At 37.5% G+C, this 144,179-nt stretch overlaps 2 protein-coding genes and 1 pseudogene across 2 annotated transcripts; all 3 read right to left on the bottom strand.

The window, feature by feature from the left end:
* Positions 1-24,598: 24,598 nt before the first annotated feature.
* Positions 24,599-27,369, bottom strand: LOC127669344 (zinc finger protein 431-like; annotated as a pseudogene).
* A 33,008-nt stretch (positions 27,370-60,377) lies between these two features.
* Positions 60,378-72,035, bottom strand: LOC127669931 (vomeronasal type-2 receptor 116-like). Its single transcript, XM_052164186.1, has 6 exons — positions 71,830-72,035; positions 66,207-66,486; positions 64,979-65,782; positions 63,942-64,166; positions 62,587-62,710; positions 60,378-61,282 (listed from the first exon to the last, which is right to left on the bottom strand). Exons 1-6 carry the CDS (start codon positions 72,033-72,035, stop codon positions 60,378-60,380), a joined length of 2,544 nt encoding a protein of 847 aa, XP_052020146.1.
* A 4,377-nt stretch (positions 72,036-76,412) lies between these two features.
* LOC127669932 (zinc finger protein 431-like) lies at positions 76,413-135,114 on the bottom strand. The gene is made up of 5 exons (XM_052164187.1): positions 135,000-135,114; positions 134,502-134,562; positions 132,489-133,417; positions 77,159-77,620; positions 76,413-77,074 (listed from the first exon to the last, which is right to left on the bottom strand). The coding sequence occupies exons 1-5, from the start codon at positions 135,031-135,033 to the stop codon at positions 76,413-76,415; spliced, it is 2,148 nt and encodes a 715-aa protein (XP_052020147.1). The 5' UTR covers positions 135,034-135,114.
* Positions 135,115-144,179: the final 9,065 nt, after the last annotated feature.

Here is a 144,179-nt window from a genome sequence, read left to right as displayed (position 1 = left end):
AACAAGTGGTGTTTTAATGTCAGATTGATTTCCGACTACTTAGAGTGAAGCTTCAGGAGTCTGTTAGGGATAAAACATCACATGTGTATTTTGCTTGCTCGATTAAGCATGGCCACATTCTCTGTGACAATTACTTTTCCCTTTAAAGGTGCTTTTGTTAGTTTAATCATAAACACAAATTGACAATCACAAAAGAGATTCTTGTGAACCACACCCAAAAGCAAGTCTGTATAATCATTGATAATTTAGACATGAACTTTGATGTTTCATATTTTTCATTCATCTGGCGGCCATTACATTTCTAGGAAATGATTTATACATACAGGACGCCATCCTGGAGAACTTCATGAAGGGACTGATGCCAAGGTATGGTGTAATCCTTAATGTCATAGAGTCTTTTATTTAATTCATCACAGGAATGGAGTGCTACAATGAACATTGATGATCTTATCTTTTGTCTCTCATTTTTCTATTATTGAACATAGATGTTTTCATACAATAAATTCTGTTACCAGATTTTCCTGCCCCATTCAATTCATTCCATACCCTGTCTTTCTTTTTCTTATTATAGACAAAATATCTAAATTATTATTGTTATCATCATCATCAGCAGCAGCAGCAGCAGCAGCAGCAACAGCATCAGTGATAGTAGTAATACTAGTAGTGGTAGTAGTAGTAATTATAAAAACAAAAAACCTGTAATAGGACAAAATTAAAAAGAAAAGATGAAAAGAATATGAAGAAAATGTCTAAAAAACTTAACCATTCACAAACTCAAATTCAGAACAAGAAATTATATGAAAACACAAAAGTGTAAGTCACAATATACTTAAAAAGAACTTTGAGGTAACAACAACAGCAACAATAAATAACAATACATACGAAAACCAAAGAACACAAAAACTAAACAAATTTAATAGTCCGGGAAAGCATTATGAGACAAAGAACTCTCAACAATGCCTTTGAGTTTCTTTTGTGTTTCCCATCTGATGCTGGGCAAAAGATTTGCCCTTAAGAATAGTTTGAATACCCTGTGAATGTCCTATTATTGAGCACATCTCTTGAAAAAAGAGATTCTTGTAAATCATACCTGAAACCAAGTCTGTTAAGTCATCTTTAATATAGACATGAACTTTAATGTCTCCTTTTTCTTTCATTTGGTGGTCATTACGTTTGTAGAAAATGATTTCTACACATAGGATGCTATCCTCAACTTCATGGGATAGATGCTACAGTTTTGTGCCATCCTTCATCTCATAAAGCATTTTATACTATAAAAACAATTAATATTGATTTTTGAAATGGATATCAACTGGATTGGAATGGGGATGCAGTTCCATTCCCCTCTCAATATTGAGACCCCATTTTGAACAGAAGCATGCAGGCCCTGTGCATGCTGCCACAGTCTCTGTAATGTCACACGTACATCTATCATTCTTGTTTTAGAAATCCTGTTTTCCATGGTGGGTGTTCTCAATCCCATCTGGCATGGATAATACTTCTACCTACACGTCCACAGTATTTCCTGGTTCCTGAGGCAAGGAATTTAATGGAGGCATCCCAGTTATCAATGTGTGTTCCAACTTCTTTCACATTCTAAAAATGGACTCCCTAAGGGTATTTGTATTTGTTCCTATCTATTACAGAAGAAAATTTCTCTAGAGGTGGCTCATCACGGCCCTGTTTTTTAGGTATAGTAGAATGTCATTAGAGAGATTTTATTGCTATGTGACCTATCAGAACATAAATATATGCAATTTTACACAGTCTCAATATTTTATATTTCAATATACACATGTATTTATATATGCAAATATATACACATTCAATAAGAATTAATGAATAAGTGGCCATGTGCATTTGGGGATTGCAGGGAGTGGTACAAAGGGTATTTTGAAGATAGGAAATATAAAAAAGCAACTAAATGACAATGTCAGATATAAACTACCAAATCATATTTAAGAAATGAAGCAGCAAATAGTACTTTGATGGACAAATGACACTGACCTTCATCACCTAATATAAACAAATAATAATGTGCATGTAATATTAAACAGAAATAATCTTTAGTACTCATATTTTGATAAAATTTATGATGAGAACCTTCATCTAGAGTGATTTATATATGTTCATCACATTCACTGACCTTATTCAGGTAAAGGTCTTGTGTGGAACATTTCCATTAGTGATTTTTCTCAAATAATGAAACACATTCATTTCATAATGAATTTGGTTTTTTTCCACATAAATTTACAGAGCCTTATATTGCTGTCACAATCTTAATCCCATGGTCCTTTTCTTAAAATATTCTCTTCATTGTATGTCATCTGATATTCTTAATATATTCCTATTTCATTGTAGCGCTATTCTGATATCTAGCACTTCTGTTCTGTCATAGGCTATACTGTCAGTGTGCTTCAGACACTGCTAACATTCACTCTTGTTTCTCTTTTCAAATATGCACTTTTTATTGAATAAGGAATGTGCGATATTCCAAATCCCATCAAAGGCAATTCACCATTTAGGCAATGTCTTAGATTTTGTTGCTGTAAAACACCATGATCAAAAGAAACATGAGGAAAGTCTTTATTTACTTATGTACCTTGGTCACAATGTATTCAATATAGCCAAGACAAGAAATTGGATGTAAGTACTCCATAAAAGCACGTGCAATAATCGTGATTACTGGCTTCATGCCCCTATTAACTGCAGTCTTCTTTCTTATAACTTCAACAAAAACTCACCTAGAGGGCGTACTGTCCACAGTACCGCCACCTTATATTAAATTTTTATAAAGTACATGGCTTACACACAAAACCATAGCTCAAAATGGTGGTTGCCATTCCTCAATTGAGATTCCCAGTTTTCTATATAGTCATGAATGTATACTTATGAATGAAACCAAACTTTATTAATTGGTATCACAATGGACAGTGCTGTCCTATTTATAAGCTCAAATTTGTTTATTACTTAAATTTTTTCTATGATTAAATTCTACTTTGATTAAGACAAAGAAAAATATGTTGAGTACCATCTAATATTTTCATACTATGATAGTTTCAGTGAAGCACTTTATCTTTGTACTTCTGTACAAAATTTGAATCTGATCTAACTAAAATAACATAACACTTGGGACAAAGATACACCCTAGGAACCCTGCACTAGAAGCCGAGATGGAGAAGACCTCCACAACCACCATGATTTTACCCCTTGAGCTATGATAGACAGGGAGGAAGGTGATCCAAATGCTGCAGAACACCAGCATGCTGAAAGTTAGGAAGTTGACTTCATTGAATCTGTCAGAAAGGTTCCTAGCCAGGAAAGCCACAGTGAAGCTCCCCAGAGCCAAGGAACTCAAATATCCCAGGACAACATGGAAGGCAATGACAGAGCCTTTGTTGCAAATAATGACAATCTTTCCATGTTCAGATTGTATGTCTCTGTCCACAAAGGGAGGGGACGTTACCAACCAGATGCCAAAGAGAACAAGTTGGATCAGGGTACAAATGGGAATGACCAAGTTAGGTGCCCCTGATGCCAGCATCCCTCTCATCCTTCTGCCTGGAGTAGTAAGCTTGAAAGCCATGACCACAGTTATTGTTTTGGCCAACACTGTAGAAACAGCGACTGTGAAAAACACTCCCAATACGGTCTACTGCCAGATACAGTTGGCCTGGTTGGGATGTCCAATAAAGAGCAATGAACAGAGAAAAAAGAAAACTAGAGAGATAAGCAGGATGTAACTGAGACTGTGGTTACTGGCCTTCACAAAAGGAGCATCCTTGTACTTTTCAAAAGTGAAGAATACTAGAATTGTGATGGCCGAGAAGGACAGAGCAGTGGAGCCTAGAGCTATCCCCAATGGATCTTCATAAGCCAGATATGTCATAGCTCTTGGGAGGCAGTGGGTTTGCTCTAAGTTGGTATACTTATCATCTGGACACCTCACATATTGTTCTATATCTGCTGGTTAAAAACAATAAAGCATTATAAGATAACAAAGTTATGTAGTTATTAATTGCTCTCTATTAAACTATGCTTTGTTGTGGAACAAAACACCATCATAGGGAATGGAACAGCTAAAAGTATTTATTAAACTGAAACATAAAGAAAAATATGATGAAAAATGATATTCACAATCTCAGATTATATAATTCCTCAAACCTTAATCTCACTATTCACAGAGAAGGGTAATGTGCAGTCTTGTTGTATTCTTGAAATTTTCACTTTTGTCCTAATTCTTTGATAGTAAACACTTAATCCTTTCAACCATCTAAGCTCTTAAAATATATTTCATTAGACATCCTTTACCCTGAGCATCTTACCTTTACCAAGGACTAAGCTGGTGATGGAGGGAAAGATTGTGGTCTGGTCATGTAGTCAACTTTCTTTGTACAAAGTATCAAAGAAGACTTAGAATATGCATAGATTATGCCTAAATTTTTTGTTTAAAATTGCTACACATATTTGTCTCCCTGAACATTTTCTACATAATATAAAATCAGCAACAATCACATCGTGAGAGATACATTGTTTGTAGAAGATATTGCAGGTTATTTGCTGGGTCCAAAAGAAGTTGATACTATATAATTGGTAAAGTTCTGAAACACAGAGATTTTAGCTCTTCAGTATCATTTAAGCCACATCATATTTCTAGTTTGGAAAGAGAGTGTCTTCAAATTCTTCAAGTTTTCTTCTGCATTCAAGCATGTACATGTTTCATTGGAAACCTCATTTTCTGGGCACTGAACACAATCAAAGAAGCAGTCTGCTGTTTCTTCCTGATGAATTTTCCTGAATCCAGCAGTACAGGGCACACTACACATAGAGGAGGGAACCTGAGACAATAAATATTATAAGGTATGAGTGTGTATGTGTGTGTGTCTACTTCATGTATACATCATATGTGGGATAACCCACAAATTGATATATGGGACATTAATAAATATGGTTATAAATACTCCTATGATGAAAAGCATTAGTTAAAAATTTTAGGCACCTTATTATTCAGAATTACACGGCAATGCATCGAATGTCACCCAACATTTACTATATCATGTAATATTATATATGTAACATTCATGTTATAGAAATTCAAAACTTTTCCTTCCTAAACAAATTAATCCAAAAGCAATGTTTGTGTGACATCAGTTTCTCTTTCATCATTTATAAATAAACAATTAGAACATTGAGTTGTATAGAGAGGGAAGGCAGGGTAAATAAAGAAAGAGTTGTTTGATGAATATGGAAAAGTACGTTCTATAAGACACTTATAAAATTAATTAATTTTTCCTAAGTTTAAAAGAAAATCTTAGTCCCAAAATGCCTCCCCCCTTAGCCCAGCTTTTGTGAAGAATTTCTCGCACACACCCTTACAACACTGCCATACCACCTTAGCTTTCTTCTATGCTGTGGTATAAATCCTCCACAGGACCAAGGCCATTCCCTCCCATTAATACCAGATAAGGCAGAGGAGGGGAACTGGGAAGAGGGATAACATTTGAAATGTAATCAATTACAATAACCAATAAAAATATATAACTTGCCTGATCCTGTTCAACACCTCCAAGAGCTGATCCTGTGCTACAGTTTTCCTTACCCAAATAGTGCCAGGAGAGATCTGGGTTCCCAGGAGTGCTGACAAGACTGTGAGCACAGGGAAGACCAACATGCCTGTTGCTAGCAAACCACCCAGGGCCTAGAGTTAATGGGAATTGAGGAGAAGCCTGGGAAAAGATCCTTTTGTGTTTCTCTTTGCACCCAGAGCTGACCCTGAGCCACAGTTCACCATACCCAAAATTCCTCCAAGAAAAATCAGTTCTCGAACGAGTGCTGACACAAATTCTTGAAGGATGAGCAAGCTACAGTCAATATAGCAAGACAAGCTCACATCAGAGATTACCAGATTGCAAGAGGCAAAGGCCAGAATATAAGCCTCAGAAACCAAGGCTGCCTGGCATCATCAGAACCCAATTCTCCCACCACAGTGAGGCCTGGATAATCCAACACACCAGAAAAACTAAACTGATTCAAAATCACATCTCATGATGATGACAGAAGCCTTTAAGAAAGTCATAAAATAATTCCATTAAAGAAAATCAGGACAACACAGATAAACAGGTAGAAAGAGGAAACAAAATATCCATTAAAGAATTACACAAAAACACAAAGAAAACGATGAAAGAATTGAACAAAGCCATCCAGGATGGAAAAATGGAAAAAGGAAACAATGAAGAAATCACAAAGGGAGACAATCCTAGAGATAGAAAACCTGGGAACTAGATAAGAAATCATAAATGAAAGCATCACCAACAGAATACAAGAGATAGTAGAAAGAATCTCAGATGCAGAAGATACTTTAGAAAACACTGACATAACAGTCAAAGAAAATTCAAAATTCAAAATCCTCCTAACCCAAAATATCCAGGACACAATGAGAATACCAAACCTAAGGATAATAAGTACAGAAGTGAAGATTCCCAATTTAAAAGGCCATTAATATCTTCAACAAAATTATAGAAGTAAACTTCCCTAACCTAAAGAAAGAGCTGACCATAAGCATACAAGAAGCCGACAGAATTCCAAATAGACTGGACCAGAAAGGTAATTCCTCCTGTCAATAATAATCAAGACACCAAATGCAATGAACTAAGAAAGAATAGTAAAGGAGTAAGAAAAATGTCAACTAATATATAATATCAGACCTATCAGAATAACACCAGTCTTTACACCAGAGACTATGAAAGCTAGAAGATCCTTGGCAGATGCCATGCAGACGCTAGGAGAACACAAATGCCAACTAAGGGTACTATACCCAGCAAAACTCTTAATTATAATAGGAGGAGAAGCCAAGATAGTCCATGACAAAAACAGATTTACACAATATTTTCCACCAATCCATCCTTACAAAGAATAAAAAATAGGAAAGTCCAAAAATAGGTGAAACTTCTCCATAGAAAAAACAAGAAAGCAATCTTTTAACAAACCCAAAATCCATGCAAACATAATTCCACCTCTAACAACAACAACCACAGCCACAACCACAAAACAATAACAATAACAACAAAAGCAGGAAGCAAGAATAAATTTTCCTTATTATGTCTTCACGAAAATAAATTCATTTTCCCAACAAAAAAGTCACAGACTAACAGACTGGATATATAAACAGAAAACATTTTGCTTCTTATATGAAACACACCTCAGTGAAAAAGACAGCCAATTCCTCAGAGTAAAGGGCTGGAAAACAATTATGTTTGCTAGTAGACACAACCCCCTGCCTCTGGGAAAAAAAAAAACTGAAATAGCCATATTAATATAAATTAAAATCAACTTTCATCCAAAAGTTATTAAAAGGAAACATAATGAAGATTTCATCTTCATCAAAGGAAAATGCTTCCAAGAAAACTCTTAATTCTGAACATCTATGATCCACATGCAAGGGCAGCCACATTCATAAAAGAATCTTTACTAATGCTCAAAGCACACATTGCTCCCACAAAATTATCCCTTCTCCACCTCACTCTCATCAATGGACAGATTAGGAAAACAGAAAATCTACAGGGACACAGTGAAACTAACAGAAGTTATGGACTAAATGCATTTAACTGATATCTATAGAACATTTCATACTAAAACAAAAGAATATGCCGTCTTCTCAGCACTTACAATATAATCAGTCACAAATCAGGCCTCAACAGATATAAGAAGATTGACATAGTCCCACTGAACCTAACAAATCACCACAAACTAAGGCTGGACTTCAATAACAAAAATGGAAGCAACAACAACAACAACAACAACAACAACAGCAAAAGTGTACATAAAGACCACATACACATGGAACCTGAAATATACCTTAAAAATGATAACTTATTCAAGGAGGAAATAAAGACATAAAAGACTCATCAGAATTTAATGAAAATGAAGGCACAACATACCCAAACTAATGGGTCACAATGAAAGCAGTGCTAAGAGGAAAATTCACAGATTTGAATGCCTCCAAAAAGAAACTGGAGAGAGCATACACAAGTAGATTAACAGCACATCTGAAAGATACAGAACAAAAAGAAGCAAATACAAGAGGTGTAGACAACAGGAAATCAACAAACTCAGGTCTGAAATCAAGCAAGTAGAAAAAAAGAATAGATCTGTACAAAGTATCAACAAACCCAGAGGCTGGTCCTTTCACCAAATCAACAAGATAGATAAAGCAAAAATTAGTTTAACCAGAGGGCACAGAGACAGGATCCAAATAAACAACATCACAAATGAAAAGGGAGACTTAATAATGGAAACTGGAAATTCAAAAAATTATCAGATCCTACTGCAAAGGCTTATACTCAACAAAACAGAAAAACCTGGATGAAATGGACAATTTTCTAGACAGATGGCAAAACCAAATTTAAATCAGGATCAAATTAATGGTCTAAACAGTCCCATAACCCCAAAATAAATAGAAGCCATCATTCATAATCTCCCAACCAAGAAAAGTTCAGGACCAGACAATTTTTGTACAGAATTCTATCAGATCTCCGAAAAACATCAATAACTGTACACTCTCAACTAGTCCACAAAATAGAAAAAGGAGGAATAATACCAAATTTGATCTATGAATCCAAAGGTACGTCAATACCAAAATCACAAAAAGACCCAACAAGAAAAAGAATTTCAGCTGAATTTCCCATATGAACCTCAAGGCAAATGTACTTAATTAAGCCTCAAAAACCGAATTCAAGAATATATCAAAATGTTCATAATGATCAAACAGGCCTCATCCCAGGGAGACAGGGATGGTTCAATGTAAAGAAATTCATCATCATAATCCATTATATAAACAAATTCAAAGAAAATGGACACATGATCATTTCCTAAGACCATGAGAAAGGATTTGACAAAATCCAACATCCCCTCATGATAAAAGACTTGGAAAGATCAAGAATTTAAGGCACATAATGAAACATAGTAAAAGCAATATACCAAAAACCAGTAGCCAACATCAAACTAAATGGAGAGAAAATTTAAGCAATCCCACTAAAATCAGGGACTAGAAAAGGCTGCCCACTCCCTCCACCATTATTCAGTAAAGGTCTCAAAGTTCTACCCAGAACAATTAGACAGCAAAGAGAGGTCAAACAGATGCAAGTTATAATGAAAAAGTCAAAATATCAATATTTGCAGATGATATGATTGCATTCTTAAGTGACCTCAAAAATTCCACCAGAGAATTCTTAGAGCTGATAACAATTTCATCAAACTGACCAGATATAAAATCAACTAAAACAAATCAGCAACCTTCCTATACTCAAGGAATAAATAGTCTGAGAAAGAAATTAATGAAATGACATCCTTCACAATAATCATAAACAATACAAAGTATCTTGCTGTGACTCTAACCAAACAAGTGAAAGATCTGTATGACAATAGTTAAAGTCTCTGAAATAATAATTTAAAGACAAATTCAGGAGATGGAAAGATCTTCCATCCTCCTGGAATGATAGGAATGTTTTGATAAAAATGGCCATCATGCTGAAAGCAATCTATACATTAAATTAAATCTCTATCAAAATTCCCACTCAATTCCTGATATATTCAGAAAGAGCAATTCTCAAATCCATTTGTATTAAGAACATAACCAAGGATATCAAAAACAATTCTCAACAATAAAATAAGTTCTTGGAGAATCAGCATCCCTAACCTCAAGTTGCACTACACAGCAAAATTTGCATGGAATTGGTACCTGGTAGAACACTGGAGTAAAACTGAGGACAAAGAATTTAACCAATACAACTATGATCACTTAATATTTGAAAAAAAAAAAAAAGGAGCTAAAGCCTTCTAGAGGGAAAAGACAGTATTTTAAACAAACTTTTCTGTTTCATCCAGTGTTCAGCATGTAGAAGTGTGCAATTTGATCCATTTGTTTCTCCTTGTACAAAGATAAAGTCCAAATGGATCAAGGACCTCCATATAAAACCAGACACACTGAAACTAATAGAAAAGGAAGTGGGCAAGAGCCTGAAGCACATGCGCAAGGGGAAATTTCCTTAACAAAACACCAATAGCTTATGCTCTAAGAACAATAATTGACAAATGGGACCTCATAAAATTGCAAAGCTTTTCAAAGGCAAAGGACACTCTTGATAGGACAACACGGCAAATAATAGTTTGGCAAATGATCTTTACCAAACCTATAACTGGTAGAGGGCTAATATCCAATACATATAAAGAACCTATATGTTAGACTCCAAAGAACAAAACAACCCTAATAAATAGTGCAGTGCAGACCTAAACAGATAATTCTCAATAACAAATAACTGAGAAGCACCCAAAGAAATATTCAACATCCTTAGTGATCAGAGAAATGCAAATCAAAACAACCCTGAGATTTCACCTAACACCAGTCAGAATAGCTAAGATCAAAAAACTCAGGTGACTATCCAGGGTTTCTTGTTATTCCAGATGAATTTGAGAATTGCTCTTTCTAACTCTATTAAGAATTGAGTTGGGATTTTGATGGGTATTGTGTTGAATCTGTATATTGCTTTTGGCAAAATGGCCATTTTAAATATATTAATCTCGCTGATCCATGAGCATGGGAGGTTTTTGCATTGTTTGAGGTCTTCTTCTATTTCATTCTTCAGAGTCTTGAAGTTCTTGTCATACAGATCTTTCACGTTTGGTAAGAGTCACCCCAAGGTACTTTGTACAGTTTGTGGCTATTCTGAATGGTGTCATTTCCCTAATTTCTTTCTCAGCCCGCTTATCTTTTGAGTATAAAAGGCTACTGATTTGCTTGAGTTGATTTTATAACCTGCCACTTTGCTGAAGTTGTTTATCAGATGTAGGATTTCTCTGGTGGAGTTTTTTGGGTCACTTAGGTAGACTATCATATCATCATATCATATCATATCATATCATATCATATCATATCATATCATATCATATCATATCATAGTTTGACTTCTTCCTTTCCAATTTGTATCCTTTTGACCTCCTTATGTTGTCTAATTGCCTGAGGTAGTACCTCAAGCAAATATTGAAAAGATAAGGAGAAAGGGGGCAGCCTTGTCTAGTCCCTTATTTTAGTGGGATTGCTTCAAGTTTCTCTCCATTTAGTTTGATGTTGGCTACCGGTTTGCTGTATATTGCTTTAATGATGTTTAAGTATGGGCCTTGAATTCCTGTTCTTTCCAAGACTTTTAGCATGAAAGGATGTTGAATTTTGTCAAATGCTTTTTCAGCATCCAATGAAATGACCATGTGGTTTTTTTTCTTTGAGTTTGTTTATGTAGTGGATTGCATTGATGGATTTCCGTATATTGAACCAACCCTGCATCCCTGAAATAAAGCCTACTTGATCATGGTGGATGACCGTTTTTATGTGTTCTTGGATTCGGTTGGCAAGAATTTTATTGAATATTTTTTCATCGATGTTCAAAAGGGAAATTGGTCTTAATTTCTCTTTCTTTGTTGAATCTTTGTGTGGTTTTGGTATCAGCATTTTCTGAAATAGTTTGAAGAGTATTGGTGATAGGTCTTCTTTGAAGGTCTGATAGAATTCTGCACTGAAGCCATCTGGTCCTGTGCTTTTTTTATTGGAAGGCTTTCTATGACCCCTTATATTTCTTTAGGGGTTATGGGACTGTTTAGATGATCTATTTGGTCCGGATTTAATTTTGGTACTTGGTATCTGTCTAGGAAATTGTCCATTTCCTCCAGATTCTCCAGTTGTGTTGAGTACTTCTTATAAAATTGAAGAAATATACAGAAAATTTATTTAAAATTAAGATTTGGCATTGAAAATAAATACACATAAAAATTGACAAAGAATACTAAATGTGTAGGCAAACTAAATTTTAGGAAAAAATTGAAAAATAAAGTGGTAAATTTGAAGAAACTATTGGAAAATAATAGTGGTAAAAGATAAATCGACTTTACTAAATCAAGCACCTACAAACATTTTCTTATAAAATTGATGATTTTCATGGAAAATATTCCTGAAAAAATTGAAGAAATATATAGAAAAGTAGAGTTAAATTGAAGATTTTCATGAGAAATTAGTCAGATAATATTGTGTACATAGAAACAGCTCTAAATAATTGAAAAATTAAATAGACATATTTCTGATAAAATTAAAGTTTCTCTTAACTAATATTCATAGTAATATTGAAGAAATATATACAGATATGTGTTAAAATTGAAGAATTAGTTGGAAAATAATGATAGTAAAATAGTAAACATAGAAAATATACCTAGAACATTGTCTAAGAACCAAGAAAAAATGTGATAAAATTGAAGATTTTGATGGAAAATATTTCTAATGCAATTGAAGTAATATACAGGAAATTTATTATAATTTAACATATCAAAAAAGATAATACATATAAAATATTAGACATACAAAATATGTCTAAAACTATTGGAAAGAGGTAGTAGATACATTTACTGAAAATATTTGTGAAAAAATGAAATAGAACTTGAAATAGTGAATGTTTTAATTGAAAAAAAATTACAGATCAATGGTAGACATAAAAAATTTCTAAAATGACTGAAAATAAAGTAGAAACATTTTCTGATAAAATCAAGAGTTTGCATGTAAAACATTTCTGAGAAAATTGAAAATATAGAAAAAATATGATAAAAGTGAAGAATTTGATGGAAAATAATGTTATAAAAAACTTAGGCAATTTTCTGTTTATTAAATGACCAAGGACACAGAAAAAATTTGGGATGAAAGGGACGATTTTCATGGAATATATTCCTGATAAAATTGAAGAAATACATAGAAAAAAGTGTGAAAGTTGAAGATTGGCAAGGAAAGAGATAGTTATAAAAGGACAGACATAAAAATAGTTCTAAATTAATTGAATAGGGAATTAGAAATTTTTGATAAAATTGGAGATTTACATGGAAAATAATCCTAATAAAATTGAGGTGCTGTGAGGGAACCTCATGTAAGCTCCATTTTTGAGACATGTTGAGCAAAGTGTCGCTGCCCATAGTAAGGAGGAGCAGATGTGTGAGCAGTGGGAGCAGTGGTGGTTGGTCCTCCCTAGAGCTGCTTGAGAAACATCAGCCAGTTCTAGCCAGATGTTTGCACCTGTGAGGTCCCTTGTGGTGCTTCTCCCTTGCTAGATCAGGCTGTGACCTCTGAATAATTTCACTATCAGGGCTAAATTTGCTCAAAATACTTGGACCAGGGGCTTGCTTGTAGAAATATCATGGGCACGATGCCAAACTTGGACAGCCCTAGTTTTTCTGGAATCTTCTACAAGTTCTGCCCTCAGCATTCACCACTTAGAAGTAAGATCCATGCATAATTAATTTTGTAGAGCTGTTAAAAGGCCTTGCATATATTGGGGAGCACTGCCATATTAAACTGAGATGTAAAAGAGTAGAATTTGTGATATAAAGGACTCACCAAACTTAGGAATAGTGACAGTAAGTAGCATTTAGCTGATGGAGGATGGCCTTAAATACGCCCCACGGATGAATAGTGTGCCAAGCAGGCCAGTTAGAGACTAGGATGCTGGGATTCACGTGTTTGTTCACCAGGTTTGTTTAGAAATCTATCTCTAAACCATCATGGGGACAACTGTGATGTACAATCAGCCAGTGTGAACATGCGGATAGCAAAAAACAGGTCTATCTAGATACACAGATACTTAGATACATAAATACTTACATACATACATACATGAATACATACATACATGAATACATACATACATGAATGCATGAATGCATGAATATATAAATACATGAATACATAAATACATAAATATGTAAATACATAGATGCATAAATACATAAATAGATAAATGCATAAGTAAATGAATGCATAAATGTATAAATACATACATATATAAATACATTAATGCATAAATACATCAGTGCATGCATGCATAAATGCATAAATAAAGTTATGCATAAATGCATAGATGCATAAGTGTGTAAATGAGTAAATGCATAAATATGTAAATACATAAATACATCAATACATGCTTTTTTTTAAAAAATATGCCTCACAAATTTGTCTTGGAATCTTAACACATGATATTCTCAAGCACGTGTATACCACAGAACTTCGCACATGACACGCTTAAGCACATGTCTTCCTCCCTCCTTACACACACATACAATTCATTTTAGACTTGACATGTAGCTCTAACTGTCCTAGTATTCAGTTTGTAGATCAGGCTGGCAAAGAACTCACTGTCTCTGCCTCCTGAGTGCTGGGATTAATGGCATATGTTACCAGACCAAGCAAAATATTTTAAAGGAATAAAGACTTACACATTAATTTTTTTGTTGTTTTTGACAAAACTTCCACTGTGTAGGCCTGGATACCCAAAAGAACATAGGAATCTGCCTTCCTTTGGCTGCTGGGCACTGAGATTAAGGGAATGCACCACCATAGCAGGCCTTCCTGTGTCACACTCTAAAACTCCAACGATAAAGACTGCAACTTAGTCACCTACACTCCCAGGCCTCAACACGCATTCTATTATTCTGGAACCGGTCCAGAAGGACTTTGTGGTTAAATCTTCACAACATTCTGAGGTAGACATTGTCATCTTCACTTCATAGATGGATACATGCCTGAGCTCATATAAAGGAGAGGCAGAGACAGGTGAGAAATCTGGGATTTTATATGTATAGGCCAGAGAGACATTTTCACAGTGCCTTCCGCCCATCTCTTTCCAGTCAGTTTTGCTGCTGTCAGCACATGCGGAGTCTGCTCGGCCTATGGCCAGCGCTGCCATTCAGACCTCAAGCTGTGGCTACTGCACTGCTTCAGCTAAACCCTCTCAGTCCTTCCAAGTCCCTCCCTGGAGCGGCTCTTAAGCAGCTTACCTGTGCCATCCATTACACACTGCTTTATGACTTGGCTCGTCAAGGCCACACCTTCCTTTCCTTTCCTGGGTTACAGATTGTGTTACCCAAAGTGACACCGTAGAGTGTACTCGGGACCCAAGCTAAGGCAAGTGAGCAGAGATGTGGTTAAAATTCTCTGCAATTTGCTCTCCACAGACAAACTCGAACTGGCTAATTGCTTCAATTTAGGACACTCGACTAAAGGAAATCTCAATGTATACAAGGAGAACAATTTCTTGAGACTGGGGAGGACAGCACAGCATCAGCCTGGGCTGTCACCAGTTCCACACAGATGCTCTGCAGAGTATTGTGTGAAATGACAGAAATGTGGACTTGCCTCTTGGCATTTTGTGTTACCTCCTTCAGTCCATTCCACTGAAACACAGGTTTTCTCCAAGTTCACTGTGCTTACGTTGGCATAGTGAATTAAGCGTATGTATGAAAAGGTCAGAAGTTATCCATCCTAAGAAGTTAAGGTTTTAATACAATTTTTGTTTTGTTTTGTTTTTGTTGTTGTTGTTTGACAACTTAATTTTTATACTCCACTTTGCCTTCAGGATCCTATAGACTTCCAATGTAGAATTTATCTGGGAAGGGAAAAATTACTTCTCCTCTTTTAAAAAACACAAACAGCCAGACAGTGGTGGTGCTCGCATTTAATCACAAAATTCAGGAGGCAGAGGTTTAAGGATCTCTGTGAATGAGGCCAGCCTAGTCTGCAATGTGAGTTCCAGAACAGCCAGGGCTACACAGAAAGAAACCCTGTTGTGAAGGTGTAACTCTAATTCCAGAGGATCTGACAAAACACCAAGGAACATAAAATAATAATAATAATGATGATAATAATAATAATAATAATAATAATAATAATAAATTTTAAAAGCAACAAACCACCAAACCAGAAAACCACCTAAGAACTAGGCATGTGGTGGTGCATGCCTTTAATTCTAGCACTTTCAAAGTACAGCAGGGGATCTCTATGAGTTAGAGGTCAAGCTGATCTACAAGGCAAGTCCAAGTCCTGCTGAGAGTCTCCCAGCCTGAAGGTAGTGGCAGGGTCATAGAGTAGGGTTTTGGTGAAAGCTTGAAGTCTAGGGGTCTCAGGGCTTTCTAGCTCTCTAACTGTACTGAAATGCTGATACAACTTCTAAATCATCCTAAAAACTTTCTTTTTCTTTCTGAGGATGAAAGATTGCAGATTTAGGTGATTAACACCTGTAGCCTACCAGGGGAGGATTAAGCAATGTGTCTTTTGTACTATCTCAGCAAAAACTATCTCAGCCTGCTAGTTGGAAGTCACAGGAGGAAGAAGTGACCCTTAGCAAAGTTATTAAAGCATGGATTACTAAGTTGTAAAAAGTTTCTTATACATGCTATCTCTAAGGGGAAAAGTGAAAAGATCCTAAGTGGGGAAAGGAAAAATGTCTAGTCTAAGTGGGGATAGGTTACAAAAAAAAAGATTCTAGTCTAAGTGTGAAAGGGGCTAAATTCTATTCTGTCTCTCATCTCTTTGTCCTCAGTACTTATATACATTTTTCAGAATACATGATCACATTACAAAGTTCATCAGCAGTTCACAAAAAAAAAATTAAATTATAAATTGAAGTAGAAATTTACAACAGAAAATGTTTACGTGCATATCCTTTAGGAGAAATTATCTAGCTAAACATCGATCACCTGTCTTGGTTCCATAGATTCACTGAAGATTTAAAGCATAGCTAAGTTATTAGTGCAGTTTTGTAGAGATAAATCCAGTCAATATTTTATCTCTGTCTTAGTACCTATAATAAATCCTAGTTCCCTTTTTATAACCTTTGGTTAATTGTTTTACAACCTCTTGGAATGTACTCTGAGTAGGAGAAAGTCTGGTTATCATCTAAAAGCTATTAACTGTTGACACTTATGGGACTGGCAGAATTCTCATTTCAGTTTTGACAATCAGAAAAGGTCCTAATATAGTCCTGCTATAAAAGAGCTAAATAATCACAGATATAATTTTAGTAATTCTTATAGGATCATCCTTAAGACTTAGGAAGTCACCTATGTGTCTATATAGGATCATTACAAGAGAGTACGTCTTTGTGAATTGGCAGACATCTTCTCCAAAGGCGTGTGCTACTACTTAGTGATTTTATGTTTATAATAACATATTATATATTATGTTTATAATATTATGTTTAATAATAACAGGAAATCATATTAATAGCAGGAATCTTTCGTAAAATGAGTCCCTTACAGCCTTGCTTAATAAGGGTGCACCTGTCACAGATTGTATAAGAATCCGAAGCAGGCCATTTCAGGATGGTCACCTCCTAGTATTTAATTTGTCCCTTTATGGTCCCTGACAAGGTCCAGGGCAGCCAGGTCTCTGTTACACAGAGAAACTGTCTCAAAAAATAATGAGCATTAAAGACTAGAAATCCTTATGGGGTTCATCCTTAGATCATCCCACAGTAGAAGTGAATAGGGAACAGGCCTTAAACCCCAGCTACCTAGGATAAAATGTCCTCGCTACTACAATTGAATAAACGTTATTTGAACAAGTAAGCTACTACATTCCTTGAAAGAGCTGTTTCTGAACACATCTGTGCAGAGCTAGACAGCTCGGTTTTCCCTAATTCTTGTTTGGCAGTGGTTGTCTGGCTATTCCATGAAAGATCCTTTATAAGATTTGTAGAAGTTGCTTAATAGAATCAGAAGGTTGCTTTACCACCTCCTCAAGAACAGGAATCTTGCCCAGCAGTGGTGGCGCACGCCTTTTATCCCAGCACTTGGGAGGCAGAGGCAGGCAGATTTCTAAGCTCAACCTCAGCCTGGTCTACAGAGTGAGTTCCAGGACAGTCAGGGCTACAAAGAGAAAGCCTGTCTTGAAAAAACCCTATCTCAAAAAATCCAAACCAAATAAAAAAGGAGAAAAACAAAAACAAACAAACAAAGAAACAGGGATCCTGTGTGTTTACTTAGAATCCCAGCCCCTGACATGTTGCAACAGCACTGTATCCAGTACAGTCTAGGAGCCCAGAATCCAAGGGTTTAACAAGGCAGATCAGATTCAGAAGAACATTTCAGAAGGAAGTGCATCCATTCCCCATAACCTACCTAAGCACACCAATGACCTCAGAGGTTTCTGCCCACACTCAGAAAGTTGGCAAGGGACTCATAACCAAGGTAGCATTTTCCTCCTGTGTAGGGGACACTGACTGCAAGTGTAGTGACATAGAACCCCTCAGTGTGGGATAAGGGAAAGTATCCCAAAGCTTGCCAAATGGGGATTCGAATAACCATTTTGTCTTTCTCACCCCTCTTCTGTCCTCTTGGCCTCTGGACCCTGCCTGCTTGAAGCAAATCCACGGACTTGGGAACAGCATGGGTAATACCAATGCAAGAAGCATGAAAACCATGACCCTAATGATACTGCATTGCTGCCGCCTAAACCACTGCCGTTTATATCCTGTCCCCCTCTCCGTGCACACCTTGCCAGCATCCCTGTGACAACACCAGTGAGAAGTTCTACAGAGCATTGTGGGAAATGTAGTCTCGGTACCCAGGGATGTCTCAGAGTTTCTTGCAGCTTCTGCTGCCTCCCTACCTTGACAGGGATGCAACGCTCACCACATAAATTCTTTAACACAAAACAGTTTACAGCTCTGAAGACAAAGACTTTGTTTTAAAATGACCAGCCTCTAAGAAGGCTGCTCTTGCTTCTTAGTCCCCTCTACACACAATTAAAATATCTTGACATTCACCAAAGGCCTGTGCTGCTGAGGCTGCTGCTTCCTATTCTCAAGCTTCCTCCCTACACACAAACACACATGAACACACACACGCATGCACACACACACACACACACACACACACACATGACAGTAAATTCAGGAGGCCAGAGCTCCATCCAAAATCTCACTGATCACTGTCAGGAAATATTTAATAAATCAGGCACGACTCACCAAAATTAATGCCTGGCCTCCCTGTCCTACACATGAGGGTGAGGATTCATTTAATTTCCTAACAAAAACATTATGAGCACTGCATACAGGTAACCTAGCAACATGTCACGATTTATACCTGAGCCCAAAGAGCCAGGGATGAAGGATTCAGATTGTGCGCAAAACTTGCCTAAAAATGCCAAGACAGCTGCAGAGGCAGAGGAAAGTGTGTGATATTCAGACACACTGGGTGCTTGGCTGGACAGACTCTCTCATTGAGCTTATTATTTACTTTTAATAGAAAATAATATAAAATATAGCTGATGTTTCTTAATCATTGGGCTGATTTTCTTTCTTTTTCTATCAAATATTATAGCAGGACCAAATATCTGTGTTATAGGCCACTTTGTTAAGGTAAGATGCAGGGCAGCCACAGATATGCAGAGAAAGCCTGACTCAACTCAGGAAAAAAAAATCTCACAAGGCAAAATTCCAATATTAATACAAAAGAAGATACTAGGGTGTGTAATTGTGAAACCACATACTCCTTCATGGATAGAAATAATGTAAAATAACTAAATAATTTGTGTTCAAATTCAGCAGTTGAGTTCTTTAAGTTTGTAATAACACAAATGTTTTGGAAATTTCAGAAAGAATAAATAAGTAATTTGTTTTTTCAAAGAACATATTATGTTATGTAAGTTTTGGGGGAACAACAAGGACTGCAGCTCATCAATAGCAGTATTATTTTAACTTGTTGATAATCAGTTGATGCTGCTGTAGATCTGAATATATTATTTTGTTTGATTTTTTTTAAGATTGAGTAGACATGTTCTTCCTTTCCTTCTTTCCTTTGCTTTGTAGGTGCTATTTATTGCAAGAAATGTTCTTTTTGTATTCCTATAAACACACATTTACCACCTAACATATTTAAAGCTAAATGTATATGGGAAAAGTAAACGTAACAATTTTCTGGTTATTCGCACAGTGAGTAGCACACAGGCATGCACATTGTATTTGACTTGTTTAGCGTCTATGTTAGTCTCTGCTCTATCCTTTGTGTCTCTGCATTTCCTTTTGAGTGGATCAATTCTGGTTTTAAATTTTTAGATGGGTGTGTGGCATCAGGCCTCAACAGGGCCCATGCCTATCCATTGCATATGGTATCTACAGGTTCTCTTTTCTCATTGCACATTTTGGCTAATGTAATCCCCATTGTTTGTGAGAACCTCTTGTTTACCAGGAATCTGGGATTTTCTGTTGGCTATCCCAAGTTTTCCCATCCCTCATTGCTACACAGAATAATTTAAACAGAAGTCTGTTCAAAATTCTGACCTTCTGACTCCTCCCCATCTCATCCTCCATCTGAGTCTGCCTCCCTTTTACCTTCTCCTCTTCTCTCCTTCCTTGATCTCTCCCTTCTTCTACCTCCCATGATCATTTTATTCCCTCATCCGAATAGGACTGAAGCATACACACTTATTGTGTTTCATGTGGTCTGTGAATTGTATCTTGGGTATTCAAATCATTATTGGTTAATATCCATTTCTCAGTTAATGTATACCATGTGTGTTCTTTTCTGATTGAGTTACCTCACTCAGGATGATATTTTACAGATTCATCCATTTGCCTGTGAATTTCATGAAGTCAATGTTTTTAATAGCTGTGTAGTATTCCGTTGTGTATATATACCACATTTTCTGTATTCATTACTCTGTTGAGGGACATCTAGGTTCTTTCTAGCGTCTGCCTTTTATAAGTAATGTTGCTGTGAACATACTGGTTCATGTGTTCTTATTATATGTTGGAACACCCAGTAAAACACAACAACCAAAAATGAAACAAACAAAACAACATCAAGAAGTATCCTCACAGTAATGAGTGATACAAAAGAACACAGTCACATTTCTTATCACCAGCTTTTCCCAGAAATTACCTTTCATTAACTGCAGTTTTAGATAGCAACTATGGCTTCTACACAGCACATTTATACATATTCTCATGATAATTCCTTTTGTACTGGGGCAGTGTTGGTATCAAATACCAAGATCGCATGGGCAGAACCAGACCTAGTAGGAATGTCAGCCCAAAAGTTGAACTGGCAGCTCTGAAAAAGTCATTATAGCTGAAAAAGACACAGATGGCTGGTATGCCATCGCTAACTTTCATATCCATGGGGCATTCATAAGGAGAGGAGCCTTCTATTGGGAAAGGACTAAACTCCATCCCAGAGAGCAACAAGACAGCCCAGTGGGTGGCCCCTAGAGATTGGGCTCCTCATGTCCTTGATTGCAGCAAACCCAGGAGATCCCACCCTCTCTGATTGGACAAAAGATGTGATCTGGCCAAAAATATGTTGATGTTTCAGTGTTGTAAGAGATGAGGGCCGACAGCAAAATGACTACTGACTAATTGTGTGAGAGAAAATGGTTCAACAAAGAAATAAAGGAATAAATTAGAGACTTTATAGAGTTCAATGGAAATGATTATGCAACGTGCACAATTTCATGTACACACAAAAAAAATAAAAGTGGAGCTAAGAAGGAAGTTCACAGAACAAAATGAGTACATGAAAAATGGAGAGCTTTTATGCTGGTAATTCATAGCACACTACAACTGGAAGAAGTGAGGAAACAATGAAAATGAGTAAGATAAATCAAGAAATTATCATTTGGGAGCTGAAACCAATAAAATAGAAAGAAGAAGAATTAATGAAACATGGAGTTGGTCTTTTGAGCCTTTTATTAGGCAAGATTCATGAACCCTTAATAAAAGATAAAGAATATCCAAATTAATGAAATCTACAATGCAATGGGGACAAAATTACAGGCAATGAAGTAATCCAGAGTGGTATAGACATAGTTTTAAAAAGGGTGCACTCCACCAAATTGGAAATTCTGATAGAAATGGATAACTTCCTCAATAGATTCCACATACCAAAATTAAATGAAACTAAGAAAACCAACTAAAACAGACATAAACATGAAGGAAAACTAAATTCATTACAAATATGCCACCAATAAGAGCTCAAAGCAGTAAGTTTTAGCATAGAATCCTACCAGACTTTCAAAGAAGATTTAACCAGAAAACTCCTCAGCATTTCAACAACAGAGAAGCAAAAGAATTATTAGCCAATTTATTTTCTGAACCCATGATTACTCATATATCCTGTCAGTAAAGACTGAATAATAAAAGAGAATTACAGACCAGATATCATTAAATCCAAATATGCGAAAATATTTAATGAACAAAACAAATAAAGTAAAACCCAGAACACATCAAAAGATCATCCACTATGATCACTGAAGATACCTTCATTCAAGAAACACAGTCATGTTTCAATATAATGGAATTAAAGTGTAAGAAAAACAAAGAATTGCTGGGTGGTGGTGGGGCATGCCTGTAATTCCAGTACTCTGGGAGGCAGAGGCAGGTGGATTTCTGAGTTCTTGATGCCAGCCTGGTCTACAGAATGATTTCCAGGACAGCCAAAGATACACAGAGAAACCCTGTCTCGAAAAAACAAAATCCAAAAAAACAATTAAAAAAAAGAAAAACCAAGAATTAATCATCTCATGAAATGATGCAAAATCCCCTAGCAATATTCATCACCACTTTATGATAAAATTCTTGGAGTGTTTGAGGATACAAGGGACATGCCTAAAGAAAAAAAGGTCACTTTACAGCAAGTCTACAAAAAACATTAAAATAAATGGGAGGTAAAAATAAAATTTATTCCAATAATTTTAAAACTAGACAACGCATGAAGGTAGATATGATGCTGGAGAAGAAGGTGAAATTTCTGCGCCTTTATCCAAAGCAGGCAGGAAGAAACTGTCTTCCAAGGACCTAATAGGAGGGTCTCTTCAGCACTTGTGTAATTTCAAAGCCCACCCCCACAGTGATGCACTATCTCCAACAAGGCCACACCACTGCATAATGTCACTCAGTTAGCTTGGCACATTTTAATTATCACATCCCACTGCCTGGACCATATATTATTGTTGAAACAAATGAGTCTGTAGGCATCAAAGTCTCAAAAATGTTAAGAATCCAAAAGTCCTCTGAAAGTAATCCTATTATGTAACTTTAATCGTGTTCAAAGACATAAAAGCACATCATATACCTCCAAATTCACAGTATATACTTCACCATTCCTAAAGTCAGAATGGGCAAATAGTGGACCTAAATAAGAAAAGCCAGGTGAGCAATCTCGAAATTCTGCATCTCTATATCTGCTGTAAACATACCTGTTGTCAAAGTGTTCTTCATATCTTCAACTCATTTCTGCTATGTTCAATGCAGCAGAATTCTTTCCCTTTGAGTTTCTTGAGCAGATAACACACAGTTCTATCATCTCAACATCTTGTGGTCTCCAAAATAACTTCAATATCACAGCTTCTTCTTTCAATGTCCAGGATCCACACATGTACATCTCTGCTCTGCTAAAGAGACTGGATCACTTTTCCGTCTCTGTCCTCTGTATCACTTTAATCTCCGGTTGAATCCATTCTACTGCTCCTGCTGTTCTTGCTCTCATTCCACAATTCTTGCATCTTCAGTATTTTAGGTTCTTCTGCTACAACAAATCTTAAATGATAACCTCTGTTATGTTTACACAATGATACCAACCTTCAGCTGCAGTTCATGACAAGTATATGCATTCAAAACCAATCCCACCTAGGTGATTCTTACACGTAACCTATGTCCAATATTAGCAATTTATGGAACATAGGTTCTTTGTCACTCAGAAAACACTCCCCAGAAGATTTCAAATCAGTGATTCTGATTTCTTCATCACCTGTAATTGCTTAGGTATAACCAGCCAGCATCAATTGTCTCAGTAGTTACCTATATTCTTATATTTTAAGACAGAGCCACATGTGTAAAACAGCAGAGCTCTGCTGCTTACTGGGGCTGGAACATGGGCCCGTCTATTACATTACCATTAGCTCTTTTTTTTTTTTTCAAAAACTTCACTGCCTACGTTTGGCTTTCCTGGTACTTGCTCAGAGATCTACCTTGATCTCAGAGATCTGCATGGCTCTGTCTCATGAATGCTGGCATAAAAAGCATGCATCACCATACCAATATCTAAGCTTTTCCTTTTAGATCTTAAATTGAAAACCCAGAAGAACAACCAAGATCCTTTCATTGGCACTTTGATATGTACTTATATCTCTGTATATCAACATGAAAACAAAAACCAGGTTATAATTCTTAACCTGATGCAGTTCTATTTCATATAACTTCACACCCATAAGTTTACCTGGATGTAATCTTGCTAAGACAAAGACATTCCTCTAATAACATTGATCCCAGGATTTAACTTCATTCAACTTCCTGGTGATGCTTTGCTCTTTGAAACTTAAATTTTGTAGTTTTCCTTTTGAAGCTTCCTATGCTTGATCAAAAGTATTAAGACAAATTCTATATGCAGATTATTTAGACTTCCTTTGTCAATGCAATTAATGTGCACCTCTTTACATTTATGTCAAGGAGGCTCTTAAGACAAGGGTAATACGCAGCAACATTCTTTGCTAACACATCATAAGAACTATCTCCAGAGCAGGAATAAACCTAAGCACCCTTGCCTATCATATTCCTATTCCAATGGCCTCTTAACTCCTACTTAATTCATAATTATATACATTAGTTTCCTCTCAAGTATGTGTTCTTTTATGTCTCAGGAGACTTCTCCATTGTGTATAGGCTTTACCACATTAACTGCATTCATAAGGTTTCTCTCCAGTATGTGTCATTTTATGATATTGGAAAGTACAGTGCTGTGCAAAGGCTTTACCACACTGATTACATTCATAAGGTTTCTCTCCAGTCTGGGTTCTTTTATGATATTGAAAAGTATGGTGCTGTGCAAAGGCTTTACCACATTGAGTGCATTGATAACGTTTCTTTCCAGTATGTGTCATTTTATGTCTTTGGAGATTACTGAGTCTTGCAAAGGCTTTACCACATTGAGTGCAGTGATAAGATTTCTCTCCAGTATGTGTCATTTTATGTCTTTGGAGATGACTGAGTCTTGCAAAGGCTTTACCACATTGATTACATTCATAAGGTTTCTCTCCAGTATGTGTTCTTTTATGATATTGGAAAGTACTGTGCTGTGCAAAGGCTTTACCACACTGATTACATTCATAAGGTTTCTCTCCTGTATGTGTCATTTTATGTCTTTGGAGATTACTGGGTATTGGAAAGGCTTTGCCACATTGATTACATTCATATTGTTTCTCTCCAGTATGTGTCATTTTATTATATTGGAAAGCACTTCTCTGTGCAAAAGCTTTACTACATTGATTGCATGCATAAGGTTTCTCTCCCATATGTGTCATTTTATGTCTTTGGAGTTGACTTGGTTTTGCAAAGGCTTTACCACATTGATCACATTCATAAGGTTTCTCTCCAGTATGTGCCATTATATGATATTGCAAACTACTGCACTGCACAAATGCTTTGCCACATTGATTGCATTCATAGGGTTTCTCTCCAGTATGTGTTCTTTTATGATATTGGAAAGTACTGCAGTGTGCAAAGGCTTTACCACATTGATTACATGCATAAGGTTTCTCTCCAGTATGTGTCATTTTATGTCTTTGGAGATTACTGGATCTTGCAAAGGTTTTACCACATTGATTACATTCAAAAGGTTTCTCTCCAGTATGTGTCATTTTATGATATTGCAAAGCACTGCACTGTGCAAAGGCTTTACCACATTGATTGCACTCATAAGGTTTCTCTCGAGTATGCATCATTTTATGTCTTTGGAGATGACTGGGATTTGGAAAGGCTTTACCACATAGATTGCATTCATAAGGTTTCACTTCAGTATGTGTTCTTTTATGATGTTGGAGATTGCTGGGTGTTGCAAAGGTTTTATCACATTGATTATATTCATAAGATTTCTCTCCAGTATGAATTATTTCATGTGTTTGTAGATAACTATGTCTTGCAAAGGCTTTAGCACATTCATTCCATTTGTAGGGTTTCTCTCCATTATGACTTCTTACATGCCTGCAACAATAATTGGCACATATGACATCTTTCACACATTCATTACACTCTTCAATTATTTTATCAGTATGAATTAAGTTTACAATTTTGTCCAATGGTACTGCATCAGATATTAAGGTTTATCACATCATATGTTCATGGTGTTTTCCTGCATTACTGCTGATACCTCTGATGGTTATTACATGGCTCATATTTATAACAGCTATTTTTATATGGGATTGCTCTACAATGTACTTCCTAATTGAAAAAATAAGTAAAAACTCAGAGTTTTATAACACAGTTTACATTCATAATTTTTCCTGTAGTATAAATAAATCACATCTGATGTGAACCAGAAGAAACTGATGATTTTTCAAATTCTATTACCCATACAAATTTTCGAGTGTGAGTTTGGGGATGCTTGCAATAAAATTAGAAAACCAATTAGTTGCAAACTTCTATCATGTTCAGAAAGTGTACTAAATCCAAAATACTATATAATCTCTCATTTTTTGGGATAGAAAAATTAAATTGCTTATGTCAATATCCCTATGCTCTTGTGACTATAAATCATTTTGACATGTGAGTTTCCTATTAACAGAAGAGCAAATGAGAGGTTTTAACAAATGTTGCATTGATACTTTTTGATATTTTGTTCCACATAGACATTTGATATTTGGATTAAAGTTTTTCCATGACTTAATTCTAGAATCTCACAAACTGGCCTCTCATTAAACTTCGCAATGTCACCACATGGATATGAGTACCACCAACTTTACAATGGACTATTAGCTTATTCAAAGGTTTTGGATATACATTATTCACTATTTAATTTGCAACATCTAAATATTATAAGACAGTACATATGGGAAGTTTCACTGTATAGTTCTAATGGAGCTACAAATCAAGGAAAGTTATTTCTAAAGGCATTGTCTCCTTGTGTTCTTCCTTAAGGGAATAACCTGCATACATGAAACAGATAAACTACAATGAGGTGCATGGTTGTCAGAGAATATTATAATCATGGCCATACTTCAAGGACTGAAATTTGACACTCTTGCTTTATTTTAGAACTTCCAGAAAATATTAACATTTTGACAGGGGCATATTTGTATCAGTTTGCAAATGAAAATTACCTTTCTTGATTTCTAGAAGTTTGACTTTGTTCTTCAATATGTTGGTTTTCCAAATAAGAACCTAAAACACAGTACCAGAAAAGGAATGATATAATTTTGAAAATTAGATAAAATTCAAGGTACTGTGAATTTTCACAGCACTGAACGTGATTTATTCAGTTCAATCTTTCCGATTCTCAACTAAAATAAAGTAGACCATCAATAACCAAGACATCTCTGTCCCTTATTTTGAAAATCAAAAGAAAATTCACAGTCTTACCCATAACAGTGAGGTTCCAGTAGGTCTCCAGCATCACATCTTTGTAGAGATTCTTCTGGGAAGGATCAAGTAGATTCTACTCTTCGGAAGTGAAGTTCACATGTACATCATCATAAGTCACTTCATCCCAAAATATCCCCCACACATGTAAAACACAAAGCATGATACAGATATCACTGTAATGTAAATGTATGCTTTTTGACAATATATTTATTTAATTCTGGTGCTTCCTCCACTTTTTTTCTTGACAGAGAAGTTGTAATCTAATCACTATGTCATCTTTGAAAGAAATTGAACGCTGTGGGGATACCCATGGGGTCCACACCCTCTAAAAGGAAAAATAGAGGTGATTGGGAGGAAGGAGTTTGTGAGGGCAAGGGAACAAGTATGGGGACAGTAATCAGGGAAATGACTAATATATAAACTATTGAAGATACAAAGACTCTAAAGAAGAAATGAATATTTTCAGTCTATATGCACTGTCATCTCCCCTGATAGGTATCTGGAAAGGCTCCTTATACAAGACCTTCCAAAAAATCTACAAAGAAAGCCAGACAGGACAGACAAGTATTCAAAGACATCATCCTATCTAGATGCTTTATATTTCATTCAACTGCATTGTGGCCCTGGTCATGATAGAATCACGCTCATCCTGTGGTGAAATCGCACTTGATCTACTGTGATCTTAATAGACATTAGGAGTTCCAACACTTTTCAAAATTCGAAAGTCTCCTCTGACACTGAAGGCAATATCTTGAAATCCACATACTGTAAAATCTGAAAGCATGGTGTATCTTTCCAAAAAGCAATGGCACAGAATACTCCTTCACATCCCAATAAATAGGAATATGCACAAATGGAGAGAAGATTGGACCAAGGCAAGAAACAGAGCAGGGCAAACACTAAATCCTGTAGCTTTGTCTAAAACACATTAGACTTCAGTTTATAATGGCTTAGGTGGCCCTCTTCCTGTAACTCTTTATACATCTCTCAGTTTGGGTATTTCCTCTCCCTCTTTGCCTCTCTTCTTAGCAGACTTATAAATGCTTTAGTTATCTCAACACTTAAGCATCAACTTAAGCATCCACCGCACACCTTCTAGGCAATGAACTCTCAGAGCATTAACTGAGGCCTGACTCTGCCTAAAGGTAGCATGAATAGTGCAAAAATGAAACTATAAAGGAAGAATACATGACCTTGAATTTTTCATCTGTCAGTTTCCAGAACCAGGACAATATGGGTGATCCTGTCAAGTTTGACATCTATGTTGATGTACCCTGTCTCACTTGGACCAGAATTGCAGCAGGTTTTATTTATAGTTCCTTCCTGGTCCTAGGAAATAATTTACCCAGTCCTTCAAATAATTCATGATTTATCTGGAGGAAGTATTTCATATAGGGTACCTCCTCAGGAATATACCCACCTGACCATTTGCTCCACTAAGTTCATTTCTGTTTTCTTTATAAAAACTAGAAACTTGAAAATGTCTAGATGTCCCTCAATTGAAATATGGCTACAGAAAATGTGTTTTATTTTCAAATTTGAATACTATTTACCTATTAAAAACAAGGGCAACATGAATGTTCCTGGAAAATGAATACAACTAAAAACTATCATCTGAATTGAGATAGCTCAGACACAAAATGACAAGCATGTATTTACTCACTTACAACTGAATAATAACTGTAATATCAAGAATATTCATGCTACTCTCCATAAAACAAAAGCAGTGAAACAAGATGGAAGACCCACCCGGGCCGTGGTGATGCTTGGCTTTAATCCCTGTACTTCACAGTTATTGGCAAGTGGGTCGCTTGAGTTTGAAGCCATCCTGGTCTACAGAGTGAGTTCCAGAACAGCCAGGGCTACACATAGATACCCTGTCTCAAAACAACAACAACAACAACAACAACAACAACAACAAAAAAAAAAAAAAAAAACCAAAAGAAGGAAGACCCATACAAGCATGGTTTGAATCTCACTCAGAAGGGGGAATAAAACAGTCATATCAGGCAGATGGAAGAGTGAGAACTGGATAAGGGAGCAGATAATAAAGGGGAAGGGGGAGCAAACAGGAGCAAGTGTGGTGAGGGACAAGAGAAGATCAGACGACAGGGACATTGAATTGAAATCTGCAGCAGGTTAGGGTGGAAGGGTATCTTAAGAATGTGCACTAGATAACAAGGAGTCTATGGGGTAAATCTTAGCTGAAATGCTTGGCAATTAGATATGGACCCTGAAGAGGCCACATCTTGCAAACAGGCAGGACTCCCAATGGGGAGTTAATGACACCAATCAACACAAAAATTTTCCTACCCAAAATTTGTCCTTTTTTAATGCAGGCAGAAAGATGAGGCAGAGACTGATGGAATGGCCTAATGACACTCTGACCAACTTGAGAACCACCCCATGGGCAAGCACCAATTGCTGACATTACTGAGTATATTTTGTGATACTTGCAGGCAGTAGTTTAATATCAATGTCCTCTGAGAGTCTGAATCCAGAATCAGTCTAAAACAGAGGCAGAGACCCACAGCCTGACATTGGATAGGGCTCAGGGTGTCTTTTGAAAGAGTTTGGGAGAGGATTGAGAGATCCCAAAGGAACAGGAAGTCCATACAAAGACCCTCAGAATCATCTAACTTGGACATTAGAAGACTTAGCCCCCAACCAAAGAGAATACACAGGATGGACAGAGGCCCCCACCAGATATGTAATTCATGTCATATGCTACTCAGTCTTCACATGGGTCCCCCAACAACTGGAGAGGGAGATGTTCCTTATACTGTTGTCTATGTATCTAAACTGTTCCCCTGACTTGGCTGTCGTGACTGACCAGAGAAGAGGATGTGCCTAACCATGCAGAGACGTGAAATGTCATGATTGGTGGATACACAAGTGGTCCCCGTCCTCCTTGAAGATATCAAAGGAGTTAGGGATGAAGGATTGGGTAAGTTGAATGGACACGTAGTAGCAAGTGTAATATAAAATGAATGAATGAATGAATGAATAAATAAATAAATAAATAAATAAAATGGGATAAGTGCTCAAATACATATAAATAGAATAAAAGTACAGAAATCATCCTATTCTTTTTAAATTTTACTCTACTCATTATTTCAGGACACAATCCAGGCATGAATAATTTTTGGTCAAAATATCACTCAAATGACCTCTTGCTAAAGTTTTCACAGAGTCTAGAGTCTATTTTCTACTGAAATACTATTATCTCAACTTCCTCTGGCAGCATTACACTCAACAATACAATATTCCACATTTTCTGAGAACAACTCATTAAGATCTATACATAATTTTCTATGACTTTTGCCATCTCAATTTCTGATAATTTCCACATTCCTTCAACAGAGAATATAGATTTTCTCAAGCAACAAAACCATCTTTTTAAACCATTTTTGTTCTAATTTGCTACTCTGCTGCTGTGATGGAATCCTCTGAACAAAATAACACAGGTAAACACTTGTACATGGTTCTGTCAGATGACACTCCATCATGTTGGGTGCTCAAAATAGAAATTGAAGCTAGAAACTGAAGGCAAAAGCATTTGCAAATATTGTCTCTTGGACTGCTTTCTTGCTTGGTCACTGTCTCATGCTCATCTACCTCTCTCATCTTGCACAGGTCATCTTGCTTAGGAATATTCCCCCTCAGTGAAGAGACTTCCCACATCAATCATTAATATCTCACAGACATAAAAACCAGCATTCCGATGAGTGCACACCCTCAGTTGAAGGTCCTTGGATGACTTTAGCTCTGAAATGTTGACAACTGAATATGACATGTAGACAATAATAAATGAGGGATTTTTAAAAATCCAGAACTAATGATCTACCCATATCAATTACAGGGGCCCTGCTACCACATGAGAGAGGCAGAGTTGTGGCTGAACAAGAAGACAATGGGGAGGGCCCCTGGCCCAGAGCAGAAAAGGATACACTGGGATCAGGACTTCAGAGGCTGTGCTGCCCTTTGGTGAGGTGTTTTTAAACCTGGCTTCCCAATACAGTGTGACCAAGAAGATGCCGTAAACAGCTGGAAGGTGAACATAGAAGCAGACTGCCCTGGCAAACCTAGGAATATGAGAGATGGTTCAAGGAAGATATGATAACTTTGTTGGAATGGATGAAGAACAACCTGTGTAATAACAATTCTAAAAGTACAGGGTTACATATGGACTGTGCAGAGGACGGTTCTGGAGGGGGCAAAATGGTGTCTTGTCATTTCCACACTGTAACATAGGTAAGGAGAGCCCATTTTTGCCCTGGATGCTGACTCGGAGAGCTTTCTGTCCTGGGTATGTTAATGGGTATAGGACCTTTTGATAATATGGATGAAACCCAAGGTGGGGGTGAGTAACTAAACTGATTGAGATGGAAGCAGATTAATTTCGTCTCTGTCACAGAATACTAAAGTGCCACATACATACTAGACAGCCACAAGGGGGGAATTATGACCAAGGACACACCAACCTCTATACCATGCTCAGGAATATCTTCTAAGTACCTGTGTATAACACTCTCCATTGCATCCACTTTATCACAGTTTTTTGTTCACTTTATTCACCTAACGTCCACAAATACTCAAGAAAAATACAAAAACAAGGAAAACATCTGACAGAGATAGCACTGACACAAAGATCAACAATGGCATACCCCCTTAAGGGCAGACCTTTAAATCTTTAAATTGGGGGTACTGGAGCCTTGGGACTCCAGTCAAGGTACCAAGATGTTATGCCTAATTCCAGGGAACACAAAGACCTCCAAGGAGCCTATTTTAATATAAACAGAAACAATCTTCTTTCCCCTTCCTTCCATGACTCATCCCTGTGTCACAACCTCCACTTGGGTGATACTCATTGTTCAATCGCATACTTTACTTCCAGGAGACAATGTAGGCTTTCCATAGATTTACAAGAAATTTGTTATCTCAGATGCAATGTTCACAGTTGCCCACAGCACTGTATCAGAGCAGTTCTCTCCTCACTATGTCTTCTTGTGAACTGCTAAGCTCATCTTTTCCTACCTAATGCTTATCTGAGGTTTTGCCAACAGCAATAATTCCCACTTGAACATGCCCACCACACAGGTCTGTAAAACAGGCAACACTCACCCAACATTCTACAAATCCATATGTCAAACAGTAACCGAGGAACAAAACTCCCACCCAAACAAGACAAACCAGAAAACAGTACATAGACCATTAATTACCTCAAACCCAGAGGCCTAAATCCCAACATAGTACTATAATAATTAACAGCCAGGAAAATATGTCATCAAGAAATCCAACCTATCTCTATCGCAGCAGGTACTGAGAAATTAAAATAAATGAAAATATTGTGCAAAAGAGGTTGTTTAGGGGAAGGGAGAGGAATGAGAACCTGGTGAAGGTATAGAGGTACACAAGAGGACCTTCAGACAGACACACAGCCAAGGAGAGAGAGAGAGAGAAAGCCATGAGGGTACAGAAAGAGAAGAGAGGGGGAATGTGCAGAAAATGGAGACAGGAAACAAACATAGAGAGTTGCTGTAGTTGGTGGGCCATTTATATAAAGGACACCTGACAACAGCAGCAGGTGATGGAGACAGATAATGACTTTAGCAATTGCTAAGTCCCTGAGAGCAGGCCATTGAGATTACCTGTACACTGACCACTACAGGGGCAAGGTTGACTCACAAAACAGCTAAGGAAAAAAGAATATCAGATATTAAAGATGAATAGAAAAAACAGATACATATGTGAAAAAAAAATTTGGATACTAAATGTTTCCTGGCACTACACATCTATGAATTCTGTAACATATGAGCAGTCAAAAATTACAAATGACGGGAATAGAAGTAGAAAAATATCAGCTTGAAAATATGTTCATTAGCTTCATAAATGAAAATTCTCCCAAACTAACGAACAAGATGCTTATTAAGGTACTTGAATCATCCCAAATACCAAATAGTTTGAACCAACAAAGTCCCTTTGCCACATAAAAGTCACAGTGAGCATGTAAAGATAGGAAAATCTGCAACAGAAAAAAACAAGACAAAAAAAAAAAAAACCCACAGTAACATGAAAGCAGAATTATTAGATTTATACCTTTCTTCTCAATGTAGAGTGTAAAAGACAAAGGGGTTTGGACATGTGCTGCAAAATGAAAGAAACCACCCATGATTTTTCTACAAGGAGGCTAATGGCCCAAATAATTTGCGAAGATTCAGTCAGTACATAAAGTTTGTCAGAGGTCATGCCTGATTGAACAAGTAATAAGCACCACTAGAAACCTCACAGGTGATCACATCTGACCGATGCTTCCCATCTAGCCCCAGAGAGGATCCAACAACCCAGGTCACAGAGCTCAGCTACCTGCCATCCTCATTGTGGGTAGATAGCTGGTGGTCACCATTTCTCAACTTCAGAGCTTCCCTGAGGTCACCGCACAGCACCCAAGAAGACAGAGATTACCATTCAAGTCTTCACAGTAACAGTGAACTTGCAGAAATGCACCTGGAAGGTCCTGCCTCTTTGTTTGAAAGGCGGGTCCACCTGGAGGCTTTGATTGGCCAGGGAGTCTTACCCCTCCTCAGGGTTAATGTGTCCTTCCAGTCCAGGGCCAGACCTTTTCCAGAGCTCAGTAGGAGTTTACACTCCATTCGAATTTTTGCCTGTCCTCCAAGCGTAATCTAATCACATCCAGTCCTGGAGGAGAAGCCATCATTACAGCTTAGGCTAGACAGCTGCCTGCTCCTTCACTCTATGAGCAGTAATCCAGTACTAACCAGGATCTGACTTCAAAACTAGCCTGAGACTTTCTCACAGCACTTCCCTTCTTCCTGAAATCGAGGTGTGTAGCTCGCATAGCCCATTACTAGAGATACAGTGGAGGTATCAATCTGACCCAAGAGTGGAAGGTTGACCAGGCTATTAACATCAACGAGGGATTTTAGGAAACAAAAGTCTTGTATTGTGGCTAAATGCTGGGCTCAAGGAAACTGCACCTCCCTTAGGATGATCAGAGGTATCAAATAACCCTGGTAGCAAGTCAGAAACATAACAGAAATGCTATTTCCAGGTCTCTGTTGCCCATATGTGTTATCAACAAGTCTAAAATGGGTGAAACCCCTGCCCACTTGGTCCATTAAATATACTATGCAATTTAGAGCACTAATATGACATTTCATGTAAGATACAGATGATCAAGATTCCTTCTAAATAAGTTATGACACAGGACTGGAAAGATAATTTATCCTTGTATAAAAACTGGTAAGGAATATTACAGGCAATGCCAAATAAAGCAAATTTTTTCTGGTGATGTTCATGGAGAGTTAATGACAAACAATAAGCAAACAAATAAAAATAATTTCTAGATCAATAACTGCATACCATGTACCAATAGATGTGGTTCATCTTTTCAAGTAAGCATACAACTCAGTCTTCTTGTCAACTAGGACTCATTTCTCTACATTGTTCTTCACACTGCTGATACCTAGGAAAGAAACTGCTCCACAGCCCTCTGATTTCTCTGTCATATTCAAATGTTTTTACCCCACCTCTCAAGCTCTGTTTGCTTTCACTTTATTAAGTTATTCTCAGAATAAACAAAGTCTGAGTCTTGATCAGAAGAAGTCTTTGTTGCCATTTAATAAAAAGAAACACAATCCCAAACTGGAAATTATGTTATTTATTTCTAGTATTGGAGACTTTCTTAGCCTTCTAATAGAGACATACTGGATCCTCTTATGACTTCTGCAGCTGGGATAGAAATGTGTATTTGATATCTTTTTTCCTCAAATTTATAGTAATTAGGATGAAATTATAACACATTGCAGACCACAATTGTTTAGTAAACTAGTTGTCATTGCTTGAACTTTTGATTAAACTGGATGTGGAATTCATGATTGATACAAAAAATGACAAGCTACAGATGCAAAAGAAAAATCCCAAAAGGCTAAAGTAAACTTCAATTCACCTACAGAGATTTATGTAAATATTTTACACTTGGTTTTCCTTGTTCTCCCAACACACATTTACATATAAAAATAGTAAGTAGAAAGATTTGTATGCATGGATGAATGCACATAACATATTTTTCCATCTGTTTTGTATGAAATATTTGAGGTAGAAGTGATAGAGATGTTTGAATTAATGTAGGCTAACCTAAATTTCATTAGATACCTAAGCTGAGTCTTGATCTTATGATCTTCTAGCTTTTTCTGTTGGGTTCTGAAATTTTAGGCGTACACTACAGCATCTTGCATTTAAACTTCAAATACTGAGTACACTCCATTACCTTTCTTTGCACTTCATTTTAATTACTAGGCACAAACCCTAATGATGGCCATCTTGTTGCATTAAATACTATTTGTTTTTTTATTTTTTACCAACTTGAATCTTAATGGTAACAATTAAAAGACACAAACGACTTTATATGTATAATATGCATTAAAACACCAGAGTTGGATATATACTGAACCACTACGTTATTTTCTCTACTTCCTGTCAATACCACATGATATCACTAGCCATGCTCTACGTCGAACACTTCTAGAAACAGGTTGCCCTTCATAACCGTGCACTCACAAGTCATCTTTTCCATGGCACCTTCCTGCTCCTCTCTTTCCTTTGAGGAGTTCTCAAGCCCCAATCCCCATTAACCTTTCTTCTGAGTAACTTCAGCCTTCAGGGATATTATTAAACCATCACAGAAGGCAGGGGAGATATGGTAGAAATGATGTGCTCCTAATCCCAAAAATTATTTTAAAATGTAGAAGCAGGGTTTAGGGACATTTGTTCCATAAAATGAGTAGGTCTTGTAGTAGAGTGTAGCAAATCTTACTTAAACATTTTGTCTTATGATAAAGATCTAAAATCTAAAAAAATAATACTCCTCTCAGGGCCACATCAGTATACATAATGAAAATGAATGTTGTACCAAGAAGAAGGTGCATAGCACAACATTCCTACATAAGAAAAGTGGAGTGAATTCATACCAGCAAATTTACATTATACCTGAACATGTGGAAGAGAAAAAGGTAAGCAATCACTCCACAAACAAGGAGTTGACATTAAGAAATTACCGAATTGATGGCTAAAATCTATAGAGTAGGAAGAGAATCCAAAGAATAAATGAAACAAACAGTTGGCTCTTTGAGCAAATCAACAAGATAGACAAACCATTGTTAAAGCTAATTAAAAAATAAGAGAATATTCAAATAAAATCTAAAAGGAAAATTAGCAATTAAAAACAGACAATGTTGAATTTCAGAGAATAATAAAGATATAAAAATGTCTATATACCACTAAATTGAAATTTCTAAAGGAAATGAATAATTTCTTCAATTTTACATACTTTACCTGCCAGGAGACAAAGTAGTTTTTCGACAGACCTACCAAAAAACTTTTATCCCAGATGCAATTTTCACAGTTAAACCTAGCAAAGTACTAAATATCAGTGGCAGCTTAGCCTCTCTCCTGACTATTGTCTCCGTTTGATATGCTAAGATCACCTCTTCCTACCCTATGCTTATCCCAACTTTCTATACCAGCAAGCATTCCCACTTAAACGTGCCCACCACACAGGTCAGTAAAACAGGTAACACTCAGTCAATGCTCTACAAATCCATATAACAAACAGTAATCTAGGAACAAAACCCCCACCCAAACAAGACAAACCAGAAAGCAGAGGCCTAGACATCGACATAGTAAATAATATCAACATAATAAATAACAGCCAGGGAAATATGACAATAAGAAATCCAACCTATGCCTGTCACAGCAAGTCCTGAGAAATTAAAACATGAAAAAATATGTTGTAAAAGAGGTTGTTTGGGGGAAGGGAGAGGAGTGAGAACCTGGGGAATGTATAGAGGTACACAAGATGGCTTGCAGACAGGCACACAGCCAGGGAACAGAGAAAGAGAACCATGAGGGAAGAGAAAGAGAAGAGAGAGAAGGGAACAGAGAGCTGTTGTAGCTGGTCGCCCATGAATATAAACCGCACCTGACCACAGCAGCAGGTGATGGAGGCAGTGAAAGGCTAAAGCAGGTGACAAGTCGCAGAGAGGAGACCTTTGAAATTGCCTGTACACTGACCATCCCACTCAATATTTTGTGGTGAAAGCCAAGAAGAAAAGAATTTTGCCAAAATATCACACTGATGACCTCTCAGTAATATTTACTCTGTGTCTATTTTCCTCTGAAATTCTATGATCTCAATTTCCTCTGACTGCATACTGTAAAAACTCCCATCTTCCGGCCTCTAAGAGAACAATTGAATAAGCTCCATGGACAGCTTTCTATGACTTTTACCATCTCAATTTCTGATAATTTCCATATTTTTTCCAAAGAGTTCATAGATTCTGTCCAGAAATACAATCACTTGTTTATAATGCTTTTGTCATTATTTTTCTTGTTCTAATTTGTGACTCTCTTGCTGTAATGAAATGCTCTGAGCAAAAGCATCTCAGGTAATAATCATTTGTTGTGAAGGGTTCTTCTCTTATGTCACAGTTCATCACTTTGGGAGCTTAGAGTAGAAAGTGAAGCTACAAACTAAAGTTAAAGCATGGAAAACATTGTCTCCTGGCTTGCTCTCCTGCTTGATCAGTGTCCCAGGCACGGGTAGCTCTTTCATCCAGCCCAGGCACACTTGCTTATGAATATTGTCACCCTCAGTGAACAAGCCTTACCACATCAATCATCTACACTATCTCACAGACATAACAACTAGCCATTCGGATGAGGACACACCCTCAACTAAGGCTCCTTCAGATGAATGTAGCTCTGAAATGTTGAAATATAGGCAGCTTCACCTCTCTCCTGACTATGTCTCCTTGTGCATTGCTAAGATTTACTTATCCTGCCCACCCCCTCTTCTAGATTTCAACCAGCACTCTCTCTTGAACATAACAAACAGGTCAGTATAAGTGGCAACACTCAGCCAACACTCTGAAAATCTAGAAAGAAAACTGTAACACAGGAATAACACTCCTACACAAACAAGACAAACTGAGAAACTAGTACCTAGACCAATAATCACCACAAATGCAGATACCTAGAAACCAACATAGGAAGAAAAGAATAACAGCCAAGAAAATAAGTCAGCATCCTCAGGTTCTTACTCCTCACATTTCCCACAAACAACCTCTTTTGAATCAGATCTCTTGTGTGTTTTACTTTCTCAGTATATGTTAGAGAAAGATGAGGAGGAGAAAGAGGAGGAGGCAGAGGAAAAGAAGAAGAAGAAGTAGAAGAAGAAATAGAAGAAGAAAAATCAGCATAAAGAATATATTTCCAAGGAAATCACAAATGAAAGCTTTCCTTAAATAAAAGAAGGTGCCTGTTAAAGTAGAAGATACATCAAAAATACCAAACAGATTGGTAAATTGATGTTTTACCACATCATAATAAAAACACTAAACATATTAGTTAACAAAAAAAAAAAAACAAAAAAACAGCTATTGCAGAAAAAAATTAACAAACCAAGCAAAACAAAGACTAGTAATTTTTAAAATCAGAACTATTAGATTAATATCTCTGTGCTTTTTTTTAACAAATAAAGGCATTACTTATACAATGTTCGGCCTGCATGCATTCTTGCAGGCCATAAGAGGGAACCAGATCCCATTACATATGGTCATGAACCACCATGTGGTTGGTAAGAATGGAATTCATGACCTGTGTAAGAACAGCCAGCACTGTTAACCTCTGAGCCATCTCTCCAGCCCTATTCCTGCCTTCTTAATGTATACTGTAACAGATAAAAAGCTTTGGACACAGGCACTGCATAGTCACAGAAACCACCCAGGCTTCTACAAGAAAGCAACTAGTCCAGATGTTTTGGACAGAACTGCCATCAGTCATGATACTGAAGTTATTAAGAGATTATGGCCTGAACTAGGAAGTAAGAAGCACCTCTAGAAACCTCACAGGAACTCACATCTGGCTGATGATTCCAATCCAACCCCATAGAGGACCCTCCACCCCAGGTCCCACTGCACAGCCACTGTTTCTCCACATTGTGGGCAGATATCTTGTGCTCACCATTTCTCGATTTCAGAGCATCCCTGAGGTCCCCTCACAGCAAACAACAGAATTGCTCAGAGCAGGTCATGGAGAGCCATTCAAGCTGTACAAACACAGTGAACACACTGAAAGATTCCTGGAAGATCCCGCCTCTTTGTCTGACTGGCACGTCTGCCTGGCGCCCTTGATTAGCCAGTGAGTCTTACCCTTCCTCAGGTAAAAGAGTGCTTCCTATCCAGGGCCACACCTTCTCAAGATCTCTAGAGTGGTTTGCACTCCATTAACATTTGAAATAAGATTCCAAGAGGTATCTTACCCCATTCAGCCTTGTGGAAGGAAACAACATTCCAACTCAGGCTGGTCAGCTGCCTTCTCCTCCCCTCTCTGAGACAGGACCCTGCACTTACCAGGACATGTGCCTGAGCTTTCCTCAAAGCACTCGTCTCCTTCCCATAATCATGGTGAACAGCTTGCCTAGACATTTACTCAAGGTGCATTGGTCATATCGATCTGACCAAGGAATTGATGACCCAATGCATCACCCAGGTTACTAATATTAAATATTGATTTTTAGAAATAAAAGTTTTAACCATGCAGTGGTGGTGTATGCCTATAATCCTTCCACTTGGGTGGCAGGCAGGTGAATCTATGAGTTTGAGGCCAGTCTGGTCTACAGAGTGATTTTCAGGAGAGCCAGTGCTATACAGAGAAATCCTGTCCCAAAAAGAGAGAAAGAAAGAAAGAAAGAAAGAAAGAAAGAAAGAAAGAAAGAAAGAAAGAAAGAAAGAAAGAAAGAAAGAAAGAAAGAAAGAAAGAAAGGAAGGAAGGAAGGAAGGAAGGAAGGAAGGAAGGAAGGAAGGAAGGAAGGAAGGAAGGAAGGAAGGAAGGAAGGAAGGAAAGAAGGAAGGAAGGAAAGAAGGAAGACAGAAAGAAGGAAGACAGAAAGAAGGAAGACAGAAAGAAAGAAAGAAAGAAAGAAAGAAAGAAAGAAAGAAAGAAAGAAAGAAAGAAAGAAAGAAAGAAAGAAAGAAAGAAAGAAAGAAGCAATGAACAAAAACAAACCAAGAGCTTTGTTTATGGATAAATGCTTGGCTCTGGAAAACTGAATCTCCTTTCAACAGATGAAGGCTATCATACAACCCCAGAAGGAAAGGCAGAAACATAAGTGTTGAGCACTCTTATTAGTCAGCACATTTTCATCAATGCAAAGTGGACAAAAACCCCATTTGGATTAGTACAGATTTTCTAGATCTGTTCTTTTACAGATTTTTTCATGAATCTTTCTATGTATATAGAATGGGTAGTTAATAGAATGTCACAATAAAGGATGTCCATCCAGGGAACTTAGAAAATCAAGGACTGGTTAATTTCATATTGCAGGATATTACAGCTGATCTTCAGTATATACCAGTATACTTAAGCAATAAGTACTTTGTAATACCAGTGTTAAAAAATCAACTTTGTTCAGGAAATTTCAGTAGTACAAGTACAAAAAACAAAGAACTACCTTTTCGTGACCTTTCTATATGTAGGCTGCAAAAAGCAACTATAGCCTAGGTCAAAGGTGGATCCGAACATCTCAACAGATCTCAATTAAGAAAGAGATTCTCATTTCAAAAGATATAATTAAAAAATATCACCTACAGTAACCATAGTTAGAGTTAGTGTTAGGGGATTAGAGGGTTATGGTTAGGATCAAGATAAGGGTTTTTAGAATTAGGTTGCTTAGGAATTTAAGGGGTTAAGACAGAATTAGAGATTTAGGATAAGTCCCAGGATGAGGGTCAGGTTTAGGTGGCCATCATTATTCTTGATGGTCCCACTGAATCAATAGTATCCCTATTACACAAAGAAGAAATGTCAGGGTTAGGGTTAGTCTCAGGGTTAGGTCAAAGGACTTGTTTGTTGTGCTAAGTGAACTCAACTTTTATTTTTTTCTTTCATCTGCTATTTTTTACTATTTTTCACTCATTATAATATCAAAATCTTTCCTGCCCCAATGAAAGTGGAAAGTGAGTTATCCAAGAACCTAGAATTCCCAGATGGGAAATACCTTTACATTATTATGGGGTGCAGTTCACATACAACAGAAAACCAATACAGCTTTAGTTGTTCTATGTTTCACCTGGGGATCCTTATAAGATAGACAAAATCATGTGACTTGGTACCCATCATTTATAATGATGTCATAAATATTGCATGGGCCATGTATATTCACAACAGTTTTAATAAATATAACCAGATGGTACAAGATAAACTGATGGCCATCATTATTCTTGATGGTATCAGTGAATCAACAGTAACCCTATTACCCAAAATATCAGACTTACTCGTTATTTATTTTACAACTTTTTTGGGGGGGTTAGTTTGATTTGATTTTTTTTTCTGAGACAGGGTTTCTCTGTATAGCCCTGGCTATCCTGGAACTTACTCTGTAGACCAGGCTGGCCTTAATCTCAAAAATTCACCTGTCTCTGCCTCCCAGACTGCTGGGATTACAGGTGTGCACCACCACTGCACGGCTACGTTTTACATCTTTTTTAAAAACGATATTTATTTATTTGTAGATTTATGTATCATATGTAAGTACAATGTAGCTGTCTTCAGACACCAGAAGAAGGCGTTAGATCTCTTTAGGGATGGTTGTAAGCCACTAAGTGGGTGCTGGGATTTGAACTCATGACCTTTGGAAGAGCAGTCTGTGCTCTTACCTGCTGAGCCATCTCTCCAGCCCTATATTTTACATTTAATTAAACATTTGCAATTAATGTTTTGATTTATTCTTATTCTAATAGCTTTTACCTTACTTAGTTAATAACTACTCAAAAAGTCCTAAAAGTTTATCCATACATGTATTTTCAAAACTAGCATGGTTACATAGTTATGAAGACTTTGATATTCAAAAAACGCAACAGATAATAATGGGATAAGCTGCCAAGGGCAAGACAGATTTCTACTAGGAAAGAGTATTTGTTCTACCTTGTGTTAGGTCTCATTGTCCATTATTTATGCAGTTAATTTTCCTCTGAGAAACAATGCTCTTCAATACTCTTCTGCTCTAGACATGTCTGGTTTATTTTCTGCACAGATTAACAATAAATTTATTAGCGGACTTTATGTGAAATTTTCATTTGACAATAAAAATTATGGCAATTGAATTCCAACAAGCAATAAAAACAAATTCATGGCTTACTAAAATATGCCATTTTATTACTTATGTATAGACTATTCACATGAGATCATGGCTCGTATTTAATATCAAGTACATGATAGCAAATGGATTACAACTAAATTAAACTTGCAAACATGGCCCTATTTCATTTTGTTTCTTATGACAGTATAGTTAAAAATTTATATGAAAGTGTGCCCTCACCTCAGCCTTTTTGAGCAGGAGTTTCAAAACTTTGCTAGCCACTGCTTCCCACCTAGCATGGAGTGCTCAGACCAAGGTGAAGCCCATAGTTCTCCAAGGACACTAGCCTCCACCTGATGCCAGCCACCTGTGGAGCAAGCAAAACCAGTTCTGCAGACCTGTTTCCAGCTTTTTGGGGGAGGAGTCTTTGGCCCTCCTGTGAGTAGTTGGAGACCTTCATTAAACTTTGACCCTTGAGCAGAAAATCTCTTCATGATTCCATATTTATCCCATCACCTTTTCCCATACCCAGCTTTCCTTCCTGGTGACCCAGTAAAATATTCAAACTTAGCTGCGAGCAGCTACATGAAAGTTTGAAAGTATATTTACTCAATAAATCCAAGCAGGTAAAATAAATATAAAATAATAATATGGCTTTCAATCTTTCTTTTGAATACATAACATGATATATGTAAACATACAATTATGGTCCAAATGGTATCTCAACAATTCCTAATCAAATTCTTGTACATAGCAAAGTCTGTATCCTTTAAGGTTCTAAATTAATTTTAAAGGGTTTACATCCTTTAGACCAGGTGGTGTTATTCATATAGGATATAGTCCTCACTCATACAAGAAAAACATATCTGTTCTTTATATTATGACATATACCTATTTGAATTATTATACAGAGAAAAACATGTTAATTTAAAAATATCTTTATCTTTTAAAGTGTTTTTTAGTGATCTCTTCTTGTGAAGATCCCTAGAAAGAATCTGATTCCTGAGATTTACAGTGAATCAGAGAGTCAATGTGTGGGGACAAGAGAAGTTATGTGTCTGCAGAATGGTACTGTAAAGTTATGGATAACAGGAATCTACTGTCACCTGATTTCATGTGAGTCGAGTCTTGGCCTACAGAAACTAAAACATCTGCTTTTACATTCGTCACTGAGATGCCATAACTTTTCACATCAGACTCCATTTTGGAGAACCACACATAAGTTTGAACTCAGGTAAACTCACAGGCTGATACTTAGCACTAGTTTCCAAGTTGCCCCCAATAAATCCTGTGCCTAAATCTAGTCCCTAGGTTAATCCTCAACAACAGCAGAGTTTCCATGTTACACCCTCATCAAGACCAATGTCTCAGTGTATACCCCCCCAACAAACCTTCATCTCCAGAATACAAGCCCATCCCTTGTCTACTTAACATCAATGCAGATGGGACCATAACTTTAGGATTATGATATGACCTCCAGGAACAGTAAATTATGTTAATGGACACAGGAGCTTTCCAATTAGATGCTTGCATATTTACTCCCTGTTTGATGCTATCATGTTGGGAATTTAGAGTAGAAAATGAAGCTACAAACTGAAGGTTAAAACATGGGCAAACAATGTCTCCTGGCTTGCTCTCCTGCTTGGTTAGTGTCCCATGCTCAAGTTGCTCTCTCATCCATCTCAGACCCACTTGCTTATGAATATTGTCATGCTAAGTGGAAGACCATTCCCACATCAATCATCTAAACTATCTCACACAGACAGAGCAACCAACCATTCTGATGAGAGCACACCCTCAACTGAATCTCCTTCAGATGATTGTAGCTCTGAAATGTTGAAATGTTGGCAGCTTTAACTCTCTCCTGACTATGTTTCCTTGTAAATTGAGAGGATTATCTCTTCCTGCCCACCTCCTCTCCTAGCTTTCAACATTAACCAGCACTCTCTCTTGAAGATAACATAAAGGTCAGTAAAAGAGGCCACACTCAGCCAGCACTATGAAAATCTAGACAGAAAACCGTAACACAGGAATAAATACCCACACAAACAAGACAAACTGAGAAACCATACCAGACAGGAAAATAAGTCACAATCCCCAGGTTATCAATCCTCTCCTTTTCCAAAAAAAAAAAAAAAAAAAAAAAAAAAAAAAACCTCTTTTGCATCAGACTCTTACATGTTTCAGTTTAGTTTAATTTCTCAGGACATGATAGAGAGGGAGAAAGAAGAAGAAGAAGAAGAAGAAGAAGAAGAAGAAGAAGAAGAAGAAGAAGAAGAAGAAGAAGAAGAAGAAGAAGAAGAAGAAGAAGGAGGAGGAGGAGGAGGAGGAGGAGGAGGAGGAGGAGGAGGAGGAGGAGGAGGAGGAGGAGGAGGAGGAGGAGGAGGAGGAGAAGGAGAAGAAAAGGAGGAGGAGGAGAAAGAGGAAGAGAAGAGGAGGAGGAAGAGGAAAAGGATCAATCAACATAAAGGTCTAGAAAATATTTCAAATGAAATCATAAATGAAAATTTTTTCTAAACCAAAAAATGTGCCTGTTAAAGTTCAAGCAACATCAAAAATACCGAATGTTGGGGAAAAAAAGTCCATTTGCCAGATTATAATCAAAACACTAAGCATATTAAAGAAATATAAAAAAACCTATAGTAAAAAATAATGAAATAGACAATAGAATGCATAATGTATGAAATCAGAACTATTAGATTCTTATTTGTCTTCTATTTTTTTTTTAAGGAATGAATTCATACTTATACAAAGTTCTCCGTACATGTATTCCTAAAGGCCAGAAGAGGGCAGCAGATTCCATTACTTATACTTATGAGCTACCATGTGTTTGTTAATAATTGAACTCATGGCCTGTGTAAGTGTAGCCAGAGCTCTTATCCTCTGAGTCATCTCTCCAGTGTCGCTGGCTTCTTAATGTATATTATAAAAAGAAATAATAGATTGGACGCAAGTGATGCATATTCATAGAAACCACCCAGGCTTCTACAAGAAAGCAACTAGACCTGATGTTTTGGACAGAATTACAGTCATGATACTAGAGATATTCATAGGTCATGGCCTGATCTTGCAAGTCAGAAGCACCACTAGAAACCTCACAGGAAGTCACATCTGTTTGATGCTTCCGAACCAACCCCTTAGTGGACCCACCACCAAAGCACCCACTGCTCAGCCACATGTTCCTCCCCATTGAGGGCAGATATCTTGTGCTCACCATGTCTTGATTTCAGAGCTTCCCTGAGGACCCCTCACAGCACCCAACAGCAGAGCTCAGAGCTCAGAGTACCATTAAAACTGCACAGCCACAGTGACCACACAGAATGAATCCCGGAAGCTCCTGCCTCCTTGTCTGACTGGCAGGTCTGCCTGGTGCCCTTGATTCGCCAGTCAGTCTTAGCACAAAGTGTGCTTCCTATCCAGGGCCATGTTTTTTCAAGATCTCAGTGGAGGTTTGCACCCCATTAACATTTGAAAGAAGATTCCAAGAGGTATCTTACCCCATCCAGCCCTGTGGGAGGAAACAATATTCCTGCTCTGTCTGGTCAGCTGCCTGCTCCTCCCCTCTGTAATCCAGGACTCCACACTTACCAGGATCTCTGCCTGAGCTTTCTTCAAAGCACTTGTCTTCTTCCCATAATCATGGTGAACAGCTTGCCTCGACCACAACTGCAGGTGCATTGGCCGTATCAATTTGACCCAGAAATAGATGACCCAATGCATGACCCAAGCTATTAACATTAAAGATCGATTTTTACTAACAAGCATTTTAGCCAGGGAGTGGTAATCCCAGCACTTAGGAGGCAGAGTCAGGTTGATTTCTGAGTTTGAGGCCAGCCTGGTCTACACAGTGATTTCCAGGAGAATCAGTGCTATACAGAGAAACCCTGTCTTAAAGAAAAAACAAAAAACAAAAACAAGCAAAGAAAAAAACAAAGAAGTGTTTTGTTTATGGATAAATGTTTAGCCCAGAAAAACTGAAGCACCCTTCAACAAATGATAAATATCAACAATCCCAGGAGAAAAGCCAGAAACACAAGGGAATCACTATTTAGCACTATTACTAATCAGCACATTTTCATCATTGCCAAAGTAAAGAAAAAACACAGTTGGATTATTGCAGATTTTCTAGATAAGCCTATCTTGAATCATAGATAAAATGAGTCTTTCTATGTATATGGAAAGGGTAGTTAATAGAATGTCCCAATAAAGGCTGTCAGGCAATTGAAGTTAGAAAAATCAAGTACTGGATAATTTCATGTTGCAGGATATTACAGAATGTAAATAGGGCCAATTTTGCTAAATATATTATCTTAAGCAGGTATATATAATGTATGATCACTTTCAAAATGCAGTGTTTCTCCTAAACAATTGAAGGGGCAAGAGTCCTCAAAAATTCTGTGTAGTCTATTGAATTGTTATTTAGACACTAATTCCCACTTGTGATTCTCTTTGCTATGAAAAAATGCATCTCAATATCCCAGATGGAAGAACAGACCTTGGCTTACTTTAGCACAACAGTGTCCATATACAACTAGGGAAAAACTGAACTATCTTATTAAATACTAAGGCCAAATCTGAAAGCACTATTCACCAAATATAGAACACCATCGCATTACCAAAGAGCACTTCTCACTAATAGATTGTGTCCTTCGTTCCACCAATCATGTGTGCTCCCTGATTTATATGTGAAGCAGGAGCTTCTGTCAATTATCTCACTTATTTGTACATTTCTCCAGGTATCCTATCTCATGTCCTTGGATTTCAACTGACTTTTTTTATAACATAGCATTTACATGTTCTCCATGCAGGTGTCTCCAGTTGGGAAGAGCTGGTTCAAGTTATACCCTTTTATGTAAGGCTCTGGAATATAGTCCAACTCATACTAGAAGCTAATTTCACCTTACTAAACATAAGCACGATAATATTGATGCTAGGAATATTTTCTCAAAATTGATCATCACACAAATTTTTAGGGGAATTAACACAGTGGTTGAATATAGACTTATCCTCCTTTATGCAAAATTCCTCAGTTGTTTTAACCAAACTGCTGGCCTTACAAAAAACTTATATATTTGACCAAATTTGAAAATGAAACATGTAGATGAAGAACTGCTCAAAAGCACATGGTTATTTTATAAGTCATTTAGTGTGGCTTTTGCAGTTCTCTTCCTATTATCAGAACAGGAAAAGCTGTTCTGTTCACAGGGAAATGTTTTGTTTTGTTTAGTTTTTTTAAGAAAAGCAAAAATAAAGTAAATTTAAATATATAAAACCAACAGACTTGCAAAATAGATTACTGAATAACAAATATATTTTACCGTATGTGATTTAGGGAAAGAGTTTATATAGTGAATGTATGGGAGCATGAAAAGCAAGCTGAAGGTTATTTTCAAGCACAACAGAGTAGACACTAAGAACACAGTATTTCCTCTCTAAAGAAAATGCAGGGGTAACTCTGGAGCATAGACTAAGGAAATGGCTAATGAAAATTTCCCCAATTTTAGTGTCATCCTAAAAACAAGCACCAATCCATGACATTATTAACGTTACTCTGTAGCAGGGGCTTTACCTATAGCCGTGACCTATATTTGGAATATGTTTCCTTAACTGGACTACCATGACTAGACTCAGTAGCTGAGGTTGGGCTTATCTCATAAGAGACTTGGTGCACCATTTTGGGGGGATGCTTGGGGGTCCAACAACTTCTCAAAGAAGAAACAGAGGAGACTCAGGAAGCAACTTTGTGATAGCAAGGGACATATATACATATATTCAGGCAAATACTCATCCTGTGATAAAAATGCATTCATTCTTTCTTCAGTGATCCTAACAGTCTGTAGCACCTCCTACACTGCTCAAATGTCTAAAGTCTCTTCTGACAGTCAAGACAAAATCTTGAAAGTCACATCATGTAACAGCTTGGGTACTTCTTCTCCCTGTATACATATCTCCATTGCAAATTTATCAATACCTTAGACATCTCAACTAATTGTGGTTGCAAAATGCAACTCAGGCATCATCCTCACAAGTTCACTATAATGAACTCTCACAGAATCTTCCCTGGGTATCTGACTCTACAAAAGAATTGTGGAATAGTCTTAAACTGAAACCATACAGGAAGAATCCATGATCTTGAATTTTTAATCTGTGAGTTTTCAGAAGCCACTCCATATAAATAATCCTCTCAAGTTTAACAAATCTTTAAAAAGAAGAAGGAAGGCTTAAATGAGCATAGTTAAATCTCATTCAGAAGAGGAAATAAAACACTCATAGAAGGGAGATGTAAAAGAAATAACAGGAATGGCAAGTAGTTAGGAAAGGGAAAGGGGAGGTAAAGAAAATGTGGTGAGAGAAAAGGAAGGACCATTGTGTCAGGAAAATGAATTGATGTCTGTAGCTGTCAGGGGTCTAAGGGTGCAGGCATCTTTATGATGAGCCACAGACCATGAAAGGGAGGACAACAGGGAGTCTATGGAGTGACCATAGCTGAAATGCATAGCACTGAGAATTGGACACTGAAGAGTTTCACATCCTGCAGCCAGGAAGTACCCTCAGTGGAGAGTTAATTACATCAAACAAACGGAAAACGTTTCCACCAAAAATATGTCCTTCCTACAAGAAATGCAGGTAAAAAGATGGAGCAGAGAATGAAGGAATGGCTAGACTATACCCTGCCCAACTTGAGACCCTCCCATGTGCAAGAACCAATCCTTGATATTACTGATGATATACTTTGCGTTACTTCCAGAGAGTAGCTTAGCATATTTGTCCTCTGAGAGTGTCCATCCAGCTTCTGACTGAAACAGATGCAGATACCCACAGCCTAACATTGGAAAGAGCAGAGGGAATCTTTTGGAAACATTGGGGAAAGGATTGAGAGTCGCAGAAGTACAGCAAGTCCATAAGAATACCCTCAGATTCAAATAACCTGGACACTAGGACACTCTCAGAGACTGAACTACAAAGCAAGGAACACACAAAGGGTTAACCAAGTCCCCACCATCCATGTAGTATGTGCGCTACTCAGTCTTCATGTGTTTCCCCCAACAAATGGAGCAGGAGATGAACCTTTTGGTACCTTGGCCTTTTGGCTAAGATCAAGTATAAGATGTCTTTTATGCTGTTGACCGTCTGCCCAAACTGTTCACCTAACTTGGCTGCCTTATTTTCTGACCTCAGTAAGAGAGATATGCCTAACCATGCAGAGAGTTGAAATGCCGTGGTTGTTTGCTACTCCTGTGGTCCTCATGCTCCTTGTAGTGATAAACAGAGTTAGGGCTGAAGGACTGGGTAAGGTGGAATGGAGAGATGGGACAAAGTTTAAATTAAATGAAAAAAATAAACAATAAATAAACAAGTGGGGGAAATGAACAAATACTCATAAATACAATTAAAATATTGAAATCTGCCCATTATTTTTTAAATTTCACCCCACTCCATATTTCGGGGTGTAAGCCAAGGAGAAAAGATTTTTGGCCATAATATCACACAAATGACCTCCCACTAAAATTTACCCAGGGCTTATTTTCCTCTGACATGCTATAATCTCAAGTTCCTCTGGCTGCATACTATCAACACTCCAATATCCCAAGTCCTATGAGAACAACCAATTAAACTCCAGGAACAGCTTTCTATGACTTTTGCCATCTCAATTTCTGATAATTTCCACATTCCTTCAAAAGAGAACATAGATTCTGTCCAGCAGCAAAATCAATTGTTGATAATGTTGTTTTGGTTATTTTTGTTGTTCTAACTGGTAATTCTTTGGCTGTGAAGGAATCCTCTGAGCAAAAGCATCTCAGGTAATAAGCAGATGTGAATGTTTTTATTCAGTTCACATTTCATCATGTGGGAAATTTGAGTAGAAACTGATGCTATAAACTGAAGGTAAAAGCATGAGTAAACATTGTCTCCTGGCTTGCACTCCTGCGTGGTCAGTGTACCATGCTCTGGTAGCTCTCATATCCAGCCCAGGCTGACTTGTTTATGAATACTGTCACTCTAAGGGAAGACCATTCCCACATCAATAATCAGCACTATCTCACACAGACATAGCAACCAGATATTCTGATGAGGGCACACCCTCAATTGAGACTCCCTCAGATGACTGTAGCTCTGAAATATTGAAATGATAGCAGCTTCACCTCTCTCCTGACTATGTCTCCTTGTGGATTGAGAAGATTATCTCTTCCTGCCTACCTCCTCACCTAGCTTTCAACATTAACTATCAATGTCTCTTGAACATAACAAAAAGGTCAGTAAAAGAGGCCATGCTCACACAACACTATGAAAATCTAGACAGAAAACTGTAACACAGAAATAAACACCCACACAAATAAGAAAAACTGAGAAACCTTACCTAGACCAATAATCACCACAAATGCAGCTGCCCAGACACAAGCATAGGAAGATAAGGAATACCAGCCAGGAAAATAAGTCACCATCCTCAGGTTCTCACCCCTCTCCTTTCCAAAAAGCAACCTCTTTTGCATCAGACTTTTACATGTTTCAGTTTAGTTTAGTTTCTCAAGACATGTTAGAGATGCAGAAGGAAGAAGATGAAAAAGAAGAAGAAGAAGTAGAAGAAGGTGGTTGTGGAGGAGGAGGAGAAGATGGAGGAGGAGGAGGCAGAGGAGGATGAGCAGAAATATAAAGAGGAGGAGGAGAAGAAGGAGAAGAAGAAGGAGAAGCGAAGGAGAAGGAGGAGGAAGAGGAAGAGGAAAAAGATCAATCAGCATAAAGGTCTAGAAAACATTTCAAATGAAATCACTAATGAAAACTTTTTCTAAACCTATAAAGGTGCTTGTTAATGTTCAAACAGCATCAAAAACACCAAACATTAGGAAAAAAGTCCCTTTGCCACATAATAATCAAAACCACTAATCAAATTAAAGAAATATATATAAAAAAAACAACAGCAGAAAAAATAACAAAGTAAACAGTATAATGAGTAATGTATGAAATCAGAACTATTAGATTCATATCTGTTTTATATTTTTTTTAGGAATTAACTCATTACTTATACAATGTTCTCCCTGCATGTATTCCTGCAGGCCAGAAGAGGGCACCAGATCCAGTTACATATAATTATGAGCCACCATGTGCTTCCTAAGAATTGAACTCATGGACTGTGTAAGAATAGCCAGAAGAGCTCTTAACTTCTGAGCCATCTCTCCAGGCCTGACCCTGCCTTCTCAATGTACATTATAAAAGGAAAAATAATTTGGGCACAGGTGCTACATAGCCACAGAAACCACTCTGACTTCTACAAAGATAGCAACTGGTCCAGATGTTTTCAATAGAATTACAATCAGCCATGACACTGAACTTATTCATAGGTCATAGCCTGAACTTTCAAGTAAGAAGCACCACTAGAAATCTCACAGGAAGTCACATCTGGCTGATGCTTCTGATCCAACCCAATAGTGGAACCCACCACACCAGCACCTACTGCTCAGCCACGTGATCCTCTCCATTATGGGCAGACATCCTATGCTCACCATGTCTGGATTTCAGACCTGATTTCCCTCACAGCACCCAATAGTAGAGCTCAGAGCACGACGCAGAGAATCATTCAAGCTGCACAGCCACAGAGAACACACAGAAAGGCACCTGGAAGATTCTGCCTCTTTGCCTGACTGTCAGGTCTGTCTGGAAGCCTTGATTGGCCAGTGAGTCAAGCCCTCCTTAGGTTAGAGTGTGCTTTCCTGTCTGTGTCTAGGAATAAAACCTCCAGATGCCAGGAGAGGTTTGCACTCATTATCATTTGTATGAAAATTCCAAGAGGAATCTCACCCCACCAAGTGCTTGGGGAGGACTCAACATTCCATCAGCAGCTGGTTAGCTGCCTGTTCCTCCCTTCTGTGAACCAAGCAAGACCTTGCACTTAAGCGGACCTGATTTCAGACTTTGAAATTTCTCAAAGCGCCTTGTCTTTTTCCCATAATCATGGTAAATAGTTTGCAAAGCCCATTGCTCAAGGTGCATTGGAGGTATCAATATGACCCAGGAATAGATGAATCAATGCATGACACAGGCTATTATCATTAAGGATGTATTTTTAATGAAAAGCGTTTTAGCCAGGCAGTGGTAGTGCATGCCTATAATCCTAGCACTTGGGAGGCAGAGGCTGGTGTACTTCTGAATTCCAGGCCAGCTTCATCTACAAAGTATGTTCTGGGAAATCCAAGGCTATAGAGAGAAAACCTGTCACAAACAAACAAAGAAAAACAAACAAACAAACCAAGTGTTTTGTTTATGGCTAAGTGCTTGAATCAGGGAAACCGATGCTCTCTCAATCAGATGATAGGTAATAGACAACCTCAGATGAGAATCCAGATACATAAGGAAGACACTGTTGAGCACTATTATTTTCCAGCACATTTTCATCAGTGGCAAAATAGAGAAAAAACACAGTTGGATTAGTATAGACGTTCTAGATAAGCCTATCTTACATCATAGAGGAAATGAATCTTTCTCTTTTTATAGAAAGGGTAGTTAATAGAATATCCTGATAAAGGCTGTCAAGCCAAGGGAAGTTAAATAAATCAAGAACTGATTAATTTCATTTTGCAGCATCTGACAGGGAAATAGTTAAGAAATAATTGCTTCCCATGCAAGTTTTAAAATAGCAACGCCAAACAAATCACCTTAGTTTTGTAAAATAAAGTAGTACAAATAAAAAAAAAAAGACCTTTCCATATATAGTTTAAAAACACATCTATAGCCTAGGTCAAAGGTGGATCAGAAAATCTCTAAAGATCAAGAGTAAGAATGAATTTCTCAATTTAAAAGGTATAATTAAGAAACATCCCCCACAATAACCAGGATTGGGGTTATTGTTAGGGGATTAGAGGGTTATGGTTAAGATCAGGATAAGTGTATTTATGATTACGATATTTAGGAAATTAAGGGGTTTAGATAGTATTAGAGTATTAGGGTAAGTCCAAGGGTTAGGCACAGGGTTATGGTTCAGGTGGCCACCATTATTCTTGATGGTCCCACTGAATCAATAGTATCCCTATTACACAAAGAAGAAATGTCAGAGATAGGGTTAGACTCAGGATTAGATCAAAGACTTTGTTTTGCTATGTTGACTCAGCTTTTATCTTTTCTCTCATCTGCCTTCTAGTCCTCATTTTCATAATAGCAAAATCTACTTTCTCGCCTCCAATGAAAGTGGAAAGTGAGTTATCCACGAACCTAGAATTCTCAGATGTGAAATATCTTTACATTGCTATGCAGCCCAGTTCACATACAAAAGAAGAGTAATTGTGACTCACAACATCAGTTTTCCTAAGCTCACAAACACACTGTACCTAAAGAAATTCTTAAGTTTATTAAAGAATGGCAGTAAAATGTCCTTGTTATTAGTTAGTAGTTGCTGTTCAATTTATTACCTACTCTGAGGTCAGGACACACCTCCTCCTCCTCAGGCTCTGAAGAGCTTCTTTAAAGGCATAAGCCTAGCCAGGTGAGGCATGGATTCACTGCCACCACCACACACACCACTGGGTACTTGTAAACTAGGAGACTGCAGTGAGCTTCAGCCAACCTAAAAGACACAGTGAGTTTTAGCGCAGCCTTATACTACACAGCAAGATCCTCTCTCAAATACTCAAGTTAATAAACATCACACACTATATGTATGCTACTCAAAGGGCTTCAGTTTGAGAACAAAGGTTGCAGGCGACATTTAGAAATTACAGCAAGTTACTTCCAGGCAGCATCTTCTGGACATGTGGTTTGGACTCCTTTCTCAAAGGAAATGTTAAATAACACTGCTTGACTTTAAAGCTTTACAATAATAACTGCAAACACAGTAAAAAAAAATGGGTCAAAGTTCCGACACTGCACTAATGGCTTGGCTGCTGAAGTTCCAACCCATCTAAAACCCTCTCATATCCCTTCTGCTTCAACTACACAGTAGCACAGCAAGCACAGGTTTTGCACTTAGCAGTTGCCATGTGTTCTCAGGTCTCAGGTGGCTCTCACTGTTAGTCTATGTCATCCAACATTGAAAATAGCCTGGACAGCCAAGCAGTAGTGGTACACACCTTTACACCCAGTACTTGGGGTGGGAGGCAGAGCCATGCAGATCTCTTGTGAGATTGTGTCCTGCCTGGTGTACAGAACAAGGTCTAGGGATAGCTAAGGCAAATGATGAAACCCTATCTCAAAAACAAAGAAACAAACAAACAAACAAACAAACAAACCAAACCAGACAATCAAATACCCTTGACAAGCATGCAAAATGTCCCACCTGTCTCAAACTTGCTCCAAGGCCATCCCCTTACCCATCCATTGAGGGCCCATTTATATCATCTTCCCCCACAGCATCATCTCACCCTGACATGTCAATTGCACGTCAATTCCCAGCAAGCTCACTGCCTGATGCCTTAAGACTGAGCCTCAGGTGTCACCCTTGTGCATTCGATTGCAAGGTAAATCCCACCTCTGAATGTGTTTGATTTTTTAAATAAAAAAATATTTTAAGGTTTTAGTTTTTGAATCAAATCATATTCATACCATGTCTATTATGGAGACTTTTAAGGGGAAACAAGTCAAACTTATGTATATTTGTTTTTTCTAGACATCTGGGACATTCTCTCATTATTTTATGTTCTCAAAGTTACGAGGAAAAGCTGGCCTATTTTCTGTAAGACATTTACTTTTAGGGTCTGTCAATATTTTAAATGCACTGCTCTTATTTTTAAAATATATGCATGCATACCTAAGCTTTCCATATAACCATTCCCTAGGCACTCAATAACTTATTAGATGCCAGGCTCCCTGCTTAACACATCAACTCCACTAACTCATTTGTTGAACAAATAAACTCTCATCATCTCTGCCATGCCAGGCAAAAGCAGCACCCATGACATTTATCAAAGTGATGTCTGTACCAAATACTGATGCTGTACCGAATCCCTAATGCCTAACACACACACACACACACACACACACACACACACGTGTGATCCAACTCAGCCCATTTTACTGTTAGTATGGTCTCCAACAGCAATGCTGGGGGAGCTGCAGAATATGCCATCTGGGGTAGCACAACAGGGAAAGCCATTATTAAGTGATGTCAACTCACATTCCTTTCTACACGTAGATGAACATGATCTTAACCGCACAAATACTTAATTCCCATCATAACTGTAAATTAAATTTCCCCAAACATGATGATCAGCATGTCACCAAAAAAGTGAAATGCCTTCCTCCTGAACTGTTAAGACTTTAATCCCAGAACTCTGTAGGCAGAGGCAGGCACATCTCTTGTGAGATCAAGGCCAGCCTGGTCTACAGAGCAAGTTCCAGAACAGCCATGTCTACACAGAAAAAAAATGTATTGAAAATAAATAATAATAATAATGATGGTGATGATAAAGTGCTGCTATACATTTTTTCATTGTTTTGAATTCCAGACTCAATAGATAAGCAATTCTAGTTCAGTTTTGTTTTGATTTTTTAAGGGAAAGCAATGACCACCACAGTTCCAATGGCAAAACTGTGTTTCCAAATTGCTCTGAAAGCGATCAGGAGATGGAAACGAAGATTACATGCAGACATAAAGAATGGTGAACCTCCAAGATAAGACAATAGAAAAAGAAAATGGGTAACTGAATCAGGACTAGCACCTCCCCCCAATACACACACACACACACACATACAGCTCTACAAGACCCAGCTTTGTTTCAAAATCTCTTCAGTCCTGACTCTTCAACTGCCCCTGAGTCTTCACCTCTCCACTGATCTTTCCTGGCCTCTCATACTGTCAAGGCTACTCATTTTCATTACCCTTTGTCTTAATCAAGGTTTCTATTCCTGCACAAACATCTTGACCAAGAAGCAAGTTGGGGAGGAAACGGTTTATTCAGCTTACACTTTTAGGCTGTTGTTCATCACTCAAGGAAGTCAGGACAGGAACTCAAGCAGGTCAGGAAGCAGGAGCTGATGCAGAGGTCATGGAGGGATGTTTCTTACTGGATTGCTTCCCCTGGCTTTGTCAGTCTGCTCTCTTATATAAACTAAGAATACCAGTCCAGAGATGGTACCAATCCACAAGAGACCCTCCCTCTTGATGACTAATTGAAAAACATGGCCCAGAGTTGGATCTCTTGGAGGAACTTCCCCAACCTAAGCTCATTTATCTGACCAATGTACATTAGCATATTCATGAGGGGGCATGACTTGCCCCGCCTCATTTGCATACCTGAGTCCTTGGAAACAGCAAGCACAGCCGATTTGAATACACGCAAATCTAGTTGGAATAAATTATGATGTAATGATGACACATGACATCACACAGTTCGCTGCAAATTCATTTTATATCTTCGATCCTGGGATTCGACTTCTTCCAACTTCCTGCTGTGCCTTTGCGCGACAGAACTCACAGTTTATTTTATTTTATTTTCCCAAGATGATGACCTTTCATCCACATAGTCATCTTAAGAGTAAACAAGGGCCGGTTTCTATGGAGGCCATGTTTACCATGCATTATCTGCATCTTGGGAGGTTTTAGAAATACACACATATATATAAATATATATCAGGAAATTTTGTACGTGATTTTTCTTCCATTTTATCTGAAAGAGTTTCTACCTTTTTAATTGATTTCGAAATGTTTTCTATGTTTATCATTATTTAATAAATAATATTTTTCGATGAAAATCTTCTATTTTAACACTTTATTCTAGATTTCTTCAGATGTTGGACAGCAAAGGAAGGAGAGGCCCCTGGTCATCCATAGGCTCAATGCTGCAGTGTAGGGGATACCAGGACAGGAAGCAGGAGAGGGTTGATTGGGAACCTGGGGGACAGGAGATGGCTTATGGGATTCTCGGAGAGAGGGAAAGAGGAAAGGGGAAATCACTTAAAATGTAAATAAAGAATATGCCTAATAAAAATAATTTTAAAAATAAATATTTTCCATCAAAATCTGATTATTAGACATTTTTTCTATATGCTTGGTCAATTAGAAAGTATATTTTGTATTTTTACTATTTTACAATTATTATTTTCCAACAAATTCTACGATTTTAATGCCTGTTTCCATAAATATCTTTATATATATTTTCTTCAAAATTTTTGGAAATATTTCCCATCAAAATCTTCAATTTCATCAGAAAATAATTCTGCTTAATTCTTTAATTAATTTAGACAATTTGTTTTTGGTTTTTTTTCAGAGAAATGGTTTCTTTGTGTAGTCCTGGCTGTCCTGGAACTCACTCTGTAGACCAGGGTGGCCTCGATCTCAGAAATCTGCCTGCCACTGCCTCCCAAGTGCTGGGATTACAAGCATGCGCCACCACCACCCAGCTATATTTTTCCCTTTTTTTAAAAAAGATTTATTTATTCGGGTGGGTGAGACGGGTATAAAAAAAGTCTTATTTTTTTATTTACTTATATATTTATTTATTATATGTAAGTACATTGTAGCTTTCTTCAGACATGTCTGCCCCATACACGTCACTCAAATTCATACACTTTCTTTCTTTCTCTTGTCATAGACTATCGTTATCATCATCATCAACAACAACAACAACATCATTATTATTATTATCATTATTTATTATAAAATACAAAAACCTGTAATAGGGCAAAATGGGAAGTAAGCAGAATAAAAGAAGATAAATAAAAAGGCTAAGAAACCTAAACATACACGACCTCAAATTAATAAAATGTAATTTGCATAAAAGTATAAAAGTATAAGCTACAATATTCTTAAAAATTAACTTTGACTGAAAAACAAACAAAAAAGTAAACACGACAAATCAAATGAACACAAAAACCAAACAAATATAAAGGTCCTGGAAAGCATTATAAGACAAAGAACTGGCAACAATGTCTTTGAGTTTGTTTTGTGTTTCCTATCTGATTCTGGGTAAAAGGTTTGCCCTTTAGAGTAGTTTGAATATCTTATTATTGAGCACGTCTCTTGAAAAAAAGAGATTCTTGTAAATCATACCTGAAAGCAAGGCTATTAAATCATTTGTTAACATACACATGTTAATGTTTTCTTTTTCATTCATCTGGTGGCCATTGTGTTTCTAGAACATGATTTCTACATACACGATGGAATCTTCAACAACTTCATGGGATACATGCCAAGTATGGTGTCATCCCTCATTTCATAGAGCATCTTATATTATAAAAGCAATTAATATTCTTTGTACGTGAATGTCAGCTGGATTGGAATGGGGGTGCAGTTCCATTCCCCTCTCAATATCGAGACCCCATATTTAACAGAACCACACACGTCCTGTGATGCTGCCACAGTCTCTGTAATTTCACATGTGCATCTATATTTCTTGTTTTAGAAGTCCTGTTTCCCGTGGTGGGTGTTCTCAATCCCCTCTGGCATGGATAATACTTCTACCTGCACTTGTACAGTGTTTCCTGAGTCCTGACGCAAGGGATTTTATGGAGACATCCCATTTATGAATGTGTGTTCCAAATTCTTTCACATTCTGAACATTGTCTGCCTAAGGGTGTTTTTGTTTGTTCTTATCAATTACATAACAAAAGCTCTCGAATGGAGGCTGATCAAGTACCTGAATGTTAAGTATAGCCTAATGACTTTTAGTGTGATTTTACTGCTATGCAACTTGATCAGACATAATTACGTGCAATTTTACACAGCCTCTAAAATTGAATTTCAACACACACACACACACACACACACACACACACACACACACACACACGCTCAAAGATATATATGCAAATATATACAGGTTCAACAAGAATTAATGAATAAGAGACCATGTGCATTTTAGGCACTCAGGGACTGATACAAGGGCTGTTTTGGAGACAAGAAATATAAACAAAAAGCAAGTAAATGACAATGTCTAAAATAAACTTCCAAATATTTAACAAATAAAGCAGCAAACAGTACTTTGAGAAAAAGATGACACTGACTATCAACACCTGATGTAAAGAAATAATAATGTGTATGTGTTTATATGTGCATGCCTGTACATGTAATATTAAACTGAAATAATATTTAGTATCCATATTTTGATAAAATTTATGATGAGACCCTTCATCTAGAGTGATTTAAATCTTCATAAAATTCACTTGTTTTATTGTGGTAAAGGTTTTGTACATGGCGTATCCATTAGTGATTTTACTTCCTTAAAGAAACACTTCCATTCCATAATGAAATTGTGCCTTTCACATAAATTGACAGAGCCTTATATTGCAGGCCCAATCTGAACCGCAATTTCCTTTCATAAAATATTCCATCCTTTGTATATTATCTGATATTCTTAACATATTTCTAGTATATTTTAAAGCTATTCAAAAATCCAGAAATTCTGTGTTGTCATATGCAATATTGTCACTGTGCTTCACACTCTGATAACAGTCACTCTTGATTTTCTTTTCAAATAAGTAACTTTAATTGCATGAGGAATCTATGATATTCCAAATCCAAAGAGAGGCAATTTATCACTAAGGTGGTGTCTTGATTCTATTGCTGTAAAAAACACCATAATCAAAGGAAACATGTGAGAAAAGTTTTTATTTACTTATGTATCTTTGTCACAGTATAGTCAGTGTAGCCAAGGCATGAAATGGGATGCAGATACTCCATGAATGCATGAGGAATAAATTTGATTACTGGCTTCATGCCCATGATGTATGCAGTCCTCTTTTTATAACTCAAAGAGCAACTTACCTAGAGGTGTTAGTGTCCAAACTCAATACAGTTACCTAATATCAATAATTAATAAAGTATACGGCTTAAACACACAATACAACTCAAAATGATGGTAGATATTCCTCAATTGAGAGTCTCAGTTCTCAATATCTTCAGGATTGTGTACTCATAAATGAGATAATTTTCCAACAAACTTTGGAAATTTGTATCACAATGGAGAGTGATGTCTTATTTGTAAATTCAAATTAGTTTATTTCTTAAAATTTTTATATTATTAACTACTAATTTGGTTAAGACAAAAAATATGTTGAGTAACATCTAACATTTTCATACTATGAAAGATTCAGTGAAGCAATTTATCTTTGTTCTTCTGTATAAAATTAGAATCTGATCTAACTAAAATAACGTAACACTTTGGGACAAAGATACACCCTAGCAACCCTGCACTAGAAGCCAAGATAGAGAAGACCTCCACAGCCACCATGATCTTCCCCCTGGTGCTGTGGTAGACAGGGAGGAAGGTGATCCAGACACTGCAGAACACCAGCATGCTGAAAGTTAGGAACTTGGCTTCATTGAATCTGTCAGGAAGGTTCCTAGCTAGGAAAGCCACAGTGAAGCTCCCCAGAGCCAAGGAACCTAAATATCCCAGGACAACATGGAAGGCAATGAGTGAGCCTTTGTTGCAAATAATGACAGTTTTTCCATGTTCAGATTGTATATCTCTGTCAATAAAGGGAGGAGATGTTACCAACCAGATGCCACAGAGAACAAGTTGGATCAAAGTACAAATGGGAATGACCAAGTTAGGTACTCCCAATGTCAGCATCCCTCTCATCCTTCTTCCTGGAGTAGTGAGCTTGAAAGCCATGACCACAGTTATTGTTTTGGCCAACACTGTAGAAACAGCCACTGTGAAAAATACTCCAAATATGGTCTGCTGCAGGAAGCAGGTGGCCTTGTTGGGATGTCCAATGAAGAGCAATGAGCAAAGAAAACAGAACACTAGAGAGATGAGCAGGATATAGCTGAGAATGTGGTTACTGGCCTTCACAACAGGAGTATCCCTGTACTTCACAAAAGTGAAGAGTACTAGAATTGTCATGACTGAGAAGGACAGAGCAGTGGAGCATAGAGCAAGCCCCAAGGTATCTCCATAAGCCAGAAATGACACAGCTCTTTGGAGGCAGTGGGTTTGCTCCAAGTTGGCATACTTATCATCTGCACACCTCACACATTGTTCCATATCTGTTGGCAGAAAACAATAAAACCTTATATGACAATTATTTAGTTAATAATTATGTATTTGTATTATTCAGAGGATATATCAATAAAAAAATTGGTATTGAACATCTCATCCATTCCTTCTTGCTGCAGGGACCACTGACTTAAGTTTGCTTTCTATTAACCTGTGTTCTGTGGTGAAATGAAACAACATGATGGGGAATGGAATGGAAAATATGTATTAAACAAAAACAAAGAAAATATGATAAATAGTAACATGCATGATTTCAGATTTTTTAATTCTTCAAACCATAAAATGACTATTCACAGACAAGGGTAGTGTGCATGTGTAGTTATTGATTTCAGTTGATTCATTATGTATTTTGTTTGCTTTTTTGGGTGGTGCCATTTTACTATATCTCCTAAAGAAACCAGAACATACAATTCCTCATGCAAGTACTGTTTGCCTAAAGGAATATTTTCATTCTTGACACTCTATGCCTCATAGAAATTTGCATGTTTCTCTCATTTTGGTACAATATCTTTATTTCCAAGTATTCATTCCAAGCTATAGGACATGTAGGTAGTGGATACTCACATTCATTTCTTTATGTAGTGGGTGATTGATGATAAGCACTATGCCATCTATCCTTTTTTGAACTTGTCACTCTTGTTCTAATTATTTGTCAGGAAAAAAGTAATCATTGAAGACATATATGCTTTTTGTTTGTTTGTTTGTTTTAATGTTTTTTGAGACATGGTTTCTCTGCATAGCCCTGGCTATACTGGAACTCACTCTGTAGACCAGGCTAGCCTCGAACTCAGGAATCCACCTGTCTCTGCCTTCAAATTGCTGGGATTAAAGGCACTGCCACCACTGGCCCACACTAATGTAAGATCTTAAAATTCATTTCATTAAATAACCACTGTTAGCCTGAGCATTTAGTCTTTGTGAGGGACTAACCTGGGTGATGGAGGGAACGATTGTGGGGTGATCATATAGTGAAGTTTCTTTGTCTAAAAAATTCAAAAAATGTAATCCTAGATTACATAGTTTGTTTTTAAAAATTAGTAAACATGTATGTACTTCTAAATGTTTTCTTCATAGTATAAAATCAGAATTCAGCATATTGTGAGAGAAAGGCATTGTTTGTAGAAGATACTACAGGTTTTTTGCCGGGTCCAAATGACGCTGATATTATTTAACTTATTAAGTTCTGAAATATGGAGATTTTAGGACTTCAGTTCCCATCTAGGTCATATCATATTTCTAGTTTGGAAAGAATAGGATTCAAATTCAGCATTTCTTTCTACATGCAAGCAAGTACCTGTTTCATTGGAAACCTCATTTTCTGGGCACTGAACACAATCAAAGCAGCAGTCTGCTGTTTCTTTCTGATGAATTTTCCTAAGTCCAGCAGTACATGGCACACTACACAAGGAGGAGGGAACCTGAGACAATATATAAACATTATATAATATGTGTGAGAGAGAGTATGTGTGTGATTGTATGTGTGTATGTGTGTATGGGTGTGTAGTTCATGTAAACATAATATATGTAATGAAACATAGGTTGACAGATATGGCTATAAATATTCCTTTGTTTACCAGTATTTCTTAACATTTTCAGGCACAGTATTATTTTACATTTCCCTGCAGTACACTGAATGTCACACAATATTTTCTATTCATGTAACATTATATATGTAACTTTCAGGTTGTAGCAATTTATAACTTCCTAAACTGATTAATCCGAAAGGAATGCTTATGTTGCATCAGTATTTTGCTTATGATTTATAAATAAAAAATCAGGATACTGAAGTATATGGAGAAAAAAAGGGTATACAAGGAAGAGTAGTTTGATGAATAAGAAAAAATATGTTATATAACACTGTCCTAAATTTTCTCAAGTTTAAAACAAAATCTTGAGTCTCCTATGCTTCTCCCCTTTCTGCTGCCTTTATGAGACTCCTTCCTCACTACTCTAGCATTCCCCTATACTTTTGCTCATGTCTCCTCAGAACCTAAGGGCCCCCCCCTACTGATGCCAGATAAGGTAACCCCCCCCAAAGAAAGGAAACTGGGAAGTGGGATAAGGTGTTAATATATGTAAATAAAATATATAAATAAAAGAGGAAACCTTGAATCTGGAGAAAGGTTTCTGTTATTGAATATATTATATACTTTATTTGGCTATAAATATGTTCACACGGACTAAGAAAAGTCCATGGCATACATATAATTACAAAATTTTAATTATACACACAAAGACACGCACACACACACACACACACACACATTTGGGCACATTTGTACATGGAATCCAGAGGCATTTGATCCCTATGACAAGATTTACATGAAGTTGAGAGTTATTATATTTTGGTGCTTGTAACCGAGCATGGTCTTTTGCAAGAGTAGCAATTGGTCTTAACCACAGAGACCAATTGAATATTAACTGTATTAAATTAAATATAATTAGATAAAGTTAGATAAAATTAATGAATATTAAATGTAATAAGAGTTATTACATTTTGGTGCTTGTAACTGAGCATGGTCTTTTGCAATAGTAGCAAATGGTCTCAACCACAGAGACCAATTGAAGTAATTGAATATTACTTCAGTCCCTCATATTCAAAAACTTAGATATCTTGAATAAAAAACTAAAAAAATGTAGAATACCAACCGAAGTTCCTCCTGTCACCCACTCCAAATCTTCAGATATATGAAGTTGTTGCATCTGTGGGATGCAAGGAAAATAGCTTCCTATTTTCACTTTTAATCCAATGCCTTGTGGAAGATTCCAAATGATGAAAATGTCATATTCTGTACACTGATTTTCCCTATGGTTCATGTTCACCAATTCTCCAACAGGGTTAATAAATACCCTGGTCTTCAGCAAGGTAGACACCTAAATGAGATCTATCATTAGATACTTACATATGTGTATCAATAAACAGAAAGCAAAGTTGAGAATTTCCCTAATTTCTTAATTACTTTCACAAAAGATAGCTGCATTGAAGAAATCCTGTGTAGTAAAATACAACATGCCTCATTCATAACTGAAAATTTAATATGCAATGGTAAAGTGTGCTTGAAAAATGATTAGCATATTACATATGTAACATGGTCTATATGTGTGTGTGAGTGTGTGTGTATGTGCTCCTGTTTGTCAAAAATGTTTTCAAAAAAGTAGCCATTTATGTGCAAATGAAGGGGAATTGTGAATGTGTGTGAAAATAAAGAATGGCTGTCTTTCGTGTATAGACAGTAAACACATATGAGGAAAAACAGAAACTTTATAAAATGTAGTCTTGATACATTATGGATTTATAAATATTTCTTAATTTAGTTGAGTAAGAATTCGTTATAGCACATTTACTGATTCTCCAGAAATAATTCTTTAGAAAAAGATTCTAGACTAGTCATCACTTAAGGGTTTTATGATAAAACTCTTGATTCCTATTTTAAATTTCGAACTCATTAGTGGAAACATTGAGACACGTTTTCAAAAAACTCACTCCTACCATAAAAAAATTATTGGCTCCTGTTAAATTTTATTTTGTGCATCATATTCATCCATGTAAAAGATTAATTAGGGAGCATTGCAGTGTAGAAAGTTTCATTGAGAGAATAATCTAACAAATGTACAGTTGTTTACCTTGGTCCATTTAAAAGGTCAAAATGATAAATCAAACCACAATGAAATATAAGAAACTTTACCTGCTGACAGTTAGTGGATTCTCCATTGAGTTCTGCTATTTTCTGAGACTCTACTTGTTGAAAAATGCGTTCATGGTAGGTGTGGGCCACAGCATAAACAGCATTATACAAATTGTAACCTTCTTCACTCAGGGCCATGTCATATTTGTGCACTGCTGTCCATTCCAATGTGTTATTGAATGCAAAATGACCCATTTTACTGCTGTTCTTAGAGATTGAACAATTAAAATAATTCCACCCATGTATAGACTGAGAAATGTTTACTGGGTATTTATCAGTGTTCAGAATTTGCATAAAATTACGGAATTCAACAATCTCACCTATATGATGTGAAAAAGTGACAGTCCCATGGAAAAAATCAAGGCTGAATTCGTTTTTGCTTGTGATAACATCCCATTGTGAAGTAGTGATCCAGATTCTCTGTGCACCTAAATATTCCCATCTTCTAAAGCTGATTTCTAAAGTAGAGTTCATCTCACCATAAATGATAACAACCTTTGCTGAAGATGTCATAATTTGTTTATCATATATCATAGCCTTTGTCATGTATGTCTGCAAGGTTTCTGGGATCGCGTTCACAAAAGCTAAACAGATCCCATGCCTTTGCATTTCTTCTCTCAAGTCTGAGAGAAACTGAATGCCCTGGTCTTCATCTGAGATGACCAGTCCTATCCAAATCCATCCAAAATGAAGCAACAAGGAGGCCATGCCTTGGGACAAATGTGTGTCTTTGGTAGCTACCTGATGGACATAGGGCAACTGGTCATGGTCATTTAGGTTAGGATTAAATGGTCCAAAGAAAAGCTAAATAATTTCAAGAGAGGATGAAATACCTACATGAGAACTATGATTATTAGGTTATATGGACTCATAAGCAAGTAGCATTACTCATCTTTTAAAACTCCTTTTAAGGATAGTACAATTATTCTCAAAATACCTTGTATTATTCCTATTAGATTCTAGTTGATTTATTACAAGTCATAATGTCCTACAAAACAATTTTAACTGTTGGCCCAGTATATCTATGATCTGGTTACTTAATTAATATTATATATAATATTAAATGGTGTGTGTGTGTGTGTATGTGTGTGTGTGTGTATCTGTGTGTGTTTGTTTTTCTGTAGCATGTAGCAGTACAATAACAATGCACTCTGTCCAAGTTTTTCTTGGAGGCACATGTAAATAGAATTTAAAAGTTGTTAACTCATGCAGTGTCACACATTCTTACCTTTGGTGTGCTAGAATCACTTGCTAGTTTTAAGGATATTTTCCATGATGGTCCAGTAAGTTCTATATTACAAAATGCCTCTTTTCCACACATATAATTAATAAAATTAAAACTATAGATTGGTGAATGTATTTGATCAAGAACGTCCAATGTATCTTCACACAGACCAAGAGTGGTTGAGAATACCAAAGATATATTGGGTAAAATATAAGGATTTTTATTGATTTCATCAGTAGCAAAAAACATTACCAGCAAAACCTCATATTTTCTTGTGGGTATTCTGAAACAAGCCATAATTATGATTAAGGGAAATGTTTGAAACCTAAAACTACAATTACAGTAAAGTTTGTAATTTGAGACATGATAAATTAGATCTAAATGTCTTGAAATAAGCCTCATAAATTAGACATACTTAGAGCAATATAGAATCTAAGAATTCATAGACATAAGGCAGTGTAGATAAATTTTGTATTTGTGAAAAATCAATAAAGATTGTTTTATCTCTGAATGCCATTCTTGAACTAGTTTTCAGTCTTATTAAGTAAGAATGCTACAAAATATACTTGGAGTTGCAATTCCACATAATAATAAAAGTGTTACTTAAACCACATGTGAACAACATAACACATTCTTAGGCTTTTATTATTTCAATGCCTTTAATTCATCAGACTTACTGATATCATTTAGTATTTTGAAAATCAAATATTCTTTCAGTTGTTATCTGCACCTGGGAACTGGAGCTGTCAAACAGCCTTCAATGCACTGGCACTGCAAGTTGAGAGCTAGTGTCTAGGGAGTGCTATTTACTGGGCATGGATCTGAGATCAGCATTTTTTATTGAGTCGCTGTTCTAATTGGTCTGGCCAGGAGCACGTAGGGCAGAGGAATGGCAGAGAAGATGGGACAGGGTCCTTTTAGTCACCATGTGCACTGGGGAGCTAAGGCTGTCCCACAGCCCTCTGAAAATGTTACCTGCCAGGGGAGAGTTTGTGTTTGAGGAGTGCTGACAGAGGTTTACAGGCACACAATTGGGACTCCACCCAGAGACAGCAAGATAAACTAAAACCAGAGATCATCAGATAGCAAAAAGGAAGTGCAAGAATCCTAGCAACAGAAACCAAGACTACCTGACAACATCAGAACACAGATCACCCACAATAGCGAGTCCTGGATACCCAACAAAAGCAAGACTTGGATTTAACATGAAATCTCATGATGCTGATAGAGGACTTCAGCAAGGATAGAAATAACTCCCTTAAAGAATACAGGAGAACAGGGATCAACAGATAGAAGTGATTAAAGTGGAAACACAAAAATCCCTTAAAGAATTATAGGAAAACACAACAACACAGGAGAGGGAATTGAACAAAACCATTCAGGATCTAAAAACGGAGATAAAAACAATGAAGAAATGACAAAGAGATACAACTCTGGGTATAGGAAACCTCAAAAAGAAATCAGGAGTCACATATTCAAGCATCACCCACAGAATGCAACAAATAGAAGAGAGAATCTCACGTGAGGAAGATGCCATAGACAACATTTTCACAACACTCAAAGAATAAAAAAAAAAATGCAGAAAGATTCTAACTGAAAACACCCAGGAAATCACGAAAAAGAAGAGAAGACCAAACCTAAGGATAATATGTATAGAAGAGAGTAATACTTTCCAGCTTTAAGAGCCAATAAATATCTTCAACAAAATTAGAGAAGAAAACTTCCTTAACCTAAGGAAACAGATGTCCATAAATATACAAGAAGATTACAGACCTCTAAGAAGACTGGAACAGAAAAGAAATTCCTCCTGTTACATAATCAAAACCCCAAATGCACTAAACAAAGAAATTATATCAAAAGCAGTAAGGGGAAATGGACAACTATCATATAAATGCAGGCCTATCAGAATTTCCCCATACTTCTCACCAGAGACTATAAAAGCTAGAAGATCCTGGGCAGATAGCATACAGACTTTAAGGGAACACAAATGCTAGTCCAGGCTATTATACCCAGCAAAACTCTCAATTACCATAGATTGATAAACTAAAATATTCCAACACAAAAACAAACTTACACAGTAACTTTCCAAAACTCCAGCACTTCAAAGGATCATAAATGGAAAATTTCAACAAAAAGAAGGAAACTACACCTTAGAAAATGTAATAAAATAAACTTCTTTTAAAAAACCATGAAGAGGAGGGCAACATAAACATACCACCTCTAAGAGCAAAAATAACAAGAAGCAATAATCACTTTTCCTTAAAATCTCTTAATATTAATGGACTCAACACCACAATAAAAAGACATAGACTAACAGACTGTTACTTTGTAAATGGGACCCAGCATTTGGCTACACACAAGAAACTCACCCAAGAAACAAAGGCAGACACTACCTTAGAGTAATAGCCAGAAAACTATTGTCCAAGCAAATGGTCCAAAGAAAAAAGCTCCAGTCACCATTTTAATGTCAAATTAAATCGACTTTCAACCTAAAGTTATCAAAGAAGAAGGAAGGAAACTTCATACTCATCAAATGGAATATCTACCAAGAACTCTCAATTCTGAACATCTATGTTCCAAGTTCAAGGTTACCAACATTCAAAAAACAAACTTTACTAACCCTCCAAGCACATATTTCACGCCACACAATAATAGTGGGAGACTTCAACATGCCACTCTCATCAATGGACAGATCCTGGGAACACAAAATAGAGACACAGTGAAACTAATGGAAGAAATGAACCAAATGAATTTAATATATAACTCTAGAACATTTTTTCCTAAAACAGAAGAATGTACCATCTTCTAATCATGGCATGGGACCTTCTCTAAAACTGACCATATAATCAGTGACAGAACAGACCTCAAAAAATAAAAGGAGTTTAAAATAATTCCATGCCTCCTATCAGATCTCCATGGACTAAGGTTGGTCTTCAAAACAACAAAAATAATAGAAAGCCCACATACATATGGAAGCTGAAGAACACTCTACATATTTTAAAATGTAATGAAAATGAAGTCACAACACACCAAAACTTATGGGACATAATGAAAACAGTGATGAGAGTGAAATGCATAGCACTGAGGGCCTCCAAAAAGAACCTGGAGAGAACATAAACAAGGAGCTTGACAACACATATTAAAGCTGTAGAACAAAATGAAGCACAAAAAGCCAAGAGGAGTATGTGTAAGGGCATATTCAAATTCGGGGATAAGATCAACAAATAAGCAACAAGAATTATACAAAAATCAACCAAAGCAGAAGCTGGATTTTGGAGAAAATCGACAAGATAGATATGCCCTTAAAGAAACTAATGAGTGGGCACAATGACAATAGACAAATCAACAAAATCAGAAATGAAAAGGGAAATTTAACAACAGAAACTGTAGAAAACCAAAAAAAAATTATCAGATGCTACTACAAAACAATATACTCAAGGAAACTGGAAATCTGGATGGAATGGTCAATTTTCTTGACAGATATCAGATTTACAGCTTAAATCAGGATCAGATAAACCTTCTGAACTGTCCCATAACCCCTAATGGAATAGAAACAGTCATTAATAGTCTCCCAACCAAACATAGCCCATAACCAGGTGGGATTAGTACAAAGATCCATCAGACCTTCAAACAAAATACCAATACTCTCCAGACTATTCCACAATATAGAAACAGAAGGATCACCTAATTCATTTTATGAATCCACAATTGCTCTGATACCTAACGCACACAAAGACCCAACAAAGAAAGACAATTTCTGACCAATTTCTATTATGAAAGCTTATGCAAAATTACTCAATAATATTCTCACAAACTGAATCCAAATGTCATTCATCATGATCAATTAAGATTCATCCCAGGGATGCAGGGAAGGTGCAATATTTGGAAATCCATCAACTTTATCCACTATATAAACCAATATTATTAATTTCTAGCACAGAAAGAAAAATTATCAATATTTTTCCATGGTGTTTGTAGAACATGATTTTAATATTTCCAACTGTTATTACTCAACAAACAGAATAATCATTTAAGACATATTTCATTTAAATTTGTTTCTCAATTTCAAAATATAATAAAAAGTTACAATATCCTACATAATGAGAATATTATCTTTTAGGCTTTTTTTACACACACCTTTTATTGTGTTGTTACTATGTAAATTTTGTAAAACGTTATCATATATCTCCTAATAACTCAGTGTTTCTAATTCTTTGAGATCCTTTAAGTGTTGTCTGAGCACATAGGTCTTCTCTCCATTTGAAATGTGTTCATCTACCCCAGCACTGCTGGCAGTTCATTTTTAACTATTTATTATCAATTACCTCCCATCAGGAGTAAAAACACCAAACATGCTCATATGATGAAATTTGCACTTTTTAAATTGAGAGTCTGGAACTAAGTTTTCTTTCTAAACATGAAAACTCCATTTACAAAGTTTATTTACACCTTAATATGGCTTATATAATAGTCAACAATGAGAATTTCCTATATTTTTTCGATGTGTGAGATAATGCAGAATACATCTGACGTGAAATTCCTACTGACCTAACACAGAAGTATAATAATGTAAAACCAAAATAACTATCAAAGTGTACATTGTGTAATGAGGCCAAAGTTTGGAAAACATATTCTATGAATCCCAAAGACATCAAAATTGAACAAGAGGTTAGATGAGAATCAGAGACAGAAAACTACAAGAAACCTCAGTTAACAAAAGAAAAATGTCCCAGGCACATTGATTAGCTATAAGATTAATGATTTCAACACAGCTTCCCTCATGATCTGCAGGCACAAATGATAACATCTCACAATTGGGATTTTAGAACTATGTATTCACAATAAAAACAGCTTATTATTCACAAGAAGAATCTTTATTCTCTTAGATTTTCTCTAATATGATATTTATTCAATAATAAATAGAAATATTGAACATATATCTGATACTAGTAGTAAGCCTAGTACGTGACTGGGCATTTGCATTATTGAACCAAAAGATTATTCTGGTAAGAGAATATGAAGCCTGGCATTTATTTCCCACATTCAATATCAATTCCAGACTGAAAGATGGGACTCATTTAAAGATTATATTAAAAACCAAAGTATATTTATATTCACATGAATATAAGTAATATTGTACATGTAATCAGGAACAGTAGACCCACGCATTCAGAAGCATTTCAATGCATGAATACTCAAAATTTAAAGACCAAAATTAGATAGCATTTTAGGAAGGCATTTCGATGAATTCTCATACAGGAATTGTTGGTTGACTATTCAATATAGGCAGAGATGTATTCTGCACATATTGAGCACTTGCCAAAGGTGGGAACTATAACATCAAGGCAGATGGAAATTCATTTATATATATAATATCTATAGACATTCAACTGATAGAGTCCAGTCTCTCTCATTGCCAGCTTTATGAACCGGATAGCAACTTAGTAAAGCTAAATTAAACTGTGACACATTTGAATCTATTAAAATAGTGATTGATGTAATCATTAACTTTTAGTGGTTCATTGAGTTACAGGAGGAAGAACAAGACAGAACTCCACAATTTGTGTACATAGCTACGTGTTTCTAATTCATGACAGTGAAGCAGGGAATAAAGTTAATGACTTACCTAAAAAGAATAGTTTTATTATAAAAATTGTCTTCAACAGGTTCCTCTGTTGTAAAAAGGAAAAAGCCACAATCACTTCTCAAATCTCCATCATTATCTTCATTATTCTTTATCCTCCAAAAGCAAGTGGGTTCTGTCAAACAGCACAAGAAGAGAAAAAACGTCAGGAGCAAAAATGAAATAGTGAAAGCACACAGTTTCTTCATGTCTGCTAGGCTCTCTGATAGAACAGTTGTGAAATCCGTTTCTTATGCAGACAAACATCACACAGACATTTACAATAAAGTGTCTGTTTTAAGGCTTCTGCTGTCTGGAGATCCACTAAATTATATTCACTGTTCTTTCCATTCATCCTATGTCATGCTCTCTGGATACATTGAGAAAATTCTGGCCTCAAGCTCTACATCTGTGGTCTGAAAACTTTTGATGAAAACATTTCTGAAAACATGTTTTGGAGATCACGTTCGCTATCCTAAGGTGCCATGATGTCATTCATATTTCTGAAAACATGTTTTAGAGATCATTTTCTCCATCCTCAGGTGCCATGATTTCATTTGTATGCATGGCATAATTCCCAAGGACCATCTTCTCCTAGGCAGCTTTGGCCAGAATTTGTGTCAACACCCATATGTACAAACACAATGGATTTCAACAGAACTTGCATAGACAAGAGTTTAGAAGGTCATAAAAGTTCCATATCATTCACACTTTTAGAAGAATCATGCGACATTATGTCTTCCACTGTCTAGTGTAGGGAAATGCAATCTCTAATGAAACTTTGGGCCAGGAATTGAACACTCTCAAAGTTGTTTATATACTACTGTATGCTAGTCATGTTTACAAAATATCTTCAAACTTACTGTGATTCCTGTCAACTGGAGAATATGTCAATGTGCAAAATCCAAAAATGCCTTGTTGCTTTGAAAAATTCAAAGTCCATTCTGTCCAATATAAGTACCTGTGCAGATATTCACTGAGTTATTATGCTGATGTTTTCCCTGAAAATCAGTACCAGGCAGCCAGTGGCATTTGATAAAGCATTTCTTTCTTGATGCTTGCTCACACTTCATTAAAAAGTTTGAGAACAATTTCATACGTTTTTCTCAAAGAAAGGAAACAATTTGCATGCCATTAGCTTATATTAGCAATACAGCTTATATTTTTCATCCATGTTTACTTGGTGTTTGTTTTGAAACAGAACTGACTTGGATTATATTGCAACAACAGAGATGTATGTCTGTTACGCTAATTTATGTAACTTGGTTAGATTACAATGGGTGAAACAAATGGAGTACTGAATTTGATTTATATTTTTGAACTCCATTATTTTGATCCCATAATATACACACTGAATTAAGGGAAATCTTAACTCCATTTTTAGAATGGTTGTGATGTCACTGGCTTATAATAAAATCTTGCTATGGAGTTTATTGTACCATTTTATTTATTATGAATAAAAATTTTCTTCATACTTTGGTTGAATTATGACTGTCAATTTGAATGTTTTTCAGTACTTTTGCAGACCTGTAGATTGGGAACATTTTGTACCTTGATATTGTGATATTCTATAATTGTTGCATACTGGGTGGTAATACCATGTCAAATGAATTGGGAATATGTGTGAAGGCTGACTCTTCACTCTTCTTTGACTACTATGGAAATGCCATCCTGGGCTGTGACATTCTTTTGGAAGTCATTTGGTGCACATGAGAATTGGACTTGGATCCATACAATACTCATTACAGCCAATCTGCAGGTCAAACATAAAGGTCCTTCAACAAACATGAATATGATTTTGCCTAGATTGAGAACTGAGACTCCATATTGTTTTCCACAGAGAAATAATTCATGTCCCTTGGAAGAAAAATTTCTTTTCTTTTTGCCTTAAGCTCATGTTATTGACTTGACACATTGGAAAGAAGGCACACCACACACGACTGTATCCATCCTGATTATTACATGTGTCTTTGTTTTTTTCTTTTTCCTTTAAGCTATATTATTGTATTGCAATATTAAGATATTTCATACAGCACTTTATGAGTATGTAAATTAAAATGTTCTTCCATGTTTCACAAATAATATTCCATAGTTTTTGTTCAGATTGTGTTCCCTTTATTTCTGTTTTGGAATCAGATATCTGATCCATGTTGTGCTATGTGTAACATGAGATAGCCTCTATCCCATGTTCATTTAATAGAATAATCTCTGAAATATTGGTGTTGTATTTTCATTAAATGTTTGATATCATTTATTAGTAAAATCTTTTTGTCCTGTTTGTTTCTCATTAATCAGATTCTGATTTTGTTCCTTCAATCTCTTAAAACAAGATTTGATATGGCACAGAAATATGATTTATTCAAAGCATTGAAGCAGTTTTGAGTATCTGCACTCATCACTCTACATGGATGGAATGATATCAGCTTTCTCGAATGAGATATATACTAGCAAAGATCTTATCCATTAACCACACATATTTGAAAGGCATTGTGATGGCCATTGTACATCCATGCACCAATAAAAATAACTTCACTTTTTCATTGCAAAGAGCATCTCAGTCAATTCTAATTGCCAAGATTATGTCGAAGCTTCAACATCATCTAATGAAACTAAATATTGCTTAATTACAAAGAGAACCCACTTAGTGTCCTCCACCTAATTGAATATTCTTAAAGAAATAGGTAATTTCCTGGATAGAATGAATTTACCAAAATAAAATCAAACTAAGATAATCAACTTTTTAAACAGAGCTATTATTTATTTATTTATTCATTTATTTAATATATACAGACCTAAACACCTCATTAGGTGATGAAATTTCTCTGACAATATCCAGCACGACTTTATGGAAAAATTCTTAGAGTAAATAAGCACACAAGGGACATACATACACATACTAACATCACATTACAGCAAGTCTATGTCCAACATTAAATTACATGGAGAGATATTCACATCAGTTCCACTAATTCACAAACAAAACAAGGTGGTTCATTCTCTCTCTATCTATTCAAAGTACTATCTAAAAGTTTGACTAGAGCAATATATCTGAAGGGGATGAACGCAATATAAATTAGAAAGGAGAAAGTAAAATTACATTTATTTGAAGATGACATGGTCATATATAATTGAACCAAAAATTTCCAAAGGCAATTTCTGAGCTGATAAACACTTTCAGGAAAGCTGTTGGATACATGACTAACTAAAAATACAAGCACATTTCAGTGGCTAAGGTTCTGAGTATATTTGTAGATCCTGATTAATGAGTAGCAAGGTGAGTACAAAACATTCTTGTCATTTGACTTGTCCTGGTGTTTGAATTGTGTTGGAACTCAGTGGATCCCATAACATAAAGGCTTTAAACATTTTTAACATTCATAGAGTTTCTCTCCAGTATGAATGCTTTCATAATGATGAAAAAATATAGAGGTTTTCAAAGTCTTCATTATACTAAACATATTCATGAGGTTTTTTTCTAATACATATTCTTTCATGAAAATGAAGACTACAGTATTGTGCAGTTTTGACAACATTAAATGAGCTCACAATGTTTCTTTGGTTTCCACTACTATGAGGACACATCCTGAATAAGGCAGCTCCTATAAAAGGAAATATTTATTTGGGGCTGGCTTACAATTTCAGAGTTTAAGTCCATTTTCATCAGAGCAGGAAGAATGGCAGGCATGTGAGCAGACATGATACTGAAGAAGAAGCTGGGAGTTCCACATCTTTATCCCAAGACAGCCAGGAAAAGACTGTCTTCTAGGGACCGAATAAGAGGGTCTCTTCAACACTAGTAGGAATTTCAAGGCCCATCCTCACAACGATGAACTTCCTACAACAAAGCCACCCTACCTCATAATGCCACTCACTTGCCTTGGCATACTAAAATTACTACATTCCACTGCCTGTTCCTTATATGATTAAAATCATTTAACACCATGTCTGGATCTAAGCTTTTAATTTTAGATCTTAAATTGAAATCCCAGAATAGCAGTCAAGATCCATTCCATTTAAGTTTGACACATACTTGTATCTTTGTATCTCCACATGAAAACAATCACCAGGTAATAATAATTCCTCACATGATACATTTGTCTTCCATACAACTGCAAATCACTAAGTTTAGCTGGGTGGAATCTTGCCCTAATGTAACCATTCCTTTAATACCATTGAATAGCACAGGATTTAACTTCATTCAACTTCCTGATGATGCTTTGCACCTTGAACCTTAATTTTTGTAGTTTTCCTTTATTCCTTTTCTATTCTGGTTAAAAACTGTCATGCCAAATTTTATGAGGGTATTTTTGAGACTTACTTTGTCAATCCAAATTAAATAAATCTCTTTACCTAATCCTCAAGGAGACTAATCATACTAGGGTAAAATCCAGCAACATTCTTTGCTAAAACATCGTAAGAACCATCTTCAGAGTTGAAATAATCCCAAGTATGCATATCTATCATATTCCTACTATAATGGCCTAATAACTCCAAATTAATTCATGATTATATTCAGTAGGTTTTGCTCCATCCAAGAGATTTTGGAGACTTTTCGCTTGTAAATACACTTTACCACGTTGATTACATTAATAAGGTTTCTCTCTAGTATGTGTTCTTTTGTGTCTTTTGAGATGACTGTTACTTGAAAAGGCTTTACCACATTGATCACACTCATAAGGTTTCTCTCCAGTATGTGTTCTTTTATGATATTGGAGATGACTGGGTATTGCAAAGGCTTTACCACATTGATTACATTCATAAGGTTTCTCTCCAGTATGTGTTATTTTATGATATTCGAAATAAATGCGCTGTGCAAAGGCTTTACCACATTGATTACATTCATAAGGTTTCTCTCCAGTATGTATCATTTTATGTCTTTGGAGATGATCAGATCTTGCAAAGGTTTTACCACATTGATTACATTCAAAAAGTTTCTCTCCAGTATGTGTTCTTTTATGATATTGGAAAGTACTGCACTTTGCAAAGGCTTTACCACATTGATTACATTCATAAATTTTCTCTCCAGTATGTGTCATTTGATGTCTTTGGAGATCAATGGATCTTGCAAAGGTTTTACCACATTGATTACATTTATAGGATTTCTCTCCAGTATGTGTCATTTTATGTCCACGGAGAACACTGTGATATGAAAAGGCTTTTGCAAATTGATTATATTCGTAAGGTTTATCTCCAGTCTGTGTTCTTTTATGATATTGGAATGTATTGCACTGTGAAAAGTCTTTGCCACCTTGATTGAATTCATATGTTTTCTTTCCAGTATGTGTAATTTTATGTCTTTGGAGATTACTCAATCTTGCAAAGGATTTACCACATTGATTACATTTAAAAGGTTTATCTCCAGTGTGTGTTATTTTATGATATTGGAATGTACTGCACTGTGCAAAGGCTTTACCACATTGATTGCATTCATAAGTTTTCTTTCTAATATGTATCATTTTATGTCTTTGGAGATTATACAGTCTTGCAAAGGCTTTACCACATTGATTACATTCATAAGGTTTCTCTCCAGTATGTGTCATTTTATGTCTTTGGAGAACACTGTGACATGAAAAGGTTTTACCACATTGATTGCATTCATAAGGTTTCTCTCCAGAGTGTGTTCTTTTGTGATATTGGAAAGTACTGCGCTTTTGAAAGGCTTTACCACATTGGTTGCATTCATAAGTTTTCTCTCCAGTATGTGTCATTTTATGTCTTTGGAGATTACTTGGTCTTGCAAAGGCTTTACCACATTGATTACATTCATAGGGTTTCTCTCCACTATGGCTTCTAACAGACCTGTAACAATAATTAGCACATGTGAAGACATTATACATTCATTACTCTGATCAATCATGTAATCAATATGAATTATGTTTACACTTTGTCTAATGCTAAAGAAGCATCTGATCTTAGGTTTTAGCACTTTGCATTTTCATGGTGTGCTCCTCATCATGAATTGCTCAAGACACCTGTGATGGTTATTACATGGCTCATATTTATAGTACCCTCTTTTTATATGATGTATTTTAGCTATCTGAAGAAAGAACAACTCTGATCTTTATAACACTGATTGCATTCATAATTTTTACTGTAGTGTGAATTACAACACATTTGACTGTGAACCAGGACACACAGAAGAATTTCCAAATTCCTACTACCCATAAAGATTTCTTCACTATCAGTTTGGGGATATTCCACTTAAAACTAGAAAAACAATGAATTGCAAATGTCTGTCACATTCCTAAATGCTATCAAAGGCAGACTACTACATATCTACTCATTGATTTAGAGCAAAAATTTTATGTTGCTTGTTTCAATATCCCTAGGCTCACATGGTTTTTATCCATTGTGACACATGATATACTTAATCAAAAAAATGACAAGTGAAAGGTTTACACATTGCATTCACACTGTTTGAATTTTTATTTCTCATAACATGTGGTACATAGGATAATGCTTCTCTACAACAACATTCTTGATTTTCATAAAATGTCCTCTCATCAAAATTAACAATACTACTACAAAAATATCAGTATTACCAATTTTCCTATTCACTATTTGCTTATTAGAATGGTTAGGATATAAATTTATCACTACCCAATATGCAATATCTAAGTACTATGATACTATACAAATTGGAACGTCCATACCATAGCTCTAAAGAAGCTACATATCAAATGGATACACAAATCAGATATCCCATCTTGAGGTACATGGTTTTGTAAAAATATTTTAATCAAAGCTACACTTAAAAGACTGTTATTTTACACTCCTGCTTTTCATTGGAGATTCCAGAAGATAATAAAATTCCCTCAGAGGCAAATTTGTATCACCTTGCAAATGAACATTACCTTTCATGTCTTCTACGACTTTGACAATTTTCTTCAAGACGATGGTCTTTCCAATAATAGCCTAAAACACAGTACCAGAAAATGAATGATATACTATTATAAATTAGGCAAAATTAAAGGTACTGTGAATTTTCACTGCACTATGAAATTTACAATTAAAAATTCAGTGAAACTGAATTATTCAGCTCAATTTTAATTATTCACAATTAAAATAATAGAAGATCATTAATAACCAAGAAACATGTCTTTCTTTTAGAAAGAAAAATAATGGTTTTACCTATAGCTTTGAGGTTCAGGTAGATTTCCAACATCACCTCATTGTAGAGATTCTTCTGGGAAGGATCCAGCAAATTCCACTCTTCTCCAGTGAAGTTTACATGGACATCATCAAAAGTCACAGCATCCTAAATATCCCATACATGTGTACAACACAAATCATGATATTAACATCATCATAAAGGAAATATATACTTCCTCGAAAACATTCATATAAGTTTAACACTTTTTCCACTTACATTCTCACTCAGAATTTATAATCACTGTGTAATTTAAGATGCAGCTTGAATTATAAGACTTACCTGTGATACTTTTGAACACTTTGAATAGGATACAGCCTTGCCAGAAAAATGCCAATTGAGAGGGATATGCAGTGGAAACAGATCCACAATACTGAGCACACATCTGGAAAATTGTTTGAACAATTACTAACCACAAACATGGTGGGCAAGATGGATATATTTGATGATGTCTTTAATCACAGACATACAAACAGGTGTATGTCAGTGAACTGGATGACAGCATGCCATATGTATCATGTTTTAGAAGAGGAAATGTTATATATTAAGACCCTCAATCCCAGCTGGGTGGTGGTGGCGCACGCCTATAATCAAAGGAAACTGGGGAGACAGAGGCAGGTGGCTTTCTAAGTTTGAGGCCAGCCTGGTCTAGTGTGTTCCAGGACAGCCAGAGCTACACAGAGAAACCCTGTCTCGAAAAATCCAAATCCAAACAAACAAACAAACAAACAAACAAATAGAAAAAAGATCCTCAATCCCCTATAAAAGTCAACCAAGGTAACAAAAACGATCAACTCACAGTTCTTTAGTAAAAGTTCCTTCAAAGAATCATACATTCACTTCAGGTCTGTATTCATATTGCAGAAACATGAAGTACAACAGTTTAAACTATAGCATAAATAAAATGTTACTAAATTGGAATGTATGCTTAAATATTTACAAGTGAACAGATGAAAATCAGAGTAATATAAATGTTAATCATAAGCCGGGCGGTTGTGGCGCACGCCTGTAATCCCAGCACTCTGGAGGGAGAGGCAGGCAGATTTCTGAGTTCGAAGCCAGCCTGGTCTACAGAGTGAGCTCCAGGACAGCCATGACTATACAGAGAAACCCTGTCTCAAAAACAAAACAACAACAACAAAAAAAAAAACAAAACAAAACAAAAAAACAAAAAATAAAAAAAAAAAAAACAAAAAAAATATTGATCATATATAAGAAACATAGGGTAGGAGAGAAAAGTGGAGAGCTCCTTCTGGTCTTCCAATTTGTCACAAACACATTGTCACCATCAACTATTCATTCTTCCAGATCGGGGGATCTAAGGCCATCTTCTGACAACAGTAAAGATGACACACACACGATATTCATATTAATGCACATAGGCAATATACTCCTATTTATTCAAATATTGCAGAACAAACACAAGATCGATGAGGAATGTCATACACCTGGCAGACAATGACACTAAAATCTTAGATAATATTGATGTCATGAACATATGCAATCCTGAGAAATAGAATATAACCTATACATTTGGTCAAATTTCAGAACTAAAGATGTGGATGAAAAACATCATAAAAACATATTTTGCTAAAAAATTGCAGGCAAATGGATACACCTAGATACTATCATCCTGAGTGAGTTATCCAAGACCTAAATGTCATGCATGTATGTACTCATTTACAAATGAATAATAACCATAAAATACAGGAAATCTACAGTACATTTCTTGACCCTCAAGAAGATAAAAATGAAGTAAGGCTGAGGGGCTAAATCGATGGCTCAGCTGGTAAGAATACTGACTGCTCTTGTGAAAGTCCAGAGTTCAAATCCCAACACCCACATGGTGGCTCACAACCACTGATAATGTGATCTGACACCCTCTCCTGGTGTGTCTGAAGACAGTTACAGTGTGCTTATAATATATATCATTAAAAAGAAGAAGGAAGGCTAAAATGATAATGGTTGAATCTCACTCAGAAATGTAAATAAAACAGTAATAGGAGGCAGATGAAAGAGAGAGAACTGGAAGGGCGAGTAGTTAAGAAAGTGGAAGGGGAAGTAAGCTACAGTTGTGATGAGAGAAAAGGAAGGGCCATAGGACAAGGGAAATGAATTGAAATATACAGCTGTCAGGGGTCTAAGGGTGCAGGAATCTTTAGGATGTGCCACAGATGAAGAAAGGGGGGGGGGGGGGCAACAGAGAGTCTATGGGGGTGATCATAGCTGAGATGTATATCAATGAGAATAGGAACCTGAAAAGGCCACAACCTGCAGCCAGGCAGGAGCCCCAGTGGAGATTTAATTACAACATCCAAACCAAAAACCCTTCCATCCAAAATCTGTCCTGCCTACAAGAAATGCAGGCAAAAAGAAGGAGCAGAGAATGAAGGAGTGTCCAAACTATACCCTGAACAAATTGAGACCCCATCCATGGGCAAACACCTGACAATACTGAGGATATGTTTTGTATACTTCCAGAGAGTAGCTTAGCATATTTGTCCTTTGAGAGTCTCCACCCAACATATGACTGAAACAAATGCAGACACCCACAGCCTAACATTGGACAGAGCACAGGGGATCTTTTGAAAGAATTCGGGAAAGGATTGAGGACCTCTGAAGGAGCAAGAAGTCCATGAGAAGACCCTCTGTGTCAACTATCCTGGATATTAGGAGACTCTCAGAGACTGAGCCACCAACCAAAGAGCATACCCAGGATGGAATGAGTCCCCTATCATATATGTAGCAAATGAGCTACTCAGTCTTCATGTGGTTCTCACAAGAAATGGAGCTGGAGTTGTTCCTTATGCTCTTGCCTTTCCAAACAGCTCCCCTAACGTGGCTGTCTTTTCTGACCTCAGTAATAGCAATATGCATAACCATGCAGAAACTTGAAATGCCATTGTTGGTGGATACTCCAGTTGTCCCCAACAGCCTTGGAGAGATAAAAGGTGTTAGGGATGAAGGATGTGTAAGGTGGAATGCAGAGATGGTGGGAACTGGAATTTAAATAAATAAATAATAAATAAATAAGTGGGAAAGTTGAACAAATACAAAAAAATTGAATGAAAATATGGAAATCCGTCCATTATTTTTAAATTTTATGAGCCAAGTAGGAAATATTTTTGGCCAAAATATCACGCAAATGAACTCTCACTAAAGTTTACAGAATCTATTTTCCACTCAAATTTGCTCTGGCTGCATATTGTAAACACTCCCATCTTCCAGTTCCTATGAGAACAACTGCTTAAGCTCCATAGACCGCTTTCTATGACGTTCACGATCTCAATTTCTAATATTTTCCAGATTCCTTCAAAAGAGAACATAGAATCTGTCCAGTAGCAAAATCAAATATTGATACCATTTTGTTGTTGTTGTTCTAACTTGCTACTCTGCTGCTGTGATGGAATCCTCTGACCAAAAGCATATCAGGTAATAAACGGTTGTTGTGAATGGTTCTGTCAGATCACAGTTCACTTTGGGAGCTTAGAGTAGAAACTGAAGCTACAAATTGAAGTTTAAAGCATGGACAAACATTGTCTCCTGGCTTGTTCTCCTGCTTGGTCAGTGTCCCATGCCCAGGTAGTTCTCTCATCCAGCTGAGGCCCACATGCTTATGAATATTGTCACACTAATTGGAAGAGCCTTACCACATCAATCATCAACACTATCTCACACAGACAGAGCAACCAGCCATTCTGATGAGAGCACACCCTCAAATGAGGTTCCTTCAGATGACTGTGGCTCTGAGATGCTGAAATGTTGGAAGCTTCACCTCTCTCCTGACTATGTCTCCTTGAGGATTGCTAAGATATTATTATCCTGCCCACCTCCTCTCCCAGCTTTCACCATTATCCAGCATTCCATCTTGAACATACCCACCAAACAGGTCAATAAAAGAGGCAACACTCAGCCAACACTCTCCTAAAATCTAGACAGCAAACTATAACCCATGAATAAAACTCACACAAAAACAAGGCAAAGTCAGAAACTAATACCTATGCCGATTATCACCTCACACCAAAATGGCTAGACACCAACATAGGATTATAATGAATAACATCCAGGAAAATATGTCACCAAGAAAACAAAGCTATTTTTTCACAGCAGGTCCTGAGAACCTAAAACATGCAAGAGATCTGATGCAAAAGAGATTGTATGGGGGAAGGAAAAGGAGTGAGAAACTGAGGATGGGATAGTGGTAAACAGGAGGATCTGCAGACAGGGAGACAGACAAGGAGCAGGGAAAGAGCCATGAAGTTAGAGAAAGAGAATAGAGAGAGTGCAAATACAGGGAACAGAGACAGGGAACAAAAATAATAGGCTGTCCATGTATATGCAGAAACTTGAAACAGCAGCAGGTGACAGTGGCAGCTATTGGCTTAAGCATTTCCTCGGTCTCTAAGAGCAGGCCATTGAAATTGCCTGTGCACTGATAACTATTGAGGCAAGGCTCACCCACAGAAGAAGAAGATAATCACAAGCTTTAAAAATTAATAGGAAAATAAATGGATATATTGGTCTAAAAAAATCTGGATTCTAAAACTTTCCTGGCACTAAAAAATCCTGCACCAAGTATTCTGCAACATGTGCGAAGGCAAAAACGCAGATGACTGGAGAAGAATAATGAGGAAAAAGAGAAGGAGAGGGTGAGGATGAAGAACAATCAGCATAAAGGTCTAGAAAACATTTCCATTAAAATCCTAAATAAAAACTTTCCTAAACTAAAGAAGGTGCTTGTTTATGTAAAAGAAGTATCCAAATTACCAAACAGATTGGGGAAAAGTCCCTTTGGATATAATAATCAAAACACTAAACATCTAAAGTGAAGCAATATAAAAAAAACTACAACAGAAATAATTAACAAAACTAGAGAAAACAAAAGCAAGTAACACATGAAGTGGAGCTATTCGATGTATACCTGTCTTTTTAATGGATACCTTAAAACACAAAGGGTTTGGACATGTGCTACAGAGTCACAGAAACCACATATGTTCCTATAAGAAAACCACTGGTCTAAATATTTTGGGCAGATTCAGAATCACCCATGATAGTGAAGTTACTCAGAGGCCACTGGCTGTTTTGGCAAATGAGGAGCAGAACAAGGCACCTCAAGGGTGGTCACATCAGGCCGGTGTTTCCCATCCAGCCACAGAGAGGAATCACCACAGCAGCACCCACTGCTCAGCTGCCTGTCCCTACCCATTGTGCTCACCATATTGCAATTTCAGAGCTTCCCTTAGGTCCACTCACTACAGTTTACAGCAGAGCTCAGATCAGGACACTGAGAACCATTCAAGCTGCTCAGCAATGATGAATTTCCCGACCAGCAGGAAGGACAGGAATTCTTGCATGAGATGGCTTCTCCCTGTGCTGCTCAGCAGCTTCAGGAACTTCCTGGTGAATCAGGGGCCTGGGTGCTGGGCCATGACGTCATCACTGTGGAACCATTCTCCTGCCTGCCCATTGCCTTCCTGTCTCCTGCTGTGGACATAGGGTGGAACCACAGGGTCTTCCTATACAGAGGGCTGGGGGTGGGGACACGCGAGGGGGTGGGACAGGTGCAGACAGACAGAGAGACAGGGCGGTGAGCTTGTTCAATGTGCACATCTTAGACCGCCCACACCCCATTAGGCCTTGCCCTCAGGTCCCTAGGTCCCACCACCTCTGCAGAGCTGAACTCACTAGGGAAGTAGATGCAGTGGTGCGGGAGGGGGGGGGTGGCGGATAGAGCTCCTCCCTGTGGGCGTGAACCTGTGGGGCCTCAGCCTCAAGGTCCTGGGAGTTTTCCATTCAATATCCTTTGTAGGTCTGGATTTGGGAAAAGGGTTTCTCAATCTAAAAGCTGTCATTAAGAAACATCCCCCTCAGTAACCAGGGTGAGAGAGTTAGGGGATTAGGGGCTTATAGTTAGGATCACTACAAGGGTTGTTAGGGTTAGGATGCTTAGGAAATTAAGGGGTTAAGATAGGATTAGAGATTTAGGGTAAGTCCCAGTGTTAGGCTCAGGTTTAGGGTTAAGTTGGCCAACATTATTCTTGAGGGTCCCACTGAATCAATAGTATCCCTAATACAAAAAGAAGAAATGCCAGGGTTAGTGTTAGTCTCAGGATTAGATCAAAGTTTTGTTTGTTGTGCTCTGGCCTCAGCTTTTATCTTTTCACCCATCTGCCTTCCTAGTCCTCACTTTCATAACATCAAAATCTTCTTTCCTGCCCCAATAAAAGTGACAAGAGAATCATTCAAGAACCTAGAATTCCCACATGGTAAATATCTTTACATTATTATGGGTCCCAGTTCACACACAACAGAAGAGTAAATATGACTCACAACATGTTTCCCAAACTCACAAATACACTGCACCTAAAGACATTCTTAAGTTTATTGAAGAAGTGCAGTAAAATGTCCTTATTATTAGTTAGTACTTGCTAATCAATTTATTACATACTCTGAGGTCAGGATTCCTCACCAGGCTCTGAAAGATCAATCAGCATAAAGGTCTAGAAAATATTTCGAATGAAATGATAAAGGAAACATTTTCCTAAACTAAAAAAGGTGGCTGTTAATGTACAAAAAGCATCAAAAATACCAAACATTGGGAAAAAGTCCCTTTGCCACAAAATAATCAAAACACTAAACATATCAAATAAATATAAAAAAACTCCATCAGAACAAAATAACGAAGTAAGCCAAAGAATGAGTAATGTATGAAATCAGAACTGTTAGATTCATATCCCTCTTCTTTTTCTAAAGGAATTAATTCATTACTTATACAATGTTCTCCCTGCATGTATTCCTGCAGGCCAGAAGAGGGCACCATATACAATTACATACAATTATGAGTCACCATGTGGTTGCTAAGAATAGAACCCATGGTGTGTGTAAGAATAGCCAGAGCTCTTATCCTCTGAGCCACTCTCCAGGCTGGATCCTGCCTTTTTAATGTATATTATAAAAGGGAAAAAAATAGTTTGGACACACGTGCTGCATAGTCACATAAACCACCCATGCTTCTACAAGAAAGCAACTAGTCCAGATATTTTGGACAGAATTACAATCAGCCATGATACTGAAATTACTCAGAGGTCATGGCCTGAACTACCAAGTAAGAAGCACCACTAGAAATCTCACAGGAAGTCACATCTGGTTGATGCTTCCCATCCAAGCACATAGTGGACCCACCACCCCAGCACCCACTGCTCAGCCGCTTGGTCCTCCCCATTGTGGGCAGATATCCTGTGTTCACCATGTCTTGATTTCAAAGCTTCCCTGATGTCCCCACACAGCACCCAAAGCAGGCCACAGAACAGGATGCAGAGAACAGTCCAAGCTTTCACAGCCACATCAAACACAGAGAAAGGCACCTGGAAGATCCCACCTCTTTGCCTGAATGGCAGGTCTGTCTGGCAACCTTGATTGGGCAGTAAGTCAAGCCCTCCTCAGGTTAAAGTTTGCTTGCAGACTAGGGACAAAACCAAATACCAGGAGGGGTTTGCACTCCATTAGCATTTGAATTAAGATTCCAAGAGGAACCTCACCCCTTCCAGTACTGGAGGAAAGAGTCAACATTCCAGCTGCCTCTTCCCCCCTCAGGGGTGAACCAACACCCTGCACTTAGGGGATCTGACTTCAGACCTTGCCTAGGCATTCATCAAAGCACTTGTCTTCTTCCCATAATCATGGTGAATAGCTTGCAAATCCAATTGCTCAAGGTGCATTGGAGGTATTAATGTGACCCAGGAATGGATGGCCCAATGCATGAACCAGGCTATTAACGTTAAGGCTGTATTTTTACTAAAAAGAGTTTTAGACAGGCAGTGATTGTGCATGCCTGTAATCCTACCACTTGAGTTGCAGAGGCTGGGGATCTTCTGAGTTCCAGGCCAGCCTGGTCTATAACGTGAGATCCAGGAAAGCCAGGGCTATAGTGAGAAAACCTGTCACAAAACAAACAAACAAACCAAGAGGTTTGTTTATGGCTAAATGCTTGGATCAGGGAAACTGAAGCACCCTTAAAGAGATAATAGGTTTCAGACAACCTCAGATGAAAAGCCATATATGTAGGGAATTACGGTTGAGCATTATTATTATCCAGCATATTTTCATCAGTTGCAAATTAGAGAAAAAGAAAAACTCAGGATACTTTAGATTTTCTAGATAAGCCTATCTCAAATCGTAGAGATAATGAATCTTTCTCTGTATATAAAAAGTGTAGTTAATAGAATGTCCTGATAAAGGCTGTCAGCCAAGGAAAGTTAAATAAATCAAGGACTGGTTAATTTCACATTGCAGGATCTTACAGAGAAAACTTAAGAAATAATTACTTCCAATGCAAGTTTTAAAATAGAAAAGACAAACAAATCACCTTTGTTTTGTAAAATAAAGTAGTACAAATACAAAAAGAAAAATGACCTTTCCATATATTGTTTGAAAAATCATCTATAGCCTAGATCAAAGGTGGATTAGAACATCTCTAAAGATCAAGAGTAAGAAAGGGTTTCTCAATTTAAAAGATATAATTAAGAAACAACCCCCACAGTAACCAGGGATAGAGTTAGGTTTAGAGGATTAGAGTGTTGTGGTTAGGATCAGGACATGGGTTGTTAGGGTTAGGATGCGTAAGAAATTAAGGGTTTAAGATGCCCATTATTATTCTTGATGTTCTCACTGAATCAATAGAAATCCCTATTACACAACGAAGAAATGTCAGGGTTAGTGTTAGTCTCAGGATTAGGTCAAAGGATTCGTTTGTTGTGCTGTGTGAACTCAGCTTCTATCTTTTCTCTCATCTGCCTTCCTAGACCTCATTTTCATAACATCAAAATCTTCTTTTCTACCCCAAGAAAAGAGGAAAGTGAGTTATCTAAGAACCTAGAATTCCCAGATGGGAAATATCTTTATATTATCCTGGGGCCCAGTTCACATACAAAGGAAGAGCAAATATGACTCACAACATCATTTTTCCCAAGCTCACAAACAAACTGCACTTAACAACATTCTTAAGTTTATTAAAGAATGGCAGTAAAATGTTCTTGTTATTAGTTAGTTCTTTCTGATCAATTTATTACCTACTTTGAGGTCAGCACATACGTCATCCCTCCCCAGGCTTTGAAGAGCTTCTTTAAAAGCATAGGCCTAGCCAGGTGAGTCAGGCATGTACTGCCATCACCACACACACACATCACTGGGCACTTGTAAACCAGGAGAGCGCAATGAGCTCCCACCAACCTAGAAGACACAATGAGTTCTAGGGCAGCCCTGTACTACACAGCAAGATTCTAGCCCAAAACATTAAAGTTAATAAATATTACACACTACCTGTATTGTACTCAAAGGACTTCAGCTTGAGAACAAAGCTTGCAGGCAACATTTAGAAATTAGAGTAATTTATTTCAAAGCAGCATCCTCTGAACACAAGGCTTGGACTACTTTCTCAGAAGAAATATTAAATGACACTGTCTCACCGTACAGATTTACAGTGATAACTGCAAACACAGCCAAAAAATATATAGGCCAAAAGTTTTGCCACTGAGCTAGCTTGGTTGCTGAAGTTACCACCCTTCTAAACCCCTCTCATGTTCCTGCTGCTTCAACTAAACAGTAGAACAGCAAGGACAGATTTTGCACTTAACAGTTGTCATGTGGTCTCAGGTCTCAGGTGGCTCTCACTGTTGGTCTATGTCCTCCTACATTTAAAAAGAACCTCGACTGCCAAGCAGTGGTGGTACACACCTTTAATACCTGCACTTGTGAGGCAGAGGCAGGCAGATCTCTTGTGAGTTTGAGGCCAGCCTGTCCTACAGAACAAGATCTAGAGACATCTAGGACTAATGATGAAACCTTGTCTCAAAACACAACAAAACAAACAAACAAAAACCCTTGACAAGCATGCAAAATGTCTCACCTGTCTCAAACATGCTCCAAGCCCATCACCTTACCCATTCATTGACGGCCCAACCAGATCATCTTCCCCCACAGACTCATCTCACCTTGACAAGTCAATATATTTTAATTCCCAGCAAGCTCACTGCCTGATGCCATAAGACTTAGCCTCAGGATTCACACTTCTGCATTTGATTGCAAGGTAATTCCCAATTCCAAATGTGTTTGTTTTATTAAATAAAAATATATTTTATTGTTTTAGTTTTTAAATCAAATTCTATTCATAGCATGTCTATTATGGAGGCCTTTAAGATCAAAATAAGTCAAAATTTATGTATCTTTGTCTTTTCTAGATATTTGGGACTGTTGTCCATTATTACTTTGTGTTAGTTCTCAAAGGTAAGAAGAAAAGCTATCCCATTTGTTGAACAAATAAACTCTCATCTTCTCTGCAACACCAGGCCAGGCATAAGAAGCAGCCATGACAGTTATCAAAGTGATTTCTGTACTAGATACTGGTGCTGTGCGGAATCCCTAATGCATAACACACAGGTGTTATCTAGCTCAGCCCATGTTGCTGCCAGAACGTTCTCCATCAGCAATGCTGGGTGTGCTGCAGCATCTGCCATCTATGATAGCACAACAGGGAAAGACATGATTAAGTGATGTCAACTCACATTCCTTTCTACAGGTAGATGAGCATTATCTTAACCACCCAGATACTTAATTCTCATCATTACTCTAAATTAAATTTCCCCAAATATGATGTTCAGCATGTCACAGAAAAAATGAAACGCTTTTCTCCTGAACTCTTAAGCCTGGTGGTGGTGGTGGTGCAAGTCTTTAGTCCCAGCACTCTGTAGGCAGAGACAGGTGGCTCTCTTGTGAGTTCAAGGCCAGCCTGGTCTAAAGAGGATGTTCTATAACAGCCAGGGCTACACATAAAAACAAAACAAAACAAAGAAAGAAAAGAAAAAAGTCTTGAAAATCCAAAATAATAGTAATGATGGTGATACAGTGCTGATAAACATTTTTTTTCACTGTTTTGAATTCCAAACTCAACAGATGGGCAATTCTAGTTTTGCTTGGTTTTGTATTTTTAAAGGAAAGCAACGAAGCTCTTCAATGATCCAATCAGTTTCACCACCGCCTTCCCAATGGCAAAACTGTGTTTCCAAGTTTCTTCAAAAGCAATTAGGGGACAGAAAGGAAGAATACATTCAGACGTAAAGAATGGTGAACCTCCATGATAAGACAATGGAAAAAAGTGTTTAACCAAATCAGGACTAGCAAGCCCCTGCAAAACACATACACACAGACACACAGACACACACAGACACACACACACCACACAGAAACACACACTCACATGCACGCACACGCACACGCACACACACACCCGCCCCACACACACAGGTTTGCAAGACCCAGCTTCACTTCAAAATCTGTTCAGTCCTGATTATTCAACTGCCCCTGTGTCTTCACCTCTCCACTGATCTTTCCTGGCCTCTCATACTGGCAAGGCTCAACTGCTAATCATTTTCATTGCCCCTTGTCTTAGTCAAGGATTCTATTCCTGCACAAACATCTTGTCCAAGAAGCAAGTTGGGTACGGAAGGGTTTTTTCAGCTTATACTTCCGTGCTGATGTTTATCACTAAAGGAAGTCAGGACTGGAACTCAAGCTGGTCAGGAAGCAGGAGCTGGTGCAGAGGCCATGGAGGGATGTCACTAAATGGCTTGTTTTCCCTGGCTTGCTCAGTCTGCTCTCATACAAAATTAAAGAATTCCTGTCCCGTGATGGTAGCACCAACAAGAGACCCTCTTCCTGGGTCACTAATTAAGAAAATGCCCCAGAGCTGGATCTCATGGAGGCACTTCCACAACTGAAGATACTTTCTCAGTAATAACTCCAGCCTGTATCAAGTTGACACACAAAACCAGCCAGTACACTGTTCCTCTCACTTGGCTCCCTTGTCTAAATTCAGTAAGATATGCCTAACCATGCAGAGACTTGAAATTCCATAGTTGTTTGATACTCAAGTGGTCCCTGTGCTACTTGGAGAGGTAAAAGGGGTTAGGGATGAAGTACTGTGTAAGGTGGAATGGAGAGATGGGAAAAAGTGGTATTTAAATCTAATAAATAAATAATAAATAAATATATGTGGAAAATGAACAAATACATACAAATAGAATGAAAATTTAGAAATCAGTCCATTATTTTTAAATTTTACCGCACTCTATATTTCAGGTGTAAGACAAAGAGAAAAGAATTTTGGCCAAAATATCACACAAATGACATCTCACTAAACTTTACACAGTGTCTATTTTCTTCTGAAATGCTATGATCTAAAGCAGTATGTATCCTCTGGCTACATACTGTCAAAACTTCAATCTTCTAAGTCATAAGAGAATAACTGATTAAGATTCATGAACAGCTTTCTATGACTTTCATGATCTCAGTTTGTGAAAATTTCCACATTCCTTCCAAAAAGAACATAGATTCTCTCTGGCACCAAAATCAACTATTGATACAATTTGTTGTTGTTATTGTTGTTGTTCTAATTAGCTACTCCGCTATTGTGATGGAATCTTCTCAGCAAAAGCATCTCAGGTAATAAATGATTGTTGCGAATGTTTGTTTGTTTGTTTGTTTTTTTATCACAGGTCATCATTTTGGGAGCTTAGAGTAGAAACTGAAGCTAGAAAAATAAAGTTTAAAGCATGGGAAACATTGCTTCCGGCTTGCTCTCCTGCTTTGTCAGTGTCCCATGCTCAGGCAGCTCTCTTATCCAGCCCAGACCCACTTGCTTATGAATATTGTCACCCTCAGTTGAAGAGCCTTCCCATATCAATCATCCACACTATCTCACACAGACATAGCAACCAGCCATTCTGATGAGGGCACACCCTCAAGTGAGGCTCTTTCCGATGACTGCAGCTCTGAAATATTGAAATGGTGGCAACTTTAACTCTCTCCTGACTACGTCTTCTTGTGTATTGAGATTATCTCTTCCTTCCCACCTCCTCTCCTACCTTTCAACATTATCCAGCAATCTCTCTCAAACATAACCAAAATGTCAGTAAAAGAGGCCACACTAAGCCTACACTATGAAAATCTAGACAGAAAACTGTAACAAAGGAATAAACACCCACACAAACAAGACAAACTAAGAAACCTTACCTAGACCAATAATCACCACAAATGCAGCTGCCCAGACACCAGCATAGGAAGATAAGGAATACCAGCCAAGAAAATAAGTCACCATCCTCAGGTTCTCACTCCTCTCCATTCTCACAAACAGCCTCTTTTGCAACAGACTCTTACATGTTTCAGTTTAGTTTAATTTCTCAGGACATGTTAGAGAGGGAGAAGGAAGAAGAAGGAGGAGGAGGAAGGGGAGGTAGAGGAGGAGCAGGAGGAGCAGGTGGAGGAGGAGGAGGTGAAGAAGAAGAAGAAGAAGAAGAAGAAGAAGAAGAAGAAGAAGAAGAAGAAGAAGAAGAAGAAGAAGAAGAAGAAGAAGAAGGAGGAAGAAGAAGAAGAAGAAGAAGAAGAAGAAGAAGAAGAAGAAGAAGAAGAAGAAGAAGAAGAACAACAACAACAACAACAACAACAACAACAACAACAACAACAGCACAACAACAACAAAAAGAGGAGGTGGAGGAGGAGGAGAAGGAGGAGGAGGTGGAGGAGGAAAAAGGTAAATCACCATAAAAATCTAGAAAACATTCAAATGAAAGCATATATGAAAAATTTTCCTAAAATAAAAAGGTGCCGGTTAATATACAAGAAGCATTAATAATACCAAACATTGTGGAAAAAGTGCCATTGCCACATAATAATCAAAACACTAAATGTATTAAAGAAATATAAAGAAAACCTACAGCAAAAAAATAACAAAATACAGAATAGAATGAGTAATGTATGAAATCAGAACTATTAGATTCTATCTGTCTTCTATTTTTTTAAGGAATTAAGTCATTACTTATACAATGTTCTCCCTACATGTATTCCTGCATGCCAGAAGAGGGCAGCAGATTCCATTACATATAGTTATTAGCCACCATGTGGTTGCTAAGAATTGATCTCATGGCCTGTGTAAGAGTAGCCAGAGCTTTTAACCTCTGAGTATCTTTACAGGTCTAACCCTGCCTTCATAATGTATATTATAAAAAGAAAAACAGATTGGAAACAGGTGATACATATTTACAGAAACCACCCAGGCTTCTACAAGAAAGCTATTAGTCCAGATATTTTGGACAGAATTACAATCAGCCATGATACTGAAGTTATTCATTTTTCATGGCCTGAATTTGAATTTAAGAAGCACCACTAGAAACCTCACAGCAAGTCACATCTGGCTGATGTTTCCGGTCCAACCCCATAGAGGACCCACCACCGCAAGTCCCACTGCTCAGCCGCATGTTCCTCCCCATTGTGTGCAGATAGCCTGTGCTCACCATGTCTTGATTTCAGAGATTCCCTGAGGTCCCCTCATAGCACCAACCAGCAGAGTTCAGAGCAGGATACAGAGAATCCATTCAAGTTGAGCAGCCCCAATTAACACACAGATAGACACCCGGAAGATCCCACTTCTTTGTCTGACTGGCAAGTCTTCCTGGAGGCCTTGATCGGCCAGTGAGTCTTAGCACTCCTCAGGTTAAAGTATGCTTCCAGTCTAGGGCCAAACCTTTTCCACATTTCAGGTGTGGTTTGCACCCCATTAGCAATTCAAAGCAGATTCCAAGATGAATCTCACCCCACCCAGTCTTGGGGGAGGATGCACCATTCCAGCTCTGTCTAGTCTGTTCTTTTCCTCTATGAAACTGGATGCTGTGACTACCAGGACGTGACTTCTGAACTTTCCTGAGATTTTCTCAAAGCACTTACCTTCTTTACATAATGAAGATAAATAGCTTGCATAGACTATTACGCAAGGTGATTTGGAGGTATATAAGTGACCCAGGAATGGATGACCCAATGCATGGCCTAGGCTATTAACATTCAAGATGGATTTTTGCTATCAAATACTTTAGCCAGGAAGTGGTGGTGCATGCCTGAAATCCCAGTCCTGGGGAGGCAGAGGCAGGTGGATTTCTGAGTTTGAGTCTAGCCTGATATACAGAATGATTTCCAGAAGAGCCAGTGCTATACAGAGAAAACCCTGTCCCCCCCCCCCAAAAAAAAAACAACAAACAGAAACAAACCAAGAGTTTTGTTTATGGATAAATGCTTGGCTCAGTAAAACTGAAGCTCCTTAAAACAGATGATAGATATAAAACAACCCCAGGAGAAAAGCCAGAAACATAAGGGAATCACTGTTGAACATTATTACTAGTCAAAACATTTCCTCAGTGGCAAAGTAAAGAAAAAGCACACTTGGATTACGATAGATTTTCAAGATAAGCCTATCCCCAATCATACAGATAATGAATCTTCCTATGTATATAGAAAGGATAGTTAATAAAATGTTCCAGTAAAGGCTGTCAGTGAACAAAAATTAGAAAAATCAGAACTTTTTGATTTCATGTTGCATTATATTACAGCTTGTCTTCTTTATATACCAGAATAATTAAGAAATAAGTACTTCCTAATGCCAATTTAAAAAAAAAACAAATCACCTTTGTTTTATAAAATAAGATAGTACAAGTACCAAAACAAAGAACTAACTTTTCATGACACTTCTATAGGTAGGTTGCAAAAAGCACATATAGCCTAGATCAAAGGTGGATCAGAACATCTCAAAAGATCAAGATTAAGAAAGGGATTCTCACTTCAAAAGGTATAATTAAGAAACATCCCCCAGAATAAGCAGGGTTAGACTTAGTGTTAGGGGAATAGAGGGTTATGGTTAAATTAACGTGGCCACCATTGTTCTTGATGCTCCCATTTAATCAATAGTATCCCTATTACACAACAAAGAAATGTCAGGGTTAGGGTCAGTCTCAGGATCAGGTCAACGGACTTGTTTGTTGTGGTCAGTGAACTCAGTTTCTATCTTTTTACTCATCTGCATTCCTTGTCCTCTTTTTCATAATATCAAAATCTTTCCTGCCACAATAAATGTGGAAAATGCGTTATCCAGGAACCTAGAATTCCCAGAAGGAGAATATCTGTACACTATTATGGGACCCAGTTTACATACAAAAGAAAACAATAGAGATTTTGTTGTTCTCGGTTTCATAAGATGGACAAAATCATGGCACTTGGTGCCCCTCTTTGGTAATGATATCATAAGTATTGCATGGATCATTTGTCTTCACCACAGTTATAGTAAATATAACCAAATAGTACAAGACAAAATTGTCTCCGTCATTATTCTTGGTGGACTCACTGAGTCAATAGGATCCCTATTACACAAAATATCAGACCTCTAAGTTATTTATTTTATATCTTAATGTTTTGTTTTGTTCTTATTTTGATATTTTCTACCTTATTCATCCAATCTTTCTCTAACGAACCTAAAAGTTTATCCATACCACTTCCAAACTAGCATACTAACAAAGGAAGTGATGACTTTTATATTCAGAAAATCAAACAGATAATCAAGGGATAAGTTGCCAAGGGCAAGACAGATTGTTGCCAGCAAAGAATAATTTTGCAACACTATGCTGGATCTTACTGTTAGTTAATTTTTTTGTCAGCTAATTTTCCTCTGAGATAAAATTTTCTTCAATACTATTCTGCTCTAGATATGTATGGTTTATTTTCTGTCCAAACTAAAAATATGCTCACTAAAGATCTCTATGTGAAGTTTTCACAAGATAATCAATCAAAATTATGGAAAAAGAGTCTTAGACAAGCAATAAACATAAATTCATGGCTTAATGAAATTTGTCTATTATTACTTATGTGTAGAATATCCACATGAAATCATTGTTTATTCTTCACATTTTTTCTTAATACCAAATATATTACAAGTAAAGTAAACTGGTTAACTTCGACTAAGTAAATTTTATTCTTAATATACTGAATCTGTATTTGGAATAGGTAAAACGAGAATATATATTTAAATTGCAATGTCTACTTTTAAGGACATTATATATGCAAACATACAGATCTGGTCACAGTGATATCTCTATCAACCCTATCCCAATTCTAGTATATAACAATGTCACTCTCCCTTAGGGTTCTAAATTAATTGTAAAGATTTTTGCTTTCCTAGACCTGGATTTGATATTCATATTGAACATTGTCTTCACTCAATGTAAGAAAGATACTTGTGTGCCTTGAAAATGAAATATACATGTGCAAATGTTTATATAGACATAGACACTTTAATAATTCAAACAAAGTTATATCTCAAAAGGCCTCAATAAATACCAATAAATATACTAAGATAGAAAGATCAGCACAGGGCTTGTGACATATTGTCTAAATTAAACAACAACCATTTTCATAATGTCAACTCCTTTGAATTAATATAATCACAGCAGGCCTTTTTAAATGTTATTAAAACTCCATGAAATGAGAGGATATGGGCGGCCAGTATTTGTATAACTTGTAGAAGGAATAAATAGTTAGTAATGTGAATTTGTCTAAAGACATCCTAAGTAAATTATTTTTGATGCATAGAATGTATTTCAGGGCTGGAAAGAAGGCTCCGCATTTAAGAGCACTGGCTGCTCTTCCAGAGGTTCTGAATTCAATTCCCAGCAACCACAAGGTGGATCACTACCATCTGTCATGGGATCCTATGCCCTCTTCTTCTGTGTCTGAAGACAGGGATATTATGCTCACATACATGAAATAAATAAATAAATCTTTTTTTTAAAAAAAAAGAAATGCTATGTCAATTTTCTTTAGGGAAAAACAATAATTTTACCTTTTAACCTTTGATAAACTATGATACTTTTAAAATGTGGTGTCATTGAAACTTAGAAATGGGGAATAAAAATATTTTATTCCCCACTGCTGAATTAATGTTCTGACAATAAATTGTGGATTTATTTGTTAAAACTATTTTAACTTTTGGTGTTAACATTTAACGGCCTTAAAAAAGAAGTATTTATATATAGAGAATTCTATGTCTTCAACTCTGATCCTATATAGTTGGAGTTCAAGGTCATCCTTTTATCTTCTTAAAAAGCTTTCTGAAAGCACATTTTCTAGAAAGAAAAAGAGCCAGGACTACTGAGTATCATTGGCCATCTTATTTTTCATTCCAATCATTGGACAGAAACAATAATTAAAGCCACCTTGTTGTGGTAAATATTATTATTTATTTACTTTACCAAAATTTAATGATACAGATTCCAAGCAAAAGACACAAAAGACTTGGTATTTATAATAAGATTTAAAGCACTAGAGTTGGATGGACTATTTTGTATAGTTCCTGTTAATATTGGTGAGATACCATGTGTCCACAATGGGGGAGCTAGAGAAAGGACCCACAGAGCTGAAGGGCTTGCAGTACCACAGAAGGAATAGCAATGAGTCACCCAGTACTCCAAGAGCTCCCAGTGACAAAATCATCAACCAAAGAGTACACATGGAATTACTCATGGCTCCAGACGCATAGGCAGCAGAGGATGGTATTGCTAGACACCAAAGGGAGGAGAGGCCCTTGGCCCTGGAAAAACTTGATACCATAGTGTAGAGAAATATCAGAAAAGAGGAGCAATTTAGGGTTGATTGGGGAGGGGAGATGGCTTAATGGATTTTTGGGGGAGGGGGAACCAGGACAGGGGACAAAATTTGAAATGTAAATAAAGAATATATTTTAAAAAAGAAAAAAATGAATAGAAAAAAATTGGATACAATGGTTAAAAAATAAATCTAGATTATAAAACTTTACTGGGATTAAACAACAAAGCATTCTGTAGCATATGAGAAAGCAAAGTTACAAACAATTGGAGAAAGGAAGGAGAAGAGGAAGAAGAAGGAGAAGAAGAAGGGGAAGAAGAGGAAGAAGAAGGAGGAGGAGCAGGAGAAGAAGAAGAAGGAGGAGGAGGAGGAGGAGGAGGAGGAGGAGGAGGAGGAGGAGGAGGAGGAGGAGGAGGAGGAGGATAAAGTCTGGAAAATATTTCCAGTAAAATCATAAATGAAAATTTTGCTAAACTAAAGAAGGTGTCTGATAACATACAAGAACCATCAAAAATACTAAACAGACTGAGAAAAAGTCAACACTAAACATATAAGATAAGGAAATATAAGAAAAACTGCAGCAGAAAAAATTAACAAACTAAACAAAACAAAAAGTAGAAATGTATGAAAGCACAACTATTAGCTTCATATCCATCTTATTTTTATGGAATTAATTAATTACTTACACAATATTCTCCCTGCATGTATTCCTGCAGGCCAGAAGAGGGCACCAGATCCCATTACATATGGTTGTCAGCCACCATGTGATTGCTAAGAATTGAACTCATGAACTGTGTAGAAATAGCCACAGCTCTTAACTTCTGAGCCATCTCTCCAGCCCTATTCCTGCTTTCTTATTGTATATTATAAAAGACAAAAAGATGCTGCATAGTCAAAGAAACCACCCATGTCTCTAAAAGAAAACAACTAGTCCAGATGTTTTGGACAGAATTACAATCAGCCATGATGCTGAAGTAATTAAGAGGTCATGGCCTGAACTATCAAGTAAGAAGCACCACTAGAAACCTCACAGGAAGTCACATCTGGCTGATGCTTCCGATCCAACCCCATAGAGGACCCACCACCCAGGTCCCACTGCTCAACCACATGTTCCTCCCCATCATGGGCAGATATCCTGTGCTCACCATATCTTGATTTCAGAGCTTCCCTGAGGTCCCCTCACAGCACACAACAGCAGAGCTCAGAGCAGGACACAGAGAACCATTCAAGCTGCACAGCTACAGGGAAAATGCTCAATCAGCATAAATGTCTAGAAAACATTTCCAATAAAATCATAAATGAAAACTTTCTTAAACTAATGGAGGTGCCTGTTAATGTAAAAGAAGCATCCAAAATATCAAACAGATTGTAGAAAAGAACCTTTGCTGCACAATAATCAAAACAGCAACTATCAAAGGAAAACAGTATAAATAACTACTACATAAATAATTAACAAAACTAAAGAAAACAAGTGAGCCTGGGACCTAGCCCCACCCATCCCACAGCCCTTGACCCCAGCCAGTTACAACTTGAACATGTATGTTCCTTTGGAAAGTGCCAGCCCAGACCTCTGTAAACTCTACCAGGTCTTTGTCATTTCACAGCCAGGCCTGTCTCATTAAGGAACCTGACTCAGTTTATTGGCCTGTGAATTCCTTACCTATCTCAGCAGCTCACAGAAGGGAGAGCCGGGCACACAGCCCAGTGATCCAGGGCGGCTAGGCTCTTCTTCCATTCCCACAAGAAGGTCATGCCAGGAGGCCACTGTCCCCGCCTGGAGGAGCACAGAGAGGGTTTACACTCTGCCCCGCTGCAAACTTTCCAGAGCGGGAAGCCCACGCCTTGCCTGGCCACTGTCCCTGCCTGGAGGAGCACAGAGAGGGTTTGCACTCCACCCCACTGTAAACTTTCCAGAGCAGGAAGCCTGCACCTTTACCGACCACTGTCCCTGCCCGGGGCACAGAAAGAGTTTGCACTCAAACTTTCCAGAGCAGAGCGGGAAGAGCCTTGCCAGGCCTCTCCATACTCACAGATCACATCTGCAGAGACGGACAGGAGGATAGCTCAGAGTGACTCCAGAGCTCACAGACACGCGCAGCATGGAGCACTATCTTCATCCGAATGCGCATGAGAATGAGGTCCCATTACACAATTCCAGGCCGGGCTGCTCAGAGCCAGGTAAGCTCAGCAATCCCAGCAGCCACTAAATGCGCGCGCTCACCTCCTTCCCGCCTCTGCCAGACCTCCAACCAACACGCACATTCAAACTCCTGGCCCACTTTCATTCATAAAAATTAAAGACAGGAAATGACAACATTCCAGGAGACTGGATGCTGGGCGGGTGCCACAGTGACGTCAGGGGTGGGGCCAGAGGTCACCAGGTGATAGAGATGCCAACATGGCGCCTGCCAGGGGCTGAGATGCACTGTCACGGGGCAGGGGCGGGGCACGGGGGATGTCAGGGGGCGCGGCCAGCGGTTGCTGGGTGACAGTCAGAGAATCCAACATGGCTCCCGGCCGGGCTGAGATAGATAGGCGAGGGGCGGGGTCAGCATGACGTCAGGGGCAGGGCCAGCAGTCTCTGAGTGACTGACAGTGAAGCCAATGTGACATTTTCACTGAATTTGAGGAAATATATAAATATGTGTATTAAAATTGAAGAATTTGATGTAAAATAATACACATGAAAGTGTACACATAGATAATACATCAAAACTGATTGACAAACCATGTAAAAAAATGCTAATCAAATTGATGGCTTTCATGGTAAATACTTAACAAATTGAAGAAATATACAGAAATTTTATTTAAAATTAAGATTTGGCATTGAAAATAAATACACATAAAACGTTGACAAAGAAAACTAAATGTGTAGGCAAACTCAATTTTAGGAAAAAATTGAAAAATAAAGTGTTAAAATTGAAGAATCTGTTGGAAAATAATAATGGTAAAAGATAAATAATCTTTACTAAATCAAGCACTTACATTTTCTTATTAAATTGATGATTTTCATAGAAAATATTTCTGATAAAATTGAAGCAATATATAGAAAAGTAGTGTTAAATTGAAGATTTTTCATTGGAAATTATTGAGATAATATTGTATACATAAAAACATCTCTAAATAATTGAAAAATTAAATAGAAATATTTTCTAATAAAATTAAAGTTTCTCTTAACTAATATTCAAGTAAGATTGAAGAAATATATATAGATATGTGTTAAAATTGAAGAATTAGTTGGAAAATAATAATAGTAAAATAGTAAGCATAGAATATATACCTAGAACATTGTCCAAGAACCTAGAAACAATTTTGATAAAATTGAAGATTTTGATGGACAATGTTTCTGATACAATTGAAATAATATGCAGTAAATATATTATAATTGAAGATATCAGAAAAATAATACAGATAAAATGTTAGACATATAAAATATTTCTAAACTATTTGAAAAAGGCAGTAGAAACATTCACTGAAAATTTCTAAAATGATTGAAAAATAAACTAGAAACAATTTCTGATAAAATTGAGAGTTTACATGTAAGACATTTCTGAAAAATTGAAAATCTATATAGAAAAATGTGTTAAAATTGAAGAATTTATTGGAAAATAATGTTAAAACAACTTAGACAATTTTCTATTTACTAAATGACCAAGGATATAGAAAAAATTTGGGATGAAAGGAAGATTTTCATGGAATAAATTCCAGATAACATTGAAGAAATACACAGAAAAAAGTGCGAAATTTGAATATTTAAAAGGAAAGGCATGCTTCTAAAAGGATAACCATAAAATATTTCGAAATTAAATAAAGAGAGAATTAGAAAAATTTGATAAAATTGGAAATTTACATGGAAAATAATCCTAATAAATTTGAGGTGCTATAAGAGAACCTCAAGTAAGCTCTAATTTTGAGATATGGTGAGCACAGTGTCGCTGCCCATGCTGGCAGAATGCCTGTAGCAGAACCCAACACCACCCTGTGACTGATGGCTTCATCACAGTGCACCACTGTCCCATCACAGTGCCCCACTGTCCCATCACAGTGCCCCACTGTCCCATCACAGTGCCCCACTATCCATCACAGTGCCCCACTGTCCCATCACAGTGCCCCACTGTCCCATCACAGTGCCCCACTGTCCCATCACAGTGCCCCACTGTCCCATTACAGTGCCCCACTGTCCCATCACAGTGCCCCACTGTCCCATCACAGTGCCTGACTGGCCCATCACACTGCCCCACTATCCCATTACAGTGCCATACTGTCCATCACGGCGCCCCACTGTCCCATCACAGTGCCCCACTGTGGCATCACAGTGCCCCACTATCCCATCACAGTGCCACACTGTCCATCAAAATGTCCCACTGTACATCACAGTGCCCCACTGTCCCATCACAGTGCCCCACTGTCCCATCACAGTGCCCCACTGTCCCATCACAGTGCCCCACTATCCCATCACAGTGCCACACTGTCTATCACAATGCCCCACTGTACATCACAATGCCCCACTGTACATCACAGTGCCCCACTGTCCCATCACAGTGCCCCACTGTCCCATCACAGTGCCCCACTGTCCATCACAGTGCGCCACGGTCCATCACAGTGCCCCACTGTCCCATCACAGTGCTTGTATTAGACATGGTTTTCCTGAGTCAGTATTTACTCATGGAAATTTATTTATTTAATATTTATTTATCTATTGATTGATTGATTGATTATAATTATTAAACATATTTATCATTTATTAATTATCATAAGTTGTTATTTATCATTTATTATTTATTATTATATTCTTTTATTATTTATTATTGTTTATTGTTTATTATTATGTATTATGTATTAATTATTTATTTTATGTATTATTACAATTATTCTCTTTGGGCAGTCTCTATCTACTCAGGGGATTTCTGGATGACTTACAGTCTGTCGTCCAACTCACCAACCATGGTCAGGAGAAGTTGTGGATAGAAAATATCACAGTTAATTGGTTGACATGAAAAACATTTTAAAATAATTAAAAGAAATTATGAATTATAAAGCCGAAGAATCAAAGAATTCAAAGGAAAATGATAGAGTCAAAATGCTAGTAGTAGAAAATGTATCAATACTAACTGACATGTAAAACACGTAGAAAATATTTCTGATAAAATTCCAGATTTTTCTGGAAATCATTTCAGAAAGAATGGAAGAAATATAAAGAAAGACATGCCACATTGAAGATCTGGATAGAAAATAATATAGATAAAATAGTATTAATAGAAAATGTATCTATACTAACTTACAAGCAATGTAGAAAACTTTTCTGATTAAATTAAAGATTTCATGGAAAATATCTGATAAAATTTAAGAAATATATAAGAAAAAGTTTTACAGTAAAGAATTCGATAAAATTAATGTAAATTAAGGTGTATCTATAGTTAGTATATCAAAACTAATTGACACTACATGTAGTAAAATATTCAGATGAAATTGAAGATTTTCATGGAAAATTGTTTTGATAAAATTGAACAAATATTTAGAAAAATAGGTTAATATTGAAATTTGGAATCCAAATTAAAACAGGTGGAAGTAGAAAACATTCCTAAACTAAATGAAAACTCACCCTGAAAATTTTGAATAAATTGAAAATTTACATGGAAAAACATTTTTGAAAAAATGGAAGAAATATATAGAAAAAAGTGTTGAAATTAAAATATTGGATGGAAAATAATTTCCATATAAAATGGTCATAATAGCATATGTGTTAATGCAAACTGACAAAGCTTGTAGAACAATTTTGAGATTAAAATAGGAGATATCATGGAAAATATCTGATAAAATTGAAGAAATATATAGAAAAATGTTAAAATTGAATATTTTGATGGAAATTGACACTTGTAAAATATTAAGCAGTGAAAACGTTTACAAATTGAAAAAATAAGTAGAAAATTTACTGGAAAAAAATCAAATATTTTCATAGAAAACTTTTTTGATGAAATTGGAGAAATATATAAATATATGTGTTAAAATTGAATAATTTGATGGAAAATAATATAGATGAAATTGTACACATAGAAAACACATCAAAACTAACTGCCATGCCATATTAAAATATTTTTATTCATATTGATAGCTTTCATGGAAAATATTTCTGATAAAATCAAAGAAATATATAGAAAAATTATTTCAAATTGAGATTTGGCATTGAAAATGAAACACATTAAAAGGATGACAAAGAAAACTTATCTAAAATGAGTGAACAGGAAAATTCAAAATTTTAGAAATAAATTTAAAAATAATGTCTTAAAATTGAAGAATTGGTTGGAAAATCATAGTGGTAAAAAGCTAAATAGAAAATGTATCTTTACTAAATGATCAAGCACATACAAAAGATTTCTCATACAATTGGTGATTCTCATGGAAAATATTTCTGATAAATTTAGATGTTATACACAGAAAAAGTGTTAAGTTGAAAATTTTCATGGGAAATAATTCAGATGAAATTGTGTACATAAACATATAAAAGTGCATTCTGGGAGGCAGGGGCAGGCAGATTTCTGAGTTTGAAGCAAGCCCGATCTACAGAGTGAGTTCCAGGACAGCCAGGGCTATACAGAGAAACCCTGTCTCCAAAAAAATCCAATATATACACACACATTTATACATGTGTATGTGTGTGTGTGTGTGTGTGTGTGTGTGTGTGTGTGTGTGTTAAAATTGAAGGATTTGTTGGAATATCATAATGGTAAAAGAGTAAACATAGAAAATATACCCATACTATTTGTCTAAGGACATAGAAAAATTGATCAAGTTGAAGATTTTGATAGAAAAGCCTAGACGCTTGGAATACCCAAGACACAATTCATGTAACAAATGATGCCCAAGAAGTAGGAAGAACAAAATATGGATCCTTGGGTCCTTTGTTGAAAGGGAAAAAGTTCCCACAGAATGAGATACGGGGACAAAAGTTTGAGCAGCGTCTGAGGAAAAGACTATTCAGAGACTGCCCCGCCCAGGGATGCATCCCATGTATAGTTACAAAATTCAGACTCTATTGTGGATGCCCACAAGTGCTGGCTGACAGAAGCCGGATATAGCTGTCACCTGGGACGCTCTACTAGTGCATGACAAACACAGAGGGGGACACTCTCAGCCAGTCATTGCACTGAGCACAGGGTCCCCAATGGGAGAGCTAGAGAAAGGTCCCAAGGAGCTGAAGGGTTTGCAGCACCGCAGGAGGCACAACAATATGTGTCACCCAGTACCCCCAGAGCTCCCAGGGACAAAACCATCAACCAAAGAGTACACAGGGAGTTAGTTACCCATGGCCTCAGACGCATTGGCAACAGAGGATGAAACTTGTTAGACACCAAATGGAGGAGAGGCCCCTGGTCCTGGAAATACTGGATGCCTTAGTGTAGAGGAATGAGAGGCCAGGGAAGCAGGGGAGAGTTGATTGGGGAAGGAGAGATGGCTCATGGGATTTTGGGGGGAGGGGTGAACCAAGAAAGTGAACATTTGAAATGGAAATAAAAATATACCAAATAAAAAATTTAAAAATTTTAAATTTTAGCAGAAAAGTATTCTATGTTCTTGGTCAATTAGTATAGGTATATTTTCTACAGGTATATTTAACCATTATTATTTTTCACCCTATTCTTCAATTTTGACATATTTTCTCTACTTTCTTCAATTTTATCAATAATATTTTTCATGTTAATCTTTAATTTTAACACTTTTCTATACTTCTTTAATTTTATCAGAAATAATTTACATCAAAACTTTCAGTTTTATCACTATATTTTTCTGTGTTCTTGGAAATTTAGTAAAAGTAAATGTCCTATGTTTACATTTTTACCATTATTATTTTCTAACAAACTCTATGATTTTAACACTTCCTATGTATTTCTTCAATTTTATTAGAAATATTTTCGATGAACATTTTCAATTCTATCAGAAAATGTTTCTACTACCTTTTACAATATTTTAGATGTTTTTATGTCTACCACTTTACCTGGATTAGTTTCCAGAAAATATTCAATTTTACCACCTTTGTATATATATATTTCTTCAAAAATATGACAAAAATTTCCATCAAAATCTTCATTTTTTATCAGAAAATGTATCTACTTAACTCTTTAGCTAGTTTAGATGTTTTCTATGTCTACCGTTTATTATAATTGTATTATTTACATGAATTTTATTTTAACTTTTGAATATAATTCTATTTTTATCATAAATATTTTCCATCAACATCTTAAATTTTATCAGAATATTTTCTGTGTTTGTTCACTTAGTATAGATATATTTCTATGTTAACCATTTTACCATCATTACTGTTCATCAAATTTTTCAATTTTAACACTTTTTCTTGGTATTTATTTAATTTTTGTATACCGTTCTTCAGTTTTATCAATAATATTTTCTATGTAAATGAATTTTATCAGAAAATGTTTGTGCTTCCTTCTTCAATTATTTTAGAACTGTTTAGTATGTCTGCCCTTTTTTCTGTATTATTATACATGAAAACCTTCAATTTGAACACATATTTATATATTTCTTCATTTTTTTCAGAAATATATTCGATGTAAACCTTTAATGTTATCAGACTATATTTTGACTCAATTCTTGAATTAGTTTAGGAATATTTTCTATGTCTACAATTTTATTTGTATATTTTCCATGAAAACCTTCAATGTTAACATTTTTTCTATGCTTCTTCAATTTTATCATAAATATTTTCCATTAATATCTTTAATTATTCAGAAAACAATTCTATGTTGTAGTCAATTAGTAAAGATACATTTTCTATGTTGTCTATTTTACCATTATTCTTTAACAATGCATTCTAATCTTTTAACACTTTTTTCTCTATATTTCTTCAATAGTTTCAGAAATAGTTTCCATGTAAATCTTCAATTTTAAAACGTTTTATACATATTTCTTCATTTTATTAGAAATACATTCAATGTAACTCTTCAATCATAACAGTGAGTATGTTAGATGCAAAATGTTTAAAAATATTCACCCAATATACTGTTTAATGCATATTAAAATTAAGAGAACGTGTGTGTGTGTGTGTGTGTGTGTGTCTTTCATTCACAATTCCAAAACATTTGGGCAGGTGTAGAGATGACAAACACACTCACTGAAAACAGAACACCATCTCATCATGCAGCCATCTTGTATAAGTATATCAGGATGCTTGTCTGGAGATGGTTCCTTTATAGTAAAGTTTGCTCAATAAAATTAATTTTATGACTGGGTCTACTGAAGAAATTTTATTAATTTTATTAAGTGGGACTTCTTGATATTAATATTTTTAATTTTGAGATTGTAATTGGGATTTTACCCATGAAGGGCAAAAAAGAAATGTCTTTTCCATGAGAATATGAAATTTATACCTCTAGGGCCACGTAGGACTTCGCAGCTATATCCTTCCCATGCAAGGAAGGTCTCTGGAGACAAGGATAGAGATCACTGCCCATGCTCAGGCTTGATAGTCATTATCTGTCGCCAGAAAACACTCATCTCCTAGATAATAGGAGCTGTGATCTGCATAGAGTCATGGGGTATTGTTAGATTTGAGATATTTAGACCACACTTGTGTGTCTATACTGTGTGTGGTATAATGTGGTTAAATCAATTATAGAATAGGCAGGAAGCAGATGAGGGACAGACAAGAGCTGTGTAGATAATGCAGAATTGGGACATTTGTTGACAAATTTGGATACACAACCACTTTTTTCTGTATTTCCATGAAAATCTTCATATTTAAAACCTTTTTTGTATATATTTCTAATGTTAAGAGACAGACAAGGGCTATTTGGGACATGTAGAATTTGATATTTGTTGACAGATGTGGATGCACATCCTGTGGGGAGTGTCTAGGGACATCTGTATCTCGCAACCTGACTCACAGAGCATGGAATACAGAGATTACACTAAACCCTTTCTTTTCATCTCTTGGTCAGACACATCTGTGTCATCTTGTTTTCCTGACCCTTCTCCACAGGCATCATCTCCAAGCCAGACCATCCTGAGAACATCCCTCCTGTCCTAAATCTCCTCATGCTGAAGGTGTTCCTGGAACTGCCTTCTAACAAGGTCATGTGGCCAAAGCCTAGGAAGAAAGTGGACATCTCAAGTCTTCTTCTGCCAACTTGATGGGATGGCTCTTCTCTCCATCCTGGCCCAGTTCTCCACAGTTAACACATTTGGAAATAAAGCACACCACTTTCCCATTGTTCTGACCCTGACAAATCTCAGTTGCTGAGAACTCTGGCTTTTGAAAGGAAGGTGATCAACATTTGTGTCCCAGGAGAGTCTCCTGGGATGGACTCCTCAGCTTCTGTTCAGTAGAGGAAGAACATTAACAGGAAGGCAAAGCCTGTTCCCCATGACATAAACAATCCCTTGTCGGAACATTCTAGGGTATCCTGGGGAGCTCTAGACATCCCCTGTGATGTCACCAGTGATGTCACAACACCCACTGCTCTCAGGGCTTTCAATTAGTCCCTAGAGAGTTCACCCATATTTATGTCTGCAAGATGGAGGAGGAGTCAACTTGAGAGTGAGAAAGGGGAGCATAGAGAAGTGAGGGAAAGGACAAAGGAAGCTGGCTTTCCATCTCACTGTAAACCAGAGAGGAAGATGTGGTCCTGGGAAAGGCAAAGTGAGTCATGGGTCAGTGATGTGAAAGTTCCTGGAGTAGGCATCTGTGAGGCTGTCTTCCCAGGAGTGGGTAACAGGAAAAGGTGCCCCCACGTCTATAGCACACTGCTGACCCCAGCCTCGATCTCAGTCCCATGAAGGAATCATTAGCATGTGTTCTACCTCCCTTTGGGCATTCTTGCCTGGAGCACCCAGATGTTGTTGAAGCTGTGACAGAATGTCGATCTATAATTTATCAATAAAAATAATCATCAATAGGTTAATAATCAATAATTAAATGATAATCAACTGATAGTTGCTGGACAGCCAGTCACAGACTGGCCCACAGCCTGTCAATAATTAATTGGTGAACGATTCTGAGGTTGATCAATACTCAATCAATGAATGATAATCAATCATTCACCAACAATCCAGAACTCACATCCATCCCCCTGCCTCACACACATTTCACACTGCACTAGTGATCATCCCCATGCCGCACTTCCCTCATTCATGGACATCCCCCTGACTCATGTCATCACTCGTGGTCATTACAGAAGATAGGAGCTGGCTAGTCCTAAGCTATTCTGCTATGAATTTTTATATTTTCATCTTACTAGCCTTTGGAGTAACCTGAGTACATAACGAGACCATAAATGGTCAGGGAGGAAATATTTCCCAGTTTATCTCAGTTCAACACTTTACTCCTAGCTTGTTTTTCTAGGCACAGGGGCTATCACACTATAGTAACACAGAGAAAAATATTCTTATGAGACCTTACATTCTCAAACCTCCTCTGACAACTTTTTCCCCGAGAATGACCTCCCGAGCTTCCTGAATCAGCAGATTGGGTGTCAGACATATTTCTAATGCAGACAAACAGCTGTCAGAATCAGAGACTGGATCCCTTTTCCAGCTCGAGATTGTTTTAATCTTTCAGTTGGATGAATTGCTCAATCTTTCGATGATGTTCTGCTATACATAACTAATCCTCGGTCATGAGCCTAGAATTCATGGTAGGACATCTGATTATGAATACTGCATATGGGTGCTATGGGACTGTGCCATTTCTCCAGGTTTCTGGAGCTACATGGTTGGGGGCTCTGAAGTCAAGTTGTACTCTGTGCAGTTGTTAACAAGCCTGGAGAGCCCATCTCTGAGGTCACAATAAGCATGTTCAGGTAGGCAGCCAAAACACCTACCTGCTTAGATACCCAAATCTCTACAGGATGATGGGAGAGCTGATATCCACAGAGCAGGCATTTCAAGCCTGTGCCAAAGTCTTTCCTGTCTCACTGGATTCCAGGTGTGCTCTCTTTCTCTTTGGTCCTCAGCCTGGTCTGTGTATTCTCTATGCCTTCCCACTTTGCAAGTTTACTTGTGCTCCTCTAGCTATAGAGGCTGGGGTAGGCCACAAATATCCTCCCCCAAACAATTGTTCTCAAGAAGTAGGAAAATAAACTGGAGAATCTGACCACTCACCTGATATCCAGCGAGAGAAATGAGCTACAAGATTGCCTAGTATTTATCACTGATAAATGGACTGATGAATTGGACTACAGCTGTTCCTTGTTTCAAATCTCATGGTGTCATTCTTGGGGCTGCAATGCACTGCTCATATTATATTTTTCCATGAAACCCTCTCTGTGGTCGCTATTCTTTTTTGTCAACTTTATTAAATCTCCAATTAACCAAAAATCCAAAACTTGAGGACACACATTCAAGGGATTTTTGTTTAGTATGTAGAAAGTAATCAGTGTCTTTGAAGCTTGAAGACTGGACTTTAATGCAGAATTTTTTGAGCTTAAAAGGCAAAGGCCTTTAATCTGGATATGGTGGAAGAAAGCCACAGAACTTTGTGATTGTTGTTGTTATCATGAAATAGGGTTTCTCCATAAGACCAATGGCTGTCTTGGAACCCAATATGTAGACCAGGCTACTCATAGATTTCCACCTGTATGATTCACTCTTATAGTGCTTGGATTAAAGACATGTTTCACCACACCTAGCAGAAGACACTCAGCTTTAATCCAGAGATTGAATCTGGAGCACTCACCTTTAATTTGGGCCACACCTTCATCCTGAGGCCTATATAAGAACACAGAGGAAGAAAGCTTTCACATCGCTTGCTTGCTTTCTCCTAGATAGCAAATCTTATTACTTCGCCAGCTTAGAGCTTCTTTGTCTGCTATTCCATCTTCTACTGAAGACTAGAAGAGACTTCCAGCCTCAGGAAATGAGAACTTCTGTATTCTTGGACTTTGCTTCCTATACGGCTGTTGTGGAATAAGGCAGACTGCATCCTGTAAGTCATTCTAATATATCCCCTTTCAGGAAAGATAGAGTGATTGAGAGATATCATTCTATGTAATCTTTTACTCTTTAAAAGATCCTTTACTCCTAGGATCCCCAAGGAGAGTTGCTGGCCCATGAGCACTTTATCCTTTGCCTGTCTCATCAATCACCTATAATGGTTAAGTCTTGACAATTGCATCCAGAGTGATAGGATCTTAATTTAAGAAGCTTCACTCTGTTTTATTGCTGCTTCTTTTGTCTTTTGAGCCTAGGTCAGAGGACTAAATGGTGTTTTTTTTTTTTTTTAAAGAAGTTTTCATGCAGTCTTAAGAAATCTGGTTCTCATGTGTCCTGGGCCATAAGATAACCACCACACAGGAAGAAACCTTGAGAAATTTGAGAAACCCCTCTGCTGTGTCAACGTGGATGGCAGCTGTTCTGAGAGTGTAGAGATTCAACACACCCCAGAGATACTTAGAAATGATAGCAAACAGAGAGGACCTGAAAAAAAAATGAAATTGTGTCTGGATCACATTTCTTTTATACTGGCACATGGACACCAGGGGTTTCATTCAGGATTTCCTCCACAACTTCTGGAAATGGGTTTACAAAGGATCTCACTACAGCCTCCTTGGCAAAGTCTGGTTCCATTTGAAGAGTAAAGCACGTAGGAACATAATCAAATATGTTGTTGACAGCACAGCATCACATCTCCTGCACACTCACACTCAGATACCAAGCATTTTGGTCAGTGTGTTGGTGCATGGGGTCCACATCTTGGGTTTGCACAGAATCCCACTGCAGCCTTCCTGGCAGGATCTGATCTCATTGGAAAAACGATAGCACCTAGATACAAAATCACCTGTGAGGTTTGAAATCATTATGGAATTTCAGCTTGGAGTTGTTGGCAGCCTAGAGGAATTTATCTAGGCTGTGAATCTCAAGTTGAAGTAGTTACTGGCTTGCAGCTCACAGCCAAGAAACATTTAACCTTCTGGCCAGACTCATTTCCTGGCCAGGCTCCTTCTCTGGTGAGAAGAATAGAGACAACAGAGTGTATTGCTCTGTGTAACCATGGCTGTTCTGAAAATCACTTTTACTTGATTACATCACGAATTATGCAAAATCCAAAACTTAAGGACACAACTTCAAGGGAATTGTTGTTTAATTTGTAGAAGGTAATCAAGTTCCTTGAAGTATGAACACTTCAATTCAATGCAGATCTCTTTGAGCTTGAAAGACACAGGCCTTTAGTCTGGATAAGGAGCAAAAAAGCCACACAACTGTGTCATTGTGATTGTTATGGTTTCTATGAGCCAGGATTTATCTGCAATACCACAGGCTGTATAGGAACACACTTTGTAGACCAGGCTACCCCCAAAGATCCACATGCATGATTCACTCCCATAGTGCTTGGATTAAAGACATGAGTCACCACACCCAGCAGAAGACACTCACCTTTAATCCAGAGATTGAATCTGGAACACACACCTTTAATTGGGGCGACACCTTCATCTTGAGGCCTACATAAGAATACCGAAGAAGCAAGTTTTCATATTACACACTTGCTCTCTCCTAGCTAGCAAGTCTTATTAGTTAGATGACATTAGAGCTTGCTTGTCTGTGGTTTCAGCTATTACTGAAAAGGAGCTGAGACATCCAGCCTCAGGGACTAAGAACTTCTGGATTCTTGGACTTTGCTTCCTACCCAGCTGTTGTGTGATAAGGCCAACTACATCCTGTAAGTCATTCTAATATGTACCATTTGAGGAAAGGGAGCGTGAGTGAGAGGCCATTCTATTTGATCTTTTATTCTCTAAACCAGGCACCCCAAATTGATTTGCTGGCCCATTAGCAGTTTCCACATTGCCTGTCTATTCAGTTGCCTATCATGTTTAATAACTCTGGACAATTGAATCCACAGTGAAATTATTTTCACTCATTTTTGTTTGCTTATTTTGTTTCTTGAACCTAGGTTTTACTGTGTAAGAAGAGGAAAAAGAGATCTTGAACTACTTGATATACCACCACATAATGAATCATGACTTCAGAAAAGCCACAGATGTCTTTGACAGTGAGAGTCAGAAGAAGCCACGAGTGTCCCCAGGAGATGTGACCATAGACAGAGATAGGGAGGAGCCAGACCAACACTCACATAGCCTGCTCATGGATAAAGGCCTGGAACTTGAGACCTGTGATGGTGGGGACAGCCCTGATGAGGATCCTGCTTCTGATAGTCCCAGATGCCTAGGCTGCTGGGCACGGCTTCCAGAAGAGAGTGAGGAGGAGGAAGAGGAGGAGGAGGAAGAGGAGGAAGAAGAAGAGGAGGAGGAAGGGGTGGAAGATCAGGAGGAAGAGGAAGAGCAAGAGGAAGAAGAAGAAGAAGAAGAAGAAGAAGAAGAAGAAGAAGAAGAAGAAGAAGAAGAAGAAGAAGAAGAAGAAGAAGAAGAAGAAGAAGAGAAGAACAGGAGGAGGAGGAGGAGGAGGAGGAGGAGGAGGAGGAGGACGAGGACGAGGACGAGGAGGACGAGGAGGAGGAAGAGGAGAAAAAGCTACCCAGACCCCTGTTTGGAGCCCAGAAACACTGATGCATCCTAAGACTTGCAGGCAGGTGGATCCCTGTGAGTTCCAGGTCAGTCTGATTTGCACAGAGAATTCTAGGGCAGACAGGGATATATAGTCAGAGGAACAAAGGAATGATGGACAGATCTGAATTACAGTCCTTGCTGCATTTGTGGAGTATAAAAGGAAACATCTCTGTAAAACAGTGCTCAGCAACTGATAGAGTCAGATATGCTCTTTCTCCTGGCATTTCACCTGGACAAGACAATGCCTGGATTGTTTTGATTTGCATTTCCCTAATGATTAATGATGTTGAACATTTCTTAAGGTGTTTCTCAGCCCTCCAAAGTTCTTCAGGTGAAAATTCTTTGTTTAGCTATGTACCTCACTTTTTAATGCGGTTATTTGGTTCTCTGGGTTCTATCTTATTGAGTTCTTTGTATACATTAAATATTAGCCCTCTGTCGGATTTAGTGTTGGTGAAGATCCTTTCCCAATCTGTTGGTTAACGTTTTGTCCTTTTGACAGTGTCCTTTGCTTTACAGAAACTTTGTAGGACTGCTATGAACATAGTGGAGCATGTGTCCTTATTGCATGCTGAAGAATCCTCTGGATATATGCCCAGTAGTGATATAACAGGGTCCTCAGGAAGTGACATGCCCAGTTTTCTGAGGAACCGCCAGACTGATTTCCAAAGTGGTTGCACCATCTTGCAATCCCACCAGCAGTGGAGGAGTGTTCCTCTTTCTTCACATCCTCGCCAACACCTGCTGTCTCGTGATTTTTTGACCTTAGCCATTCTGACTGGTGTGAGGTGAAATCTCAGGGTTGGTTTGATTTGCATTTCCCTAATGATTAATGATGTTGAACACTTCTTAATGGGGTTATTTGGATCTCTGGATTCTACTTTCTTGAGTTCTTTGTATATATTAGATATTAGCCCTCTGTCGGATTTAGGGTTGGTGAAGATACTTTCCCAGTCTGTTGGTTGACATTTTGTCCTTTTGACGGTGTCCTTTGCTTTACAGAAACTTTGTAGTTTTATGAGGTCCCATTTGTCAATTCTTGATCTTAGAGCATAAGCTATTGGTGTTCTATTCAGGAACTTTTCCCCTGTGCCCATGTCCTCCAGGGTCTTCCCCAGTTTCTTTTAGATTAGTTTCAGTGTGTCAGGTTTTATGTGGAGGTCCTTGATCCATTTGGAGTTGAGCTTGGTACAAGGAGATAAGAATGAATCTATGCGCAATCTTCTGCATGCTGACCTCCAATTGAACAAGCACCATTTATTGAAAAGACTATCTTTTTTCCACTGGATGCTTTCAGCTCCTTTGTCAAAGACCAAGTGACTGTAGGTGTGTTGGTTCATTTCTGGGTCTTCAATCCTATTCCATTGATCTTCTTACTTGATATTGTACCAATACCATGCAGTTTTTATCACTATTGATCTGTAGTAGAGTTTAAAGTCTAGGATATTGAATCCCCCTGAAGTTCGTTTACTGTTGAGAAGAGTTTTAGCTATCCTGGGTTTTTTGTTGTTCCAGATGAATTTGAGAATTGCTCTTTCTAGCTCTATGAAGTACTGGGTTTGGATTTTTATGGGAATAGCATTGAATCTGTAGATTGCCTTTGGCAAGATGGCCATTTTAACTATATTAATCTTGCCAATCCACGAGCATGGAAGGTTTTTCCATTTTCTGAGATCTTCTTCGATTTCCTTCTTCAGAGATCTGAAGTTCTTGTCATATAGGTCGTTCACTTGTTTGGTTCGAGTCACCCCAAGATACTTTATGCTGTTTGTAGCTACTGTGAAGGGAGTCATTTCCCTAATTTCTTTCTCAGTCTGATTGTCCTTTGAGTATATAAAGGCTACTGATTTGCTTGCATTTATTTTGCAGCCAGACAATTTGCTGAAGTTGTTTATCAGCTGGAGGAGTTCTCTAGTAGAGTTTTTAGGGTCACTTAAGTATACTATCATATCATCTGCAAATAGTGACAGTTGACATCTTCCTTTCCAATTTGTATCCCTTTGACTTCCTTATGTTGTCTAACTGCTCTAGCTAGGATTTCAAGAACTATATTGAAAAGATATGGAAAGAGGGGTCAGCCTTGTCTAGTCCCTGATTTTAGTGGGATTGCTTCAAGTTTATCTCCATTTAGTTTGATGTTGGCTACCAGTTTGCTCTATATTGCTTTTACTATGTTAAATATGGGCTTTGAATTCCTGTTCTTTTCAAGACTTTTCGCATGAAAGGATGCTGAATTTTGTCAAATGCTTTTTCAGCATCCAATGAAATGAACATATGTTTTTTTCTTTCAGTTTGTTTATGTAGTGGAGAGCATTTATGGATTTCCCTATATTGAACCATGCCTGCATCGCTGGGATGAACTCTACTTCATCATGGTGGATGATTGTTCTGATGTGTTCTTGGATTCGGTGGGCAAGAATTTTATTTTGTATTTTTGCATCGATATTCATAAGGGAAATTGGCCTGAAATTCTCTTTCTTAGTTGGATCTTTGTGTGGTTTGTGTATCAGAATAATAGTGGCTTCGAAGAAGGAGTTGGATAGTGTTCCTTCTGTTTCTCTTTGGTAGAAAAGTTTGAAGAGTATTGGTGATAAGTCTTCTTTAAAGGTCTGATAGAATTCTGCACTGAAACCATCTTGTCCTGTGCTTTTTTGTTTTGGTTGAGAGTCTATCTATGACCATTTCTATTTCTTTAGGCATTACAAGTCTGTTTATATGGTCTATTTGATCCTTGTTTAATTTTGGTAATTGGTATCTGTCTAAGAAAATGTCCATTACCTCCAGATTCTCCAGTTGTGTTGAGTACAGGTTTTTGTAGTAGGATCTGATCATTTTTTGAATTTCATAGGTTTCTGTTGTAATATCTCCGTTTTCATTTCTAATTTTGTTAATTTGGATACTTTCTCTGGGCCCTTTGGCTAGTCTGGCTAAGGGTTTATCTATCTTGTTGATTTTTTCAAAGAACCAGCTTTTGGTTTTGTTGAGATTTCACCTCACACCAGTCAGAATGGCTAAGGTCAAAAACTCAGGAGACAGCAGGTGTTGGTGAGGATGTGGAAAAAGAGGAACACTCTTCCACTGCTGGTTGGATTGCAAGATGGTGCAACCACTTTGGAAATCAGTCTGGCGGTTCCTCAGACAACTGGGCATGACACTTCCTGATGATCCTGCTTTATCACTCCTGGGCATATACCCAGAGGATTCTTCAGCATGCAATAAGGACACATGCTCCACTATGTTCATAGCAGCCCTATTTGTAGTAGCCAAAACTGGAAATAACCCAGCTGTCCTTCAATGGAGGAATGGATACAAAAAATGTGGTATATTTACACAATGGAGTACTATTCAGCCATTAGAAACAATGAATTCATGAAATTCTTTGACAAATGGATGGAGCTGGAGAACATCATACTAAGTGAGGCAACCCAGTCTCAAAAGATCAATCATGGTATGCACTCACTGATAAGTGGATATTAGCCTAGAATCTTTGAGTACCCAAGACATAATCCACATATTAAATGATGTCCAAAAACAAATGCAGGAGTGGCCCCTGGTTCTGGAAAGACTCAGTTCAGGAGTAAAGGGGAATTCCAGAACAGGAAAGCGGAAAGGGGTAGATGGAGGAACACGGGGAGGGACGAGGGCTTATGGGCCTTGTCGGGAGTGGGGACCCAGAAAAGGGGAAATCATTTGAAATGTAAATAAAATATATCAATAAAAATAATAGGAAAAAATTTAAAGGAAAAAAAGACAATGCCTGGGAAGTTAGTAGCTCTCACTCTGCAGCTCACCCTTTCCCTCCAGTGCCAACTGAGTTCTCTACACCATGCTGAGGATGTGGGTGCTAGTGCTCAGTCATGGCCAACATCCACTGTGATTCCAAGATAGAGCTTATATACTTTCTTCGACTGTGGGTTTCAGTTTCATCTTTTCAGTATTCCCAGGAATTTTAAGGCACTTTCCTCCCCACCCCAGTAAGACATAAGCTTTGAAATAAGTCATGTCCCAGGTTAGAAAGTGATCACACAGCTGTCAGCGTGAGGAGGAAATTTAAGTAGCATCTCCTTCCTTTCCAACTCAGGAGTACAGGAAGGGTTTTACCGCTCAGGAAAAGAATTCAGCATTCATACTTCTTGTAGAAATATATCCATCAATAAAACAGAGAAAGTTAGCAGGAATTTTATGGGCATTTGGATGGACATTCAGGGAAGCAAACTGTTGCCCTTTTAAAAGATAGTTCTGGTCCCTGCCAGTAGATTTTATTCTGAAAAACTGTTCTAGAGGAAATCAGCCAGGACAATCAAGGATACACAGAAAAAACACAAACAAAAACAAAAAGAAAATAAAATTTACCTTACTATACATCTCAGGAATGCAGATCTCAGCTGAGTTACCATGGTCCTTGGAGTTCCTTTTCATTCTTAGTCAGGGTTCCTATTCCTGCAGAAACATCATGACTAAGATGAAAGTTGGGGAGGAAAGGGTTTATTCAGCTTACACTTCCAAATTGCTGTTTTTCACCAAAGGAGGTCAGGACTGGAACTCAAGCAGGTCATGAAGCAGGAGCTGATGCAGAGGCCATGGAGGGATGTTCCTTACTGGCTTTCTTCCCCTGGCTTGTTCAGCTTGATCCTTATTAAACCTAAGAGTACCAGTCCAGAGTTGGTACCATCCACAAGACCCCCCTCATCACTAATTGAGAAATGACCCACAGCTGAATCTCATGGAGGCCCCTCCCCAGCTGAAGCTCTTTTCTCTGTGATAACTCCAGCCTGTGTCAAGTTGACACAAAAACCAGCCAGTACACCCTCTAAGTCAGGCATCTGTGAACTGTCAAACCCCACAGGCTCCTGTTGTTGATGGATTAGCCATGTCTACATCTTTAGGACAACTACCCTAAGCTGTTTCACTCCTATGGATGTGGAACTCAGGGGCATCCTAGAGTGGGACAGGAAGATTAGCTGTCTCAGTTGCTGCTTTACATTGTGTCTGATTCCTTCATTGATCTGACCAGCTCAGAGACCTTTCCTGTAAGTCTCTGAGCATAAGGATTTATTTCCTTGTCCTGACAGTTGCTACCTCTCTTCAGCATTTCTCTGCACACAGGCTCCCCCACATTACCGAGCAAGTGCTTGGACTATTTAAAAAATCTAGAAAAAATAAACTAGAGACCTGTCTACCTCTAGTGTGCTAGGATTAAATATGTGCACCACCGTGCCTGCCTCTGCAAATCCTTGTTATTTGATTACAAGCCTTAAAGGCCTTTGCTGTTCCTCGGAACCCATCCATGAGCCCCATTTGCAGGATGTGGCAGTCAACCTCACACATTCAAAGCATAGATTAAAGGGAAGTGTTTTGTACTTGCCTGGACCTGATCATCTGTCACCACTCGGTTGCCAGTTTGGAAGATCTACATTCAGACTGTTCCTTTCTTGTCATTATAAGCTGAAGGTCACATACCACACTCACCCTACCCCCACCCACCTGTCTTTACCCACCCTTCCACTCTGTGCTCTTCTGGAAAACAATATAAGAAATTCTACTGGGTGGACGACTCTTTTGTCCCAACCAAGCCTGTTTTTTTCCACATCCCAAACTTAACGTAACTTCACACAGAGAAATTTCTATGACTTGATTAGTGAACAATTCCTACCACTGATTTGAATCCTGATTTTGACACTGAAATACAATTACACAGGAGGTTGAGAGGAAATATTTTAATTATGTATGTACATTTTCCATCAGAATGCAATGATTCTCCACAGATTTAAGGAAAAATTCCTCAACATATCAATTGAATAGCCAGAAGCACAAAATAAAGCGACTTTAAGGCTTCTGGTCATGTGGGGCACAGTCACAGCTCATAAATCCACAAAGGCAGCATGAGTCTATTGCTCAGCTTTGCTCTGGTTCCTCCCAGTAAGTATATTGAAGCATTCCAGGTGTACGTTCTGTACAATGCTTGGGTGTCTTTCCTTTCCAGGTTCCTCTCTCACTAAGCCTCTGTTTTTCCTCCTTTCTGGGAGCCCAAATGTCTCCAGAATTTACTTGGTGCAAGCATGTCTCCACCACTTTTGGAGCTGTTATCTTCTCCCTGGTTCAGAGACCACTGAACCCTTCTGCTGGAAGTGGCTCCTACTTCTTGAGGACCCCAAAGTCTCTCTGAACTCTCAGCTATTGGCTCCCCTCCATGTGGCTCTCTACAGCATTTCTTCCCCCTCTGTTCTCCAAATGTAGCTTCATCCAGCAGTGTGGCTATGCTGGGATTCCCAGGTCCACAGCACCAGGGGTGCTGGCAAAAGGCATGACTCAAGGCCTCAAAATTATCCATTGACCAGGTCCATGCCTGTTCTTGGGTCATGTCTGGACGCATGTGGGATTCTGTGTGGTCCTTCCTTCCAGGCAGCTCTTCCCAGGGTGATGCAGAAGCCATAGCTTCAGCTTCTCAACCAAGTAGCAGAGTTTAGCAGGTGAGTTTCTCTAGATTACAATCTGAGAAAATTTGAAAAGATAATTAATAACATTTATCTGTTATATTATATCCTGTATATTTCTCCTTGTAATATGTGTGTAATATATTTACCTCAGGAGTGGTGGCAGATTTAGCTTATATATTGCTAGTATCAACATGTGAGGCTGCTAAATCTATAGAGATAAATTTATCAACTACATTCAACTGATATCTGTTTTATGATATCTGCCTTGTGTATTTTACCTGTATTCAAAGACAGAAAGGCATTTCAGTGACTGTGTGTGTATCTCAATGGCAAACACAGAGGAAGAGATCTTCTTCTCATCACCTCAGGGATCCTTCTCTAATATTGACCATATAATGGATACCAAATCAACAGATAACAAAAAATTGAAAAGACACCTTGTACCTTGTCAGAGAACCATGGGTTAAAGCTGCCCTGCAACAACAGCAGAAACAACAAACAGAAAGTCTACACAACTCTCTGCTTACTGATCTCTGGGTCAGGGAAGAAATAAAGGAAGAAATTCACTTCTTTCTAGAATGCAAATAAAATGAAGGCACATTTATGAGACACAATGAAAATAGTCCTAAATTCATAGTACAATGCCTACATAAAGAAAGTAGAAAGTTCTCATATTGGCGAAATATAAGTCATATTAGTTAGGATTCTCTAGAGTCATGGAGCTTATGGAATGTCTCTATAAATGAAGGTAATTAATTGTAATGACCTACTGTCTGCAATCCAACCAACCTAACAATTGGCAACTGTGAATGGGAAGTCCAATAGTCTAGTAGTTCCAGTTGATATTCTGTGCAAGCTGGAATCCTGAAGAGGTATATTGCAACACATGTGTTGGCAAGTCAGTGCAAGCCAGCAGAGAGTTAGTCCTCCTTCCCCTACTGTCCTTATATAGGCCTCCAGCAGGAGGTGTGGCTCAGATTAAAGGTGTGTGCAACCAGGTTTGGATCAGGAACTTGCTTTGTCCCAGGTTGAATTTGAACTCAGAGATCTGATTGCCTCAGTCTCCCAGGATGAAAGGCATGGACTACTTTGCCTGGGGATAAGATTTGCATAGCCACTCTGCTTCAAGATCTCCCTGCTAAGGTCTAGATCAGAATCCTGTCCCTTCCAGCCTCAGGATCTGGATCACAGGTGGGGCCTCCTCTACTGGATTATCGTTCATTTCACACATAGTCAAGTTGACATCCAGGAATAGAAATCACAATAAAACACCTGAAGTTCTAGGGATAAAGGGAAGAATCAAGCACCCAAAAGAAGAGTAGAAAGCAAGAAATAATTAAAATTGGGGCTGAAAGGAAGCAGTTAGAAACAAAGAAAACAATGCAAAGAATTATCCAAACCAAGTGCTGGTTCTTTGAGAAAATCAACAAAATAGACCAACCTTAGTCAAATTACCAAAGAGTTAGAGACACAGAATCTAAAACAAAATCCGAAATTAAAAGGGAGGCCAGACAGCTGACAGTGAGGAAGGTCAAAGAATCATTAGGTTTTACTTCAAAACCTGTACTCTACAAAATTGGAAAACCTTAACAACATGGACGATGTTCTATACAGATACTACTAAATAAAGTTAAATCAAGATCAGGCAAACCCTTTAATTATCCCAAAACCCCTAAAGAAAGAAAAGCAGTCATCAGAAGTCTCCCAGCCATAAATGGCCCAGGGCTAGATGGTTTTGGTGCAGAATTCTACCAGGATTTCCACGAAGAGCTAACTCTAATACTCCTCAAACTATTCTACAAAATAAAAACAGAAGGAACATTGCCAAACTCATTATATGAATCCACATTGACCCAGATACATAAACTATACAAATTCTCAACACAGAAAGAAAATGTCAGACCGATTTATTTTATGAACATTGATACAAAAATACTCAATAAAAAGTCTCACCAACTGAATCCAAGAACACACCAAAGAAGTTATCCATCAAGATCAAGTAAGCTTCATTTCAGGGATATATGGATGAATATAAAAAAATCCATCAAAGCAATCCACTGTATAAACAAACCGAGAAAAAAAACACAGGATTATCTCATTAGATACTGAAAAAAAAAAACTTTGATAATATCTGATACCCCTACATTTTAAAGATATTTAAAAAAAAGACATATACAGGGCACATTCCTAATGCAATCAAAGCAATATACCACAAGCCATTAGCCAAACTCAAACTAAATGCATAGAAATTTAAGCTTTTCTACTAAAATCAGGGTCAAGACTAGGCTGCCCCCTGTCTCTATCTATTCAACTTAGTACTTGAAGTTCTAGGCAGAGCAATAACACAATAAACGGAGTTCAAATGAATACAACTTGGAAAGGAAGAAACCAAAATATTGCTATTTGTGGAGGATATGATAGAATACAGAAGCAACAACAAAAATTTGACCAGAGAACTCCTACAGCTGATAACACCTTCAACAAAGTGTCTGGATAAAAAAAATTACTCAAAGAGGTAAGTAGCCCTCCTGATAAATGGTCCTAAGAAGAAATATCTTGTTGTAAACAAGCAAGTAAAAGACTTGTATGACAAGAACTTTAATTCCCTAATGAAAGATGCTGAAGAAGATATCAGGAGATGTATTGTGCTCATGGATAGATAGGATTTACACACAGACATTTGCTCCATCATATTTATAGCAGCTTTATTTGTAATAGCCAGAAACTGGAAACAAATTAGATGTCACTCACCTGAAGAACAGATAAAGAAAAGGGCGTATATCTACATAATGGAATACTGTTCAGCTGTCAAAAACCAAGACATCATGGATTTTACAGGCAAAGGGAAGAAATTTGAGAGTATCATCCTGAGTATAGCAATGTAGTCCCAAAAGGTTGGTCATTCATGTCACTCACTTATAAATAGATATTAGCCATAAAATACAGGTACCATATTATATTTCAAACTGAAAGAAGCTAAACAAGAAAGAATGTCCAAGCAAGAAAGCTTGAATCTCCCATAGAAGGGGAAAAACATAGTCATAATAGACAGATAGAGGAAGAGAACTGGAAGGGAAGGGGATGTACAGGAGAATGAAGGGTTCAGGTTCAGGTGTAGGCAGGACAAGAGAAATGGCTAGGTGGCCATTAAAATGAGTGGAAATCTGCGCCTGGCAGAGGTGGGGAATTTTTTACGTGGCCAAAGGAAGATGGCCAAAAATCAATGGGGTGACCTTAGCTGTGACTCACTATGTTTTGGATATGGAACCTGAAGAGGCCACCTCCTGTATCCATACAGCAACCCCAGTGGAGCAACCTACCCTCAAACCTTCAACCCATATTTTATCCTATATACAAGTAATGCAGGCACAGAGGAGGAAGCAGAGAGTGAAGGAATGGCCAACCAATAACCAGCCCAACTAGAGACTCACCCCAAGGACAAGCGCCAAGCCCTAACACTATGATGGATACTCTGTGATACTTGCAGACAGGAGCATGTTGTCCTCTGTGAGGCTCCACCCAGCATCTGACTCAGACACCCAGAGCCAAAGAATGGGTGGAGCTTTGGATTTTTTATGGAAGAAGAGGAAGAAGGATTTTAGGTCCTGAAGGGGACAGGAAATCCACAGAAAGAACAACAGAGTCAACTAACCTGGACCCTAAGGGCTTTCCGAATGTGAACCACCAACCAAGAACATACACTGGCTGGAGCTACGCCTCCCTGCTCATAGGTAGCAGAGGTGCTGCTTAACTTACCCACAGGTCCTGGACATCTGAGTGTTGTGGGTGGTGTGTGTGTGCTCTCCAAAAAGCTGTGTTGCCTGTAAGTGGGATATGTTCTACTATCTGGGCTGCTTTGTCTGGCATTAGAGAGAGAAGAAGCACCTAGCCTGTCAGAGACTTGAAATACCAATGGGTGTGGATGGAGATAACCAGGGTCCCCACAACTTCCCAGAGGAGAAGAGAGGAGAAGAATTGTTTGATGGGGTCTTTAATGCATGGAATATAAAATGACTAAGTAAAAAAAAATATAATGAAATTAATTTTAAAAGCAGAGCTGCCATGGTCATGGGGCCTTTTCCTTCACAGCAAGGAAACCCTAAGATAGTATTAATATGAAAAGTCTTATACATGTGAAACTTACATCTTTTCCCTTGATAGTTTTACCCTATGGTCCCTGAACAATTAACTGCCAAGTTCATAGAATTATAGTGAAGACTGAAGAGAGAAGAATGGATTGGAGATGACCACATTTGTTTCTGTCCCATGTTGGATACTCCTAAGACCTCACCTGCCATTTCTGATGCAACTTGCCTACCTCTTCCTCCATGAACAGAATGTGGACTGCAGGACAGAGGGACCACTGCCAGCTTCCTGACAAAAGTCAGGTGTGTTAATAGAACGCAGCATTTGTGAGAGAACAGGGCAGTGGTCACAATGACAAAGGAAGAGACTCATCATCCAAAGTCCAGTGAAGAGGGGTGTGTAAGTCCCTGTGATCTCTCCCACTGTGTCTCCAGCCATGGCTTTGTGCTGGGCACAACCTCTCCTCCCCATCCTGACTCAGCTCTCAGGCTCCAGCTGACCCTCCAGTGGAGGTCCTGAGTCTGTCTGCAGTCCTAGTGTCCTGCTGTCTATTTAGTCCTAATTCCTCTTTGCTTATTGCACCTCACACTTCCTGTCTCTGTTCACAAACACTGGATCTTCTAAGAGAAAGAGCTGGGGGTTTCCTGCTCACTGCAACAAAATATCTTGTGTAAAGAGGTTCTGAAAAGTCCTTCTGGGTGGATTATACCACATTTGTTGTAAACTTATCTGTTACACTAACAACAGTTTAAAGTCATTACCTGTATATGACAATATCTCTATCACAGGAAGTTCCACTTGCTTTAGAGAGAACAAAGGTCTTGGGAAGAGTCTGGTCAGAGCCCTGGTGAGGTTGTATAATTGCTTAGTCCAGGCAATAAGAAATAAATGCAATATCACATCTGCACTTCCATATTAACAAGGACAAACAGGCCCTGCCCACTCTGAAGCTAGAGGGCCAGAGATGGCAGAAAACCCCAGAGACTGTCAGAAGGGAGCATGAGAGTGGGGAGGGCAGGACAGTCTGCACAATGGGCTTTGTTTATTCTCTTGGTGATTTCTAATGGAAACAACTTGGGTGTGGTAACAATTCCTTTCCACCTCAATGTTCTATCATAAGTCAAATAGTTTAATTTCCCTCTCACAGTTTTATAAGATACATTTTCAATCTAAGCTCATTTTTTAATGTGCTCCAAAAAGAACCTACTATCCTCCAGTGTGCTAGATTGCCATCTTTTGCCTTCACATTTCAGGGGTGATTTTGATTAATTTTTGTTGGGAACCAGCAAGCTTGGCTCAATGCCCCCAGTTGAGCTGGACACAGGTTTCTTGAGAGAAAAACATCCCGCAGCTTAGCTTGATTCCTGCCTTCCTGCCCGGTGTGGTAGGGACTTCCCAAGTGCCAAACATATGGTTATGATTGTTTTTTCTTGTTCCCTTCCCTGGTTTTAATATATTTATCTCTATCTCTATCTCTATCTCTACATATAGGTATATATATATATATATATATATATATATATATATATATATATATATATATATATATATATATATTGCTGGTCTCTCAGTAAAGCTTTGGCATTCTCCTTAGAGAATGAACCATGTCTGTGTTTTCTGTTAATCCCCCAGGCCTATGCCCAGTACTTGGTACTGTGGTGGAGTGAGCACTATCAAAATTTCATGTCTTCGATCCTGAAACATCAAGGTTATCATACCATACACTGACCTTCTTTCACAATATTTTTTTAAATGTGTGTGTGTGTGTGTGTGTATGTGTGTGTGTGAATAAATGTTTTCATCATATAGTTCCAAGGAATCAAACTCAGGTTATGTGGACTGGTGGAGCACTTACTCACTAAGATGTCTTGGAAATGACTGTGTTCTTCCTAGCTTCTCTAGGGATTAATTTGTTCCTGTGACCCACCTCTGACCACCCTCAATTCTGGACTACACGGAAATGAGTCAGAACTAGAGTGTGTTCCCTTTTTCAGGGAATCAGTGTTGTAGGAGTGGCCGACCTCTTCCTATGGAGACGCTACATCTCCTATTAATGAGAATCACAGACACAGCCAGGGTGAACATGGACAGCAAGGGAGAGGGGTGTGGTGAACGTGCTGTGTGAACAAATCCTGTACTTGAGCAGTGAGGGCTGCTGAGAGACAGGTTCAAACCTGCCGACCTCCATGTAGGAGGCTCAGCCCACCTGGGCTGACAGAGGCCCTCTCCAACCTCCCAACAACAACAATAATAATAATATTGAAGTTAATACTATAGTGGAAATAATCAATTCTGAGTCTTATTTCATGGCAGAATTTGGCCGTATATGGTTGTTAATAGTAATAGTAGTAGCAGTAATGATAATAATAATAATAACTGAGTTAATAATAACAGTAATACGATAGTTAATAATACAAACAATAATATAGTTAATGATAATAATAATACAGTTAATAAACCATAGAGCATTTAAAATCCATAGAGATAAAACACAACACAGAGCTTTGTAAATGACACAGTTGAAAAGTTTTAGTTCACATTAAAACTGACAACATGTTGTGAAATCTCTCAGTGAATGAAAGGCTTTTCAGACAGAAAGATAAATCTCTTATCATGGAAATGAACACAACTGAGACTGAGATTTGGTGCAGACAAAAATTAGTAGTTTTGCTGGGGCGTGGATTGGACACTTTCGGCTTAAAATGTGTTGTCCTAAGACCACGCACACCGAGCAGTGGAATTTTCAATATTCACTGATACAATTAGGTATTTGCTTGGAAAATATTTCAGATAAAATGGAAGAAATCGTTCAGAAAACACGGTAAATGGCCTGGTTTCAAAGAAAATTATAAAGATAAAATGATAGACGTAAAAAATAAAACATTGCTAGCGGGGGTGGGGGTGTGTGCATGGCTGTAATCCCAGCACTTGGGAGGCAGAGGCAGGGAGATTTCTGAGTTCAAGGCCAGCCTTGTCTACAGAGTGAGTTCCAGGACAGTCAGGGCTACACAGAGAAACCCTGTCATAGCTACTAGAGAAGGGGATCCAAGGTGTGAGCACTGAGATAATCACCGCCTGGAGCGCCAGTGCCTCAGCGCCCTCTGTGGTGAAGAAGGAAGTCGCTGGGCTGCAGCTCTGTAGGAGAACTGAGGATCTGAAAAAGGAGAGTTGAAAAAAATATGAACGAATTCTTAATTATCTGGAATTTTAGAGGAATAATCTCAAGCAAGAGATTACAGCAGTGATGCATTTGAAATTAATTATTGACTTACTAAACAAATAAAGATAGAATGGATTAGGTAGTATTCATTCTGTTTCTATCATGGTTTCTTAGGTGGTCCCCACAATAAATTTCTTTGTATGGAAACAAACAGAATATCAAGTTCATCCACATGAAAAGGAACTTTTCATTTTGAGAAGTGATAACACCATTCCATTCCACGATGTTGGCAAAAGATGATGTAATAAGGACCAACATTGATCCCTCTCTGGTTAATGACTGTGAGTCCATTTATATTACCAAAGAAGGTCTTAAATATCCCAACATTGCTGCATTATAAGACAAAGGCTTTGAAGCCCACTATAAGAAGTTCCTGGAGGTCCTTAAAGAGGAAATGGCTAAATCACTTACAGAATTCCAGGAAAACACAAACAATTGGAGGGAATCAATAAATACCTCAAAGGCACCCAGGAAAACAGAAACAAAAAAGTAGATGAAACCAATAAATTCTATAAATAAAAAAATCATAAACCAAGTGTTGAAGGAAACAAACTATTAGAGACCAAGAAATACAAAAAAATGAAGCAAACACAAACTAAGGGAATACTAGAATTAAAACTTTAGGAGTGCACATTGGAACTACAGGCAAGGTTCAGTGAGAGAATACAGAGATGGAAGACAAATCTCAAGCATTGAAGATACAATAGAAGGGATGAATACATCAGCCAAAAAAATATTGAATCTAATACTTCCTGACATAATATCCACAAAATGCAGGACATTGTGAAAGGTCAAAGCACTAGAAGACTAGCAATAGAGGAAGAACACCAGATCAAAGTCTCAGAAATTGTTAACAACAAAATCATACAAGAAAAATTTCCTAACCTAAAGAGGGAGGTGCCTATCAAAGTACAAGAATCATCAAAACATCACACAGAGTGGACCATAAAACGAAGTTTCTTCCCTGAATAATAATCAAAACATACAATGCAAAGAACAAATACTAAATGCTACAAAACTATAAAAGCCAAAAAACATATAAAGGAAGATCTGTTGAAATCACAGATGACTTCTCATTGAAGCGTCTTAATACCAAAAGGGTTTTGCACACACGTACTGCAGAAAGTAAGGATGTCAAGATTATTATATGTAGAAAATATTTAATCCCCACAAATGGAAAAATAAGATAGTCCGTGATAAATTCAAATTTGAACAATATCTGTCTAAATATACAGACCTACACAAAGAGATAAAAGAAGAATCCAATCCAAAATAGTTAATTATACACAGGTATTAAAAAATCTTGTGTTTTATGCAAGGGAAAGCATACACACACATACACACACACACACACACACACACACACACACACACACACACAGAGACCAGTACCAACAAAACCTGTTATTGCAACAACATAAACAACAAAATTCCAGGAGTTAATAATCACTATTCCTTAACTCTTTCAATATTTATACTCTCAGTCTCAGTTCACCAAATAAAAAAACACAGTCTAACAGAACATATGCTAACACAAACCTATCCTTGTATTTTATACAAGAATTACAGCTCAGCATCAAGAATAGGCATTGCTTCAAGGTAAAGATATATATACATGTATGTATATGTATATATGTATGTTGAATATATATTCAAATCCAATTGACCAAAGAAGCAAGCTGGTGTAATCATCTTAAAATTTAGCAAATTATATTTTAACCAAAAAAATAATCTAAAGAATTGGAGAAGTACACTAGGTATTCCTCAAAAGAATAAATATCACCAAAAATGTCATTGAAAATTTTAATATCTTTGCCTTAAACACATGATCACCAACCATTGTAAAAGAAATATTTATAAAGCTAAAAGCACACAATAACCCTCATGCGCTTATGCTCAGTTATTTCAATACCACTCTCTCACCAATGGACAAATTCTCCAGACCAAAACTAAACAGAAATAATACAGCTATCTGACAGCATGGACATGAATCCCGCTGATATTTAGAGATCATTCTACTAAAATATAAGATAATATACCTTCTGCTCACCACCTCATGAAACTTATGCATAAACTGAACACATATTCAGACACATTGGTAGGCTTTATATGCTCAAGAAAATTGGAACAACACCGTGTGTCTTGTCAGACCACCATTAATTACAGCTAGATATCAACAAAACCAGAAATAACAAAAGACTGACAAACTCAAAGAAGCTGCCCACACATTACTGAATGAAAAAATATGTTAAGGCAGAAACAAAGGTACGCAGCAGAGGTTTTCCAGAATTCAATGAAAATGAATATGCAACATGCACAATTCTATTTAACACAATGAAGATAAAAGCAGTGCCTAGAAAACCTTCATAGCACAAATGCCTACATTAAAAAAAAGTGGAGAGCTCACATATTGGTAATTGAAGAGCACAATTTTAAGTCTAGAACAGAAAGAATTGAATGAGCAATTATAAAACGGAGTAGACATCAAGAAATTAACCAGCTGGGGGCTGAAATGAATGAAATAGAAAGGAATAAATGAATCATGGACTTGGTCCTTTAAGAAAGATAGACAATATCAAAATTTCTGAAATCTAAAATGAAAATGGGGAAAATAACAGACAATGAAGAAATTCAGAGAATAATAGAGATGTTTTTAAAAACCTGCACTCCAGGGAATTGAATATTCTAAAAGAAATAGGTAATTCACTGGCTAGAATTAATTTACCATAATTAAATGAAATTAAGAAAAACAACATTTTAAAAAGAACCATTTATTTATTTATTTAATATATACAGACCAAAACATCTCATTAGATGATGAAATTTCTCTTACAATATCCAACACCACTTTATGGAAAAATTCTTGGAGTAAATAAGCACATAAGAGAAATACATACACATACTAACATCACATTACAGCAAGGCTATAGCCAACATTAAGTTAAATGGACAGATAATACAATCCTTTCCCCTAATTCACAAACAAGAAAAGGTGTTCCCTTCTCTTTGTATCTATTAAAAGTACTATCTAAAAATTTCACTAGAACAAAATAACTGAAGAGGATGAAATCAATATGAATTAGTAAGTATTAAGTAAAATTACATTTATTTGAAGATGACATGGTCATATGCATAAGTGAACCAAAATATCCCAAAGACAATTCCTGAGCTGATAAACATGTTCAGGAAAGTTGTTGGATACACGACTAACTAAAAAAATACAAAAATAAATAAATATATCAATAGCTATGCTTCTGGGTATATTTTTGTAGTGCTGATTAATGAGTAGCAAGTTGAATACAAAAGATTCTTATCATTTGCATTGTTCTGGTGTTTGAATTGTGTTGAAATCCAGTGAATCCCATAACATAAATGCTTTGTCACATAGCTAACATTCATAGAATTTCTCTCCAGCATGAATGATTTCATAATATAGAGGTGTGCAAAGGATTCATTATAATAAACACATTCATGAGATTTCTCTCTAACACATATTCCTTCATGAAAATAAATACTACAGTATTGTGCAGTCTCGATAACATTAAATGAACTCACAGTGTTCCTTTCTTTCATTTCCATTGCTATGAAAAGTCATCATGGCCAAGGCAACTCCTATAAAAGCAACCATTTAATTGGGGCTGGATTACAGTTTCAGAGGTTTAGTCCATTTTTATCATAGCAGGAAGAAAGGCAGGCATGAAGGCAGACATGATGCTGGAGAAGAAGCCGAGAGTTCTGCATCTTTATTCAATGGCAGCTAGGAAGAAACTGTCTTCTATGGACTTAATAGGAGGGTCTCTTCAGAACTGGAAGTAATTTCAAAGCCCACCTCCACAGTGATGCACTTCCTCCAACAAGGACAAATCACCTCATAATCCCACTCACTTGCCTTGGCATATTAAAATTACTACATTCCACTGCCTGGCCACCATATGATTGTTCAAACACATGAGTGTATATGGATCATACTTAACCATGTAGAATACATGAGCTCCTATTTCAAAAGTCCCCATTGTGTATAGCAGTCCCAAAATGCTGAGTCCAAAGTTCAAAGACTCCTCTGAAAGTAATTATAACCTGTAACAGTAATCATGCTAAAACACAAAGAAGCACATCATATACCTCCAAATTCACAGTATATACTTCACCATTCATAAAGGCAGCATAAGGAAATACTGGACCTAAATAAGTCCGAAGCCAGCTGAGCATTCTCTAAATTCTGCATCTCCATATCTGTTGTCAAAATGTTCTTCAGATCCCCAACTCCTTTCTGCTTTGTTCGAAGTGGCAGAATTCTTGCACGCCGAGTGGTTTTATTCCCTGAACGCAGTTTTCCTGAGCAGGTAATTCAAAATTCTAACATCTCAAGATCTTGGGGTCTCCAAAATACCTTCAATATCACAGCTTGTCTTTCAATGTCTGGGGTCCACACATGATCATCTCTGCTCCTCCAAAGAGATTGGGTCACTTTTGCAGCTCTGTCTTCTTTATCACAAAAAGCTCTGGTTGACTCCACTCTCCTGCTCTTTCTGTTCTTGCTGCTTATCCAATGATACTTGCATCTTCAGGATGCTGGGTTCTTCTTATGCAACAGAGGTTTGACCTATAGCCTCTGTTATGCCCAATCAATGATGTGCAGCCTCAGCTGCTCTTCATGACATCTTCAAGCATTTGATATGAGTACCACCTGGGTGATTCTTACACATGACCAAGTCCAGTTGCAGCACTAGGTCCAACCTTGGCAATCTCTAGAACATTCTTCCTTTGTCACACAGAGAACACTACAGAGAGGATTTCAAGAATGTGATGCTGATTTCTTCTCCATCATTTCTAATTCGTGAACTTTAGCTATTCACCTCTGTCTCAATAGTCACTTCTATTCTTGCTTCTAAATCCTGAGCCACATAGACAAATCTGCTGAGTTCTGCCACTTGATGTGGCTGAAATATGGCTCCTTCCATTACATTACCATCCACATTCTATTTTTCAAAATTTCACTGCCGTATCTTGGCTGTCCTGGAACTTGCTCAGGAGATTAAACTTGAACTCAGCGATCTGCAGGGCTCTGTCTCCTGAACGCTGGGATAAAAACCATATAACACTATACCTGGACATAAGCTTTTCCTTTTAGATGTTAAATTGAAAACCCAGAAAAGCAATCAAGATCCATCTCTTCTATGTTTGACACATACTTGTATCTTTGTATCTCAACATGAAAACAATCAACAGGTAATAATAATTCCTAACACGACACAGTTCATATTCATAAAACTGAAATACCATAAGGTTAGCTAGATGGAACCCTGCCCTAATGTAACCATTCCTTTAATATCATTGAATATCCTTGATCTCAGGATTTTACTTCATTGAACTTACTAATGATGCTTTGCATTTTGAACCTTACATTTTGTATTTTTCCTTTCTTAGTTTTCTATGCTTTTTAAAACTGTCAGGCCAAATTTTATATGGGGATTTTTGAGACTTACTATGTCAAGCCAAATAATGTAAATCTCTTTACCTAAACCTCAAGGAAACTAATCAGACTAGAGTTAAAGGCAGCAACATTTTTTGCTAAAACATCATAACAACCATATCAAGAGTTGAAATAATCCCAAGCACCCATGACTATAATATTCCTACAATGATGGCCTCATAATTTCCACTTAATAAATGATTATATTGATTAGGGTTCTAGCTAGCAGAGAGACTTTGGAGACTTCTCCTATTTGAATAGACTTTACCACATTGATCACATTAATAAGGGTTATGTCCAGTATGTGTTCTTTTATGTCTTTGAATACTACTGTAACAAGAAAAGGCTTTACCACATTGATTACATTCATAAGGCTTCTCTCCAGTATGTGTTCTTTTATGATATTGTAGATCACTGTGACGGGCAAAAGCTTTACCACATTGATTGCATTCAAAAGGCTTCTCTCCAGTATGTGTCATTTTATGTCTTTGGAGATGACTGTGAAATGAAAAGGCTTTACCACATTGATTGCATTTATAAGGTTTTTCTCCAGTACGTGTTCTTTTATGGTATTTCAGATATCTAAGCTGTGCAAAGGCTTTACCACATTGATTACATTTATAAGGTTTCTCTCCAGTATGTATCCCTTTATGTATTTGAATACTACGGTGACAAGAAAAGGTTTTACCACATTGATTACATTCATAAGGCTTTTCTCCAGTATGTGTTCTTTTATGATATTGGAGATCACTGTGACGGGCAAAAGCTTTACCACACTGATTGCATTCAAAAGGCTCCTCTCCAGTATGTGTCATTTTATGTCTTTGGAGATGACTGTGAAATAAAAAGGCTTTACCACATTGATTACATTTACAAGGTTTTTCTCCAGTATGTGTACTTTTATGGTATTTGAGATGACTAAGCTGTGCAAAGGCTTTACCACATTGATTACATTTATAAGGGTTCTCTCCAGTATGTGTCCTTTTATGATATTGGAGATAACTCCTTCTTGCAAAGGCTTTACCACACTGATCACATTCATAAGGTTTCTCTCCAGTATGTGTCATTTTCTGTCTTTGGAGATTACTTGGTCTTGCGAAGGCTTTAACACATTGATTATGTTCATAAGGTTTCTCTCCAGTATGTGTTCTTTTATGATATTGGAGATGACTGGATCTTTTAAAGGCTTTACCAGATTGATAACACTCATAGGGTGTCTCTCCAGTATTATTTCTCACATGCCTGCAATGATAATTAGCACATGAGAAATCTTTACCATATTCCTTACTCTTATCAATCATGTAATCAATTTGAATTATATTTACAATTTGATCTAAAGGTAAAGAAGCATCACATATTAAGATTTTAGCATTTTGTATCCTCATGGTGTTCTCCCGCATCATGAGTTGTTCAAGACACCTATGATGGTCACTACATAGCACGTATATATATAATATCCTCTTTTTATTTGTGATTTTTATATGATGTATTTCAGCTACGGGAAGAACGTTTGAATAGCTCTGATCTTTATAATACTGAATGCATTAATACTTTTTCCTGTAGTGTGAATTACAACACATTTGACTGTGAACCAGGACACACAGAAGATTTTTCAAATTCCTAATAAGCATAAAGGTTTTCTACAGTATGAGTTTGGAGATGGTCCCTGTAAAACTAGAAAACCAATTAACTACAAATATCTATGATTTTCCTAATGACTATAAAAGGAAGAATATTACATATCTTCTCACTGATCTAGAACAAACATTTTATGTTGCTTCTTTCAATATCTCTATGCTCACATGGTTTTGACCCATTGTGACACAAGGTATTCCTAATAAAATAAAAAGAATGACAAATGAATGGTTTACACATTGCATTCACATTGTTTGAAGTTTTGTTTCTTATAATATGTGGAATATAGACTAATGTTTCTCTACAAAAACATTCTTAATTCTCATAAAATGCCCTCTCACCAAACCTAACAATATTACTACAAGAATATGAGTATCATGAATTTTACTATGGACTATTTGCTTATTAGATTGTTTAGGATATAAATGTATCAGTACTCAATGTGTAATATCTAAGTACTATGAGACTATACAGATTGGCAGTTCTACATTATAGCTCTAAAGGTGCTACACATCAAATGGGTACCCTAATCAGATATCAGATCTTGAGGTACATGGCTTTGTAAGAATATTATAATAATAGCTACACTTGAAGGACTTTTATTTTACACTCCTGCTTTTCAATGGAGATTTCAGAAAATATTAAAATTTCCTCAGAGGCAAATGTGTATAAGCTTGTACATGAAAATTACCTTTCCTGTCTTCTAATACTTTGACAATGTTCTTCAAGATGATGGTCTTCCCAATTATAGCCTAAAACACAGTGCCAGAAAATTAATGTTATATTATTGGAAATTATTCAAAATTCAAGTTATTGTGAATTTTCACTTCACTATGAAAGCTACAGAGAGTTGGGCAGTGGTTGTGCATGTTTTTAATCCCAGCACTTGGCATGCAGACGCAGGCCGATTTCTTAGTTCGAGGCCAGCCTGGTCTAGAAAGTGAGTTCAAGGATAGCCAGGGCTACACAGAGAAACCATGTCTCAAAGAAAGAAAGGAAGGAAGGAAGGAAGGAAGGAAGGAAGGAAGGAAGGAAGGAAGGAAGGAAGGAAGGAAGGAAGGAAGAAATTACAGGGAACATTCGGTGAAACTGAATTATTCACCTCAATCTTCATTATTCGCAGTTAAAATAATAGATCATCAGAAACCAAGAATTATTTGTTTCCGTTAGAAAAAAATAACAGTCTTACCTATAGCTTTGAGGTTCATGTAGGTTTCCAGCATCACATCATTGTAGAGATTCTTCTGGGAAGGATCCAGCAAATTCCACTCTTCCCCAGTGAAGTTCACATGTACATCATCAAAAGTCACAGCATCCTAAATATACCATACACGTATACAATACAAAGCATGATACTAACATCACCATAAAAAAACATAAACTTCCTCGAAAACATATTCATATAATTTTGGCACTTGCTCAAATCATTACCTAACTCAGAATTTATAATCCCTGTGTCATTTTAGAAGGAGATTGAATTGTAAGATTCACCTTTGTCACTTTTAAATACTTTGGATAGGATACAGGCTTACAAGAGAAATGCTTATTGAGTGGGAGATGCAAGGGAAACCACATATTAACAGTTATGAGCCCACATCTGAAAAGTTTTATTAACAATTTCTTACTACAAAACTGATGGGCAAGCTGGGTGTGTTTGCTCATGACTTTAATCGCAGAAGCACAGGCAGGTGTATGTCCTTGAGCTGAATACAAGTATGGTCTATGTAATGTGTTCTATCAGAGCAAAACTTATATATTAAGACCATCAACCCCCTGCAAATATCAACCAAGGAAAGAAAAATGATAGTGAACTCACTGTTCTTCACTAAAATTCCTACAAAGAATTATATATTCACTACAGTTCAATATTCATCTTGCAGAAACATGAAGTAAACCAGTTTAAACTTCAGCACTAATATTTTTTCTATAATGGAATGCATATTCAAACAGTTACAAATAGACATATGAGAAATAATAGTAATACAAATGTTGATCATAAATAAGATTTGTAGAGCACGAGAGAGTGGTCAGTGTTGGAAAACTCTTGTTGGTCTACTAAATAATTGTGGACAATTTCTCACAAACACATGGGGGGGGCAAACCTACTCATAACTTCAAAATCAAGAGTTTTGAGGCCATCTTCTGACTACAGTAAAGATGAGACACACATGATATTCTCATTCATAAACCAGCCAAATACTCTTACTTATTTAAATATTTCAGAACAAACACAAAGCAGACAGAACATCACACATCTGAAAACCAATGACCCTGAAACCTTAGATAGTATTGATGTCATGAATATATGCCATCCTGAGAAATAGAATATAGTCTATAAATTTGGCCAAATTTCAAAACAAAAGATGTGGATAAAGAACTACTCAAAAACATATGCTTATTATACAAAAACATGTCTTGTAGCTTTTGTGGTTTCTCTTCCTTCTATCGGGACAGGGAAAGCTTCATAGAGAAAATTGTTTTCCAAAAAAAAGCCAAAAAGAAAAATAAATTAAAAATATAAAACCACCAGGCTTGCAAAATACATTATTATTGAATAGCAAATATATCTATTTTATCTTATGTGATTTATGGAAAGAGTTTATATAGTGAATGTTTTGGAGCATGAAAAGAAAGCGGAAGGGTTAGTTTAAACCACAACAGAGTAGACACTAAAAACACAATTTTTTCCTCTAAAAGAAATGGAGGGGTAAATCTGGAGTAAAGACTGTGGGAATGGAAAATGAAAATTTGCCCAACTTGAGTGCCATCCTGTGGACAAGCTCCAATCTATGACATTATTAACCATCCTCTGATATGCTCCCACACAGCAGTCCATTGAGATGCTCCATCCACCAGCTGGCTGAAAAAGCTGCAGAGATTCAGTGTAAAACTTTGCATGAACCTTGGGGACTCTTTTTAAGAGTTGACAGAAAGATTGAAATCCCTGTAAAGAGTAGGAATTCCACACTAAGACCAAAAGACTCAGGTATCTAGGACCCTTGGGGACACTCAGACATGGAGCCACTATTCAAGAGCCACCAGCACATATGTAACAAATGTGCAGCTCAGTCTTCATGAGCGTCCAACAATTGTAGCAGAGACTTTCCCTATAGCTGCGGGCTATCTCTGGAATTTGTTTCCTTAACTCGACTGCCATGTCTGGCCTCAATGGGAGAAGAGGCAGGTAAGTCACAAGAGACTTGATACATCAATTTTCAGGATACCTGGGGACCCCACAACCTCTCAAAGAAGAAGTAGAGGACCCTGGGGGGAGGAACACTGTGATATCAAGGGACCTATAATGGGGACAGTGATCAGGGTAATAATGAATATATAAATTATTGGAGAAACAAACAAACAAAAAACCAGGAAAAGTAAAAATTTTCACCCTGTAAACACTGTACTGTAAGGTATCTGGAAAGGCTCCTCTGACACGATCTTTCACAAGCTCCACAAAGAAAGCAGATAGGATAGACAAGCGGTCAAAGTCATCATTCTATCTAATGCTTTTTGTTTCAATCAACTGCATGCTGAACCCATGACACTATTGGCAAATATTCATCCTGTGATAAAAATGCATTTAGTCTTTCTTCAGTTATCCTAAGAGTCTGTAGGAGCTCCTACACTGTTCAAATGTCAAAAGTTTCCTCTGACACTCAAGGCAAAAGTTTGAAACTTTCATCTTGTAAAAGTTTTGGTAACTCATTTCGTAAACATCTCTCCATGGCAGATTTGTCAATGCCTTATATAGCTCAACAAGTAGTGGTCACAAAATGCAACTCAAGCATCATCCTCAGAACTTCATTGAAATGAACTCTCAGTTTTCCCTGGGCATCAGACCCAACCAAAATAATGGCGGGGAAGTGCCAAACTGAAACCATAGATGGAGAGTCCATGACCTTGAATTTCAGACAGATTAAATTTTAATCTATTAATTTTCAGAAATAGCACCATTTCTAAAATGATCCTCTTAACTTTGACTTCTGGATTGTGGACCCAGCCTCACATGGACCACACTTGCTGCAGGTTTTACTTAAAGTTTTTTCTTGGGACTAGGAAGCACATTGCCTATTCCTTCCATGAATTTAAGTCTTAACTGGAGGAAGTGTTACAGTTTGGGTACGTTCTTAGGCATCAACCCACAAGGGCATGTCCTCCTCTCAGTTCACATCTGTTTGATTTATATCAGCTAGAAACTGAAAAAATTCAAGATGTCCCTCAACCATCATTTGGAAACAGAATATATTGATCATTTACGAAATGGAATACTATTCAGCCTGTAAAAACAAGGACATTATTAATTTTGCAGGCAAATGGATATGTCTAGATATTATCATCCTATGTGAGGTATCCCAGTCCCAAAAGGACATGCATGTATGTACTCATTCACAAATGAGTAATAACCATAATATACAGGGTATCCACACTACATTTCTTGGCTCTGAAGAAACTAAAGAAGAAGAAAGGTAAGGGGCTGGAAAGATGGCTCAGCAGCTAAGAGCACTAACTTGTCTTGTGAATGTCCAGAGTTCAAATCCCAGCACCGACATGATGGCTCACAGCCAACAGTAAAGAGATCCAACACCCTCTTCTGGTGTGTCTGAAGACAGCTACAGTGTGCTCACATATAATAAATAAATATATCATTGAAAAGAAGACAGAATACTAAAGTTGGCATGATAGCATATGCCTTTAATCCCAGCACTTGGAAGGCAGAGGTAGGCGGGTTTCTGGGTTTGAGGGAAGACTGGTCTACAGAGTAAGTTCCAGGACAGCCAGAACTACACAGAGAAAGCAAAAACAAACAAACCAACAAACAAACAAAAATAGGAAAGCTAAAATGAGCATGGCTCTATCTTACTCAGAAGTGGAAATAAAACAGTCATATGAGGGAAATGAGAGAGAGTGAGAGAGCTGGAAGGGCCAGTAGTTAAGAAAGGAGAAGGGGAGGCAAGGAGCAGGTGTGGTGAGAGAAAAGGAAGTGCCATAAGGTCAGGAAAATGAATTGAAATCTGAAGCTCTCAGGGTGAAGACATCTTTAGGATGTGTTACAGACCATGAAATGGAGGGCAACAGGGAGTCTATGGGGATGATCATAGCTGAGACGCATAGCAGTGAGATATGGACCCTGAATAGTGCCACATCCTGCAGCCAGGCAAGGCCCCCCAGTGGAGAGTTAAGAACACAAACAGAATCAATAATGTTTCCACCCAAAATTTGATCTGTGTACAAGAAATGTGGGCACAGAGATGGAGCATAGAATGAGGGAATGACCAAACTATACCCTGCACAACTTGAGACCCATCCCATGGGCAAGCACCAATCCCTGACATTACTGAGGATATACTTTCTTATACTTCCAGAAAGTAGCTGGGAGAGCTGTAAGAAAGCGGAAATTAGATTAAATAGATAAATGATAAATAAATAAGTGGGGAAAATGAACAAATACATGTAAATAGAATGAAAATATAGAAGTCAGCACATTATTTTTATAATGTACCCCACTCAGTATTTCAGGGTATACGCCCAGGAGAAAAGATTTGTGACCAAAATATCATACAAGTGACCTCTCACTAAATTTACTTTGTCTATTTTCATCTGAAGTGCTCTGATCTCAATTACCTATGCCTGCATGCTGTCAACACTCCAATCTCCCAAGTCATATGAGAACAACCGATTAAGATCCCTGAACAGCTTTCTATGACTTCTGCCATCTCAATTTCTGGTAATTTCCACATTCCTTCAAAAGAGAACATAGATTCTGTTCAGCAGAGAAATCACTTGTTGATAATGCTTTTGTGGATGTTTTTGTTGTTCTAACTTGTTACTCTGTTTTTGTGAAGGAATCCTCTGAGCAAAAGCATCTCAGGTAATAAAAGGTTGTGAATGTTTTTTTTTTTTTCAGATCTCAGTTAATCATGTTGGGAATTTAGAGTAGAAACTGAAGCTACAAACTGAAGGTAAAAGCATGGACAAACATTGCCTCCTGGCTTGCACTCCTGCTTGGTCAGTGTTCCATGCTCAGGTAGCTCTATCATCCAGCCCAGGCCCACTTGCTTATGAATATTGTCACACTCAGTGGAAGACCTTTCCCACATCAATCATCCACACTATCTCACACAGACATAGCAATCAGCCATTCTGATGAGGGCACACCCTCAACTGATGCTCCTTCAGGTGACTGTAGCTCTCAAATGTTGAAATGTTGGCAGCAGCATCTCTCTCCTGATTATGTCTCCTTGTGCATTGCTATGAGATTCTTATCCTGCCCACCTTCTCTCCTAGCTTTACCCATTAACCAGCAATCTCTCTTGAACATAACAACCAGGTCAGTAAAGGAGGCAACACTCAGCTAACACTATGAAAATCTACACAGAAAACTATAACACTGGAATAACACTTCCACACAAAAAAAGACAAACTGAGAAACTGGTACCTTGACTAATAATCACCAAAAATGCAGATACCTAGACACCAGCATAGGAAGATAAGGATTACCAGCCAGGAAAGTAAGTCACCATCCCCAGGTTTTCACTCCTTTCCCACAAACCATCTTTTTTTGCATCAGATAACTTGTGTGTTTTACTTTCTCAATACATTTAGAGAAGGAGGGGGAGGAAGAATAGGAGGAGAAGGGGAAGGAGGAGGAGAAGGAAGAGAAGGAGAAGGAGATGGAGAAGAAGAAGAAAAAGAAGAAGAAGAAGAAGAAGAAGAAGAAGAAGAAGAAGAAGAAGAAGAAGAAGAAGAAGAAGAAGAAGAAGAAGAAGAACAAGAACAAGAACAAGAACAAGAACAAGAAGAACAAGAAGAAGGAGAAGAAGAAGAAAATTAGCATAAAGAAAATATTTTCAAATAAATCACAAATGGAAGCTTTCCTTAACTAAAGGAAGATGCCTGTTAATGTACAAGAAGTTACCAAAATATCAAACAGATTGGGAAAGAGACCTTTTGCCACAAAATAATCAAAACGCTAAACATATTAGTTAAAGAAACAAAGAAAAATACAGCAAAAAATTTAACAAACTAAACAAATCAAAAACTAGTAATTTTTGAAATCAGAACCATTAGATTCATATCTGTCTTCTTTTCTTTAAGGAATAAATTCATTACTTATACAATGGTCTTCCTGCATGTATTCCTACAGGTCAGAAGAGGGCACCAGATCCCATTACACATGTTTATGAGCCACCATGTGGTTGCTAAGAATAGAACTCATGACTTGTGTAAGAATAGCCAGAACTCTTAAATTCTTAGCCATCATTCCAGGTCTAATTCAGCCTTCTTAATGTATATTTTAAAACACAAAAAGGATTGGACACAGGTGCCACATAGTCACAGAAACCACCCATGCTTCTATAAGAAAGCAACTGATCCAGATGTTTTGGACAAAATTACAATCAGCCGTGATACTGAAATTATGAAGAGGTGAATTAGCAAGTAAGAAGCACCACTAGAAACTTCACAGAAGGTCAAAATGGCTGATGCTTCCTATCCAACCCCATAGAGGACCCACCATCCAAGGTCCTAAAGCTCAGCTGCATGTTCCTCCCCATTGTGGGCAGATATCTTGTGCTCACCATGTCTTGATTTCAGAGTTTTCCTGAGGTCCCCTCACAGCAAATAACAGCAGAGTTCAGAGCAAGACGCAGAGAACCATTCAAGCTGCACAGCCACAGTGAACACACAGAAAGACTCCTGGAAGATCCCACCTCTTTGTCTGACTGGCAGGTCTGCCTGATGCCCTTGATTGGCCAGTGAGTCTTAGCCCTCCTCAGGTTAAAGTGTGCTTCCTATCCAGGACCACACCTTTTCAAGATCACAGGAGTGGTTAGCACTCCATTAGCATTTGAAATAAGATTCCTAGAGAATCTCACCTGGAGGACACACAACATTCCAGCCCAGGCTGGTCAGCTGCCTGTTCCTCCCGTCTGTGAGGCAGGACCCTGAGCTTACCTGGACTTGTGCCTGAGCTTTCCTCAAAGCACTTGTCTTCTCCCCATAATTATAGTGAACAGCTTGCCCAGGACATTAGTGAAGGTACATTGGACATATCAATCAGACCCAGGCACAGATGACTCAATGCATCACCCATGCTATTAACATTAAACATGTATTTTTACTAACAAGCGTTTTGGATAGGCAGTAGTGGTGCAGGCCTGTAATCCCAGAACTGGGCTGGCAGAGTCAGGTGGATTTCTGAGTTTGATGCCAATCTGGTCTACAGAGTGAGTTCCAGGAGAGCCAGTAGCCAGTGCTATACAGAAAAAAAAAAAAAAACAAAAAAAAACAAAAAAAACAAAAAAAAAAAAACAAAAAAAAAAACGTGTCACACAAAAACAAAACAAAACAAAACAAAGAAAAAATAAACAAATACAAACCAAGAGTTTTGTTTATATCTAAATGTTTGGCTCAAGAAAACTGAAGCTCCCTCCAACAGCTGATAGATATCAAAAAACTCCAGGAGAAAAGCAGAGAACCATTCAAGAAGTACAGCCACAGGGAACACCTCAGAAGGAGGAGTGGGTGAAGGTGAGCATGAAAGAGATCAATCACCATAAATGTCTAGAAAACATTTCCAATAAAATCATAAAAGAAAACATTCCTAAACTAAAGGAATGTTAATGTAAATTACATGTAATGTAATGTTAATGTTAATGTAAAGGAAGCGTCCAAAATACCAAACAGATTGGGGAAATGTCCCTTTGCCGCAAAATAATAAAAACACTAAATATCTAAAGTAAAGCAATATAAAAAACTACAACAGAAATAATTAACAAAACTAAAAAAAAAAAAAAAAAAAAAAAAAAAACAAGTTAGCCTGGGACCTATCCCCAACCATCCCACAGTCCTTGACACCAGCCAGCTCCAACTTGATCATTTATGTTCCTTGGGAAAGCGCCAGCCGCAACCTCTGTAAACTCTACCAGGTCTTTGTCATTTCACAGCCTGGCCTGTCTCGTTAAGGAACCGCATTCAGTTTATTGGCCTGTGAATGACCTTCCTGTCTCACCAGCTCACACACAGAAGCGAGGACCAGGGACACAGCCCAGTGATCCATGGCGGCCAGGTTCGGCTTCCGTTCCCACAGGAGGGTCGTGCCAGGAGGCCACTGTCCCTGCCTGGAGCACAGAGAGCGTTTGCACTCCGCCCAACTGCTAACTTTCCAGAGCTGGAAGCCCGCACCTTGCCCGGCCTCTCCAAACTCACAGACCGCATCTGTAGAGACAACAGGAGGATAGCGCAAAGTGACTCCAGAGCTCACAAACACCTGCAGCAGGGAGCATTATCTTCATCCGAATGCACATGCGAGCAGTCCTGTCCTGCCATTCCGTGCCAGGCCATTCCAGCCCTGGAAGCTTAGCAATCCCAGCAGTCACTAAAAGCGCGTGCTCACCTCCCTCCCACCTCTGCCACACCGTCTCTGACCAACAGGCAAGTTCAAACTCCTGGCCCACTTTCATTCATAAAAAATGAAAGACGGGAAATGACATCATTCCAGGGGCTGGATGCAGGGGAGGGGGTGGGGTTACCTCAGCATAGACCAGAGGTTGCCTGATGAAGGACAGGGACGCCAACATGGCACCTACCAGGGCTGAGATGGAGGGATGAGGGTCGGGGCCGGAAATCGGAATGACATCAGGGGCGGGGACAGTGGTCGCTGGGTTACAGTCAGGAAATTCAGCAACGCTCCCGCCCAGGGTTGAGATAAATGGGCAAGGGGATATCAGTGGTGGGGCCAGCAGTCACCGTGTGACAGAGAAGCCAATGTGACATTTTTGCTGAATTTGAAGTAATATATTAATATGTGTGTTAAAATTGAAGAATTTGATGTACAGTAGTACACATGAAATCGTACACATAGATAATACATCAAAAGTGACCGACAAAGCATGTAAAAATTCTAATCAAATTGAGGGCTTTCATGGAAATTATTTCTTATAAAATTGAAGAAATATACAAAAAATTTATTTCAAATTGAGATTTGGCATTGAAAATAAATACACATAAAAAGTTGACAAAGAAATCTAAATCTGTAGGCAAATTCAATTTTAGGAGTGAATTGAAAAATAAAGTGCTAAAATTGAAGAATCTGTTGGAAAATAATAATGGTAAAAAGATAAATTATTTTTACTAAGTCAAGCACCTACAAACATTTTCTGATAAAATTGATGATTTTCATGGGGGATAATTCAGATAAAATGGTGTACATAAAAACATCTCTAAATAATTGGAAAATTAAATGGAAATACTTTCTGATAAATTAAAGTTTCTCTTAACTAATATTTGTAGTAATATTGAAGAAATATGGGTGAGTGCGTGTGTTAAAATTGAAGAATTAGTTGGAAAATAGTAATAATAAAATAGTAAG

Source organism: Apodemus sylvaticus, chromosome 19 (assembly GCF_947179515.1).
Source record: "Apodemus sylvaticus chromosome 19, mApoSyl1.1, whole genome shotgun sequence".
Classification (NCBI taxonomy): Eukaryota; Metazoa; Chordata; class Mammalia; order Rodentia; family Muridae; genus Apodemus; species Apodemus sylvaticus.
This window is presented reverse-complemented; position numbering and strand designations above follow the sequence as displayed.

What these genes read in the sequence shown, in the direction of transcription:
- LOC127669931 (XM_052164186.1), bottom strand. Translation starts at nt 72,035, where the DNA reads ATGAAGAAACTGTGTGCTTTCACTATTTCATTTTTGCTCCTGACGTTT. An exon ending in AATAAAACTATTCTTTTTAG is followed by an intron (nt 66,487 to 71,829) that starts GTAAGTCATTAA and finishes GGCTTGTTTCAG; the next exon opens with AATACCCACAAGAAAATATG. An exon ending in TGAGGTTTCCAATGAAACAG is followed by an intron (nt 61,283 to 62,586) that starts GTACTTGCTTGC and finishes TTCTGCCAACAG; the next exon opens with ATATGGAACAATGTGTGAGG.
- LOC127669932 (XM_052164187.1), bottom strand. Translation starts at nt 135,033, where the DNA reads ATGCTGGAAACCTACATGAACCTCAAAGCTATAG. An exon ending in CAGTAGTATTCAAAGACATA is followed by an intron (nt 77,621 to 132,488) that starts AAAGAACACATA and finishes GTTACAGGTCTG; the next exon opens with TTAGAAGCCATAGTGGAGAG. An exon ending in ACCTTTTAAATGTAATCAAT is followed by an intron (nt 77,075 to 77,158) that starts GTGGTAAATCCT and finishes AATTCAATCAAG; the next exon opens with GTGGCAAAGACTTTTCACAG.